This window comes from Primulina tabacum, chromosome 16, assembly GCF_025594145.1.
Source record: "Primulina tabacum isolate GXHZ01 chromosome 16, ASM2559414v2, whole genome shotgun sequence".
Taxonomy (NCBI): domain Eukaryota; kingdom Viridiplantae; phylum Streptophyta; class Magnoliopsida; order Lamiales; family Gesneriaceae; genus Primulina; species Primulina tabacum.
The window spans coordinates 27,110,052-27,254,230 of NC_134565.1; the positions used below are offsets into that span (position 1 = coordinate 27,110,052).

At 36.0% G+C, this 144,179-nt stretch overlaps 2 protein-coding genes, 1 long non-coding RNA gene and 3 other non-coding genes across 8 annotated transcripts; 2 read left to right on the forward strand and 4 right to left on the reverse strand.

The window, feature by feature from the left end:
* Positions 1-16,841: 16,841 nt before the first annotated feature.
* On the forward strand, positions 16,842-20,470 carry LOC142529399 (uncharacterized). Of its 2 annotated transcripts, XR_012815894.1 has the most exons (4): positions 16,842-17,036; positions 19,775-19,821; positions 19,894-19,932; positions 20,095-20,470. It is a non-coding gene; the product is annotated as an uncharacterized LOC142529399 (long non-coding RNA). The 2 variants fall into 2 exon arrangements; XR_012815893.1 differs by lacking the exon at positions 19,775-19,821.
* Positions 20,471-31,990: 11,520 nt separating this feature from the next.
* Positions 31,991-78,513, reverse strand: LOC142528454 (uncharacterized). The gene is made up of 7 exons (XM_075633507.1): positions 77,988-78,513; positions 77,306-77,731; positions 76,761-77,155; positions 76,307-76,470; positions 75,835-75,985; positions 75,070-75,270; positions 31,991-32,173 (listed from the first exon to the last, which is right to left on the reverse strand). Exons 1-7 carry the CDS (start codon positions 78,511-78,513, stop codon positions 31,991-31,993), a joined length of 2,046 nt encoding a protein of 681 aa, XP_075489622.1.
* A 22,258-nt stretch (positions 78,514-100,771) lies between these two features.
* LOC142529296 (putative aquaporin NIP5-1) lies at positions 100,772-107,306 on the forward strand. Of its 2 annotated transcripts, none has more exons than XM_075634798.1 (4): positions 100,772-101,314; positions 106,118-106,537; positions 106,623-106,684; positions 106,852-107,306. In XM_075634798.1, the coding sequence occupies exons 1-4, from the start codon at positions 101,099-101,101 to the stop codon at positions 107,054-107,056; spliced, it is 903 nt and encodes a 300-aa protein (XP_075490913.1). In that variant the 5' UTR covers positions 100,772-101,098; the 3' UTR covers positions 107,057-107,306. The 2 variants fall into 2 exon arrangements, with proteins under 2 accessions (XP_075490913.1, XP_075490914.1); XM_075634799.1 differs by lacking the exon at positions 100,772-101,314 and adding an exon at positions 105,629-105,922.
* An 8,294-nt stretch (positions 107,307-115,600) lies between these two features.
* On the reverse strand, positions 115,601-115,693 carry LOC142530232 (small nucleolar RNA SNORD24). Its single transcript, XR_012816073.1, has one exon. It is a non-coding gene; the product is annotated as a small nucleolar RNA SNORD24 (small nucleolar RNA).
* A 103-nt stretch (positions 115,694-115,796) lies between these two features.
* On the reverse strand, positions 115,797-115,874 carry LOC142530268 (small nucleolar RNA R12). The gene has a single exon (XR_012816106.1). It is a non-coding gene; the product is annotated as a small nucleolar RNA R12 (small nucleolar RNA).
* Positions 115,875-116,043: 169 nt separating this feature from the next.
* LOC142530230 (small nucleolar RNA SNORD14) lies at positions 116,044-116,165 on the reverse strand. Its single transcript, XR_012816071.1, has one exon. It is a non-coding gene; the product is annotated as a small nucleolar RNA SNORD14 (small nucleolar RNA).
* Between the last annotated feature and the right edge of the window lie 28,014 nt (positions 116,166-144,179).

Below are 144,179 nucleotides of genomic sequence, written 5' to 3' on the forward strand. Positions count from 1 at the left end.
ATCATCATGTCATCATGTAAGTCGATGGATCCATCTACGTGTAACCGCGGTACCCGACGACGGGGGACATCAGCGACACTCTCACCCGTCAACTGAGCCCGAGCCTATCATGTCATCATATCATGTCAATGGAAATACGATCGTTGGGCTCCCTCTGGGGCCTTCTCCCGTAAACGGGCTCCCTCTGGGGCCTTTTCCCTCACGATATCTCCAATCATATCATCATGTCATCGTGTCCTCGTATAAGTCAGAACTAAATCACTTGCTTCATAACGTGTCATCATATTCATCACTTAATAAAATCATGCATATACGTAATTTTTCCTTTAAACCAAGCATGCACCGTATTTATTATAATTTCATAAAAATTCATAAACATGATGCATAACCATTTAAAACGTGATAAAATGTGCTCAGGGCGCTGCCAGGACCATCTCACCCCAGGTGTTAAATGACCAATTTGCCCCTGAAACCCAAAAATTACCATTTTGCCCATAGACGTAAAATTTCACTTCTTTGACATTTTCTTAATTCCATTAACTCTAACACGTCCCAAATAATTATTTAAGCTTACAAGAACTTTCTCATATTTTTATTTGGCTTAAATCTATGACTTTTAAATTAATCTTTAAATATAACCTATTAATGCGTTTTAATCCCGAATTAAACCAAATCTTAGCATAAAATTCCCAAATTAAAAACTTAGATTTCTAATAATTATTTGAGCTTAAATAAAATTTCCCATAATTTTATTAAGCTTAAATCTAGACGTTTCCATTAATCCTTTAATTAACGTTTCGTGCGACGATTAAATCCCGGATAAATCAAAAACTCATTATTTTGATCCAAACCTTACCAAACTCCTAAAAATATCCCAAAACATATTTATAACCATTCCTAGACGTAAACTTGAGCTCATTTCATAACTTAACCGAATTGTTTTAAAACTTGGAACGGGGTCCCGGTTTTAACTCGAATCGACCCGAAACTTAACCAAATTTTTCCCAAATTTAAACCATGCCTAAAATACAATTTACCAGCCCCTAAACCACATTTTCCAGCCCACTTAAACACTCGAAAAGGATGCCACAAGCTGCTGGAATTTCCAGCATACTATAACTTCAAACCTCAGTGGACCAAACTTGCAAATTATCGATCCTAGCTCAAGACCACGCGGACCAGCACCTAACCAACCTCTCCTAGACCACCCTAGGACCCTTATGGACCGAACCATCCCAAGAAATCAGCCCATGCACACTGCAACACACGCACACCCGAAGCTCACCCGAAACTAGCTCAAAATCCTTCCCTCTTGCTCGATCGGTTTCATGGTCATGTCCAGCTGTGGCCGAGCCATCCTAGACCCTGACTCAGCTCCACCAGGGTCTGGTCCAAGGCTATAAGTGGCTCTCGCACCGCCGGCTCGCTCAAATCCTCCAATGTAGCCACAATCAACCTGTGTGACCAAATGAAACCCATCGGTTCTCCTACCTTCTCACCTAAACCACCCAAGATTCGACTCCAGTACCTAGCTCCCTTAATCATAGACGTCTTCAGCCCCTAAGAAACATAAAATCGGCAGCCCCTTTGCAACAAATCATGAAAAACATGAGAGATGCAAATATTTGCTCAAAAACCATACTAACCAAACCATGATCTGAAAATTTTATTACATGGACCGAATTTTAAACACATGAATCACACAAAACAGCATGTATATGACGTATGTGATGCAAAAACGAAAGTACAATGCGTGCCTTTGATGATTCCTACGCAAGAACGATGAAGAACGGACGTCGGGGGAGCGCCGGGGAATTTCTTTTGCAAGCACAAGCCATGGCCGAATCTTTCTGATAAAAACCATGAAACTGGCTACTGGAACCCACTAAAATAATGAAGGGGAGAGAGGTTGTCGGCTGGTGGGAGTTAGATTTAGGTTTAGTGGGTCCTTAGGTATAAATAAATAGTTAATTAGTAAGATAATGGGCCCTAAATGATATTTTAAAATTTTAAAAAGAGTTTTAAGCCCAATATAATTAAAAGTAGGTCCATTAGATCCAAACATACTCCCGAAAAATATTTCGTGTTGGAAAGTTTTTGAAAACATTAGCCGAACTCTCAAAAAGTCTCCCGATTCGCTAAAATTTACGTACCGTTAAAAATAAAATATTGAGGGTAAAAATACCCAGAAAAATCCCATTTTTGAAAACTAGCCTTAAAAACACCTTATATTAATTAATAAAAATTATTAATTTAATAAAATAATTCTCCTGAAAATTTTTCGGTCTCCATTCCTCGTTCGGGCGTGAAATATATCTAGAAACCCTAATGCATGAACTTTTAAAATTTCATGAATTAAGTCCTATCATGCATGAATTATGCATAAAATGCATAAAAAAAATAAAACATAAATTAATGAGATAAACATGCATTTAATGCTTTAAAAATAATTAAATAAAATACTAAAGAAATTTAATAATTTGCATGCATGTGGTTCACGTGGACTTTTCGATTTTCGGGACGTTACATCCTTATTTATTGTTGAATGTCATATTATGATATATGCGATATATAGTAACATGCGTGTACGTATATTATTAAATAATATAGTTGCATGAATCTGGCAACATACAAACATGGCACGCGATTTTAAATTAAAATGATGAGACAATTTTAAAATTAAAATTCCTCGTTTTGAATAAGAATCAAAATTTATATCAAACCGGAAAAGTAAAAATTAAAAGAGTTTTACTTTTTCTTTTCTTCCATCAACCGTGGTTGCATGTTGATCGCTATCCGTGGACAGTGTCTGTAATATCCCGACATTTTATCATGTTATTGTTGATGGTGTAATTTATGATTTATTATGGTAAGGTATAGTAATGGATATTTTATATGGTTTTGGCGGTTGAGTTTATGTGGAATGGTCATTGATTATGTTTATGCTTATTGGGATGGTTAAAATATGGTCATTGTTTATGGTTATTGTTTTGGTATTATGTTCATAGTTGTTTATGGTTATGGAGGGGAATTAATTCATTGATGGTTTTTGGATGGTTTGAGTTTGTGTTGGTATTGGATTTGGTGGAGGTTTTGGAGTGGATGCTTTGATGACTATAGTTTTTAGAAGATTGGAGTGCAGAAATTTTATGAAAAATATGACAGTAGTTGTGGTTTTTAGCATAATGTTTTGTATATTGATTCAATTGATGTGAGGCCACTTCCATTAGAAAGATAAGATATAAGGCTGTAACTTTCATGTTTTGAGTTTTGTTCAAATCAATAGGGAAGATGAGCCAAAAGTGGCCCGAAGTGTGTCGTGTGTATCGTTGTTCCTGTACTGACACATGTTGGGAGAATGAGCATAACTTTTTACTCAGACCTTCAAATGACATGAGGCTAATTGGAGATGCAAGAAAACACACAGGGCTACAACTTTCATGTTGACCACTTTTGCAAATTCGGAAGCTAAAAATGAGTTTTTTGGCAGAATGTGACGCGCATATGCGTCAGAACTCGCGCATATACGCCGGTGCTGAAGTTTAATGTTTGGGCAAAAGGGAGGGCGCATATGCGCCCAGCGGCCTGTATAAAAAATAAAAAAACACGTTTTAAGCACTAAAAGGTTCATATATTGCATTGGATATGGCTTTTTACCCATTTTCCTCTTTCCCCTTAGCATTCCATCGATTCAAGCCTTCTTCTCTCCAAAGTTTCTCTCCCTCATCTTCTACCTCAAGCTCAAGGATTTTAGGTTCTTGTTTAAATTCTTCTATCTCAATTTCCAAGCAACAAGGTAAGAAAATTATATTTAGTTTAGAAAAGTTTAAGAAAATGAAGGTTCAAATTGAGTTGATGGATTCCTTTGATATTGGTGATTATTGTTGATGTAGGAATTCCATTGAAGTTATCATAGCAACCATAGTGCTTGTGGGTTGTAAGTAGAAACTTCTACTTGAGCTCACATGATGAATATATGTATATAAGCCATGTTTATTGATAATTAGCTCCTTTCATTGGTATATATTTGATCTATATATTGTTATATATTCATTGTTCAAGGATTTTCATTGAATTCATTGATCAAGGAGCTAATATATCATTGTGCCTACCAAGTGTTTGTATAAATGCCTCAATAAGAGTTCCTATGATTAAAGCCAATGAATGATAGTAATTCATGCATGTCATTTCTCAATCACATGATTATGAGTATCTCTCACAGTTTTGATATATTTATATATCAAAGAGATAATATCTACAGGTCACAGGTCACAGACTATCATTTCCTTTCCTTTCACTCATGCCATGAGATAATATCCATATTGCCTTGATTATGTAATATTCATTGAAGATAGTATTGTTCTACTTTCATTGCCATTGCTATAGCCACGTTTTAAGCCAAGGTTATATATATATATATATATATAATTGCTATGTATAGCTTTCTACTTACTAAGTTTATTCTCATTCCAGTTATGTCATGTGATGCAGGTGATAAAAAGAATTGAAACGGATTGTTCGAGGCGGAAGAAGTCATATAGAATGCCATGGGAAAGACTTTTTATCATGTCTCTTTTATTTGGGGTAGAGTGAACATGTGAAATTTTAAAATATCATGTATTTTGTTGAATGTGTTGGCTTTTAGCTATAGGTTTGACTGATGTTGTGTAAATGATCATGTATATTAGTGTTGAAAATGCTTATGATGTAATAGTATAGTGTTCTTTCCTTTTCAATGTTAATGCTTCCGCGTATGTTATTTCTTTAAGATGTTATTGTCATGGGAGCGGGGTGTTTCAGTGTCTGGCTCATATTATTGGGGAAACCTGGACGCCGGAAAGTTGTGACTTCCACCGGACATATGATGTGAATTGAGTGGAACTCTCATGACTTCGGCTCATATTAATGGGGGAACTTATGGCGACCGTCCACTAGAATTCAATATTGATGGGTCGGTTTGACACTTGAAAATAAACGGCGTCATATTATTGGGTCCTTATTAAACGTGAGGCAAAACACGCGGAGCTTGCATAGGGATATAATTGCATTCTACCTTTTAGAAATTATAATTGGCTGATATAATTCGGGATTATAATTGGCTAATTGGACTCTACGTGCCCACTAAGGAAATACGATTTCCCTTTTTCATTAGAGGGTGATGAAAATGTCAAAATAGTGGGAGGGAAATTTATAAAATAAAAATCCATATTTTATATCTTAAAATTATTTTAAAATAATCAGCAACTATTATTCTGTTTCCATATCAGTATATTTTTGATTGCGTCACGTAATCCATTTTTGTTATTAACAAGCCAACCGAATCTAATTTTCAAGACTAGTTGGGAAATTGCTATGAATTCAGAGAAAGTTGCATACACACTAAAGTCGGTCCTGCTGAACTGACGAAGCATGCAAGATGATAGGATCATATAGTATGCAAACTAAAGTGTAACATGCTCGCTTCTATGTCAAATGAACTGTAGGGATAGTTTGAGGAAATTTTGAATGCTGCTTACATTCGAATGCACGTGTAAGAGTTGCATGGTGCATGAAATTCATACAATGATGCACACCACTTTCAAGGAGCTCATGACTACATGCATGCAAGATAGGGCTCTGGCCCATGAGCGTGATGTACATATGACTGTGCTTATTGAGAATGTGGTGGGCCTGGAATATGTGATTCCTAACGAGTTACTAGATAACATCAATTTGTTGTCTTTCTCTTCTTCATTTGACGGGGTTATGGTGAACTTCAATTTGAATGAGATAGATGATAGCTTTGAAGAGCTAGTCAATACACTTTTGACTTATGAGATCACCACAAAACAGGAAAGTGTTGTTTTTCTAATGGGCCTCTCGTGGGGACGAAAATGGCCCATAAGGTAAGGAAAAGAAATGTTCTGCCCCTCACAACAAAAACAAACCCAATAAGAGGCAAACTCTGAAGGACACTTAAAGGGCCTACAAAGTCCAATAAGTCAGAACATATTTATTTCACTGCAAGAAGTCCGGACATAAAAAATTATATGCATCAGAAATATTGTGAAAATGATAAGTGAATGTCCAAGTAAACAAGATTTCAACAACAAACAAAATAAAATTAGATGATCCGAATCCCGCACAAATATGCACGTTAGACTATGTCACATTTCCCAAAGAAGGATGCACAAACTAGTGGGAGAAGGCCATGTTTAACTTGTCAGACATAAATTTTTTACCTGATTGTAAGTCCTGTCTAAAAGGAAAAATGACAAAGACTCCATTCAATAGAAACGTGGAACGTGTGCATGGTCTATTGGATTTGATCCACACAGACATTTGTGGCCCGCTAAGTGTTAGTACAAAATATGGAAAATCCTACTTCATTACTTTTATTGATGACCATTCAAGGTATGTGTACGTTTACTTAATGAAACACAAATCTGAAGCATTTAAGAATTTCAAAGAATTCAGATCTGAAGTAGAAAACCACATAGAAAGAAGTATTAAGGCACTTCGATCTGATTGTGGTGGAGAATACTTAAGTGCTGAATTTTTGGATTACCTAAAAGAGAGAGATTCTCTCACAGTGGACTCTACTAGCAACACCACAATTGAATGGTGTTTCTGAACGTCGTAATTGAACCTTGATGGACATGGTTCGATCTATGAAGGGATTCACTGTATTGCCTACATCGTTTTGGGACTTTGCACTTGAAACTGTGGCAATGTTGTTGAAAAATGTTCATACTAAAGCAGTGGATAAAACACCATATGAGATATGGATGGGAAAAACTCCCAAATATTCTTATATGAGAATATAGGGATGTCCTGCTTACGTGAAGCAGACAGTGAGAGACAAATTGGAGAGTAGATCCACTTTGTGCTACTTTGTAGGATATTCAAAGAATTCTATTGGATATTATTTCTATCGTCCCAATGAAGCAAAAGTGTTTATTTCAAGAAATGCAACTTTTTTGAAAATGAATTTCTATTAGATAGAAAAGGCAAGATGATAGAACTTGAAGAAATTCAAGATAATCTCTCAATTGTAGAAGTTGAACCTAATTCCCAACAACCAGTAGTTGAAGTACATGCTCCTAGGAGGTCTGATAGGGTTATTAGACCACCTGCAAGATATACAATTCTTCATGAACAAGGCCATGATGAGCCTTGTGTTGGATGTGATCTAATGAATTTCAAAGAAGCAATAACTGATACTGATTCTACCAAATGGCTTGAAGCCATGCAGTATAAAATGGATTTTATGTATTCAAACCAAGTCTGGATATTGGTGGATCCACCTGAGGGAATCATTCTCATAGGATGCAAATGGATCTACAAAAGAAAGCTTGGGGGGAATGGGAAGGTATTGACTTACAAAGCAAGACTGGTTGCAAAAGGTTATACTCAAAGGCAAGGAATTGACTATGAGGAAATTTTTTCACCAGTTGTTATGTTTAAGTCCATTAGAATACTACTGGCCATAGCAGCATGGTATGACTATGAGATATGGCAAATGGATGTAAAGACTGCATTCCTCAATGGAGACATCAAAGAAGAAATTTATATGTCTCAACCTGAGGGATACACATCAGTAGGAAGTAAGCATAAGGTATACAAACTTCAGATACCAATATATGGTCTCAAGCAGGTGTCAAGGAGTTGGAACCTCATATTTGATAGTACTATCAAGTAATTTGGTTTTGCTAAAATTCCCGAGGAACCATTCGTGTACAAGAAAGTTAGTGGGAGTGCAGTGACATTCGGTATTTTATGTTGACAATATCCTGCTCATTGGGAATGATGTAGGATTATTGCAATCAACTAAAGTATGGTTGACAAGTAAATTCTCCATGAAATACATGGCTGAAGCATCCTAGGGAATACTAATCTATAGAGATAGATCAAAGAGGATGCTGGGACTCACCCAAGCCACTTATTTCGATACCATTCTGAAGCAATTCTCAATGGAAGAGTCCAAGAGAGGATACTTACAAATGTGTCATGGTGTTACTCTATCTAAAGCCATGTGTCCCAAAAACTAATGAAGAGATAGAGACGATGACATGTATTCCATATGCGTCAGCCATTGGTAGTATCATGAACGGTATGATATCAACACGTCCTGATGTTGCTTACGCTCTGAGTGTTACAAGCAGATATCAGGCGAACGCTGGTCCAATGCATTGGAAGGTCGTGAAAGATATTATTAAGTACTTGAGAAGGTCTAAGGACTTGTTTATGGTCTATAGGGGTGGAGAATTTTAATTGGAAGGTTACACTGATTCTAGCTTCCAATGTGACGTATATGATTTGAAATCGGTCTCTGGTTTTGTATTCATGCTATATGGTGCGGCTGTCTCCTTGAAAGGTTCTAAGCAAGACACCGTTGTGGATTCTACCATTGAAGCTGAATACATTGCTGCATCTGATGCAGCCAAAGAGGCAGTTTTGATGAGGAATTTTGTCCAAGAGTTGGGCGTTATTCATAATAGAGTTGATCCAGTCCCGTTGTGCTGCGACAACACTGGTGCCATTGCCCAAGCAAAGGAACCAAGGTCTCATCAGCGATTCAAACATATACTGAGGAAGTTCCACATAATAAGGGAGATTGAGGGAAGAGGAGACATATCAGTCGAAAGAGTTCCCTCTGCGGATAATGTTGTTGATCCACTTACAAAGCCCTTGCCAGGACCATTGTTTGAAAAGCATCACGAAGCAATGTGATTAAAGTTATGGGTAGTTGGCTCTAGGGCAAGTGAGAGATTGTTAGAGTAGATGCCCTACAAGCCAACGGTTGGCTAGGAAATTTATTGACTCAAGTGTAATAAAAATCTTTATTTTAATATAATTTAACTTTTCATGGTCTTGTTTTACTTTATCTGTATACCCATGCAATCAGCATAGATAAAGTCCTTGATTATACTTTAATACAAATGAATCGTAATTCGATGTTGAAACTCATTTCTATGCACTGTATGATCTGAATTCGTTCCTAGTCGATTCAGCCGCCTAAAACATGGATAAAGATCGCTTGAGCTCGAGACTAGCATATGTGATGTTGTGTACTGCGTTTCTTGGTAAGGGCATAGAGATGTTCAAACATGCAGATGGGTAGTCATATGATGATTATACCGAACAACCCTCCCTCGGACTTTTCAAGTGGTTATTATTCATCGAGAGGATAAGTATGTTGTTGTGATTGTATGCCATTAGTCCTTACGACCCGGGACAACACTGAGGCTCTATATGCTAGGATTGTGCTTTGACTCGTTTACCGGCTCCATGAGAGTCATTAGGTGGCGAGGTTTGGTACAGTTGCGACACATATAGGAGCCAGTGCATTGTAGTCGGGGATTCACCGCTCACCTATGGGTGTGGATATCCTATGTGATCTGATGAAATAATAGTGTGTGGAATCTCTGGCCAGAGTATGAGATGTATATTGGAGAAGGAGTTCTCCTATGGTATATGCGATGCAACTATTTATATGTATCACATAGTTATCGAATTATTATGCAACCCTCGATGAACCAATGGTTGCATATTCGATCGGGATATATGAGATGAAGGGACCGTACTGTACGTCAATCATAATCGACTGGCTCTTGCAGGCACTATCAGTGATACTTAGAGAATCATGGGGCGATGCTACTAGACGCTCTTACCATGGTTCGATGGGTTTAATCAGAAATATGATTTCTGACATTCTCATAATCAATTTTTGATGCATAGAATGGGGCAAATTAGGGTAAGCCCGAATAAAGGATTATGTCTTGTATCACAAGGAGTTGTGAACCCACGGGTAGCTGTATCTCTTAACCATTGAGGGTCACACAAGCACTAGATCATTTGTTCTCGTTGAGAGAATAAATTTAAGGAGTTGAATTTATGATAATTAAATTTTGAGAAAATAAATTCAAGGATTTGAATTTATGAGATAGTAAATTCAAGAAGTTGAATTTATAAAATTTGAGGATTTAATTTATTAAACTTAAAAGTTGAGTTTTTTAAATATTAAATTTTGGAGGTGATAAATTCAAGGAGTTGAATTTATAATTTAATTATTAAATTCAAATGTTGAATTTATAAGTGATTTAAATTAAATGTAATGGATATATGTATAATGGGCTTGTAGGAGTACAAGACCAACATATATATTATTAAAGTTCTTAATTGAACTTTAAAAGATTAATTAATTAATTAAACTAGTTGGACTACAATAATTAATTGATTAAACTCATTAAGTATTTAATTTAATTAATGGGCAATAAGCTTATATATATGTGTGTTAGGCTTAGGGTTAAAGACAATTCATTCACAATTTTTGAAAAACCCTAGCCTCCACTCTCTTTGTGTTTTTCAAAAATTACTCTCCTTTTCTCTCAAAAATTACTCTCCTTTTCTCTCAAAAATTAAAGAAAGAAGATTTGAAGAACGTACGTGGGATTTACAACAAGAGCTACGTTCGCTTATACCGGCGTAGTTGGAGCCAAGTGAAAATTGTTCAATTAAGGTAAAAATTTTAAACATCCTATGTATGTTTAATTTATAAAACCATACGAGTGCTCAAACAAATATTTTGATTGTCAAAATAAAAATAAAATTTTAAAACTTCCGCTGCATTTTTGGCTCGAGAAAACCGAGATCCAACAGTTATCTCCACTAAAGACATGAATACTTACAGAATACATCTTGTATCTTATATTATGAATACTTGGAGCTTACACCTAATATGAGCTACCAGGAAGTACTGGTACAGATTCTGGACAGAAAAGATAAAGTGTTGAGGAACAAGGAAATATGCATTGTAAAATTCTTATGGCTTCACCTTGTGGAAGAAGAAACATGGGAACTATATGATAAAATGAAAAAAGATATCTCCAGTTGTTTAATACCTAAATCCAATTTCTAGGACAAATTTTTTTTAAAATAAAGGAGAGAATTGTAATGCACAATCATCACGCAAATACGCAAATATGATACTTATTTCCTTAATGAATGTTAAATATATTATTGACACAAATTTAATTTATTTCGTAGTAATTCACTTTGAGATGCCACCAAACACGTAAGATGATCAGGTTGATCAATATTCCGGTTGACTTTGTAGGTGTTTCCTTCTCTATTTTCTTGCAAAACAGTATAACCATGAATATCTTTAACTGTGCATGCGCGCATATGAAATGCTACTGAATATCCATCGTCACATTACCGACTAATACTTATAAGATTGTAGCAAATTTTTTCCACCAATAACACATCATTACTAATGAAATTTCCGTAGATAATATTTCCTTTACACGGTTTTACTCCTAGAGTTATGTCCGAATGTTATTTTTGGACAACCGCATTTGATCACTTCTGAAAGCAGTAGAGATTATCATGTCATGTATCTTGAGCAGCCAATATCCCAAGTACTAGATGAAGCTACTTAACTGTGGTATATTTCTTCATTTCCTGCAATAACAGATGTGGGTAACTGGTACCTACTCTACTTGGATTCAAAACTGATTAGTCCCTTTGGAACTCACATTTTTACCACCATGATGGGTTTTGTACTTCAAATATCCAATGGAATGTGTGCATGAAAAGATCTATCAGTGTATCTCTAACAAAATGCATTCTAGGATGTTTTTCATGCCTGATTTCCTTATTGTCAAGTCTATATCTCTTTCAAAAAGTATGTTGTTCTAGTACTGATAGGTTTTCTCCTTCATGGGGTATGTCCCTAAGGTACAGATCCTCTACTGGATCTACTCATTGAAGGATTACTTCTATTAGGCTTCACATAACCAATACCAAAATACCTTCTACTATTATGTTGAGATATAGGCCTTTAAATTTGAATTACGGGTTTATCTTCTTCATGCATCACACTGGATTTTAAAATTTTATATAATTTTTTTGCCTTTCTCCAACTGTGATCGATCACCTATTTCAGAATATGAACATTCATTGTTACTGAAGCTAAGTCTAGTCCTGTCACTAGACTTCTGCAATTCTTGCATCTTTTCCAAAGAAACATAAGACTTATTCCATGTATTTACCAGAATATTCAACATCTTATTTTTCTCAAACATTTTCTAGTATTCTGCATCAGCGTTTGGATTATCATGTATTTGAATTTATTAATTCTATTGGGTTGTAATAATTAAAAGATATTCGATTTCAGTTATATTCTGGAAATTGTATCGATTATTTATGGATTATTAAGTTTATTATGCATGCAATCTTCAGTTTATTATTAGACGTTTCAGGTAATGGTGTTACATTTATTTAGGTACCCAGCGAGCCTCTTAACATACACTTATGAAAAACATTAGGAAGTGTGTAGTATATTCGAAATAGGTTTATAGTCGAATCAGCCGCCTAAAATAAGGATAAAGGTTGCTTGAGCTTGAAACTAGCATCTGTGAAATAAACATCGTGTTACAATTGTAAGGGCATGAAGATGTTCATTCATACAGATGGATGATCATATGATGATGCACTGAACAACTCTCCCTCGGACTTTCCAAATGGTTATCATTTGTCGAGTTAAATAGTTTGCGACCACTTCATTTGATATGTGACAACATAGAATTTCTACGTACTACTTCATTTGATCTGGGACTTTCCAAACAGTTTTACTCTTAGAGTTATCTCCGAATGTTATTTTTGGACCACTGCATTTGTTCTGGGACAACGTAGAATCTCTATGTACTAGAATGCACATTGATTAGTTTATCGACTTCATTGATGGTTATCAAGTGGTGAGGTTGAGTATATTTTTGAAATACGTAGGCACCAATACATTGTAGTCAGGGATTCACTGTTTGCATGCTGGTAAAGATATCATATATGATCTAATGAGTTAATAGTACAAGGAATCTCTGGCCAGAGTAAGACATGTGTATATTGGAAAGGTGTTTCCTCAGTTGCACGTTCCAGGTCAGTCATATTACCTAAAGATATATCACATCATTATCGAATTTATCTGTGACTCTCGATATACCAATGGTTACATAATCGATCAGGATATATGAGTTGAAGGGACCGTACTGTACGTTAACCATAATTTAAGGTTCTTGCATGTATTATCAATGATACATATGGGATCATGGGACAATGCTATTAGACGCTCTTATCATGATACAATGGGTGCATTTAGACTTATTTTTAACATTCTTGCTCAAGTGGTTGATTAAAAGAATGAGACTAATTAGGGTAATCTCGAATAAAAATAAATGTTATTCTTAATCACACGAACATGAAGTTGTGAAACTACGGTTACTTGTATCCCTGAACCATTGAGGATCACACAAATATTGAATTCTATGTTCCCGTTGAAATATTCAAATTACAAGAAGTTGAATTTGGCGACTCTAGTTTGATGGAGATTAAAAAGATTATTTATAAAGGAGTTTATAAGTTGATTCTATATGATGGAAGATGTGGAAGTTAGGTTAATTGTATAATAAGTGAGGCGAGTGGAACTGTCTACTTTAAAAAAAGAGTTCACAAAACTGGCAGCAGCAAAAAATGGATCAATGGAAATCTGATCTTCAAAATTTTTAATTTTCATTATATGAACAAGATTTGTACCTCTGTATATTGATGTTGTCTGATCGTCGATTGAGGTTGTAATGAATTCACAATTATTTTTTTAGTGAATTTAGAATCTACTAATTAAATAATAATGTTAGTAGTTGTTACTACTCTGTGTACATGATTCTCATGGAATATTCTAGAGAGGTTTAAAATTGATAAATTAATTAACAATATTTTTGTCAACCAAATTTTTATTTTCTTCTCCTCCCTCACAAAATTCGGCTAGCCCAATTTTCACAAAGAAAATTTTGGCTACTTCCATTGCCACATCACCATCGGATTTCTGGAATTCAGGCGATCCAAACTCTACGCAAATTCGTGTAAGAATTCTATTGTAGTCTTCACGATGTACAAAGTCTCCAACCGTGGATTTGATTAGGCGATCAAATGTGAGAGATCCAGTTGGGATTTACAAGAAGGGACAATTCTGCGAATTCCATACTTGTTTGATTTACAGCGTTAAATACACAAGGGTAAATATATATAAATACCATAGTAATGTTTTAAACCATAGGACGCCCATTGAATGTTTTGAACGTCAAAACTAAAAATTTTAAACTTCTGTTGTACCTTGGGTGCGAGAAAACAGTACTCCAACAGTGGTATCAAATCAATTTTTTTCTCTATCATGATCTTGTTATTGTTAAATCATGTTTAGTATTATATTCATAACCGCGTTAGAAATTCTAGAAAATCACAGCCCCTAAAAAATCGTTTTTTTAAAAAAGTTATTTTTTGTGGCTGCTTGAAACTATTCCGAGCAGCCCGTGCACAGGTAGGAAGTACGCTTCCTGCCCACTCTCAAATAATAATAAAAATTTGCGGACAGGGTGAGATGAGGGTTGCCTGAAGTGTTCGGACAGTTGGCAATCGAACTGCTCGAATATTTTGGACAGTATGGTACAGAGCAGAGGCACAATGCAAGGTGTTAGAGATGGTCTCAGGCATCCCTGCACCAACAGGAACTCTCTTTGGGTTTCGGTGTTATTTTTTATTTTGAAAATATTGTGTCAAAATTTATATTTTATGAAAATTTATCAAATCAAAATATATTTTGATTAAATTGTAAAATTTTATCACGAAATAAATAATTAAAATTAAATTTTATTATTTATGGTAAAAGTGTTTTAAAAAAATTTTGTTATTAATGAATTAATTGAAAATAAATAAATGTTTTTATTTAAATTATTAATTTATTTATAATTATGACGGTTAATGATAATATACAAGATAAATGATTTGTTGATAATATGTGATATTATTGATATAATATAATATTCGATATTATATGGTAAAACGATGATCGAGAGTCGTGACCAATTTTTCAGGTGTGTGTTACAATATTTTGCATGTTGTGTTTTTAATTATTTGATAATTATATAAAGTGAGTCTGGTTTATAGCATGTTCTAACCCCTAAATTTGTATCTTAATGTGCCATGTAAATTTAATGCAAATATTTGATTTAATAAGAGATCAAGATTTGAAGATGGTGAGCCTAGATCCTCATGAGTTTTGAAGATCGAAAACATATAAAATATTAGAAGCTTATATAATATTGAATTTGTATCCCTGCATTTACCTAGATTCTAGACGTGGATCCATATATAGCTGATATGGTTCAATTAGTTTTTGGTTATCTTTCATTCTTTATTATTTATACTGCATGTGATATATTATAAATAATCAGCATGTGCGTTATTATTGATATAATAATAAGAGTTGCATGAATCTGACAAATATATAAACAAACATGGAGCAAGATTTTAAAACTAATGATGAAACAAATTTTTAAAAATAAAATCCTCATTTTAGATCTTTTGAATAAGATCAAAAATTTTAAATCAAGCTCATTAAAAGGAAAATTAAAATAAAGTTTAATATTTCTTTATCTTCCATCAATTATGATTGCATGATGAACGCTACCCACGATCAGTTTCTGACTCATATTATTTGGGAGGTCTGGACGTCGAAAAGTTGTGACTTCCACTGACAAACTTGATCTGAACTACGTGAAACTCTCATGACTTCACCTCATATTATTGGGAGATCTCATGAAAACTATCCACTAAGATTCAATATTGATAGCTCAGGCTCGACACGTGAAGCAAAAATACGTGAGGTTTGCGGGGGGTTGCCATTGGGCTCTACCTTTTGAAAATTGTGATTATCTGATACTATTCGTTATCATAATTTAGCAATTGGAGTTAGCATACTCACTAAGGAAAATAGATTTCTCATTTTCAACAGAGGGTGGTCGAAATGTTAAAATAGTGGGAGCAAATTCATAAGAAAAAAAGTTCATATTTTATGTCTTAAAAAATATTTTAAATATTTAGTAACGTTTATTATGTTTCTGTTTCAGTATATATTTATGATGTCATTGCGAAATCCTCTATTTGTTATATGTGATCAAACAAGCTAACCTGACCAAATTTCCTATACTGGCTGAGGAATTTAAAATTTGTTTAAAATTCTAATAAAATAGCATATGTGCTCATAAAATTGCCTCGAAAAACAACTGTTGTTGATTCATATGAAAAAAAATAATTTATATTTATTAAATGTTTTGTATAATATTTTATAGTTTAAAGTAAATTAAATATTTAAGTTTTTAAGTTTTATAATAATTTATATTAAAAAATATATGTGTTAAATAATTGTATTATTTTTGTTATTTTTATAGGTTCGATAAAAGAAGAATAACTTTGACTAGAAAAATGAGAATGAGATTATTATTAAACGTGTATAAAGTTGATTTCAATGTCACAATATTGAAGAAAATCATGAGATAAAATTCTTCTCGCAATTGAGTTCAAATTGAGCAACAAGAGAAAATGGTGCTATTGGAATTACAGTTTTTCCAAATTTGAGTATTTTGACCATATATGTCAAAATACTTGGTAAACGAATATGAAAATTTACTACAATTTAAAAAACTCAATTATGAATAGGGGTTAGTTCCGGTATACAACAATTTTCGTACCGCAAAATATAGCACATATCGAATTTAATGTTATACCGACTATTTTGGTTTGGTATGAACTTTTCGATATCGGTATCGGTATAGAATTTAAAAAATTTCGATATTTTGGTATATACCGAAATACTGAGTTTTTTTTATCAACTTATATCGAAGTGTGAATTTGGGTTGCTTGGCCAGTTTTGGCCTGGTAACAGGTTAAGCCCAAACACGTGTCATGGGCTTTTTCATCTACCAGACTACCCCAACAGCAGAGACCGCACGTTACAGTGAGGGTTTGCTTCCTTCTCCGCCTCTTTGTTTTCCTCTTATCTTGCTTTGTTTTGGAGTCAGTTTTCTTCTTCCCATGTGGCAGCGAGCAAAGTCAACAAAGAAGGTTTGCTTGGTCTGTTGTCCGCCTCCTCCTCCTTACAGTTCCTTCGGTGCCAACTCTGCTGCATGACATTCCCCCTCTAGCCATTGGAAAGCGCCTGCTATGTTAGCTTTCCTATGTTTTTCTTCTGTTTTTTTCCCCTTACAATCTTGGGTTTGTTCTTCTTTTGTTCTTGGTTTACAAGGATTAGTTGATCTGACCTCATGGGCTTTCACTATAAATCTAGCTCATAATGTTTTCACCATCTTGATAGAAACGAGAAAATGAAAAAACATTTCATGGAATAGGTCAACTTTTACATGTAGAATGGAAATATTCCCAGTGGATCGCATGCTCCATTATCACTATGTGGCTATTGACTACAGATTAGGCGAAATAGATGAAAATTTCATAACCTTTCATAGGCTATCATTCGAAAAATTAAATGTAAAATTTGGTTAGTCATTTTTCAAAACAAAAATATGGCAATCATATATTCAACATGGGCATTAACTTAAATCATTAGAATCTGCCTTCTGGAGCTGCTTTGTTTTTGACTGGTTACTTTTCTTGTCTTGTTTTTGTAGAAATAATAACATTGAAAATACCTGCATTTTGTTTGTAGGATCATACGATTATGATATAAACTTCTTGGTTTTCTTTCAAGATGGAATCTAATACTCTCCTAAGTTCATCTCAAACATCAAATGCAACGAAACATGAAACACAAAAGTCCACGGCTCGAAAACGACTAAGGAAGCCTCCTAAAGCTCCTAAACAATCCAAGAGTAAATTTTGGGAGCATTGTATGAAGGGTGGAAGGAAGTTGAGTGATGGGACCGAACAACAAATAGGGATATGTAAATATTGCAAAGTTGAGATCCCGACCGTTTATGGAAAGTACTAGTGGGTTAGAAAACCACTAGTAAGGAGGTGTAAGTCTAGTCCGCTCTACGAAACGAGTGGGGATGATAAAAGTCAAACTATATTGACGAGTGAGACTATGGGGCAAGGAAGTGCCTTGGTTCCTCATACTTTTAATCAAAAAAAATGTGAATTGAAAGTTGCAAGGTGCGCGCTTTTCGATGAAGTGTCTTTTAGGGCTGTCGAAGGGAATGGGTTTGTAAAATTATTGCATGAATTACAACCGAGATTCTTAATTCCTTGTCGAAAAAAAGTTGCAGGTATGGTTTATGATCTTTTCTTAGTTGAGAAAGCTAAGATAAAAAGTGTTATCGGTGACAAAAGGGTAAGTATCACTACTAATACTTGGACTTCCATTCAAAACATAAATTACATGGTAATGACAGCTCACTTCTTGGATAGTGATTGGAAGCTGCATAAAAGAATAATCAACTTCACAAAAACCACTAGTCATTTTGCAGAATAAATTGAGAAGATGGTTGAGGTTTGTCTGAGAGAGTGGAAGATAGAAAAGGTATTTTCAATGCTTCTTCTAATGACACTGCAATTGATTACTTGAAAAGAAGAATGAAAAGTGAAAATTCATTGTTGTTTGAAAGCAAATACTTGCAGTTGAAGTGTGCTTGTCAAATAATTAACTTAATTGTTAATGGATGGCTTGAAAGAACTTAATGTTTCAATTAAATCTATAAGAAGTGCAGTTGTTTTTATGCATTCTTCCCCATCAAGATTGAATAAATTTAGGGAGTTTGCCATGCTAGCCAAGTTTCCTAGTACATCAACAGTACCTGTGGATGTCAAAATGAGGTGGAATGCAAATTATAAAATGCTTGAAGTTGCATTAAAGTACAGAAGGGTGTTTGAAAGAATGACTGAAGAATGGTTGCCTTTTATGATATATTTTCGTGAAAAAGATAATAAGGGTAAAGAAAGGATTGGGCCTCCAATTGTTGATTATTGGGAGATAGCAAAGGCTTTTATACATTTTCTGAAAAAGTTTATGATGCCACTTTGGAGCTAAGTGCATCAAAAAGTCCTACCTCTCAATTGATTTATCAATCAATGATTGCACTACAAGTTGAGATTGAAAGAAAGAGACATGATGATTCAGATCCAATTCTTGAAGAGGTAGCATGTGCAATGAAGTTAAAGTTTGAAAAGTATTGGGGAAATTTGAATAGCTTGAACCCTTTGATATTTATTAGTAATATTTTGGACCCGAGGAACAAACTTCAAATGATTAAATTCGTCGTCAGAAAATTGGGAGGTACTCCTACAAGGATCAAATAATTTTTTGATAATGTCAAACAAAACTTGGTAACTTTGTGGTCGGAGTATAAGGGAATAAATTATATATTGAATGTTGAGAGTCAAAGTATGCAAATAGAGTGTGATAATAGAGATGGAGGTATTAGTGGTGGTGGTGGTGGTGGTCTTTGTGATGAATTGTTTGATGATTTGGAAGCACAAAACGAAGAAGAACAACTTCAAATGATATCCAATGAAGTGGATAAGTTAAGTATATGGCCGATGAGATTGAAAAACGATCTAGTCAATCTTTCGATCTTTTGGAGTGGTGGAAGTGAAACTAGGTACCCAATCCTTTCAATGATTGCCAAAGATATTTTTTCAATTTCATGCTCAACCGTTGCCAGTGAGTCCGCTTTTAGCTTGGGCAAAATAGTTGTGGATCCTTCTAGGAGTAGTTTGAGTCCTAAAATGGTAGAGGCAATTGGTGTATACTGGTGACTGGCTAAGAGCAGAGGAGTTCTCTTTTTGGAAAGATCCAACAGACGATGACCTTGAACTATATAAAGAAATTGAAGAAATTGAAAAAAATAATATTTTTTTATTTAATTAAGTTTAAATTTATATAATGTCATTGTTAATCTAACATGAATACTAATGTTTCTTTTAACTGCTGCAAATGTCACTCAAGGCCGTGCCAACACTTCATCTTCCTCATCCACTCTGGACTAACTTGAAGTGAGACTATATTTATGTTTACTTATTTCAATTCTAATATTTTTTAACTAACTGTAGTTTTAACTTTTGCAGGTCGTTTGAGATGGAGGAGTTTCAACAAAATTATAGTTAGTAAGACTATATTTATGTTTACTCATTTGTAAAATTAAGTTTTTAACTTTTGCATGTCCTTTTAGATGGAGGAGTTTGAACAAAATTATAGTTAGTAAGACAATATTTACGTTTACTCATTTAAATTCTAACATTCGTAAAATTTAATTTTAACTTTTGCAGGTCTTTTGAGATGTTGGAGTTTCAAAAAAATTGCAGGACACGACGCTAGTTTTTGCAACTAACCTAGAACCTTTTAGAATAACAATTTGTGATATATTTGATGTGTCATTTTGTTTTGAAAATACTATGCTTATCTTGTAGAATTTTTGCTTTTTGAGTTGCTTTTTTGAAACATATATATTATAGAACTCTATTGTTCGATATGAGGCATTTAGTTTCTTTTAAAGTAGATATGACTTGTGTACTGAATCTTTGCCGCATTCGTCCATAGACCTGTTTTGTTTTGAGATATTTATGTTTTCTTGGAATTCGTTTGGATAGATCATGTTATTTGTGGCTGCCAAGTGAAATTTGAGGTATGGTTCTGATTTTTTATTGGTAGGACAGATGGTTAAAAGTTACTTTTTGTGATTGTGATGAGAATAACAATTTTTTTAAAAAAATTCTGTATACACGGTATTATACCGATACCGTACCGAAATTGCGGTATACCGAATTATTTTTGTAAGAACGGTATGTAGTTTATGTCATACCGAAATTTTGGCATACCGACATAACAGTTTACCGAATTTCGGTACGATATCGGTATTCATTTTTCGGTACCGAAAGTTTTCGTTACGGTATACGGTATTATTAAAAAAATCGGTATACCGTACCGAATCAGGCCTAATTATGAATAACATTTGTTTTATGTGGAAGAATTAAATCCGATAGGAAGATTGTCAAAGATGGGTGAAAGATGCAATAAATGTTTGAGTCATTCATGAAGACAAATTTCACCAATTATATGTACAAAATAATATTTTATTATCCATGTCTCTCCAAATTGGCCTATAAATAGGATTGTATTTTGTTGAAGGAAAGCATATCTCATTCTATGAAATAAACTTTGATTTCGTAATTTTTTATCATTATTTCTCAACTTTAATAAAATTATCATGTTAAGTATATATTTTAAGTTCTTCATTTTCGTCATTAGTAGCTAATCTTCCAAAAGCGAGATGAAAATGTGAAGCTCTTGGTATGATAATAAAGTAATAATCTTTAGTTATATTATTTAATATTTATTTATTATTTATGTTATATTTAGTTTCTTTTATTAAAGATTTTTATAGCTACTTATAAGTAAGAGTTTTGATTTTTTGATGCTATATATTACACCAAATTCTTGATACCACTTAAATATTAGTTTGATATTACCAACAATTTCAAGTAGTTACCTTGATTTATTATATATGAATATTATCATAATATTAAATTTATGGTACAAATTAAATGTTAATTTGATATTACCATTCATTTAAAATGGTTATCTTGATTTAATGTTTACAAATATATAACTCAATAAATACTTGACAACATTTATAAGTTTTGATGTATATAATATATGAATAAGAGAATAATATATAACTATAATATAAAAAAATATTATTTAATATTTTGGAACCATTTTATAAAGTGGATCCTAATTATGTTCGTTTAATCTAACTTTATTTAAACATCAAGAGTGAATCATCTAATCTCAATTATTGAATTTAAAATTTTAAACATATAAAAATTATCTTCTAAGGCTAAATTAATTAAAAAAGAAAGACATCATAGTTGACATGTAGTGGCTTAACTTATCTGTGGATACGACATTCGAACTCACTAAATTATACTACTTGTGGAAAACATAGTCTTGGGAGTGCAACAATCAAAGTTGTGACAAGTTTTTGGTGTTGCTGCCAGAGAAGTATATTTTATTTTCTTGAAATTTTTTTTTCATCTCATAGAACAAATTATTTCAAAAGTCAAATCATCGCTTTTCACTCAAAAAATGGAAAATTTTTATCAGTTTTAGTATAGATATAAAGAATTATTTAATCTTTGTACACATCATGGCTTTGAAACTTAGAGTGTTGTTTCTCAGTTTTATGAAGATCTGACTCCTAAGGATAGACAAATGATTGAATTTATGTTTAATGAAACATTTGAAGATAAACAACTAAGACAATTGAGTATCTCGATTCATCAGCAGAAAATGCTCAAAATTGAGACACTATAGGCACAATTGAACAATCAAATAAGATTCAATCAGCCACATCTGGTAGAGATATCTACTCCCTCAGGGATGAACATTATCTCCGAGCCAGATTTGAATCTTCGCCAAGAAAATTAGAGGCATTTGAAATTAGAAAGAGTGGTCAAATAAAATATGTTCAAGAAGTTCAAAAACTTTCTTGTCCATATGTGATACAAATGATCATTCTAAAAAAGAGTGTCTCACTTTGCTCTCTTTCAAAGAATGTCTCCACGATCAAACTAATGTTTTGAACATGTTCAAAAAGCCAAATTTTGAACCATACTCTCAAAATTATAACCCAGGTTGGTAAAATCATCCAAAATTTAGTTGGAGGAATGATAATGCTATATAATTTTCACAACCACCTTTCGAAAATGAACAAAATTTTCAAATCTACGTACATTTTGTTCTTCCTTCTAAAAAGAATTTGGAAGATACATTGCATTCTTTCATTACAAAAAAAGAGTCTATCAATTTTCAAACTGCTCAAACCATGATAAATTTGAAAGATACTCTTACTAAATTTGCATATGCATTTAATGTTCATAAAAAGTTAAATTTTTTTCACAACCACAACCTAATCCCAAAGACCATCATTCACAAACTGGAACTTCTGGAACTCAATTGATGAATCAGGTAAAATCTGTTATTAATTTTCGTAGTGGTAAGGTTGTTGAAAAATTCATTCTTGAAATTTGTGAAGATAATGATGATAAATCTAATCCAAAGGATAAGGAAATAGAACCCATATCTTGTGAAGAGGAAGTTCAATAGACAGTGTCACCCTCATTTTCTTATGGATTGAAAAATAAAAAATAAAATAAAATTTGAATTCTGATATATATGATAATTTTAATCAATTAAAAGTCAATATTCCATTATTAGATACAATAAAATAGGTACCATCTTATGTCAAATTTTGAAAGACTTGTGCACTGTGAAAATAAAATTGAATGTGAAGAAGAAAACATTTTTTGCTAAACAAGTAAGTGCAATCATTCAAAATAATTGTACTTTGAAATATAAAGACCCTGATTGTCCTACTATTTCATGTAATATTGGATAACGATAGATTAAAAAAACATTGCTTGATCTTGGAGCTAGTGTGAATTTAATTCCATATTCAGTTTAATAAGAACTCAATGTAAGAGAGTTAAAACATACTCGGTAATGATTTTACTTGCTGGTAGATATGTTAAAGTGCCACGAGGTATGATAGAAGATGTGTTGGTCAAAGTTGATAAATGTGTATATCCTGACGATTTAATAGTTTTGGATACATAACCTGTCAAAACTTGGAATGCAATCGCTGTAATTTTAGGTCGTCCATTTTTAGCAACTTCTGATGCTTTGATAAATTGCAGGAACAGATTAATGAAGTTATCATTTGAAAGCATGACTTTGGAGCATAATGTTTTTAATTTTTGTAAGCAATTACGTGACAAAGAAGATAAAAATGAAGATGAAAATCTTATTGAAACTCTTGTGAAAGAAAATATAAAAAAGGAAGTACTCAAGACAAATTGAATATTTGTTCAATTAATACTCTTAAATAAAATATCGAAATTTATTTTGATCATTTTATCATATATCACTCTTTTCTAGGATTAGAGAAATAATTAGAGGCGAGAGATGAGAACAAATATGAACCACCAATATTGGAGTTAAAGCCCTTACCAAACGAATTGAAGTATGCATTTCTTGGAAAAGATGGAACATATCTGGTAATTTCTGCTAAATTAGCAAGTGATCAAGAAGATGAATTTGTTGATATGGTTAAAAGGCATAAAAATTTAATTGGTTTGACACTAAAAGATATCAAGGACATTAATCAATTTATTTACACTCACAAAATTCATTTAGAAGAAAATGATAAGACATCCTAACAATCACAAAGACGGCTAAACTCACATATGAAAAATGTTCTGAAAACTGAATGAAACGTCTACCCTTTTTATTGCTTTAAAAGTATTAGAAATTTTTTTTTTCTCTCAAAATTTCTGCCATGTACATATACTACATAAAAATATTTTTTTATAAAATATTTTACCCATTAAAATAAAACATCAACCAACTAGCATTTTAAAATTCAAGTGAAATAGTCATAAAATGAAATTGTCAAACGTTTACCAAATCTAAAAAGCAATAAATTTGAAAAGTATAGCTCATACTAAACCTCTCAAAAATCTCTGAAAAGCGTAAATAAATAATCTTAAAATCCTTAATGTAACTCATGAATCATAGATCATAAATGCTGAAACAGTAGAAGCGCTGGTCCTCGGGTTGTGTGCACCTTCAGTCCAGTCAAATCATCTATCAAGACCTCCCTCAAACTCACATGCATCCATCACACCTTGTGAGTCTAAAAACTCAACACACCATAATTTTTATAACAAATAATACGTATAAAACCACATGCAACAGTGAAAATACTTTTACGTAAAAATAACATTTTCTTGACATGTAAACATAAACCTTAACTTTTTACTTTCTTTTTCCTCAACATGACATAACATAAAACATTTTTCATGATCATAAACATTTTCTTTTTCCTTTATTGAATTCAGATTCTCAAACCTCAAAAAGTCGATGGATCCATCTACATGAAACCACAGTACTGGGCGGCGGGAGACACCAGCAGCACTCTCACCGGTCAACTGGGCCCTGGCCTATCCTCTTTCTAATAGAATACGATCGTCGGGGCTCCCTCTCGGGTCTTCTCTCCTCACGATATTCTCATTCTTACCTCAAATCTAATAACATCAATAGTCACAATTACTTCACTTCCTTCAATATTTTACATTCTCATTACTTTATAAAATCATGCATAAATATCAATTTTCTTTTGAAACCAAGCATGCAACATGTATTTTAAATATCAACCTAAAATCATAAAAAATCCATGGAGATTTAAAAATCATAAATTAACATGTAAAAATTCATTAACATTTTAAAATACTCGTAATATCATAAAAACATCATTTAGAGAACTGCTATGACGTTTACTAATTTTCAGTGTAAAAAGACCGTTTTACCCCTGGACGTGACCTTTTACGTTTTGACCTTTTCCATGATTTCATTGACTCTAACATGTTCCAAATAATTATTTAAGTTTAATTTAAAATTTCTATAATTTAATTGAGCTTAAAACTAGGCTTTTTACTTTATCTTTAATTAGTCGTTTTGACGGTGTTTTAATCCCGAAAAATCCCAAACTTTAAAATAAAATTCATAAACTTAGACTTTTTATATTATTTTAGCCCTCATGAACTATGGCTCGACCACCCGTGAGCCATGTTTCAAATATTTTGCTTTGAAAACCCTCAAATGACCCATAAAAGACCCACCCGAGCCATGTCTCGATTTTGTCGAGCCACCCTCGAGCCATACCTTCACAAACCCTGACCAACTCCTTAGTGCACCCTACTGGACCCTTGTAATCCCTAGGAACAAGCCCCAAAACCAAAAAGCGTGAGCCCCTTATTAATACTAGGCAGTGGCCGAGAGATGCAATATGTGAGGACTCTAGTTTCATGCACCTAGGGACCTAGCCGACACCCTAGCACCCAAACCAACCTCTAGTGCACCTTCTTAGGACCCTAATGAGACACCCTAGCCCATCCCACGAGTCCTGGACCGAGCCCTCACTCCCCTGCAAGCCGCGCAACCTCTGCGCATGCCTGCTCCATGTTCTCGGGTAGCAGTCCTTGTTTACAAGGACTCCTCCCAGCCCTCTAGCCCGAGTCGTAGCTTGGCTAGGACTCTACCCTTGACTCAACCAGACCCCAGGCCAGCCCTGAACCCAAGCCAAGGCCAGCCCTCCCCTTAACCATGAAACCCGAACCCATAAACCATTGACATCCGAAATTTCTTCCAGCTTGGTTTGCTTGTTTTCCTGCGACTATGGTGATTAGGGGGTGCTTGTGTTAGGACCTTAACTTATGTATAAACATTACTTGTTCATCACCTAAGATCATGGCAACCTCTTTACATAATAAAACATTAATTTATATAATAGAATCATGAGTTTACCTCTTGTGCATGCCATAAATCCGAAAATATTAATATGAACACATGCTTTTCATACAAACGTAATTAAAAATAATACTACGATGTGATAGACGAGAAAAGGAGATGTATGGTGTGCCTTTGCGTATTAAACGCACGAATAAACGTTGACGACGAAGAACGGAGCAAGACCTTGGCTTGATTCTACCTTGAACCCTTCGAAAATTTTCTCTTCAAATATTGAGTGTGTGTGTGCCGTGTGATTGGAGGGTTTTGGTGGTGTCAATAATCTGAAAAAGTGGCGTGAATATGTGTGTAGGGTTTTAGGTGATTAACATATTAAATACTAATTAAATTACTAACTAGGTTTAGACCTATTAAGCCAACAAATTAGGCTCATTATTCTTAATTAGGATTTAATTAAATTATTAAAATGGTTTTGATAAAATAAGTTTGTGAATCTAATAGCCGGGTTACTAAAAAGTTCGTATTTTTTTGTTTAAAAACCAATACCGATAAAATTTACGTCACAGCGTAAAAAATCACCTCAAAAACTCGTATTTTCAAAAATATGAAAAAGCAACACTCATATTTTTAATAATTAAAAACAATTATTTAATAAAAATATTTTACGTTTTTCAGCCATCGGTCTCCGTTCATCGATCGCCACTTGAATAATCCTTAAAAACACAGTTTTATGCATGATGATAATAAAATCCTATTTAACATATAATGATGCATGTCACATAATTAATTAGCAATTAAAATCAATTAATTACTCATTTTTTCAAAATTCCTAGATTTGCATGCAGTTTGGATTACGTCGTCATAATTTTGGACCTTACAATTCCTCCCCCCCTAAAAATAAAATTTCGTCCTCGAAATTAGAACTTACCGAATAGATCTGGATAGCGACTCTTCAAGTCTCTCTCGGTTTCCGAAGTAGCTTTCTCTTTCGAGTGATTCAGCCACTTGACCTTGACCATTGGGATGACTTTGTTTCGCAACCTTCTTTCTTGCCTTCCTAAGATTTGGACAGGTCTTTCTTCATAAGTCATACTTGGAGTTAATTGAAGAGGTTCATAATTAAGAACATGTGACGGATTCGACATGTACTTCTGCAGCATTGAAATATGGAACACATTGTGAACTCCTGAAAGCGCTGGTGGCAATGCCACTCTATATGCTATTGTCCCAATTCTTTCCAGAATATCAAATGGACCAATAAATCTTGGACTAAGTTTTTCTTTCTTGCCAAAACTGCATAACACCCTTCATAGGTGCTATTTTCACAAATACATAGTCGCCCACTGCAAACTCCAAGTCCCTTCGTCTTTTGTCTGCATAACTCTTTTGTCGGCTTTGTGCAGTCTTCATTCTCTCACGAATTTTGACTACAAGCTCGGCAGTCTCTTCAATCACATCCGGACCAAAATCTCTTCTTTTCCCAACCTCGTCCCAATGAATAGGAGATCTACATTTCCTCCTTAAAGTGCCTCAAAAGGAGCCATCCCGATTGATGATTGGAAACTATTGTTGTAGGTGAACTCCACTAGAGGTAATTTTGGTTCCCAACTGCCTTGGAAATCGATAACACATGCTCACAGTAGATCTTCCAAAATTTGAATAACTCTTTCTGACAGACCATCGGTTTGAGGATGGAATGATGTACTGAATAATAACTTGGTCCTCATCGCTGCATGCAGGCTCTTCCAGAAAGATGACGTAAATCTCGGATCTCTGTCAGAAATAATAGATACAGGAATCCCATGCAGACGAACTATTTCTCGAAAACTCTGCATACCGAATCATGGTGAATGTCGTCTTAATAGGTAGAAAATGCGCTGATTTTGTAAGACGATCAACTATCACCCAAATGGCATTCAATCCCTTAACAGTCTTTGGCAATCCCACAACAAAGTCCATAGTGATGTTTTCCCATTTCCACTCGGGAATGGTAAGTGGTTTCAATTTCTCTGCTGGTCTTTGATACTCTGCTTTAACTTGCTGACAAGTCAAACATTCCGATACAAATCTCAAAATGTCTCTCTTCATGCCTGGCCACCAATATAATAACTGCAAATCTTTGTACATCTTCGTGCTTCTCGGATAAATGGAATATGGTGAGTCATGAGCTTCCTTCATAATAAGATCTCTTAAAGAATCGTCACTAGGAACACATAAACGATCTCGATAACGAACTAAACCATCCACCACGGAATATAACTTTCGGCCCTTGGCTTCATCTCTAGCTCTCCACTTTTGCAACTGCTCATCAGTGGACTGTCCATCACGAATTCTATCTCTCAAAGTCGACTGTACTGATAGTGTGGCAAGATTAGGGGCCTCGCCCCTAGCATACACTGTAAGCTCAAACCGCTGTATCTCGGATTGCAACGGTCTTTGGAGTGAAAATTGAGTGAGAACTGCTGCTTTTCTACTCAATGCGTCTGCCACTACATTAGCTTTTCCCGGATGGTAGCTAATGTCACAATTATAATCCTTTACTAACTCAAGCCATATGCGCTGTCTCATATTCAACTCCTTTTGGGTGAAGAAGTATTTCAAACTTTTATGATCGGTGAATATTTTGCACTTCTCCCCATAAAGGTAGTGTCTCCAAATATTTAGTGCAAAGACTACTATTGCAAGCTCAAGATCATGAGTAGGGTAGTTCTTCTCGTGAATTTTCAGCTGTCTCGACGCATAGGCGATAACTCGGTTGTTTTGCATTAGAACTGCGCCCAAACCAAGTTTAGAAGCGTCGGTATAAAGAACATACTCCCCTTGCCCCGATGGCATAGACAATACAGGTGCTGTAATCAAGACTTGCTTCAACTTGTCAAAACTGTATTGACACTCGGGTCCCCAAACAAACTTTGCATTTTTCTTTGTCAAGGCGGTCATTGGTACCGCTATAGATGAGAACCTCTGAATAAACTTGCGATAATAGCCAGCTAATACCAAGAAACTGCGAATCTCGGTAACACTCTTTGGTAATGGCCATTCTTTCACTGCTTCTACTTTACTTGGATCAACTTCAACGCCATCACTAGAAATGATGTGGCCTAAGGATGCCACTCTATCAAGCCAAAACTCGCACTTGCTGAATTTTGCATAAAGCTTCCTATCTTGTAGAACTTGCAGTGATGTCCTCAAGTGGCGACTATGATCCTCCTTATTCTTAGAATAGATCAATATGTCATCAATGAAGACAATAATAAACTGATCTAGATACGGCTGAAATACGCGATTCATGAGATCCATGAAGATCTCTGGCGCATTGGTCAACCCAAATGGCATGACCATAAACTCATAGTGCCCGTATCTCATGCGAAATGTTGTCTTGTGAACATCTGACTCTTTTAGCTTCAATTGATGGTATCCATATCACTGATCAATCTTAGAAAATATCGATGCTCCTTGCAATTGATCAAATAAATATTCAATTCTTGGTAGTGGATACTTATTTTTTATAGTGACTCTATTAAGCTCCCAATAATCAATAAAAAGACACATACTGCCATCCTTCTTCTTCACAAATAATACCGGTGCGCCCCATGGAGAATAACTAGGGCGAATGAAACCCTTATCTAGCAAGTCTTGTATCTGATCTTTTAGTTCTTTCATTTCAGCAGGAGCTAGACGATAAGGTGCTTTGGATATAGTTACTGTGCCCGGCATTAGTTCAATAGAGAATTCCACTTCACGATCGGGTGGAATACCAGAAATGTCATCTGAAAAGACGCTAGGAAAAACTCTGACTATATCAACGTCCTCCAATTTCTGACTGTTAGATGCATGTTCAATAGTGACACATGCTTGAAAAGCTTGGCATCCCCGTTTAATAAGCTTTCTCGCACATAGACAAGAGATAATGTGTGGCATTTGCTTGTTTCTCGCCGCCTCAAAAATAAAAGATTTGCCACTTGGCGGTCATATAGACACTGATCGCTGACTAAAATCAATCGAAGCTCCATTGGCTGATAGCCAATCCATCCCAAGTATAATATCAAATTCGGGAATAGGAAGAACAATAAGATCTGCCCGATTTACATCTTTGAATAAACGAAGCTCCAGATTCTTGACTATTTTGGACGTGAGCATTTGATCACCGGAAGGAATAGAAACTTTGAAACCCAAACCCATTTCTTGAGAAGTAATATTCAGTCTTTTGATGAAGGTTTCAGATATGAAATAATGTGTAGCTCATGAATCTAGCAATGCATAGGTGGCTACAACTAGAATTATGATCCTCCCTGCGGCGAAAATGTCTTTTAAATCTTTTCGTATTGAAACTTAAGGATTTACTATCATTAATTTCCCAAAGCTACATGAAGATTGCGTGTTGAACTTAAGCATCTCTTGAAAAAATTGCGTTTTAGTCCTCCAATTTTTCGAAATTTGCATTCTAGTCCCCAATTTTTTGGATAATTGCAATTTGGCCCTTATATTTTCGAAAAGTTTCATTTTAGTCCATTAAAATTTCGAAAGTTACATCATGGTCCTTAAGAATTCGGTAATTGCATTATAGCCCCTTATATTTAGGTTACTTGCAAATCGGTCCTTTATTCTTCGAAAGTTACAATTTAAACCCTTAAAAATTTCGAAATTGTACAATTGACCCCTTAAAAATTCTAAATTTTCTAAAATCCCTTAGTTATGATTTTCTTTAAATTTTGGACCTCAAACTTTTTATTTGGAATATTACATCTTCCACATAAAGGCACAAAGTTCCATACCAATTTCTAAGGTTTCTAAAATCATAACTTAAATCCAACTGAGTAGAACATGCAACTTAATTTTCACTAGGTAAAGCTTGATCCCAATTTAATTCCAATAACCAATTTAACATTTCATGCAATAATAAGCAATACAAAAAATTTTAAATGACTAGGTTACCCATAATGAGTGTAGTGTCTGCCTCTTCCTCAGCTTCTTCACCATTCATAACATAAGCTCGTGCCGTAGTAGCTGCTTTCCTCTTTGGGCAATCAGCAGCTTTGTGTCAAGCCTCCTTGCAGTAGAAACACTTAAATGATCCCCATTCACATTTGCTAAGATATAGACGGTTGCACTCCTTGCATGGTTGCCTCTCAGAAGGCTTTGGTGCTCCAGGATTCTGTGGCTTTTGTGGTGCTTGTTTCTTGGTTTGACCTTGGGGCTTTTGAGGCCCTTGAGGTCTAGAAGGACCCGTGTATGTCTTTTTATTTGGCTGATTATTGTTCTGAAAGTGCTGCCTCTTGCGCTGAATCTCTAAATCAATGTCCCTCAAAGACTGCTCAGACTGAAAAGCACAAGCAGTAGCGGTATCATAATCCAATGGACGCATCATCATAACATTGTTGATAAGGGTAGGTCATAGGCCATCCATAAAATGCCTAAGCTGCATTGCAGGATCCCCGGAAATGTGGGGTATAAAATGACAACCCCTATCAAACTTCTTCACAATTTCGGCAACAGTCGCGTCCCCCTGGCGGAGGGTCATAAACTCCCTCATCAGTCATCCTATAACATCAGCAGTAAAGTATCTTTCATAGATTATTTCTTTGAAACGAGCCCAAGTGATAGTAGCAAGATTAACACTGTGCTCGGCTCCCTCCCACCATAAAGAAGCGTCATCCCTGAATAATAAGTAGTACACCTCAGTCGATCCGCATCCCCCATATCCAGATAACGAAAGTGTACCTCAAGTGAACGGATCCAACTCTCAGCAGCAAAGGGATCGGTAGTGCCAGAAAATTCCTTCGGCCCTAGCCTCAGGAACTGATCATAAATATCATGTTGTGGCCTAGGTGCCTGTTGCAGCTGCTGCTGCTACATCTACTGTAACTGTAACTGTAACTGCTGTTGCTGTAACTGTTGCTCGAATAGACGAGCCATCCTTTCTAATGCACGAGTAGCAGTATCCCCTGGTGGTGGTGGTGCTGGTGCATTCCCTTGATGATTCACACTGTTCTCAGCATTGGTTCTCATTAACAGGGGCACGTATAGGAAGCATTTTATCTGAACGTTTTCCAAATTCTAACGTAACCAACATGCATTTAAATCTACGTTTTCTAATCATGTGACATTTCCTTATTCATTTTTGCAATTTAAGCATGCATGACATATATACTTAAAAAGCTAGTAAACATGTAACGTACACATATTATTCATGTCATCAAGCATGTAATATCATAATGAATCATATAAAGCATGTAAAAACTTACAAACTTGAGGCTTGAGAACTGATCTTTCTGACGCTGATGGTGGCACAAGCTTTTACAGGACCTTTGCTCTGATACCAAATGAAATGTCTGCCCTTTTTATTGCTTTAAAAGTACTAGAATTTTTTTTTTCACTCAAAATTTCTGCCATGTACATATACTACATAAAAATATTTTATAAAAAATATTTTACCCATTAAAATAAAATATCAACCAACTAGCATTTTAAAAGTCAAGTGAAATAGTCATAAAAAGAAATCGTCAAACGTTTACCAAACCTAAAAAGAAATAAATTTGAAAAGTATAATACATACTAAACCTCTCAAAAATATCTGAAAAGCGTAAATAAATAGTCTTAAAATCCTTAGCGTAAGTCATGAATCATAGATCATAAATGCGGAAACAGTAGAAGCGCTAGTCCTCGAGTTGTGTGCACCTTCAAGTCCAGTCAAATCATCCATCAAGACCTCCCTCAAACTCACCTGCATCCATCACACCTAGTGAGTTTAAAGACTCAACACACCATAATCTTTATAACAAATAATACGTATAAAACCACATGCAACAGTGAAAATATTTTTACGTAAAAATAACATTTTCATGACATGTAAACATAAATCTTAACTTTTTCTTTTCTTTTTCCTCAACATGACATAATATAAAATATTTTTCATGATCATAAACATTTTCCTTTTCCTTTATTGAATTCAGATTCTCAAACCTCAAAAAGTCGATGGATCCATCTACATGAAACCGCAGTACTGGGCGACGGCGGACACCAGCAACACTCTCACCGGTCAACTGGGCCCTGACCTATCCTCTTTCGAATAGAATACGATCGTCGGGGCTCCCTCTCGGGGCCTTTTCCCATAAATGGACTCCCTCTCGGGCCTTCTCCCCTCACAATATTCTCATTCTTACCTCAAACCTCATAACCTCAATACTCACAATTACTTTACTTCCTTCAATGATTTACATTCTTATTACTTTATAAAATCATGCATAAATATCATTTTTCTTTTGAAACCAAGCATGCAACATGTATTTTAAATGTAAAACTTAAATCATAAAAAATCCATGGACATTTAAAAATCATAAATTAACATGTAAAAATTCATAAACATTTCAAAATACTCGTAATATCATAAAAACAGCATTTAGAGCACTGCCATGACGTTTACTAATTTTTAGTGTAAAAAGATCGTTTTACCCCTGGACGTGACCTTTTAAGTTTTGACCTTTTCCATGATTTCATTGACTCTAACATGTCCCAAATAATTATTTAAGCTTAAATTAAAATTTCCATAATTTTATTTAGCTTAAAAACTAGGCTTTTACTTTATCTTTAATTAGTCGTTTTGACGGTGTTTTAATCCGGAAAAATCCCAAACTTTAAAATAAAATTCCTAAACATAAAACTTAGAGTTTTTATATAATTTTAGCCCTCATGAACCATGGCTCGACCCCCCGTGAGCCATGTTTCAAATATTTTGCTTTGAAAACCCTCAAATGATCCATAAAAGTCCCACACGAACCATGTTTCGATTTTGTCGAGCCACCCTCGAGCCATACCTTCCCAAACTCTGAAAAACTCCTTAGCGCACCCTACTGGACCCTTGGAAACCCTAGAACCAGCCCCAAACCAAAAAGCGTGAGCCCCTTATTAATACCAGGCAGTGGCCGAGAGATGCAATATGTGTGGACTCTAGTTTCATGCACCTAGGGACCTAGCCGACACCCTAGCACCCGAACCAACCTCTAGTGCACCTTCTTACGACCTTAATGACACACCCTAGCCCAGCCCTCGAGCCATGGACCGAGCCCTCACTCCCCTGCAAGCCGCGCAACCTCAACGCAAGCCTGCTCCATGTTCTCGGGTAGGAGTCCTTGTTTACAAGGACTCCTCCCGGCCCTCTAGCCCGAGTCCTAGCTTGGCTAGGACTCTCCCCTTGACTCAAATAGACCCCAGGCCAGCCCTGAACCCAAGCCAAGGCCAGCCCTCCCCTTAACCATGAAACTCGAACCCATAAACCCTTGACAGCCGAAATTTCTTTCAGCTTGGTTTGCTTGTTTTCCTATGACTATGGTGATTAGGGTGTATAGGACCTTAACGCATGTATAAACATCACTTGTTTATCACCTAAGATCATGACAGCCTCTTTACATAATAAAACATGAATTTAAATAATAGAATCATGAGTTTACCTCTTGTGCATGCCATAAATCCGAAAATATTAATATGAACACATGCTTTTCATACAAACGTAATTAAAAATAATACTACGATTTGACAAATGAGAAAAGGAGATGTATGGCGTGCCTTTGCGTTTTAAACTGCACGAATAATCGTTGACGACGAAGAACGGAGCAAGACCTGAGCTTGATTCTACCTTGAATCCTTCGAAAATTTTCTCTTCAAATATTGAGTGTGTGTGTGGCGTGTGATTGGAGGGTTTTGGTGCTGTCAATATTCTGAAAAAGTGGCGTGAATATGTGTGTAGGGTTTTAGGTGATTAACATATTAAATACTAATTAAATTACTAACTAGGCTTAGACATATTAAGCCAACAAATTAGGTCCATTAGTCTTAATTAAGATTTAATTAAATTATTAAAATGGTTTTGATAAAATAATTTTGTGAATTTAATAGCCGGGTTACTAAAAAGTTCGTATTTTTTGTTGAAAAACCAACACCGATAAAATTTACGTCCCGACGTATAAAATCACCTCAAAACCCCATATTTTCAAAAATAAGAAAAAGCAACGCTCATATTTTAAATAATTAAAATAATTATTTAATAAAAACATTTTACGGTTTTCAGTCATCAGGCTCCGTTCCTCGATCGCCACTTGAATAATCCTTAAAAACACATTTTTATGCATGATGATAATAAAATCTTATTTAACATATAATGATGCATGTCACATAATTTATTAGCAATTAAAATCAGTTAATTACTCATTTTTTTCAAAATTCCTAGATTTGCATGCAGTTTGGATTACGTCGTCTTAATTTTGGACATTACACTGAAGTTCTCAAACTACTTGATATTGGAGTTATCTACCCTATTTTTCTATAGTACGTGGCTAAGCCCAATACAAGTATTTCAAAAAAATCTGGCATTACAGTGATAAAAAATGACAAAGGTGAATTGTTAACAAGTCGAGTCCCTTCTAGTTGACGTATGTGTATTGATTATAGAAAATTGAATGATGACACTAGAAAAAATCATTTTAGCATGTCATCCCTACTACTATTTCTTGATAGATATTCAGGCTATTATCAAATTAATATTGTATTTTAAGATCAAGAAAAATCCACATCCACGTGTCCTTTTGGTACATTTGCATTTAGAAGGATGTCTTTTATTTATGCAATGTCCCATCAACATTTTAAAGATGTATGCTAAGCATTTTTAGCGACAAAATTCAAAAATGTTTTGATATTTTTATGGATATTTTAACTCTTTTTGGGAATACATTTGATAATTGTATTGAAAATTTGGAAAAGAATTTAAAAAATATATGTGGTTAAATGGTCTTATTTTAAATTAAAAAAAAGTCATTACATGATTACTTAAGAAATTGTCTTGGGACATGTGTCATCTCGTTAAACTTGATAAAGCAAAAATTGATGTCATCGTCAATCTAAATTCACCAAAGACCATTAAATAAATTTTCTCATATTTAGGACATGCTGGATTTTATAGGAGGTTTATATAGGACTTTAACTTAATCTCTAAACCTATTTATAACCTTTTAACAAAGACACTACATTTGAATGGACTAAAGAATGTCAAAATGATTTTGATAAAATCATTATCCATTTAACACCGGCTCTTATCATGCAACGTCCTAATTGGTTTTTACCATTTAAAATCATGTGTGATGCAAATGATTTTGCAATCGGTACACTATTGGGGAAAAGAATGAACAATAAGTCTTACGTAACACATTATGCAAGTATAACTTTAAAAAATGTTCAAGTGAATTATTCTAGAACTGAAAAAGAACTACTTGATGTAATATTTGCATTAGAAAATTTTCATTATTAATTGATTGGAACAACAACAATTGTGTTTACTGAACATTCTTCTGTTAGATATTTATTGACCAAATAAGATGTGAAGCCACGATTGATCCGATAGACTTTGTTGCTGTTGTTCCAAGAATTTACACTTCTATCAAAGATATAAAAAAAATTGAACCGAGAATGTTGTAGATGATCATTTATCGAGACTCATAACAGGACCATCTTGTGAAATCACACCAATCAATAATAATTTTCTTGATGAACAATTATTTTTTGTTGCTATTACACCTTGATTTGCTAACATTGTCAATATTCTTGTGATACAAAAAATGTCACCGCAATGGAATTCCTAAGATAAAAGAAATTTTTGAATGAGGTAAAAAAAATTATTTGGATTATCCGTATTTGTGCAAGCATTGTCCAGATCAAATTTTTCGGTGTTGCATACCCCACAATGAGGTAATAGTATCATTTAATTTTGTCATTCAGAAGCATTTGAAGGACATTTTTCTTCAAAGAAAATGATTGCAAAATTCTTGCAGTGTGGATTTTATTAGCCTGCTTTATTTAAATACACTCACAAAATCTGTAAGATATGTGAAAATCGTAAAAATATTGGATGCGATTTCAAAAAGAAACATGATGCATTTGAATCCTACAATTGACATTTCAATAGTTGACTATTGAGAAATTGGTTTTATGGGATATTTTTCAGTGTCGTTTGGATACTTATATATTTAAGTTGCGGATGATTATCTTTCCAAATGGATAGTGGTGATTCCATGTCGAACAAATGATCAAAAAATAGTCATCACATTTTTGGAAGAAAACAGTTTTTGTAGATTTGAAATTATTCGAGCCATGATAAGTGATGGGGGGACTCACTTTGTTAATAAACCATTTGCTTCACTAATGGAAATATATGATATTACTCACAAAATTACTATTTCTTATTATCCTCAAACAAATTGACAAGTTTAACTAGTAGACAGAGAGATAAAAGCCAATTTTGGAAAAATACTATTAACTAAAATAAAAATGATTTGTCTCTATGACTTAATATGTACTTTGGGCATATCGAATTGCATTTAAAATATCATTGAATATGTTTTTTTTATATGTTAGTTTATGAAAAACATTGTCATTTACATGTAGAATTGAAACATAAAGCTTATTGGACAATCAAAATTCAAGTATGGATGATGTCAATAAATTTTGAAAATTGCAACTTAATGAACTTGATGAACTCAGAAATGACGCGTATAAGAATTCGAAGATTTATAAAGCAAAAAACTAAATCAGCTGCCAATGCCCTTGCTGAGAAATTGGAAAGGCTTGAGAAATGGTGGGGCCATGATCTACAAGCTAAGAGTTATATGTCGGCTTATATGTCAAACGAATTTCAGAGGCGGTTTGAGAAAATTTTAAATGTTGTTCATTTAAGGTCACCTGCAAGAGTTTCATAGTGATCGAACATGTCCACTAAAGCATGCTACTGTCAAAGAGCTCATGACGTAACAAGAAAGAGCCTTGGTCCATGAGCATGGTGTGAGGATGATTGGGCTCATCAAGAAACTAGTGAGCTTGGACCTTGTTATTCCTAACCAATTGTCTACGGACATTCTACTACTGTAACTACAGCCATCGTTTGATGAGTTTTTGGTGAACTTAGATATGAATAAAATGGAGGGCAGCCTTGAAAAACTGGTCAACATGCTTTCTATCTATGAAGCCACCGTCAAAATAAAAAAAACTTGTTTTCGTAATGGGATCTTCATCTAGGACGAAAAAATGCCCTAAGGGGAAGAGAAAGAAACATTCTGCACCTTCCAAGAAAGACAAACTAAGTTAAGCAAGCTCCAAGCAATTCCAAAGGGCCCACAAAACTCGATAAGGTAGATAATGTTTGCTTCCAATACAAGAAGCGTGGACATTGGAAGTGCAATTGCAATGAATATCTGGCGCAGAAGAGTTATGGCAAGGGATGTTTTGATATTGAAGTAAATGTCTCAATTAATTCAACTTCTTGGGTATTAATTAGATACCGGATGTGGATTTCATCTGTACAATGATCTGCAGGTGATGAGAAGAAATAGAAGATTAAGGAATTGTGAGACCTTTTTAAGAATGAGCAATGGGACAAGAGTTACTACGAGTGCCGTATGAGACATTTACTTAGTATTAAACAAAAATTTTAAGTTGATTTTAAGAGATTTTTATATGTTCCTGACTTAGTTAAAAATATTATTTCTGCTTCTATGCTTTATAAAGATGAATTTTCTTGTTTATTTGTTAAATGAGTTTGCAATATTTACATGAATGAATTTTTAATTAGAGCAGGCGAATTACAAAACGATCTTTATAAATTAATAATAAAATATATTCCGATTATCGACGTAAATAAACACGATATCAACAACAAACAAAAGAAAACAAGATAGTCTAAATCAATCACACTTGTGACATGCTATTCCGATTAACGACGTAAATAAACACGATATCAACAACAAACAAAAGAAAACAAGATAGTCTAAATCAATCACACTTGTGACATGCTAGGCTGAGACATATTTCCCAAAGAATGCTTGTCTGAAAGAAAAGATGGCCAAAGTCTATTTCCTAGGGAAAGTGGAACATACACACGATCTATTGGATTTGATCCATACGGATGTGTGTGTCCCACTAAGTGTTGGCACGAGATATGGCCAATCATACTTCATTACATTTACTGATGACTTTTCGAGTTATGGATATGCGTATTTAATGAAATACAAGTTTGAAGTATTTGAAAAGTTCAACGAATTCAGAGCTGAAGTAGAGAAACAATCGGAAAAGAGTATTAAAACACTTCGATCTAATCGAGGTGGAAAATGCTTAAGTTCTGAATTTCAAGACTATCTTAAGGAGAATGAGATTCTCTCACAGTGGACCCCACCTACCAAACCCCGGTTGAATGGTGTTTCAAAATGTCGTAATTTGATATTGATAGACATGGTTCGATCTTTGATGAGATTCATTGAATTACCACCATCCTTTTGAGAATTTGCTCTTAAAACTGGGCAATGTTATTGAACCAAGTCCATATAGATGTAGTGGATAAAACTACATATGAGATATGGATGAAAAACCCTCCCAAATATACTTTTTTAAGAATATGAGGATGTTCTGCTTATATGAAGCAGCCTGCTTCATAGGGAGACAAATTGGTTAGTATTGTATTACTATGTAGGATATCTAGAGAATTCCATTGTATATCAGTTCTATGATGCCAATGAAACGAAAGTGTTTGTTTCAAGGAATGTCACTTTCGTAGAGAATTAATTTCTATTGGATAGAAAATAAGAAATGATAGAACTCGAAGAGATTCGAGAACCACCCACTTCTCAAATAGTAGAACTCACACCCCAACAGCCAGTTTAAGAAACACAAGCTCCAAGGAGATCTGAAAGGGTCTCAAGGCCACCTAAGAGGATAAGTCTGCTTCTTGAAAAGGCCAAGATGGGCCCATTTCAGGATGTGATTCAAGAAACTTCAAAGAAGCATTGTCTGATACCGATTTATCTAAATGGCTTGAAGTCATGTAGACCTAGACAAACTCCATGTAGTCGAACCAAGTATTCGTCCTTAGCAGATCCACCTAAGGGAATTATTCCCCTAGGAAACAATTGGATTTACAAAATGAAAATTGGGGTGTGTAGGAAGGTAATGACCTTCAAAGCAATATTGGTATAAAAAAGATACTCAAAGGTAATATATTGACTATGAGGAAACCTTTTCTCCAATCGCAATGTTCAAGTCCATTAGGATATTTTTAAACATAATAGCATGGGATGACTAGGAAATATGACAGATTGATAAGAAGACAAATGGTGACATTAAAGAAAATATTTACATGTCTCAATCTGAAGGATTCACATCAATAAGAAGTCAGCCTAAAGTATGCAAAATTCATAAATCCATATATATTCTTAAACAATTATCAAGGAGCTAGAACCTCATATATGATAACACTATCAAATAGTTTGATTTTGTTAAAAATCCTGAGGAACCGTGCGTATAAAAGAAGATTAGTGGGTGAAACGTCTGCTACTCGTTTTCTTAAAAAGTACTAGAATTTTTTTTTTTTCTCCTCAATCTCCATAATTCAAAATATACATATATAAAAATACATTGACACCATTTTTAAAATAAAACAACCAACTAACATTTGAAAATCAAAGAAAAATAGTTTGAATCATAAAAGCGTTAAACTTTTTACTAACCCTAAAAACATTATTTGAAAAGTATAGCTCATACTATAAACTCTCAAAAATCTCTCATAAACATAGAAAAAGTCATAAAAATATCTTTAACATAATTTAAAATCATAAACTAGTGCGGAAAACTAGTGTCGGTCCTCGGGTTATGTGTACCTTCAGTCCAGCGAAGTCAACCATCAAGACCTCCAAAAACATTATTATCATAATCACCTGCATCAATCACACCTAGTGAGTCTAAAGACTCAACACATTATAATCTTGATAACAAGTAATACATATACAGATCACATGCAACAATGAAAAAAACTTGTACTTAAAATAACCTTTCCATGAAGATGATTAAACGTTAACCATAACATTTTCGTAAACATTTTCATGATACGTAAACTTTAAATAAAAATATTTTTCATAATGATGCATCACTTTAAACACAATCATGTTCATAAACTTTTCATAAACATTTTCGTAAACATTTTCATATCGACATATTCATATTCATATCAATATATTCATATTCATATTCATATTTGTTGAATTCAGATCGTGATTGTGACTCGTATTCTTAATCGTATTGGCCGATGAATCCATCTACATAAAACCACAGTACTAGGAGGCGAAGACATCAGCAACACTCTCACCGGTCAACTGAGTCCATGGCCAACATATCAACATATCAATGTATTCATATTCGTATTCGTATCACATATTCGTATTCGTATTCGTATCAACAGAAACACGATCGCCGGGCTCCCACTGAGACCATAACCTTCAGGATATTTCCAACATGTCATCGTATTAGTCACAATCCCTTCACGTACTTCAACATTTCGTATTTCCATCACTTTAATAAAAACATGCATATAATATCATTTTTCTTTAAAACCAAGCATGCAACATGTCTTTTAAATGTCCGCGTTAAATCATAAAATCCATAAAAATTTTAAAAATCATAATTTAACATATTATAAATCATAAAAATCCATGAACATTTTAAAATAAATATTTTAACATCATAAACATTTAAAATAAACATTTAAGTTATAAACATTTAAAATAAACGTTTTAGCATATTAAATCATAAAACATTAAACATATTAACATCTTAAAAATCCATAAACGTTTAAAATTGACATATTAACATATAAACATCCATAATCATTGAAAATAATCATATTAGCACATAAAACAGCATTCAGGGCACTGCCATGACGTTTAATAATTTTTAGGTGTAAAATTACTGTTTTACCCCTAGACGTAAAATTTCACGTTTTGACTTTTTCTTAATTTCATTGACTCTAACATGTCCTAAATAATTATTTATGCCTACGTGAATTTTTCATTATTTTTATTTAGCTTAAATCGAGGTCTTTAAATTTAATCTTTAAATATGGCGTATACTTTTTAATCCCGAATTAAACAAACCTTAATAAAAAATCTCCAAATTAAAAACATAGACTTTTAATAATTATTTGAGCTTAAATATAATTTTCCATAATTTTATAAAGCTTAAAACTAGGTGTTTCAATTAATTCGTTAATTAACGTTTCGTGCGGCGATAAAATCTCGGATAAATTCAAAACTCATTATTTTGATCCCAAACTTTAAACATAACCTTTTAATATTTATTTCACCCTTACAAGTCATGATCCACACCCGTGGACCCATGGATTCAATTTTAGTTCCTTGATTTTCGTTTTTGACACATTAACAAACCACTCGAGCCATCTCTCGATTTACTCGAGCCACACCCGAGCCATCTCGAGCCAAACCCAAACCAACCCATAGGAACCCTCCTGACCAAGCCCAATCCCCTGAACCTAGCCCTGGCTTGCTCAAACCCTGTTGGCACTTGACCATGTACTCCACGTGTTTGTGTGTGTGGCTTCCCTTGAACAAAAGGACTCCTAACTAGTCTAGGACTTCTGCCAACCCTTAACCACCGAGCCACCCTGACCCTAACTGACCCTGGACAACACCCATACCATACCCAAAACATCCCAGCCCCTTGGACTCGCACACGAAGCACTTCATCGGACACTTGATTGATCGAGAGTCTCCCTCCTTGACATGGACTCCACGTTTCTGTTTCTAGGCCTCTAACCATCGAGCCACCCCTTGAACCAGCCCCTCAAGCACCCTTATAGGTCCCTAAGGACCTAACTAATGCATCCCAAAGCCCCTGGCCGAGCCCACAATCCATCTGCACGAGCTGTCCACCTGCGCCTCTGTTAGCTGCTCTCGGGTGAAGTCCTTGTTGGCTAGGACTCCTCCCAGCCCCTGGTTTTTGAGTCCTAGTGTGGCTAGGACTCTTCCCTTGACTCATACCTGACCCTAGCCCAGCCCTGGTCCATCCCAAGCCAAGCCATGTATCACCTTTCCCCTTAACCGAACACACAGCCACAACAATAAACAATTAGGTTCCAGCTTGTTTCTTTTTTTTATGCAGTCTTTTGGGGGGTTTTAGGACCCCTTAAACTTGTATAAAACATGGCCCTAACACAGCCTAATCATGACAGCCCCTTAGGTAGATGAAATTCATGGTTTTTGGATCAAAATACATGTTTTAAAAATCACACAATATGCATATCCGAAAATCTTCAAAGTTGCAACTTGTTTTCATGAAAATTCATAAACAATTACATAATGTGGTGTGATGATGAGTAAAAGAAGGATATGGCGTGCCTTTGCGTATTTAACGCACGAAATAATGTTGACGATTTCGAAGAACGGCGACAAACGACCTTGGCTTGAAACTCTCTTGAAACCTTCAAATTTTTCCTTCAAATATGGTGTGTGTGTTCCGTGTAAAACTTGAAAGGAAGTGTTTGAATTGTGATAGAGTGTGGGGTGTGTGTTTTCAAAAGTTTATGGGGTGGGTTTTTGAGTTTAAATAACAATTAAAAACACTAACAAAGGTTTAGGTCCATTAGGAAAGTTTATTAGGCCCTGTTAGTGCTTAATTAAAATATTTAAAAGATTTAAAAATAATTTCGCTTAAATAAGTTTGTGAATTTACTAGCCAGGTTGCCAAAACGTTCGTATTTTAGTTGAAAATCCAACACCGATAAAAATTACGTCTCAGCGTATAAATTCACCTCAAAACCCCTTATCATCCTTAATTTAAATAATTAAAAACAATTAACCAATAAAAAACTTTTCTATTTTTCAGCCCTCGGTCTCCGTTCCTCGATCGCAACTTGAATAACCTTTGAAAATACATTTTAATGCAATCATGTAGAAAAATATATTTTAAACATGTAAATATGCACATCATAATTAATTAATGCAATTAAAAGAATTTGATTAAAATAAAAAGAATTTAATAATTACATGGATGTGGTTCGCGTGGACCTTCGAAATTTCGGTGCGTTACAATCTTCCTCCCTTAAATTGAATTTCGTACTCGGAATTTGCTTATTCTTGCTAATCAAAAGTTTAGACTTAGTTCTAGTATCCCAAAAATCCATTCTTCCGCTGCGATACTCTAATAAAACTTAAGTTCTAAAATGTCCTTACGTTTTCTTGATCCCAATTAATTTACCTTCTAATTTCTTATTTTGCAATTCGCAACTTAAAAGAACTCATAATGACTTAGTACTATATTATTATAACCTCGAATTTCAAATTTTTTTAAAATTTCCCAATAGAAAAATATGGATGACCATACTTATCGTATATTATTTTCCTTATTTTATACCCAAAATATTCATCAACTTATCAAATTTCAATATTAAAATCCCAAACGCATCCGCTAACGCTTATATTTTCAAGCCTAATATCGATTCGTTCTTAGAAACCCTTGATTAACATTCCTTATATCACTATAACCAAGAAATCCCAAGGTTCCAAATATTCTTAAAAGTCTAAATCATTGAAAACTCTTATCAATTAACCTATTCAATTCTCACTTATTGTTAGACTAGTTCCCAAATTCTGTAATAATTGCAAAATCAATTCTTAATTTCCTCAAAAATCATCCCATTTGATCCTTACTTTCAAAATTCCTATTATTAACCCATAAATTTTTAGCGTTCTTAATTTTCTTATACAGGTTTTCCATATCATAATTTCAAAAATTTACACTTATTTACCCAAAATCAATTCTCATAACCAACTTAAAATCCCAATTCATACATTTTCTTACGTCCAAAGATAATCGCAGTCCTCAAATTATTACTACTTATGAGTAATTCCCAAAAATTAATTCAACTAATAACCACGAATCATAAATATTTTCTTAGAAAATCTACGTGTCCTAAAGACATTCATAATATTCATGATTAACTTATGGTCCAAAAAGTAGATCGTCCATACTAAAACCCGAAAATCGACATAGTCCAATTCCACCACGAAGCCAACATGCGTTGAAATCAAATAATTTCTTATTTTATATCGTATCACGTATAGAAATTCTAAAGCATATAAATCAAATATTATCGTAAAGCTATTAAACATGTGACATAAACATATGATTCATATAATTATGCAGTTAACATCATAAAAAGCATGTAAAACTTACAAATTGAGGCTTGACGACTGATCTTTCGGCGCTGATGGTGGCACAACCCTTTACAAGATCTTTGTTCTGATACCAACAAAAACGTCTGCTACTCGTTTTCTTAAAAATTACTAGAATTTTTTTCTCTTCTCAATCTCCATAATTCAAAATATACATATATAAAAATACCTTGACACCATTTTTAAAATAAAACAATCAACTAACATTTAAAATCAAATGAAAATATTTTGAATCATAAAATCGTTGAACTTTTTACCAACCCTAAAAACATTATTTGAAAAGTATAGCTCATACTATAACCTCTCAAAAATCTCTCATAAACATAAAAAAAGTAATAAAAATATCTTTAACATAACTTAAAATCATAAATCATAAACTAGTGCGGAAAACTAGCGTCGGTCCTCGGGTTATATGCACCTTCAGTCCAGTAAAATCAACCATCAAGACCTCCATAAACATAATTATCATAATCACTTGCATCAATCACACCTAATGAGTATAAAGACTCAGCACACCATAATCTTGATAACAAGTAATACATATACAGATCACATGCAACAGTGAAAAAACGTGTACTTAAAATAACCTTTTTATGAAGATGTATAAACTTTAACCATATCATTTTCGTAAACATTTTCATGATGCGTAAACTTTAAATAAAAACATTTTTCATAATGATGCATCACTTTAAACATAATCATATTCATAAACTTTTCATAAATATTTTCGTAAAAATTTTCTTATCAACATATTCATATTCATATTCATATTCGTATTCACGTTCATATTCATATTTGTCGAATTCAGATCGTGATTGTGACTCGTATTCTTAATCGTATTGGGCGATGGATGCATCTACATATAACCACGGTAATAGGCGGCAGAGACAACAACAACACTCTCACCGGTCAACTGAGTCCATGGCCAACATATCAACATATCAACGTATTTGTATTCATATCACGTACTCGTATTTGTATTCGTATCAACGGAAACATGATCGTCGGGCTCTCACTGGGACCATAACCCTCATGATATTTCTAACATGTCATCGTATTAGTCACAATCCCTTCACGTCCTTCAACATTTCGTATTTCCATCACTTTAATAAAAACAAGCATTTAATATCATTTTTCTTTAAAACCAAGCATGCAACATGTCTTTTAAATGTCCACGTTAAATCATAAAATCCATAAACATTTTAAAAATCATAATTTAACATATTAGAAATCATAAAAATCCATGAACATTTTAAAATAAATATTTTAACATCATAAACATTTAAAATAAACATTTAAGTCATAAACATTTAAAATAAACGTTTTAGCATATTAAATCATAAAACATTAAACATATTAACATCTTAAAAATCCATAAACATTTAAAATTGACATATTAACATATAAACATCCATAATCATTGAAAATAATCATATTAGCACATAAAACAGCATTCAGGGCACTGTCATGACGTTTACTAATTTTTAGGTGTAAAATTACTGTTTTACCCCTAGACGTAAAATTTCACGTTTTGACTTTTTCTTAATTCCATTGACTCTAACATGTCCCAAATAATTATTTAAGCCTACGTGAATTTTTTCTTATTTTTATTTAGCTTAAATCGAGGTATCTTAATTTAATATTTAAATATGACGTATTAATACGTTTTAATCCTGAATTAAACAAAACCCTAATATAAAATCCCCGAATTAAAAACTTAGACTTTTAATAATTATTTGAGCTTAAATATAATTTTTTAGAATTTTATAAAGCATAAAACTAGGCGATTCAATTAATTCGTTAATTAACGTTTCGTGCGGCGATAAAATCTCGTATAAATTCAAAACTCATTATTTTGATCCCAAACTTTAAACATAACCTTTTTAATATCTATTCCACCCTTACAAGTCATGATCCACACCCGTGGACCCATGGATTCAATTTTAGTTCCTTGATTTTCGTTTTTGACACATTAACAAACCACTCGAGCCATCTCCCGATTTACTCGAGCCACACCCGAGCCACCTCAAGCCAAACCCAAGCCAACCCATAGGAACCCTCCTGACCAAGCCCAATCCCCTGAACCTAGCCCTGGCTTGCTCAAACCCTGTTGGCACTTGACCATGTACTCCACGTGTGTGTGTGTGTGGCTTCCCTTGAACAAAAGGACTCCTAACTAGTCTAGGACTTCTCCCAACCCTTAACCACCGAGCCACCCTGACCCTAACTGACCCTGGACCACACTCATACCATACCCAGAACAGCCCAGCCCCTTGGACTTGCACACGAAGCACTTCATCAGACACTTGCTTGGCCGAGAGTCTCCCTCCTTGACATGGACTCCACGTTTCTGTTGCTAGGCCTCTAACCATCGAGCCACCCCTTGAACCAGCCCCTAAAGCATCCTTATAGGTCCCTAAGGACCTAACCTAATGCATCCCAAAGCCCCTGGCCGAGCCCACAATCCATCTGCGCGAGCTGTCCACCTGCGCCTCCCTTAGCTGCTCTCCGGTGGAGTCCTTGTTGGCTAGGACTCCTCCCAGCCCTTGGTTTTTGAGTCCTAGTGTGGCTAGGACTCTTCCCTTGACTCATACCTGACCCTAGCCCAGCCCTGGTCCATCCCAAGCCAAGCCATGCATCACCTTTCCCCTTAACCGAACACACAGCCACAACAATAAACAATTGGGTTCCAGCTTGTTTCTTTTTTTTATGCAGCCTTTTGGGGGGTTTTAGGACCCCTTAAACTTCTATAAAACATGGCCCTAACACATCTTAATCATGTCAGCCCCTAAGACAGATGAAATTCATGGTTTTTGTATCAAAATACATGTTTTAAAAATTACACAATATGCATATCCGAAAATCTTCAAAGTTGCAACTTGTTTTCATGAAAATTTATAAACAATTACATAATATGGTGTGATGATGAGTAAAAGAAGGATATGACGTACCTTTGCGCATTTAACGCACGAAATAACGTTGACGATTGCGAAGAATGGCGACGAACGACCTTGGCTTGAAACTCTCTTGAAACCTTCAACTTTTTCCTTCAAATATGGTGTGTTTGTGCCGTTAAAACTTGAAAGGAAGTGTTTGAATTGTGATGGAGTGTGGGGCGTGTGTTTTCAAAAGTTTATGGGGTGGGTTTTTGAGTTTAAATAACAATTAAAAACACTAACAAAGGTTTAGGCCCATTAAAAAATTTATTAGGCCCGTTAGTGCTTAATTAAAATATTTAAAAGATTTAAAAATAATTTTGCATAAATAAGTTTGTGAATTTATTAGTCGGGTTGCCAAAACGTTCGTATTTTAGTTGAAAATCCAACACCAATAAAAATTACGTCACAGCGTATAAATTCACCTCAAAACCCCTTATTTTCAAAAATAAGAAAAAACATCATCCTTAATTTAAATAATTAAAAACAATTAACCAATAAAAACATTTTTTTATTTTTCAACCATCGGTCTCCGTTTCTCGATCGCAACTTGAATAACCTTTGAAAATACATTTTAATGCAACCACGTAGAAAATTATATTTTAAACATGTAAATATGTACAACATAATTAATTAATGCAATTAAAACAATTTGATTAAAATACGAAGAATTTAATAATTACATGCATGTGGTTCACGTGGACCTTCGAAATTTCGGTGCGTTACAGTGGGAGTGCAGTGACATTCCTATTAATTTATGTTGATGACATACTACTCATTGTGAACGATATAGGGATGTTGCAATCAAATAAAATATGGTTAGCTAGTAAATTCTCTATGAAAGATATAGATGAATAGATCTATAGGATAGATCAAAGAGGATGCTAAAGCTTACACAGTCCACTAATATTGATATCATACTGATAATATTCTCCATGGTGTGATTCTAACTAGATCTATGTGCCCTATGACTGACGATGAGATAGAAACCATGAGTCGCATCTCATATGCATCTTCTATAGGCACTATAATGTAATGTATGGTATGATATCTATTAGACCTAATATTAAATTTTCACTGAGTTTTGATGGCAGATATTAGTAAAATCCTGGTATATTGCATTGGAAGACCGAGAAGGACATTCTTAAGTACTTGAGCAGAACTAATAATTTGTTCTTGGTTTACGGGAGTTGAGAATTAAAATTAGAAGACTATATTGATTCTAGCTTCCAATCATATGTGAATGATTCGAAATCAACATATGGGATTGTATTCAAGCTCAATGGTGGTGATGTCTCTTGGAAGATTTCAAAACAAGACACCACAACGGATCCAACCACTGAGTCAGAATACATAGCTGCATCAGCTGCAGCAAAAGAGGCTGTTTGGATGATGAATTTCATTCAAGATTTGGGTGTTATTCCTCAAACAGTTGATTCAATCCCAATCTACTGCGACAACACCGGTGTTGTTACGCAAGCAAAGGAACCGAGATGTCATCAATGATCCAAACATAAACTGAGGAAGTTCCACATAATTCGAGAGATTGTGGGAATATGAGACATATCATCAGAGAGAGTCGCCTCTGCAGATAATATTGTTATTCCACTGACAAAGACCCTGTCAGGACCATTGTTTGAGAAGCATTGTGAAGCAATGACTCTGAAATCTATTGGTATAGGGCAAGTGAGAGATTGTTAGAGTAGGTGCTCGGCGAGCCAACATGTGGCTTGAAATTTATTGGCTTTTATGTCAAAACAATGTTTATTTTAATAATATTTTACGGTTTTATCCATTTTGAATATTTACTTTATGTGTATACTCATACAAGCTGCATAAATAAAGTTTTTGAATATGCAAAAAGTACTATGAGGTATGTCTCTCAAAGTAAAATCATGAAACTCATTACGGAGTATACTATATATTCTAAATAGGTTTCTAGCCACCTAAAATAAGGATAAAGTCCTATGTTTCATTGGTAAGGGCATGAAGATCTCCATTCATACAAATGGGTGATCATTTGATGATGCACTGAAAAACCTTCCCTCAGACAGTCCAAGTTTTTATCACTTATCGAGTGGAATATTCTATGGTCATGGTTTTATGCCCATTTGTAATTTGTTTTGGGATAACGTAGAAGCTCTATGTACTAGCATGAAATTTGATCTGTTTATCGACTACATTGAGGGTCATCAGGTAGTGAGGTTGGGTGTAGTTTCGAAATACATAGGAGCCAATATATTGTAGTCAGAGATTCATCGTTTACCTACGTGTGAAGATATCTTATGTGATCTGGTGAGTTAACAGTGCAAGGAATATCAAGTCAGAGTAAAACATGTGTATATAGGAAAGGTGTTTTCTCAGTTGCACATATCATTTTACTATTATTATTCAATGATATATCAAATCGTTATCGAATTCATTTGCAACTCTCGATAGACCAATGGTTACATATACGATCGCTATATATGAGTTGAATAGACCATACTGTACACTAACCATAACTTAAGGTTCTTGCAGGCACTATCAGTGATACCTAGGGGATCATGAAGTGATGATACTAGACGCTTTTACCATGATTGGATGGGTGCATTCAGACTTGATATTGGAAAACTTAATTTCGACCATTTGACAAACTAAGTGATTAATTAATTGGACTAACTAATCAAGTAAATTGTAGTAACTGAACTACATAAATCAACTGACAGTTACTTAACTGATTAATTCGCAGTTTATCGAAGGCAACCGAAACCAGCTGAACTGAACTATCGAAGACATCTGACTGATCAGTTTGAAACTGATCAGTTGACATATTCAGTTGTGAGTTTATCAGGTGATCATTCAGCTATACACGTCATCAGTTGAAAAGGACATTCAACCGACAACAGTAAAAAGCATACTGCAACTCGTAGTGGAACGTCGCATTTCGGAGCTTACAGTGTACGATTGTCAGAAAAATATTGATGTGGCAATCAGCGGATATATTGTTTCAAATTATATTTAATGTTACCGTTGAAGAGAAGCCTATAAATAGGTGAAGAGAGCAGTTGAGCAAGCAACTAATCGATCTATCTATTCTCAAGCTTACTGTTACATTGCTGAATTTATAGCTTTTATTCGAGAATCAAAAAGCTCACACTTATCTGATTTATTGTAGCATTTGAGGCTACCTTTCGAGCTTACAAGCACAAATCGTTGTATTGTTTATTTTATCTTAATTAGATCAGTTGTGCTAAGTTCAGTCGAAGAACTGTGAGATATTTAGTAAACTAAGAGTTTCAGTTTTGGCACTGTTAAGTCCAAACTGAAGTGGGTCTGTACAATCTTTGTATTGATCAAAGTATTTTAGTGCATATCCTATCCTTGTGATAGAAGAGGTGACGTAGGAGTTATTTCATTCTCCGAACATCCATAAATCTTCGTGTTATTATTTCAGTTATTTATTCTATCTTTCAATCAGTTTATTTCCGCAACTATTATCAGTTAAACTGATTGTCATTGATTGACAAGATTCCTAGTTTCAGTTTGCCACAGAACTAACACTTCATTCGAAAAGAGTCAAAAATCATGTGTGTTTATTCAACCCTCCTTCTAAACACATCTCAACCTATCAACCGATCCTAACAAGTGGTATCAGAGCAGTTGATTCTTGTCTCAGAATACTCTTATTCATAAATTGATAACATCAAGATGAAAGCTGGAGAATTCTTGCACGAATATGATGAGAGGATCAGTGGTATTATCAATGAGCTAAATGCACTTAGAAAAGTGTATTCGAACAAAAAAGTGGCACTGAAGGTGGTCAGAGGTCTTCCCAAAGAATGAGATGTCAAGACCATGGCAATGAGAGAATCTAAGGACCTGAATAGGGTCGAACTTCATGACTTGTTTACAGATCTAATGGCTTACGATTTTGAACTACAAACCAGAGAAGGAAAACCTTCTACACCTGCTGCCACAACTGCTTTAATTGCTGTCAGACTGGAACCAACCGGTTCAGCTGACAAATCTGCTGATCAACTGAGCAATGATACTATGTCATTGTTTGTCAAGAAATTTGGAAGGTTTATAAGGAGGAATCAAGGAAACTTCCAGAAGCAGTATCAGAAAAATCAGTCCAAAGAAGAATCATATGCCTGATACAACTGTGGCAAATCTGGTCATTTCATAGCAGACTATCCTAAGCCAAAGAAGGATAGTCGAGTATTAACTGAGAAGGGAAAGAAGCCCTATGAGTACAGAAGAAGGACCAAGGATGACAAGAAATCTTTAAAGAAAACATGAAGTGCTTTCGGCTGAAGAGAGCAAATCTAAGTGGGCTGAAACTGACAGTGATGAGTTAGAATCAGAAAGCCAAATCAGTTCAAGTGAAGATGAAGAGGAAGTCAAGTGCTTAATGGCAGATGATGCTGAACTGGAGTCAGCAAGTGAACATGTATTTGACTTCAGCTCTTCTGATTTCACTCGTGAAGAACTCATTACCACATTGCATGACATGGTAGATGAGTATCACAAACTTGCTAAATCATTTCAGAAGGTTAGAACTGAGCAAACTAATCCTAATGAAAACAAAACAGAAACTGATAAGTCACTTGAACTGTTGAGTCTAAAAAGGGAGATTGCACAGCAAAAAGCTGAAATGATTGAAAATCGAGCTTTGATATGTCAGTTAAAAACAGAAATTTCAAAACATACAGAATTGATTCAAGCTTGGAACAAGTCTTCAGTTGCACTGACTGAATTGCAGAATTCACAAAAATCAGTTGATGATAAAACTGGTTTAGGCTTTAACAATCATGTTGAAAATTCTGCAAGTGATACACAACCAAGGTTGAATAAAAACAAAGGAAAGTACATTACTTTTGTAAAATCAACCATGGTAAATGAATTCTCATAACCTAGTAAACCAGCTGTTCAATTGACTGAAAGTAAGAACAAAGGCAAACGATATGATATTGGATATAGCTCTGAGAGTTCAACTGATACAAGAAACTGGTCGCCTAAACGATTCAGTCACAAAAATCAGTACTCAAGGAATGACTATTACAATTACTACATTGTAAGCCAGTTTAGAAACGATATCAAAAGAATAGTCAATTGAAAAAGGATACAAATCACACTGTTTCATCCTCACATCACACACATATTGCCAAGAATTCGATAAAAACCATTTGGAACACAGCAACTGGGAAGTCAGTTAGACTGGTCCAAGTCTGGGTTCCTAAAGGACTAATCAGTTTAGGATCCTAAATGAATATGGGTACCAAAATTAACAGGTACAAACAAAGAATCAACTTGGTATCTAGACAGTGGCTGTTCGCGACATATTACAGGAGATGCAAATTCGCTATCTCAACTGATCAAATATACTGGGACAAACATCAGTTTTGGAGACAACTCCAAAGGTAAAACTGTGGGTAAGGGTAAGCTTATCCATGGTAACTTTACAATTAAAGATGTTTTGCTAGTTGAGAATTTGAAGTATAACTTGATAGCATCAGTCAGTTATGCGACAATAATTTCTCAGTTCAGTTTGACAGACACACTTGTTCAGTTAGAGACTCAACTGATGAGGTCATCCTAACTGAAAATCGTTGTGGAAATACTTACAAAGTCAGTTGGACTGAACAACCTTATACACCAGTTTGTTTCATTGCTTCCAAATCTTCTAAAAACTGGTTGTGGCATAAGAGGTTGAACCACTTAAAATTTAAATCTATTTCCTATCTGAGTAACCATGATCTTGTAACTGGTTTGCCCAAAATATATTTTTCAAAAGATAAAGTTTGTTCAGCATGTCAGTTTGGTAAACAAGTAAGATCTTCATTCAAAAACAGAGGTTGTAAATCATCTTCCCGATGCTTAGAACTGTTACATATGAATCTTTTTGGTCCAATGCCAGTCATGAGTTTAGGGGAATGAAATGCACCCTAGTAGTTGTGGATGACTTTTCAAGATTTACTTGGGTTATTTTTCTCAAATCCAAAAACCAAACTGCTGCACAACTGATTAAGCTCTTCAAAAGACTTTTAAATGAAAAATCGGTTGGGATTGATCGAATAAGTCTGACAGAGGGACTGAATTCATCAATTAAAATCTTTCAACTTTTCTAGAAAACACTGGAACCAAGCATGAGCTCTCAGCAGCTAGAACACCTCAGCAAAATGGTGTAGCTGAGAGAAGAAATCGGACCATTAAAGAAGCTTCTAGAACAATGCTTGCTGATTCTGGTATTTCTCAAAGGTTTTGGGCTGAAGCAGTAAACATTGCATGTTATACTCAAAACAGATCAATGATTAATAAGAATCATGTGAAAACACCATATGAGATCTGGCATGGAAGAAAAAGTGTGGTTTCTTATTTCAAGATGTTTGGCTGCAGATGTTTTATTCTTGATAATGGTAAAAATCATTTAAAAGCCTTTGATGCTAAATCTACATAGGGAATATTTCTTGGATATTCTTCAGCTAGCAAAGCATATAGAGTTTTTAATAAAAATTCTTTAAATGTTGAAGAATCAATTCATGTTGTTTTCTATGAAACTGTACTAACTAATAAGCCAACTGAACCAGTTGAGCTAGTTGATCGATTTACAGAGATCAGTTTGGAGGATGAAAGTGAAGAAGAAAATCATATGAATGGAAATATCCTTCAAACACCTGAACCAAAAATACTAGATTAATCACTTGAACAGAAACCTACTCCTGATAATCAGTTGGTGGAACAAATAGATCATATTCAGTTACCAATTGATACAGCTCCAACTGAAACTGAAAACATTCAGTTGCCAATAGAAGTAGTTGCTGATATGGAAGCAACAAATACTGAACTCAGATGGAAGAAATAACATCCACTAGAATTGGCGATAGGTAATCCATCTAACCCTATAAGAACAAGAAATCAAATGCTTAATTTGTTCATTCATTCTGCTTTTGTCTCACAACTGGAACCAAAGAAAACTGATAAAGCATTTGTTGATCCTAACTGGATAAATGCAATGCAAGAGGAGCTAAATCAGTTTACCCATAACAATGTCTGGAACTTAGTTCCAATACCAGTTTTCAAAACTATTATAGGTACAAAATAGATATTCAGAAATAAACTGAACGAAGATGGTTCAGTTGCACGCAATAAAGCAATACTTGTCGCACAAGGATATAGGCAGGAAGAATGAATTGACTATGAGTAAACATATGCACCAGTTGCAAGACTGGAAGCAATCAGAATGTTTCTTGCCTATGCATCATTCTAGAACTTCAAAGTCTATCAAATGGATGTAAAAAGTGCATTTCTGAATGTTCAGTTGCAAGAAGAAGTTTATGTTCAAAAACCTCCAGGTTTTATCGATCACTCTTTTCCTGATCATGTATATCATTTGAACAAAGCTCTATATGGTCTTAAACAAGCTCCAAGAGCTTGGTATGAGACACTTTCAAAATTCTTAACTGATCATGATTTTACTGTTGGATCAGTTGACAAGACTTTGTTCAAATTTTCTAAGAATGATCACATTTTACTTGTGCAAATATATGTTGATGAGTTTGACAAAAAAGGGGAAACATGAGAAATAAAAGATCAGAAAGGGGAAGACAAAGGAAAGAAGAAGAAATAAAGATCAGTTGAAGACTTTAGCATGAATTCTTTATTCTTTTATTCTTTGTACGAATCTGTACATAAGAAAAATTATTTTATCTACAATCAGTTCGAAGAATATTTTTTAGTTCAGTTGATCAGTTGATACTTTACAAGTTTTATCAAACACCAAAAAGTGGGAAATTGTTGGAAAACTTAATTTCGACCGTTTGACAAACTAAGTGATTAATTAATTGGAATAACTGATCAAGTAAATTGTAGTAACTGAACTACATAAATCAACTAACAGTTGCCTAATTGAAGATTAATGCGCAGTTTATCGAAGGCAACTGAAACCAGCTGAACTGTACTGAACTGAACTGAACTATCGAAAACAACTGACTGATCAGTTGACATATTCAGTTGTGAGCTTATCAGCTGATCATTCACCTATACACGTCATCAGTTAAAAAGGACATTAAACCGACAACAGTACAAATCAGACTGCAACTCGTAGTGGAACGCCGCATTTCAGAGCTTACAGTGTACGTTTGTCAGAAGAATATTGACGTGGCAATCTAGCAGATATATTGTTTCAAATTATATTTAATGTTACCGTTGAAGATAAGCCTATAAATAGGTGAAGAGAGCAGTTGAGCAACCAACTAATCGATCTATCTATTCTCAAGCTTGTTGTTACCCTGCTGAATTTATAGCTCTTATTCGAGAATCAAAAAGCTCACACTTATCTGATTTATTTGTAGCATTCGAGGCTACCTTTCGAGCTTACAAGCACAAATCGTTGTATTGTTTATTTGATCTTAACTAGATCATTTGTGCTAAGTTCAGTCGAAGAACTGTGAGATATTTAGTAAACTAAGAGTTTCAGTTTTGGCAGTGTTAAGTCCAAACTGAAGTGGGTCTGTACAATCTTTGTATTGATCAAAGTTTTTTAGTGCATATCATATCCTTGTGATAGAAGGGGTGACGTAGGAGTTATTTCATTCTCTGAACATCCATAAATCTTCGTGTTATTACTTCAATTATTTATTCTATCTTTCAGTTAGTTTATTTCCGCAACTGTTATCAGTTAAACTGATTGTCATTGACTGACAAGATTCCTAGTTTCAGTTTGTCACAGAACTGGCACTTCATTCGAAAAGATTCAAAAATCGTGAGTGTTTATTCAACCCCCCTTCTAAACACTTTTCAACCTTTCAACTGATCCTAACACTTGAGTTATGACATTCTTGATCAAGGGGTTAATGAAAAGAATGAGGTTAATAAGTGTAATTCTGAATAATAATAAATGTTATTTTGAACTACATGAAGTTGTGAACTCACGGTTAGGTGTATCTCTGAACTATTGAGGCTCACACAAGTATCGGATTATCTGTTCATGTTGAGATTGTCATATTCAAATAGTTGAATTTGACGACTGTAGTTTAATGGAGATCAAATTGCTTATAAAGAAGTTTATAAGTTGATTCAATATGATGGAAGATGTGGAAGTTAATTTAATTGTTAATTAGGGGAGGAAAGTGGAACTGTCTATTTTGGTTAATGATTTCACAAAACTGACAACTGCCAAATGGATTAGTGAAAATTTTGATCTTCAAAATATTCAATTTTCATTATATGAACAAGATTTGTATCTTCAATACATCGGCGCTGTCTGATCCTCGATCGGGGTCGTAATGAGTTCACAATTATTTATTTAATGAATTTAGAATATACTAATTAAATAATAATAATAATAATAATAATAATAATGACTACTTTATGTACATGATTCTCATGGAATATTATAAAAAGATATATAATTGATTAGTTAATTTACAATTAATTAAAAATTAAATAATGGTTATTTAATTTTATTCATATGTCTATAGGATCGTGTGATGGTGCCTTTGAATGCATTTCAAACAAAATATTCTCCAATGAGCTGCAATAGCTCGTGTTCTAAGAATGTTAACACCGATTAATTAAATCGAGTTTGGTTAAAAATCTAGCGGAAGAAACTCGAAGTAATCATTCGTGAAGAAGATTGTTAAATTAGAAAACATTTTAACTTATGTAAACTGAATAACTGAAAAGTAGTGGATCAGTTGTCGCATATATCAGTTCAGTTATGGCAAGAAGTAAATTGACGGATGCTCTAAATGATCAAGTCAGTTTGAAAACAACAGTTAATCAGTTAAATACACAAGATATGTTTATGGATGTTAGGAGACTTCAACTGTTCCTACGTCATCCCTTCTACCACATTGGGTAGGATCAACTAGAAGACTTTGATTTATACAAATACTTGTACAAAACCACCCAGCTTAGGACTTACCCAATGCCTAACTTAACTCCTAGTCTAGACTGAAGGCAGCACCTTCCAGCCAACACTTCTTTAATGTTTATGTGAGAAAGACTACATACACAAGTTTAACGTCTTTATGCAAGACTGTCTTTGAGCGGTGGTGGTGTGTGTTCGTGTGTGAGAACTGGACAGTGAATACACCAGAAAGGTGTTCTCCTCACACTGAGGGAAGTGAGCTTCTAATCTAAGCTGATGTAACTTTGGAGAGTTCCCTCAACTTGGGTTGTTGCTTCCTTGTAAGCTGATAGGCAAATAAACGTGCCCTTTTTTTTACCACACTCTCTCTAGGGTTGTATGGTTCACTCTTCTTTTTGTATCCACTGATCTCCTCTTTATATAAGCAAAAATCTGATCGTATAGTGAGACTCAATTATTGTATCAGTTGCATCTTTAATTAGTTAATTGGACTCTGTGTCTCGACTTATCGACTGCCCTTCTGAAACGTTTGTCTTTAATGCTCTAATGCAATGTTCATTATTGTCCTTTCACTGGACAATTGCTTTGTACATTTGTGTATAGTTGGAATCTACTGAATGAGTTTGTCTTGATCTACAACTGAAAGATTCTAACTGATACTCTGAACTAGTCAGCTGAACTGATCTTCAGTTGGGCTAGCGAAATCAGTTGACTCGTCAGTTGAACTGATTTCGATCTTGTTCATTTGAACTGGTCAGCTGGTCTTTTCATCAGTTGAACACTTCTTTGGCTGGCTGGGCTTCTGAGGTTCTCCTGCTGAACCACCTATCAGCTGGACAATCAGCTGAACTGCTCATATGACATATCGGTTTGTCTGATTCAGTTTGTGCGATCAGTTGGGTCTTCAGTTTGCGATTCAGACACCTCGTAACTGATCCTAGCTTCTGCACACTAAGGTAAAACATTAATCATACAAAATAACAAATTTTGTTCACATCAAAATTAAGATTTCGAACTTGAAAATTTCCAACAATTTCTCCCTTTTTGATGATTACAAAACTTGAGCAGTTAAGAACAATATATTCAGTTCAAGAGTTAGTCCATTTAAACATCGTTAAAAGCTCTCCCTCAAGAATTGAATTAAAGACGGTTTTGAAAAACAATTTAAGGATTGAGGGTAAAATAAAAACTCCCCCTCAAAGAATGAATTGAAAACCTATTTGAAAAACAGAGTTAAGAGAACACCTTCAGTTGAAGAAAAGAAAGCTCCTCCTTAACAACTGAATTTTAAAACTGATTTAAAATCGATTTTTCAGTTTGAGAGTACAAGAAAAACTCCCCCTCAAAAACTGAATAAAATCTCGTATTTGAGAAGTAATTATCTAAGCATTCATTCAGAGGTTATAATCATTCAAGCAACATAGACAATAAATCTGGAAATATTCATTCAGTCACAACGAAACACAGCTGGATAAACATGATGTTTATTTAATCAAATAAATTTCCTTGTATTTTTACATTTGAGTACATACAACAGTTGAAAGGAAAATTGCTACTACAATAGCATATTCTCCAATGAGATGCAAAAACTCGTGTTCTAAGAATGTTAATACTGATTAATTAAATCGAGTTTGGTTAAAAATCTAGCGGAAGAAACTCGAAGTAATCATTCGTGAAGAAGACTGTTAAATTAGAAAACATTTTAACTTATGTAAACTGAATAACTGAAAAGTAAGGGATCAGTTGTCGCATATATCAGTTCAGTTATGACAAGAACTGAATTGACGGATGCTCTAACTGATCAAGTCAATTTGAAAACAACAGTTAATCAGTTACATACATAAGATATATTTATGGATGTTCGGAGACTTCAATTGCTCCTACGTCACCCCTTCTACCACCTCGGGTAGGATCCACTAGAAGACTTTGATTTATAAAACTACTTGTACAAACCCACCCAGCTTAGGACTTACCCACTGCCTAACTGAACTCCTAGTCTAGACTGAAGACAGCACCTTCCAGCCAAATCTTCTTTAACTTCTATGTGAGAAATACTACATACACAAGTTTAACGTCTTTGTACAAGACTGTATTTGAGTTGTGGTGTTGTGCGTGAGAAATGAACAGTGAATACACCAGAAAGGTGTTCTCACACACTGAGGGAAGTGAGCTTCTAATCTAAGAAATATAACTTTGGAGAGTTCCCTCAACTTGGGTTGTTGCTTCTTTTTAAGCTGATAGGAAAATAAGCGTGCCTTTTTTTTTACCACACTCTCTCTAGGGTTGTATGGTTCACTCTTCTTTTCGTATCCACTGATCTCCTTTTTATATAGGCGAGAATCTGATCGTATAGTGAGACTCAATTATTGTATATGTTGCATCTTTAATTCATTTATTGGACTCTGTGTCTCTACTTTTCGAGTGTCCTTCTGAAACGTTTGTCTTTAATGCTCTGATGCAACGTTCATTATTGTCCTTTGACTGGACAATTGCTTTGTACATTTGTGTATAGCTGGAATCCACTGAATGAGTTTGTCTTGATCTACAACTGAAAGATTCTAACTGATGCTTCAAACTAGTCAGCTGAACTGATCTTCAGTTGGGCTAGCGAAATCAGTTAACTCGTCAGTTGAACTGATTTCACTCTTGTTCAGTTGAACTGGTCAGCTGAGCTCTTCATCAGTTAAACACTCTTTAGACTGGCTAGGCTTCTGAGGTTCTCCTGCTGAACCACCTATCAGCTGGACAATTAGCTGAACAGCTCATTTGACATATCAGTTTGTCTGATTCGGTTTGTGCGATCAGTTGGGTCTTCAGTTTGCGATTCAGACATCTCATAACTGATCCTAACTTCTGCACACTAAGGTAAAACATTAGTAACACAAAATAACAAGTTTTGTTAACATCAAAATTAAGATTGCGAACTTGAAAAATTCCAACAATGTACATATGTGTATATGTATGTATTGATGTATTATATATAAATATATATTATATATATCTATACACACACAACATGAGAATTTTAATTGACTAATGAAAATAGGAATCCTAATAGAATTAGGACTATGAATCCTAATATAAGCGGGATTCCTGATGTTATCAGGAATCAAAGCTTATAAACATTTCATTGAGGGTCATATGAAATAACACAAGTTTTACACAGATTCTGGCTGACAAAATTTTGTCCACCAAATTTTTTTCTCCTCTCTTCCCGCAAAAATTTTGCCATCCCAATTTTCACAAAGAAAATTTTGTCCATTTCTACGGCCACATCGTCTCAAGATTTCTGGAATTCAGTCGATCTAAACTCGATGCAAATTCGTGTAAGATTTCTAGTGCGGTCTATACGATAAACAAAGTATCTGATCGTGAACTTGATTAGGCGATCAAATGAGGTAGATCTATTCGCAAGGATTTACAAGAAAAACTCAATCTAATAATCCTAACTGGTTTAATGTCCAGCATTAAATTTGCAAAGATAAACAAATATAAACATCATTTGAATGTTTTAAATCATACGAAGTTTAAGGAATGTTTGAAACGTCAAAATTAAAAATTTTAAACTTCTGTTGTACCTTAGGTATGAGAAAATGATGCTCCAACAATTTAATCATTATACGCCAATCCAATTTAATTCAATTTTCGATTCGATTATCGCATTAGAAATTAATTGTTGTTGTGAAATATTTTGGAGGGGGAAGGTTTCTGCAGTTACTCAAACATGGTGCACCATTTCTGCTTGGCCATGAGAAGTCTTGAGTAAATATAAGGTATGTTAGCAACAAAAAGAAAACATCAGTTCATCATTTTTTTTTTATATAGATTTTACACAAAACACGTGAAATTTCCTATTTTCTTATTAAAACATATCTGGGGATTTATTTTTCGGCTATTTGTTTTTTACATTATGTCTTGTATGGGCTATTTACTGGGAATTTCATGTATCAGGAGTCGTTGAAAGATTGTTGGTGCTTTCATATTTTCATTTTATGTACACGCAGTTTATTGAATAGTATATCGTATCCAGCGGAAGCGTATGACATCAAAATGGGGTTTTGGGGTTTCGGTTTCTTCCATGGCGGAGTCAATTCATGCTTCAAGAATTAAAGTTGCCCGAAAACCGAGGGTAAGAATTTATTCGAATATGTTCTTGAATTCATTCGAGATGTGCTTAGAGTTGTATTGTACCAAGGTTGGACATCTTACAACAACATGCTCCTTTTTACTCGGAATCACTTGAGTGTGCAGAAAGTGGTTAGACCGATTAAATAAAGCAGCTTTAAACCTCAAATTTTGGTAATCGGGCGACTAATTTTTTGGTTATTTCTCGCAGCTGCAACTTTTCTGGAACATCCTTTATCTTTTATTGACTATCTTTGATCGGGATACCCGTTCATACCACTTACTAGCTTGAAATCATTTTTGTTTGAGTTATAATCACAACTTTAGCAAGGTATCCTCATTTTTTATGTTTCGATTACTGTTTGTTTTAATATTATTAGATGACATAAAATTTGTTGATATGGTTAAAAATTAATGAGGAATGCAATTGGAGTTGTAAATTTGAAAAGTTCGTTAACTCAATTCTTAATATATTTGTCGTTAAGTGGAAGAATGAAAAAATTCAAGCTAAATGTAAAGTGATTCCATTAAATGTTGCGATGTTTTAGTGGTGATTAATATGCTGTCCATTTAACGAATGATGGAGATTGAAACACTTGTGAAGTAGGGATGATAATTTTTCCCACAGGTTTGGAGCCTAGCAGGAAAAACCCGAAACGGGGATGGGATCTCCGATTTTTTCGGGTTTGGGTTCGGGTTCGAGGATTTTTTCAAATTCCCGATGTAGTTCGGGGCAGGGTATGGGATTACTATCCTTATCCTCGAACCCGCCCCGAAAATAATATCAATAATAAAATAATAGTATTATTAATATTAATAATATAATAATATTATTAATTTTTTAAAATATTAATAATATTATTATTATTAATATTGATATTAATATTAATATTAATATTATCACTAATAATAGATAATAATAAGCTTTAGTTTGAAAAAATTTCTGAATCCGTCATCGTTTAACCGTATTAATATTTTTGAAACGGAGATGGGGCGGGGATGAGAAGCTGATCCCCGAAGTTTCGGGTTTGGGGATTCCCCGAAACCGAAAAATTGGGGATGGGAGCGGGTATGGGGGTGGGGATGGAATTCGGGGACAGGAATGGGGATGTGGATGGCAAACCCGCCCCCGCCCCATCCCATTGTCATCCTTATTGTGTGAAGTCAATGTGTAATAGTTTTTGTTAAACAGAAGGTTAGGGAAAATAGTATACACGTTTAATACCCCACAAAATCACATTTAATGAAGATGTTTGTATTTTGAATGAACCAATCGTGCGTAAAGTATTCCAAGGGTCCACGATTAATTATAGCTCTAATTCATTACATCAAAAAAGAATGGCCGAAATTCAAGGGAAGAAAAATTAGAAAAAGCACTTGTGAAAAAGTGGCGATCCTCCACTCCATTAGTGTCGAGAGTTTCAGCTGTCACATTTCGAAATTTCATTGGCCAGCCTGGTCATCATATGTACATACATGTGTGTGTATGTATATATATATATATATATATATATATAACTGGAATGAATGTGATTCATTGTCGATGGAGATGGTCAAACCACTTTTTCGACTCTTTCGTGTACAATCGTTCAGTTTTATCAATTATTAACTAAATTTGTTTAGCCTACCGAGCTTGTTAAAACAAAATATTTGAATCGTATTCGAATTCTTTTGGCTCTTGCGTTGTTAAAATATGATTGATTATATATTTGAGTGGTTTTAATGAGCTATTGGACTGAATGGTTATAACTAGAATTCCACTCGATCGACGACAAGTTCAAATGTTATTTTAGTCTTACTCGAGTTTTATATTTTCGAAGATGGATTAATAATCGTTAATTGAGAAAGTTCGTGATTTGAATATAATTTTGTATCATGATTACATATGCATGTTACTCAATCATGAAATAATGTCCTCCGATACATTTCATTTCTTTTGAATTAAATAATAAATTAAAAATATTATATATGTATGCATTCTCAATTAAAAATATTAATTAGACCAATATTAAACTAATATATATATATATATATATATATATATATATATATATATATATCTTGAGATTGCGCTCCCCCAAGAAGGATTTTCTAATGTTATTAAGTCATGTTTCCAAAAATAAATTCAATTATTTATTGTTTAATTATTTCCATTATCTGGCCTTATTGAAACGAATTAATATATAACATATGATTCCTCTAATTTAATTAGTATATAAAGATGAAATTTAAGAGGACAGGTACACAATTGCATTGCCTCAGTCACTTCAATGAGGTTACTCATCTGTGTCTATCAATGAGTTGATACTCATATATTAAAAGTGATGAAGTATATAAAAATTATATATCTAACAGATGTATGTCACTTCATTGGTGGACACAAAGGTTGGTATGATTGACGGATAACATAATGAAACCGATTTTTAATTCCAACAATTGTAAGATAAAATAATGTAACAAAGTATGAAAAGGTCCCACGACAATGTTCACTTGCTGTTTGTGAGTCCGCTCCACCACCAAAAAGAAAATGACGATTTGAGAATATTTTGGTTCGCGCATTGAAATAATAATTGGAAGCATTAATAATTGCAGCATTCTGCCGATGAAGACCACCATTAGTTTTTTGTCCTCTTGCTCCGCTCCCACATCATTTATTCGCTAACCATGTTTGTTTAATATATTTTGAGAGACGAAATATCGACATTAATGTACACACTGGCACATAATTTCTAACTTTAATTAAAAATTGTTTAAGTTAGTAGAAATAATATATTTTAGTTATTTTACTAGCTATTAATTTCCATTAATTTATTTTTCACACACATATATATGCTAAACAATATTCCAACAACATTTCTTATGCTAAACATTTTTAACAACATGGTTGAAAATTAATCGAAGATTTTCATTGATTATTTGACCGTGTTTGGAAATCATTTGATAATTGTCTTTTTTCCATTGGAAAAAATTAAAAAAAAATGTAATGAAAAAATGTCATTATATTGTCATTTTTAGGATTATTTTGGGACATATTGTGTCATCGGATGAAATTGAAATAACAAAGCAAAAATTGATGTCATCGCTAATCTACCTTCATCAAAGATTATTAGGGAAATTCACTCATATTTGAGACATGCTAGATTTTATTGCAGGTTTATAAAAAATTTAGTTTAATCTTTGAACTCATTTTAAGCTCTTAACAAAATAAACAACATTTAAGTGGACTCAAGAATGTCAAAATGCTTTTGATAAAATCATTGGACATTGAACATCATGCAACCCCTTGACTGATTTTGTAGCGCCCTTACCCGGGCCACTACTAAACAGACTAATAAGCATATAAAATATAAAGTTGATAACAATAATTAAACAGCGAAAACCAAATAAATTAATCATCTTACAACCCAAACGAAAACAAAAGAATAGTCTCAGTCTTAAATGTTAATACAATCATATCGAAGATATAATTATGAACGAGCATATAAGAAACTAAATTAAACCTCCACTTGATCACCGCCGAAAACCCAACTACTCTAGCCACTGCCCTGGCCACCTTCCAACCTAAGACCTGCCTCGTGGAATGAGGTTACCAAGATGAAAATAAGGACGTGAGCGACAATATCTTAAAACGAGAATGTACGAGCATACAAACTGATATGATGCATGTGAAATGTTATATGCTCGGATATCAAGGATCAAGTCAAGAATCTCATGCTCAGTCTAGAGACGCCTGAGTGTGTAGTCTTTGATCTACCCTAAGCATGTTTTGGCTCCCACACTCATCATCAAGACGTGGAACTACAATGTCCAGAGTCATCAGAGCCTGATCGCCCCCTCAGACACAATAGCTGTTGATGCCCAACTGTCCACAATACAGAACAGGGTTGAGTGGCTCCAACAAATGTAGTATATCTCAAATAATATCATGCTCAACATGATATCTCATGCATAATATGCCAAAGCGGTAGAACGTGTATCGTGCAACAGATAAATATACAGCATATAAGTGTGTATACTATACTTTGATATCTCAGTCAGTACATCATGTACCTAACTAAAACAATCTGACAAAAAGCTTAATCGTCTGAACCTAGACAATATTAACATAATGAAATAACTATCAAGCCAAATCTTGAATCACCAAACATGCTTCAAAGTTCTTCCTAATGATCATTAAATCACTTTAAGGCTTTAGGATTATACATGTGTCTGTCGTCAGCCCGCTTGCTGATTACGTCTCGATCTGCGTCCTAGTTCGCCGACCTCTCCTTGAGTCGACACTAGCTCTAAAGCCTCCCGACACCAAACTGTCCTAGAAATTGGCTAGAAAACCTAAGTTATATGGCTAGAACTCGAGAGAGAGTGGCTGAAAGAGGCGGTGTAGAAAACAAATGAAATCAGCTTCCATTTATAGACTACATCCGGACTAGTTTAGAATATTCAAAATCAATCTTATCTACCACGTGTTAGAATCTCATTCGTCTAGTTGGATTTCTCGGGGTAATATAATCTGAAGTAGATTGAGTTGTTCATTTTAAATTCGGTGGATTCTAACAAGTTGATCTCGAATTATCAATTCCTTAATAATTCCTAATTATCAACTCTTTAATCATCTTTTAATTAGTATTTCATTAAAAATAAGGATTCGGGTCAATACAGATCTTTACTATTTGAAATCATGTGTGACACAAGTGATTGTATAATCGATGTAGTGTTGGGTTAAAGAAGAAACAGTAAGCTTCATGTTATATATCATGCAAGTAAAATTTAAATAATACACAAGTGAATTACTCCAAAATCTAAAAAGAACAACCAAATGTAATATTTGCATTAGATAAATTTTGTTCTTACTTGATTGGATCAACGACTACTGTATTAACTGATCGCTCTGATGTTATATATTTATTGACCAAATAGGATGTGAAGCCATGATTAATCCGATGGATTTTATTGCTCCAAAAATTTTACATTGCTATAAAAAATTAGAAAAACGAGAATGTGGTAGCTGAAATTTTATTAAGGCTAATGACATGAATCACACTAATTAATATAATTTCTTGATGAACAATTATGTTATGTTGCTATTTTTTTTTTTTTTTTTGCTAATATAGTTGATTTTCTTGTGATAAGAAAAAGGACACTGAAATAGAATTCTCAAGAAAAAAATTTGAATGAGGTAAAAATAAAAAATTATTGGGATGATCGTAATGTTCAGGTATTTTTCATATCAAATTTTTTGGCGTTTCATATCTGAAAATGAGGTAAATAATGACATTAAATTTTTTTCACATGGAAGCATGTATGAGACATTTTTCTTCAATTAAAAACAGATGCAAAAATATTGAAATGTGGACTTTGTTGGCCTAATTTATTCAAAGATACAAGTGACATCTGCAAAATATGTGAAAACTACCAAAAATTGGGTGCGATTTCAAAAACAAATATGATGCATTTGGATCCTATAATTGAAATTTAAATTTTACTTGTGGAGAATTGATTTTATGAGACAATTTTCACCTTCTTTTGGATACTTGTATATTATAGTTGCAGCTGATTATGTTTCAAAATTAATAGAGACAATTTCAATCGAACAAATGATTATAAAATAGTCATCAATTTTTTGAAATAAAATATTTTTTGTAGATTTGGAATTCTTCGAGCCATAATAAGTGTTAGAGAAACTCACTTTGTTAATAAACTATTTGATTTATTAATGAAAAATATGGTATTACTCATAAAGTTACTAACCCTTATCATCCTCAAACAAATGGATAAGTTGAATTAGCCGACTGGGAGATTAAACAAATTTTTGAAAAAACTTTTAATTCAAATAAAAAGTTTTGTCTTTGAAATTTGATTATGCTATTTTGACATATCAAACAACTTTTAAAACATCATTAGGCATGTTTTTTACAAGTTGATTTATGAAAAACACTGTCATTTGTCTGTGAAATTGGAGTATAAACCTTATTGAGCAATTGAAACTTTGAATTCAAACATCGATGATGTCAAAAAATGGGGCAAATTGCAACTGAATGAACTCATAAATGATGTGTATGAGAATTCGAAGATTTTTAAAGAAAAAATTAAATACTTTCATGACAAAAAATTCTTAGAAAATCATTTGAGGTTGGCCAAAATGTTTTACTTTTATAATTCTAGAATTCACATATTTCCTGAAAAATTACAATTGAAGTGGACATGAATATATGTTATAAAACTTGTGTATCCTTATGGAGTTTTGAGCATTGAAAATTCTAAAAATGATGATGTTATTTAAAGTAAATTGATAAAGGCTTAAACCATTTTAAGACAATGAAATCTTTTATGAAGATTTATCCAATTTTCGATGCTTATTTTTATTATGATGTATTTTATTTTCTTTATGCAATTTTTTAAATTTTAATTTCATTTTCTATTTAAGTGGCGGATAATAGTATTCTTTGACTGTTATCGTCGGTTAAGTTAGATCCAAAATATTTCATACAAAAATAAAAAATCACTTCTTCTTTTTTTTTTTTCAAAATGGATGAAATTCTCACAAAAATTTGTAAATATTTTCCTTATGTTTTTAAACATGTTTTGAGAAAAATTTATAAAGATAGGTGTGAAAGATTGAGAATGCTTATGAAAAAAGAATTGTCGAATGATATTCGTCTTATAATTGAGATCAATGTTCGTTTAGGAGGAGAAGTTCTAAATATCTTACTCATTTATATGCATAGATTAATAAAAATCACATATGCAAAAAAATAGAGGGCTAAAAGATTAAAAAAAATTCATAAGTGTGCTAGATGAACTTGTGACAAAAAATGCAGAACTTCGGGATGTATTTCCAAAAACAGAGAAAATAAAATTGATTTAATTAAAAATGGGTAGAGTAAGAAATATTTACTCTTGAGACACATTCTAGTGGATACATTGTTAGGATCGGTTAGGGTGGCTAAGGTGTTTAGAAGGGGAAGGGGTTGAATAAACACTTTTGCTTTTTAAGTTCTTTCTTGAAATGTGAATAGTTCTTTAAGGAACTGATCCTAGTCTTATTTGTCGAAATATATCAGTCAACTGAAAGTAGTGTGGAATAAGATTGAATACTTAGTATAAACTATAACGATAACTAAAATAGACACGGAGAATTTTTCTGGATGTTCGGAGAATTCAAATGCTCTTACGTCACCCCTTCTATCACGAGGATAGGATTTCATTAAAAAACTTTGATATATTACAGCAAATTGTAATAATCCATTTCAGTTGGTCTTACACACTGTCGAACTGAAACTCTTAGTCTAACAACTCATAAACAGTTATAAAAACTGAAAGATACTCTAATTTGTAACCTGAATGCTATGGATACATACAATGATTGTAGAGCTTAAATATGTGATCTATAAACTTGAGAATATGTTTGTGAAATGTATCGCAATTGATTAAGGTTGTAGATTGATTGCTTTGTGTGCTCGCTTATTTTCAGTCACCAACGTTCGTCAACTGATTCGATCAGCTATATATAGTCTTTGATCTTAACGGTCATATTGAATGCATTTAATGACCATTTAATGACAAATATCATTTGAATCGTCGTGTAGTATATTTATATGAAAGTAGTACGAGGTATTCAGACTGATTAGAAGTCAACTGATCAGCCGATCAGTTCAGCTGGGTATTATCAGTTGTAACTGATGTCCTATCAGTTACGAAAACTTCAATTGATAAGGTTTTCCAGTTCAACTCAAAACGAAGCATTCAGTTGCGTCTGTTCGATCAGTTAGATTCTTCAGTTCCTTTAATGATTAATTTGTCAAACTCTGAAATCTATAATATTCTTGCTGGAACTTTTCAAGTTCGCAACCTTAATTTTGATGTTAACAAAACTTGTTTTTTGTGTTACTAATTATTTACCTTAGTGTGCAGAAGCTAGGATCAGTTACGAGTTGTTTACATCACAAACTGAAGACCCAACTGATATAACAAACCAAATCAGATGAACTGATACGTCAAATGAGCAGTTCAGCTGATCTTCCATTTGATATGTGGTTCAGCAGGAGAACATCAAAAGCCTGGCCAGCCGAAGGAGTGTTCAACTGATGAAGAAGCCCAGCTGATAAGTTCAACTAAACGAGAGTGAAATCAGTTCAACTGACGAGTCAACTGATTTCACCAGCCCAACTGAAGATCAGTTCAGCTGACTAGTACGGAGCATCAGTTAAGAATCTTTCAGTTGTAGATGAAGACAAACTTATTCAGTGGTTTCCATCTATACACAAAGGTACAAAGCAATTGTCCAGTCAAAGGACAATAACGAACGTTGCATCAGAGCATTAAAGACAAATGTTTCAGAAGGGCAGTAAAAAGTCGACACACAAAGTCCAATGAACGAATTCAAAATGCAATGGATACAATTATTGAGTCTCACAGTACGATCAGTTTCCCGCCTATATAAATAGAAGATCAGTGAAGACTCGAGAAGTGATAAAAAACAAAAGAGAAGAGAGGGCACGCTAAATACTTATCAGCTTTCAAGAATCAAATCAGCCCAGAGGGACACTTCAACGTGTTATCAGCTTAGTTTAAGAAGCTTATTTCCCTCAGTGTGTGAGAAAATCCTTGTTCAGTTCTCACACACGTACATACTCACCACCACCCAAATACAGTTTTGCACAAAGACGTTAAACTTTTGTATGTAGTCTTTCTCACATAGACGTTAAAGAAGTGTTGGCTGAAAGGTGCTGCCTTCAGTCTATACTAGGAGTTCAGTTAGGAATTCGATAAGTCCTAATATGGGTGGGTTGGTACAAGTAGTTGTATAAATCAAACTCTTCCAATGAATCCTACCCGAGGTGGTAGAAGGGGTGACGTGGGAGCAATTGAAGTCAACGAACATCCATAAACATATCGTGTGTTTTAACTGATTAACTGTTGTTTCAAACTGACTTGATCATTTAGAGCATCCGTCAGTTCAGTTCTTGTCATAACTGAACTGATATATGTGACAACTGATCCTCTGCTTTTCAGTTATTCAGTTTACATGAGTTAAAACGTTTTCTAATTTAACAGTCTTCTTCACGAAGGATTACATCGAGTTTCTTCCGTTTGGTTTTTAACCAAACTCGATTTAATTTATCGGTGTTAACATTCTTAGAACACGAGCTATGGCAGCTCATTGGAGAATATTGTGTTTGAAATACCTTAAAAGGCACCAGCACACGATCCTTCAATTATTATCAGAGCTAGCTGTTCTAAGAAGATCATTTGAATAAAACTGTGTTTTAAAATATGTTACTTCAAAATAGTGTTAAAAGCTATTTAAAAGTATTTCATACAATTTTCAAAACTATTTGAAAATATTTATTATCACTCATTGCGAAGGTTTGAGAGGATTGTTTCTGCAACTAACGTTGTCACCACTTCTCTCGACTCCTAGCTTTGGGGCTTTAATCATACTGCAGGGTCCTGAGCTTCATCTGTCAAGATGCACAGCTAAATTGTTCGATGAAAAAGATTTCAGTTGCAAGCCTACCAGGTCAGCTGTTCTTCAGAAGAAACTCATCCATGCTGGGATGTTGGTTGATTCAATCACCAGTTGTATTCCGTTTGAGCCTAGTTTGAGTTTGCTCGACCAGTTGGGTAAGCACAGAGATCAAGTTCAAGGCAAATTAGCTCGTTCTCTAGCAAGTTGAACTCACGACCGATGCAGCATTTCAAGCAGTCAAGGCAACCAGATGTTGATATATCCAGTTATGTCACACATAAACCGAATGATATCTGATGTTGTTTAAAATATGCTATTGTAGTAGCAATTTTTCCTTTCAACTGATGTATGTACTCAAATGTAAAATACAAGGAAATTTATTTGATTAAATAAACATAATGCTTATTCAGCGGTGTTTCATTGAGACTGAATGGATATTTTCAGATTTATTGTCTACGTTGGTTGAATGATTATAACCTCTGAATGAATAATTAAATAATTACTTTTCAAATACGAGCTTTTATTCAGTTTTTGAGGGGGATTTTTTCTTGTACTCTCAAACTGAAAAATTGTTTCTCAATGAGTTTTGAAAATTCAATTGTTAAGGAGAAGCTTTCTTCAACTGAAGATGCTCTCTTTATTTTTTTCAAAGAGGTTTTCAATTCAGTCTTTGAGGGAAGTTTTTCTTTTACCCTCAATCCTTAAATTATTTTTCAAAAATGTCTTTAATTCAGTTCTTGAGGGGAGCTTTTAACGATGTTTAAATGAACTAACCTTGAACTGAATATATTGTTCTTAACTGCTCAGGTTTTTTATCATAAAAAAAGAGGAGATTGTTGGAAATTTTTTCAAGTTCTCAATCTTAATTTTGATGTTAAAAAAACTTGTTATTTTGTATTTACATCGCAAACTGAAGACCCAACTGATCGCACAAACCAAATCAGGTGAACTCATACGTCAAATGAGCAGTTCAGCTGATCGTCCAGTTGATAGGTGGTTCACCAGGAGAACCTCAAAAGCCTGGCCAGACAAAGGAGTGTTCAACTGATGAAGAAGCCCAGCTGATAAGTTCAACTTAACGAGAGTGAAATCAGTTCAACTGACGAGTCAACTGATTTCACTAGCCCAACTGAAGATCAGTTCAGCTGATTAGTTCGGAGCATCAGTTAAGAATCTTTCAGTTGTAGATGAAGACAAACTTATTCAGTGGTTTCCATCTATACACAAAGGTACAAAGCAATTGTCCAGTCAAAGGACAATAACGAACGTTGCATCAGAGCATTAAAGACAAACGTTTCAGAAGGGCAGTAAAAAGTCGAGACACAAAGTCCAATGAACGAATTCAAAATGCAACGGATACAATTATTGAGTCTCACGGTACGATCAGTTTCCCGCCTATATAAATAGAAGATCAGTGAAGACTCGAGAAGTGATAAAAACAAAAGAGAAGAGAGGGCACGCTAAATGCTTATCAGCTTTCAAGAATCAAATCAGCCCAGAGGGACACTTCAACGTGTTATCAGCTTAGTTTAAGGAGCTTATTTCCCTCAGTGTGTGAGAAAATCATTGTTCAGTTCTCACCCACATACATACTCACCACCACCCAAATACCATTTTGCACAAAGACGTTAAACTTTTGTATGTAGTCTTTCTCACATAGACGTTAAAGAAGTGTTGGCTGAAAGGTCCTGTCACGCCCCGAAACTCAGGGTTAACACCGGCGTTGTTTAACAATCATACAATCGAAAACAACCAGCCTCGTAGCACATTATAAACCGAAACCAGTTTATATATCATAATTCAAATGAGATAACAATTGTTTTTACAACTCTCAAAAACCCAAAAACGACATAATCTAATGCGGAAACGTAAAATTGAATAAAAGTTCAATTTAATCTAAATCTCGAAGTCTCGAATTTCACCAGCCCCAAAACTGGTCCGACTCCTCTTCCTCAACCTATTCTTCGGATTTATCTGGGAGGGGAGAGTAAGGGGGATGAGTATTTGAGAACACTCAGCAAGTGGGGGCGTATCGAGCACAACACCAAAAAATATTTACTCCATTTTCGAAAACAACACATAAATACATCATGCTTTTCGTAACATAACATCATATTCATAACATAACAGCAATGCGATTTTTTCACCTTCTATGGTTTACTGATATCAGTCCCTAAGTTTTAATCCTCTAAGGGGGCAAGGTCATAAGACGGTTCTATTCCACCTTGAAAGGGTCATATGTTGGAATTCCACCCATTTTCAGGGAATCCTCACAGTGTCAACACGTAAATGTACCAAAGTTTCGAAAAAAAACATATGGACAGAACAATGGTGCTCAACCGTATTTTTGAAAAAAAACGAACACATGCAAAATTTGAAAATTTAAACATTTAAAACAGCACACTTACAGTGTATTTGAATACTAAAAACGTAGGTGCACGACTTTGGATTAGATTGCTTCTTGCACCTCGATCGGGCAGCACTTCGGCTCGACTTTTAGGCTAGCTTTGGGACGATTTTTGGTGCAAGATTTCGGCTAGGGGAGGCTACTGGAATTTTGAAAGTTGCATCTAGGGGTTCTCGAAATTGTGGTGTGATAATGGCTAGGGTTGATGCACTATTTATAGGGGAGGAGGATGAAGCTAAATATGGTGGCTAAATCATGCCAAAATTGCCTCAAATATGACAATATTTGACTCCAAATATCCTTGCCATTCTCGAAAATTCAGCTACCTAAGTTAAGAGATTTATTTCTTGATCCCATTTCCCTTCATTAATTCGAAATATGGTGGCTAGGTGTAAGGATTTGTGTGCACAAGTTTGCTGATTTGTTTCCAATCTACCTTGTATCTATCCATCCCAATTATTAGGCATAATCATAGTAGCATTTTCGAAATTATGCTTGTACAAGTGCATGTATAATTCTCTTGACAATAAGGATTTCCCATAAAATATTTCCAATACAAGGATTTACAATATAATGCTCATTTATCCCAAGAATCCAATATCCTAATAATTTCCTTGAAAATATTTAATTACAAGGTTGATTAAGAAGAAAAATATTTGGTCCTCACATCCCTCCCTCCTTATGAGAAGTTTCGTCCTCGAAACTTGAGTTGGCTTGGTCTCCAAATAGGTAGGGATAATCCTTTCGCATTTTCTCGTCCACTTCCCAAGTCGCTTCTCTCTCTGTGTGGTTGGACCACTGCACTTTGACATAAGGAATGGCACGTCGTCTAAGAACTTGTTCCTTGATGTCCACAATTCTGATGAGGACTTCTTCGTATTTCAGTTCTTCTCCCAAGTTTCCTTCGGCCAAGAGTGGTTTTACTTCCAACACGTGACTTGGGTCCGGAATGTGTCTGCTTAGTTGGGATACATGGAATACGTTGGATTCTTGACATGCTTGGTGGCAATGCCAGTCTGCATGCTAGCGTACCCACTTTCTCAATATTTCAAAGGGTCCAACATATTGGGGTTCAGTTTCCCGGCTTTACTGATCGAACGACTCCTCTCATAGGTGAGACTTTCGCATAAGCCTTCTTGCCCACATTGAACTCTACAGGCCTTCTTTTAAGATATGCCCAGCTCTTCTGTCGGTCTTGAGCTGCCTTGAGCTTCTCCCGAATGATTTTAACTTTATCCACGGTCATCTGTACAAGCTCGAGTCCCACCACAGCTTTCTCTCCCACTTCATTCTAATAAATTGGTGTTCGACATTTCCTCCCACAAAGAGCTTCGTATGGTGCCATTCCAATGCTGTTGTGATAGTTGTTGTTGTAAAAAAACTCAATTAAGGGTAGATGAGTGCTCCAGTTGCTACTAAATTCAAGGACGCATGCTCGCAACATATCTTCTAAGGTTTGTATGGTTCTCTAAGTTTTCCCATCGATTTGACGATGATAGGCCGTACTTAGGGTCACTTTCGTTACTATGGCCTCTTGAAAGCTTTTCCAAAAGCGCGAGACGAACCTTGGATCTTTATCAAATAAGATGCTCACTGGCACTCCATGCAACCTCACAATGTTGTCCATGTATAGTGAAGCCAACTTGTCGAGATTATAATTCATGCGGACGGGTAGGAAGTGTGCAGTCTTTGTGAATATGTCCACGATCACCCATATACCGTCATGGCTTTACCTAGACTTTGGCAATTCTATCACAAAGTCCATGAAAATATGCTCCCATTTCCACTCGGGGATTTCCAGAGGTTGCATTAATCCTCCAGGTCGCTGGTGTTCTGCTTTGACCTTCTAGCATACCTGACATTTGGAGACAAATTCAGCTACATCTCTTTTCATGACATTCCACCAGAAATTATTCTTGAGGTCTCTGTACATTTTCGTACTGCCTGGATGGACTGAGAATTTTGACTTGTGTGCCTCTGCCATTATCTCTTGGCGAAGGTTATCACTGTCGGGCACACACAGTCTTCCTTTCATCCATAAAATTACCTTGCCATCAATCTAATAATCCTGAGACTTTCCTTCTCTGACGTGCTCCTTAAGTTTGGTCAGTACCAGGTCTTGATCTTGGTTTAACTTGACGGTCTCCTGCAGACATGGTTGGGCCAAGAGGGAAGCTAGATTCACTTTGCCTGGGCCCTTCCGACTTAGCGCATCAGCCACTTTGTTTGTTTTACCCGGATGGTAGCTTATGGTCAAGTCATAGTCTTTCAGAAGTTTGATCCATCGTCTTTGCCTCATATTCAGCTCCTTTTGGGTGAACAAGTACTTGAGGCTCTGATGGTCTGTGACGATTTCACATTTAGCACCATAGAGGTAGTGCCTCCAAATCTTTAACGCGAAGACAACTGCTGCCAGCTCCATATCATGAGTAAGGTAGTTCTGCTCGTGCGGTTTCAACTGCCTTGATCCGTAGGCGATAACTCTTCCTTCCTGCATGAGTACGCATCTAAACCTACCTTAGAGGCGTCACTGTAAATAGTGAAATCTTTATTCTCTGCAGGCAGGATCAACACTGGCGTGGATTCGAGTTTCTATTTCAATGTCTGGAAACTCTTCTCACAATCCTCACTCCAGATGAATTTACAATTCTTCTGTGTGAGTTTTGTCAGTGGCACGGCTATCGAGGAGAACCCTTCGACAAACTTCCGGTAGTAACCTGCCAATCCAAGAAAGCTTCTGATGTCGGTGGCGTTCTTAGGTTCCGGCCACTCTGTAATTGCCTCTACTTTCTTTGGATCCACTGACACTCCTGCTCTCGAGATCACGTGTCCTAGAAAGGACACACTCCTTAGCCAGAATTCGCACTTGATAAACTTATCATAGAGCTTATTCTCTCTTAAGATTTGCAGAGCAAGGTGAAGGTGGCTCGTCTCGTCAGGAGAATAGACAAGGATATCGTCGATAAATACCACTATGAACTGATCCAGGAATGGCTTGAATACTCTGTTCATCAGGTCCATGAATGCTGCAGGTGCATTTGTCAGACCAAAAGGCATCACTGTGAATTCATAATGTCCATATCTGGTTCGAAAGGCTGTTTTGGGGATATTTTCAGCCCTGACCTTGAACTGGTGGTAACCTGTCCTCAGATCAAGTTTAGAAAAGACGGCGGCTCCTTTAAGTTGATCAAACAGATCGTTTATCCGATGTAGTGGGTACCTGTTCTTGATTATGATCTTGTTCAGTTCTCTATAATCTATGCACAGTCTCATACTCCAGTCTTTCTTCTTCACGAAGAGTATTGGAGCTCCCCATGGGGACACACTCGGTCGAATTTGCCTTTTATCTAGCAATTCTTGGAGTTGTTCTTTTAGCTCCATGAGTTCGGCTGGTTCCATTGTGTAAGGTGTTTTAGAGATTGGTGCAGCACCGGGAACCAGATTGATCTCGAACTCCACTTCGCGGTTCGGGACCGTCCCCGAGAGTTCTTCTGGAAAAACATCTGGGAACTCTCTCACTATCGGGATGTCCTCCAGTTTTAGATCGACTTCTTCTTTTATTTTACTGACCATTGCTAGGTAGATGTCTTCTCCGGATTTCATGGCTCTCCAAGCTTGAGATGCGGAAAGCAGCGATTTTCGTTCCTTGTATTTACCGTGAAACAAGACTTCTTCCTGATCTGGGGTTCGGAGTTTGAGTCTCTTTTCCTTACAATCTACTATCTCACTGTTTCTTGCTAACCAATCCATCCCTAAGATAATGTCGAAATCGACCATGATCAACTGTATCAAGTCGACGCTAAAAGTCTGATTACTGATACTGGTTTACAATCTTTGTAACTTTGTGAGTTTCAATGGCCCTACTTGTAGGTGTGGCTATACGAAAGGGCTCATTTAGTTTCTCGGGCTTACATCCTAACTTCTTAGCAAATCTCTTAGACATAAAAGAATGTGTAGCACCACAGTCAAATAACACATAAGCAGGCACTTGCTGAATAAATATGGTACCTGACACGACATCGTTCGCGTCGTCTGCCTCCTCTTGCATCATGGCAAACACCCTGGCATTCGGTTTGTTCTCCCGTGGCTTATTGGCATTCACCCCTGAGTTTGACCCGTCTCCTTTACCCGGTCCAGTTGTTCTGTTGGTGGAGTCTAGACATTTTGCCATACGGTGTCCTGGTTTCCCGCATTCAAAGCAGACACCGCTTGCTCTACAACACTCTCCAAGGTGTCGTAAGTGGCAGGTTGGGCAAGGCTTAATAGCTTGGTAGTTTGTGGCAGGCGAAAGCCCTTTAGATGGTCCATCGGACTGGTTAGGCCTCTTGAATGTATGGCCGTTATGTGGGGATTGACTACTCATAGGCCTTTTGTTCTTAAATTCCTTCTTCCAGCGTTGGATATCAGTTTCAGCTCGGATAGCTGCGCCCATCAGGTCTGAAAAATTCATAGGCTGATAGACTACCAAAGCCAACTGGATTCTACTGTTCAATCCCTTTTTGAAGCGATGCAATTTCAAAGCTTCATATGCCATGATTGTCGGAGCATAAGAACCAAGGCATTGAACTGGGAGGTGTATTCCACAACTGACATATTCGGAGCTTGAATGAAATTTTCAAACTCACTCAGTTTCTGCAGTCTGACCTCGGCTGGATAATACTGTTTCAGAAAAGCTTCTTGAAAATGCTGCCACGTGATTGTTCCTGCAGCTGTCATGGCTGGCAAGATTGTCTCCCACCACTTGCCTGCTTTATCCTCCAGGAAAGGCACTATCACGTCCACTTTCAGTGCCTCGGGAATTTCCAATAGTCATAGCTGAGTCTCCACACTTTTCAGCTAGCCCTGGCTAACTTCAGGGTCATAAGCTCCACTGAAGGTTGGACACCTGTTCTTGCGAAGTGATTCATAGTGGAACTTGATTCCGTGCTGAGGTAGAGGTGGGGGTGGCTGATTGGCGTTCGGGTTCACTAACCCTTGCAGTGTTTTCGCCACGATCGTGGCTATAGCCATCAAGTCTTCCTGGTTAAGACTGAACCCAGGTGGAGGTCCATTGTCTTCTTCGTTGGCATGGTTGTCGTTAGCCTAGCGGGGGTTGCGGTTTTGTCTCAGAGGTCTACCGACTATTTCATACAATTGAAACGTTTTTGAGAATGTATTGTTCATAACGATAGGTTTGAATGAATAATTTATGCTGGGACAACTGAAATTAATAAATAAACATAACTTTATTAATTTTTGAATATAGAGGAACAACTGAATGAAAACAAATCGTACTGACTGAAATAATATAGCAACAATGGGAAAATAAATTCCTAAGACACTCTAGTCCTCTATCTCTCCATCCCCAACGGCTGCTATAGGCTCATCTATCTTTATAGGCTCTTCCTCTTCTGGTTCCTCCTCTGGCTCGTCCTCATGAAGTAGCTCTATCATCTGTGTGAGCTGGGCGTTCTCTCCCGTGAGCTGTGTCACCTGCGCCTTCAGCTCCTATACCTCTACATCCGCCGCGTCCAACAGATCACTGGCATGCTGTTGGTAGTGCTCCCGTTCAGACTTCTTCTGTTTAACCTGATTCTTCAGAGTTTCAACCTGCTGGGTCAGATCGTGGATCACCACTTAAATGTCATGCCCCGAAACTCAGGGTTGACACCGACGTCGTTTAACAATCATACAATCGAAAACAACCAGCCTCATAGCACAGTATAAACCGAAACCAGTTTATATATCATAATTCAAATGAGATAACAATTGTTTTTACAACTCTCAAAAACCCAAAAACGACATAGTCTAATGCGGAAATGTAAAACTGAATAGAAGTTCAATTTAATCTAAATATCGAAGTCTCGAATTTCACCAGCCCCAAAACCTGGTCCGACTCCTCTTCTCAACGTGTTCTTCGGATTTATCTGGGAGGGGAGAGTAAAGGGGATGAGTATTTGGGAATAATCAGCAAGTGGGGGCGTATCGAGCACAACGCCAAAAAATATTTACTCCATTTTCAGAAACAACACATAAATACATCATGCTTTTCGTAACGTAACATCATATTCATAACATAATAGCACTGCGATTTTTTCACCTTCTCTGGTTTACTGATATCAGTCCCTAAGTTTTAATCCTCTAAAGGAGCGAGGCCATAAGACGGTTCTATCCCACCGTGAAGGGTCATATATTGGAATTCCACTCATTTTCAGGGAATCTTCACAGTGTCCAACACATAAATGTACCAAAGTTTCGAAAAAATGTATGAACAGAACGATGGTGCTCGATCGTATTTTTGAAAAAAAAATGAACGCATGCAAAATTTAAAATTTAAACATTTAAAACAGCCCACTTACAGTATATTTGAATGCTAGAAACGTAGGTGCCCGACTTTGGATTAGATTGCTTATTGCACCTCGATCGGGCAGCACTTCGACTCGACTTTTAGGCTAACTTTGGGACAATTTTTGGTGCAAGATTTCGGCTAGGGGAGGCTGCTGGAATTTTGAAAGTTGCAACCAGGGGATCTCGAAATTGTGGTGTGAGAATGGCTAGGGTTGATGCACTATTTATAGGAAAGGAGGATGGAGCTAAATATGGTGGCTAAATCATGCCAAAATTTCCTCATGTCTCACAATATTTGACTGCAAATATCCTTGTCATTCTCGAAAATTCAGCTACCTAATTTAAGAGATTTATTTCTTGATCTCATTACCCTTCATTAATTCGAAAATATGGTGGCTAGGTGTATGGATTTGTGTGCACAAGTTTGCTGATTTGTTTTCAATCTACCATGTATCTATCCATCCCAATTATTAGGCATAATCATAGTAGCATTTTCGAAATTATGCTTGTACAAGTGCATGTATAATTCTCTTGACAACAAGGATTTACAAGGATTTACAATATAATGCTCATTTATCCCAAGAATCCAATATCCTAATAATTTCCTTGAAAATATTTAATTACAAGGTTGATTAAGAAGAAAAATATTCGGTCCTCGCAGGTGCTGCCTTCAGTCTAGACAAAATATTCGGTCCTCACAGGTGCTGCCTTCAGTCTAGACTAGGAGTTCAGTTAGGCATTGGATAAGTCCTAAGCTGGCTGGGTTTGTATAAGTAGTTGTATAAATCAAAGTCTTCTAGTGAATCATATTCGAGGTGGTAGAAGGGGTGACGTAGGAGCAGTTGAAGTCAACGAACATCCATAAACATATCTTGTATATAACTGATTAAATATTGTTTTCAAACTGACTTGATCAGTTAGAGCATCCGTCAGTTCAGTTCTTGCCATAACTGAACTGATATTGTGACAACTAATCCTCTGCTTTTCAATTATTCAGTTTACATGAGTTAAAACGTTTTCTAATTTAACAGTCTTCTTCACGAAGGATTACATCGAGTTTCTTCCGCTTGGTTTTTAACCAAACTCGATTTAATTCATTGGTGTTAACATTCTTAGAACACGAGCTATTGCAGCTCATTGGAGAATATTGTATTTGAAATGCCTTCAAAGGCACCAACACACTATCCTTCAATTCCAACATGCATGCATATTGAACTTATCATTTATGAAAATTATTCTAAGATGAGCGTTATCGTAATAGTCTTTGGAATCTGACAAGAAATAACATTTTTTGCCAATTTATTAGAAAATGGATGAGAAGCATATACTCGACTCATAGAGGTGTTGGAGCATTTCTGGACGTAAAACCAAAAAAAAATTGAGAATCACAATCACATTACTATATATATATATATACATGTGTGTCGTCATTATTTTTTTAATATTGGACAACTTAAGCCTATATTTTTAAAGAATAATGAAAAGGATAAAATTCAAGTCTTCACTCAATTCGCTCCACTCAAATTTTTAAATTTGTAAATCTCTTAAAATTTGTTTAAAAACATGTTCCGTAATTCATAAGATTGTTTAAACTCCGGATAAAACCGAAAAACTCATAATTCCAAACCCAAGAAACCGAAAATCGAACTCAACCGAAAATCAAATTTTAAATTCGGATAAAAATTTTAAAATCAAAATTTATGTGATTCGTTTTTTATTTTTATTTGTCAAAATCGTACCGATCGAAAAAACTGAAATTTAATTTAATTAATAATTTCTTTATATTTTATTTAAATTATATATTTTATATCATGATATTTAGTGAATCAAGAAATTTTTTTGTTAATGTTTAGTTTATTGTTATTAATTTATTTCATTTAGACTTTCTAGCAAAAAGTTTTACAAATAAATTAAATAAAAAATAATATATTATTTTTAAAATTATATTTTAATGAATAATTTAAATAATTATCAAAATCGAATAAACTGAACTGAAATAACCGAACCGTTTGTTAGAAAACATAATCGAAGGAAAACTGTTCGGAAAACGGTTCGGATCTTGGATATTATATTTTCAAAATCGAAAAACAAACTGAATTGATCAACAACCTACTAATTCATATTCATTAAGTATATCTATAAATATTTTGTTTTGGCTTTCAATATTAATATAATAATTGATTAGTTTGAATTATATAAAAAAAAACGATAATAATATAAAATGTCTAAATATAATAAACATATAAATAAAAATGTTTTTATATTATTTCTATTTTTAAAATTTCTATTTTAATTTTTATCTACGATGATTAAGTTTAATTTTATTAATTTCAATACCGTAAAAAACTATAACATACTTACTGCTAATTTTAAATATCTTTTTTTTAAAGTCCCTCACTGCAAATCAAATTGTTCCATTCGAATGCATTATTATAGTGTTATATTGTGAAAAAACGAGTTCATGAAACTATATATGTTAGATCTAAATTTATTGTGGCGATGAAAATCAAAACCAGTAGATCACTCGTTAAAACAGCAGATAACTAAAAAGCAGAATCAGTAGCGGAGAAAAGCAGAAGAAGTACCTAAACGGATATAGAATCAGAAGCAGAAGAAGGGACCTTATTAGACTCGACATCTTAACGTTATCAGCTTTAAATGTTACCGTTACCTTTTTCTAGTACAAGTATTAATTGCAGCATTAATCACTGTACGAAGACATTTAATTCACTTTGCCGATTTTAGTATAAAACAGGACTGATTGTTTTATAGCTTTTCTGCAGGAACCTATTTCGGTAATAAAGCTGATTATATCAGAAGTCAGAAGACAGCTTTCTGATTAAAGACGTTGAACTCGGTCACCTATATATATGGAATAAACCCATATAGAAGATAGTGCGAAACTGCTCTCAAAATCAATCTGTATTTTACGAAACGAGAATCCTTAATATCTTCGAGTTCAACATAAAGAAAAGTAGCACACGCTTCATAGCAGATATCTGATCTATTGAGATCATTCTGTGCTACTGTTTCTTACACTCCTCACAATTATTCACTGCACTCATATTTTATCAAGAAGAGTTTGTAATCTGAAAAGAGTCTTTTCAGAACTTTGTTGTATCGTATTTTCACTGTGTTGAGTAACTAAGAGTTTCAGTAGGCAAAGAGTAAGCCCTGCTGAAGTGGGTGTGTACAAGAGTTGTACTGTAAAATCCAAAGTCTTTTAGTGATACCTTCTGGAAACAGAAGAAGGGGAGACGTAGAAGACTTTATCTTCGAACTTCCATAAACAACTACTGTCTACTGATATTACTATTTCCATTCACTCCATCAGATTGTTTCCGCATTTAATATTGTAATCTGTTGGAAGTATTCACGACAAGATAAGCTACTATCTCTAACAGGATTTTAGCACCTTCTTTATCCAAGAAAGAAAAGAAGAAATTGGAGAAGAGTTCATTCACCCCCCCTCCCTCCTCTAAACTCTTCCTCAATCCCCAACCATTGGTATCGGAGCAGGTTATTCTTGCACCTCAAATCGTTGAAAAACCACGAAACGAATGGACTGGCGAAGATAAGAAGAAAGCCAATCTTGATAATGTCGCTAAGGACATTCTTTACAAAACTCTTGATAAGAACACATTCAGCAAAATCAAGATGTGTTCTACTGCTAAAGAGATCTGGGAAAAGCTCATTCAGATATGTGAAAGAAATGAGCAAACAAAAGAAAATAAACTGTCTGTAGCAATGCAGAAGTTTGAAAATTTAAAGATGAAGGCTGGTGAAACTCTAAATGAGTTTGATGAACGTTTTAGTAGCCTAGTCAATGAGCTAGCAGCTCTGGGCAAAGAGCACGGCAATCGAGAAATAGCGCTCAAAGTAATGAGAGCATTACCCAGAGAATGGGACGTAAAAACAATGGCTATGAGAGTCTCTAAAGATCTAAACAAGTTGGAATTACATGACTTGTTTGCCGACTTAAAAGCCTACGAGTTCGAACTAGAAGTAAGAGGTGGAGAAGAGTCCTCAACAAATTTGCCAACCAAGGCCCTTGCTGCTACTACTGCTATTACTTCTACTGCTGCTGCTGCTGCTGCTGTCATTCCACAAGCAGTACCTGTTACCCTTACTGAAAGTATTTCTGAAAAGACTGCTGAAAAAATCAGCAATGAAGCTATGTCCTTATTTGTGTAAAAGTTCTCTAGATTCATGAGAAAGAATCACCGAGCCTACCAAAACTCTAATCGTAACTTCAAGAAAGATTCACCATCTGGTGATATGGCATGCTTCAATTGTGGAAAGATTGGTCACTTTATTGCTGACTGTCCAAAGCTCAAGAAAGATGACCAGAAGAAGAAAGAGTACAAAAGGAATGACAAAAAGTTCAAAAAAGACCGCAAAGCAATGATTGCTGAAGAAAGCAAATCTAAATGGGTGGATTCCAGTTCTGAGTCATCTGATTCAGAAAGTCATTCTAGTGAAAGTGATGCAGAAGAGATTAAATGTCTTATGGCAGATGTTGAATCAAACTCAACATCTGAAGAGGTATTCGACTTCGACTCTGACGAATTTACACGAACTGATTTAATTAAGGCATTACATGACATAGTAAGTGAGTACTCAAGACTTTCTCAATCATTCGAGGAAGTTAAGATTGAAAATCTAAGCTTAAGAAATCAAGTCAGTAAGTTCACTTGCTTGCAAGAGAATAGCTGCGATGATTTGAAAGTGGAGATGAGTAAGTTGAAAACCGAGAATGAGAAAGTAAAAGCAGATTACCAGAAAATGAAATCTGAAAATCAAAAGTTGTCTGTTCTGGTAAATGCTTGGAATAAGTCTTCCATTTCATTGGAAAAGATGCAAGAATTGCAGAAGCAATCCGGAGATAGAAGTGGTCTCGGATTCAGCAATAATGAAAGCACTTCTGATATCAGTACTCAGCCAGAACTGGATATCAGCAAAACAAAATACATTCGATTTGTTAAATCCAGTGTGGCATATGAACCGGAAGTACCGACTGTTCAAGTTGAAAGAAATGTAAATCAGATGAACAGAAGAAAGAATTATGGTCTTTGTTATATTGAACCTAAGGGAAGAGTTGACCAAGTTCTGGATCCAGTAGAGGATTCAACTCAGGAAGACAAACCCCTATGAAGGTTAAAAACTACCAGTACTATAATTCTAGACCTGTTCAGAAGAGATACAGGCTAGACAACAGGAACAGAAGGGAATAACAACATTCTGAGATACATAGAAATAATAGACCCTCTGTTGCACACACCTCTATGGATACCCGAAGTACAAAATCACCAAAAATTGTACAAATGTGGGTTCCTAAGGGACTAATAAGGTTGGACCCAAGTAGATTGGGTACCAAATACTAAAATTTGTGTTTGCAGGAACAGGTAAAGAAAGCTAAAGTAAGCAGCTCCACATGGTATCTGGACAGTGGATGTTCCAGACACATGACTGGACAGAAGAATCTACTTTCAGAAGTAATGAGTTGTACTGGACCAAAAATAACGTTTGGGGATAACTCAAAAGGTAAAACCATGGGTAAGGGTAAGATTATCCATGGTAACATAACTATCAATGACGTACTACTGGTTGAGAATCTCTGTTATAATTTAATCAGCATTAGTCAACTGTGTGATAATGGTTATTCTGTAATTTTTCAGAAGCACACATGCATAGTTAAAGATTCTGTTGAGTCTACTGTGTTAACTGGAAAGAGAGAAGGCAACACTTACAAAGTTTCTTGGAACTTAGATCATGTTAATGCTCCTACATGTTTAGTTGCCTCTCTTACTGATAAACATTGGCTCTAGCACAAGAGATTGAATCATATGAATTTCAAATCAATCAATAATCTCAAAAGGCAGAATTTAGTTGATGGTTTGCCTGATATTAAATTTGTTAAGAATCATGTTTGTTTTGCATGTCAGCTTGGGAAACAGGTCAGATCCAGCTTCAAGAACAAAGGAAGCAAATCAACTTCAAGATGTTTGGAATTACTGCATATGGACTTATTTGGTCCAATCCCTATCATTAGCTTAGGGGGAATGAAATATACCCTTGTTGTTATTGATGATTTTTCTAGATTCACTTGGGTAATATTTCTTGCTGGAAAAGATCAAACCAGTAGCCTCCTGATCAAGCTTCTGAAAAAGATTCAAAATGAAAAATCTTCTTCTATAATTAAAATCAGAAGTGATCGGGGTACTGAGTTCACTAACAGAATTCTTGAGCTGTACTTAGATGAACAGAGGATTCATCATGAATATTCAGCTGCCAGAACGCCTCAACAAAACGGAGTAGCTGAAAGGAGAAACAGAACCCTCAAAGAAGCTGCTAGAACAATGCTAGCAGATGCAGACATCTCTCAGCGCTTCTGGGCAGAAGCAATCAACACTGCATGCTATACGCAAAACAGAACAATGATCAACAAAAGGCATAGCCAGACTCTTTATGAGATATGGAAAGGGAGTAAGCCTAATGTATCTTATTTTCATGTTTTTGGCTGCAAATGCTTTGTGCTCAATAATGGCAAAAACTACTTAACTGCATTTGATTCAAAATCAGATACTGGACTTTTCCTTGGTTACTCTGCTGTGAGCAAAGCCTTCAGAATCTTCAATAATAGAACTCTTACTGTTGAAGAATCGATTCATGTTGTCTTTGACGAAGACAGCAGTACTCCTGAAATATCTAATATGTCAAATTTGAGTAACATGTTAGACAAAATTCACTTGGAACTGGATAGTGAAGATGATACAGAAGCCAGTATAAAAGATGTTCAAAATCCAAAACCAGACATTCCATTAGCAGAACCAGAAATACAAATATTAGACATACCAGTACCAGCAGCTAATAATCCAGAACCTGCTACTGGTTCAGATGAGATCAATCCAAATATATCAAACCAGGAAGAAATTCCTTTAAACCCTTTTATTTGGAGAAAATCTCATCCTCCCTCTTTGGTTATTGGAAATCCAGCAGCACCTTTGAGAACCAGAAGGCAAATGATTAATGAATATTTGCACGCTGCTTTCATTTCTCAGGATGAACCAAAGAAAATTGAAGAAGCCCTTCTGGATCATAGTTGGATTGAAGCTATGCAAGAAGAGCTGAATCAATTCAAAAGAAACGAAGTTTGGTTTCTAGTACCTAGACCATCTCACCAAGCTGTCATTGGAACCCGGTGGGTATTCAGAAACAAACTAAATGAAGAAGGCAGAGTGATCAAAAATAAAGCAAGACTGGTGGCTCAAGGCTTTAGACAAGAAGAAGGAATAGACTATGATGAAACCTACGCACCAGTAGCAAGGCTTGAAGCTATTAGAATATTTTTGGCCTTTGCTGCTTTCAAAAATTTCAAAGTCTATCAAATGGACGTGGTCGAACAACCTCCAGGTTTTATTGATCATTTCTTACCTCATCATGTATTCAAATTACACAAAGCCTTGTATGGTCTAAAACAGGCACCTAGAGCATGGTATGATACTCTATCATAATTTCTTGTCAATCATTATTTTACAATTGGGAGAATAGACAAAACTCTGTTCACTCTAATCAAAAATAAACATATCCTATTAGTGCAGATTTACGTTGACGATATTATTTTTGAGTCAACTAACCCCAAACTATGTGCAAAGTTTGCTAAGTTGATGCAGGATCAATTCGAAATGAGCATGATGGAAGAATTAACATTCTTCCTAGGATTACAGATCAAACAACTTGATACTGGAATTTTCATTAATCAAGCCAAGTATACTAAGGAGCTTCTGAAAAAGTTTGGTATGGAAGCATGCTCTGCTGCTTCCACTCCAATGAGCTCATCTATCAAACTTGATAAAGATGAAAATGGAATTCCAGTAGAGGTAACTCACTATCGTGGTCTTATTGGCTCATTGTTATATCTTACTGTCAGTAGACCAGATATTATGTTTGATGTTTGTGTTAGTGCGAGATTTCAATCAAACCCTAAACAATCACATTATATTGCTGCTAAACGTATTTTGAAGTACTTGAAAGGAACTCAAAATGTCGGTTTATGGTATCCTAATGATTCATCGTTCAATCTTATTGGATATTCAGATGTTGATTATGCAGGTTTCAAATTAGACAGGAAAAGCACAAGTGGTTTCTGTCAATTCCTTGGTGATAGGCTGATCTCCTGGTTTAGTAAAAATCAGACTTCTATAGCCACATCTACTGCAGAAGCAGAATATCTGGCTGCTGGAAGCTGCTGTTCTCAAATACTATGGATGCAACAACAATTAAAAGACTACGGAATTCAGGCCTCCGAATCACCTATCTTCTGTGACAATACCAGTGCTATTGCAATTACACAAAATCCAGTACTTCATTCCAGAACGAAGCACATAGATATCAGACATCATTTCATCAGAGATCACGTGCAGAAGAAGGACATTCGTCTGGAATATGTCCCTACTAATCAACAAACAGCAGATATCTTTACGAAACCTTTGCCTGAGAATAAGTTTTCTTATTTTCGAAATACACTTGGATTGATAGACTTAAATTAATTGTCTGTTAACTTCATTCCATTGATATATTGTGACTTAATCTTTTCTTGTGATTGTTCAGTTTTAGTTTGCAGAAAATAAAGGCTGAGCGAAAGAGACAATCAGTAAACAAAATATAAAAACTTCATTAATAATAGAAGCGGGGGCGTACATTCTTTATTTCATTTTTAACGTACTCTCTCCAGATTTCCAACCAGGTGGTCAGCTCTCCGGTGGAGGTACGCAGAAACTCCTCTGAAAAAGCAATCTTTTTCAGAGTCCTCTGCTCCTTTAAGAGCATGAGGAGGTAGACGTCATCTTCAGAGAAGACGTCTGCGCTGTCAGCACTATGGAGACGTCGATAATACTTCTCCATTGCTATCAGCTCCCTGGTAGAAGACACCAGCCCACCTTCAAAGGATGACTGAAGCTCCTGGACCTTAGTCCAAGTAGCAAGTGCCTTCTCCAGCACCTTGTCCTCTATTGCCTCCTTCATTGCAGCTATCACTTTCTTCATGAACTCCTCAGCCAAATCAGAACTATTCTTTCCTGCCATATTCTTTTTGTTTAAAAGTGACTATATGGCTAACCTCTATGCCTGTATTTATAGATGACAAACCAGGTACCAAAGATCGAGGTAATTATGACTGCTTTAAAGAATGTGAAGTGTTCTGTGTCAAGCTATCGACGGCTCAATTACCAAGAATTATTATTTAATTATTGCATTAATTTAGGGGAAACTTTACTCTGACTATACTTGATTTCATGTCAGATACAGAAGGCGATTTTTCTTTTTGATAAAACAAGGCACTCTTTATCTTCCACTAGAAGCTATCACAAGACGACAAACTCCCTTCTGGATTTCTTTTATCATTTATCAATTATTCAGTTGACATTGAGTTATTTGCAGAAAAATAAAGAGACACCATGTACTTCAACTGAAATTTTATTAAGGAACCATTTCAGTACATTAAACGATGAAGAAGTGAAAAGTCTCAAGTCAACCGAAACGTCTTCTGATTTACCAGACTAAGCTTTTCTTACTCAAACTATTTTATTATTCAATAAAAGCAGTAGATAAGAAATGTCAAAATTTTCTTTAACCAGAAGCTTTACATTGAGTTTATCTACTACATTTGTTGATATCAGCAGCTTGAAGTACTTTTCTTGTTGCAAAGTACTTCAGCAAGAAAAGGATGGTCTTCTTCGAAAAGATTCCAGCAAGCTTGGGTCTTGTAAGACTCTGGCAAGCTTGGGTCTTGTCAGAACTAATGTATTGGAAAAAGATGTCTTCAAACATCTGCTTACTAGAGACTGAAAATTGTCTTTGGAATTCCTCTGCTGATTCTGACTCTGGAGAAGACTCCGAGATATCATTTGCACCTATCATGTGTATTGGTTTGATAAAAGAACTCTTGAATGAATTAGTCTCTAAACTTGCAGGCACTTATATAGAGTCTCACGAAGCTGAAGAGACGGCAATTTGGTTACACGAATACAAAGATTCATCCCTCTTGTCCTCAGATATCACATCTCAGCATTTATTGGTTGCATTTATCGAGGGGGAACAGTCTTTTAGTCAGACTAAGATTTTCATATCTTTTTCCGAAAACAGATAGAATGTCTGTCCTTTTTGATAAAACAACAAGTCTACTGGTTTTATCAAAGTGCTCAATTATTTCAGTACTTTAAAACTTCCAGTAGACGTTATCATAAAACGACAACTTCTCTTCTGATTATTTCAAAAGTAAACGCTTGGACAGCCCGCTCTTATCACTAAATTTCAAAATTTGAAATCATTAGTCTATCTGACACGCTCTAAATTTTTTTAAAAAAAAATAATAATAATAACTCAACCATAAACATATTGACACGTGTCCTTGTGTTTACAATGACGGCTGTAAATTTTCTTTTAATATTAACTGCCTTTGTCTCTTCTATTCATTTTTACGTTTCCAGAACCTTATTCTCTAACTACTGCTTTCTTTTGAAATCGTGATTACTCAATCTCTTTGAAGTTACTTTCTTTAAAGGAAACAAATGGCCGGAGCTTACACCCTGAATGCTTACCAGGTTAACTTCTCCTCTGTCCTTACCATCAAGGATGGGAATCTTCTGCAGATGTTTCGAGCCCTAGAAAAATCAGGACTCCGAAAATTCTTGGAAGCACCTACTACTATATACAAAACTGCTCTTCTGGATTTCTATGCTAGGGCAACTATTCATGAAGGAAAGATCATTCACTCTCAAGGAGACGCATCCATCTCCATTGATGCAGCACTATTGGGATCAACCTTCTTCCTCCCATGCTCAGGTACTTCTGAACTCTCCGATATTTCTAAGCAAGAGATATCTACTGCTCTCAGCACCTTCTCAGCTTCTGGAGAAGAATTGTCTCCATCTTGCTTCAAGAAGCTTCTCAAAATAGAGTATCAAGTGCTTGCTGACATTGTGGCAAAGGCCTTATTGGTCAAAGCTGGCACATTTGATAAACTGACTAAGGAGAAAGTCCAAGTGATGGTTGCCATCACTTCAGAAATTAAAATGGATTGAAGTCATTTCTTGTTTCGAATGATGAGAGACATGATTTCAAGGAAAAGCACTTGATTTGCTGTTCAGATCAGCACAATGCTAAAAGATGCTGGTTTTGCCCTCACTTCAGAATCGGACGCATCATATGTCACTATGATAGACGCTACCAACGTGCTTGCTCTTCGACCTAAGCCAACTGTGGCTGAGTTTATTTCTATGAAAAAGGAAGAAGACGATGATCAAACTAAGACTGTGGCACTTCAGAAGAAAGATAAAAGAAAGAGAGTGGTCATCTCTACTGATTCTGACAAAACAGTATCAGAGGAGTCTGCTGCTCCTACCAAACCCTCTCAGCCACCCACTCCCCTCAAAAAGAAGGCTCGAACTGTTCTTCGGATCAAGAAGACAGCAGCAATCTCTGAATTGGAAACTGTTCCTTTGAGACAAGTGTTCCCAAAAGCTGTTTCCTCTACTCGACCAACTGTCCCTGCATCTACACCAACCACTACTGTTGTTATTCCAACAACATCTACTGGGTCAACTTTTAGACCCGTGTCTGGAATTGTCTTTCAAGAATCTACTGCAGGGTCTTCTGCGTTTCGACCGGTGCCGACTGTATCTATTTCAGAAAAGGGAAAAGAAAAACTTGTGGAACAACCAAATTTTCAGACTACTCAATCATCTGTCTCGACTGGTGTTGATCTTCATCTCGAAGAAATCGAAAATTTTGCAAATGAGAAAATGGAGTTCTTTGATGAATGGCACAAGGTCAGGGTATTTCATCCCCCCACCTTTTTCAAAACTAAGGGTTCATTTGGACGACTAGTACGTCATGAGTTAAAAGTCTTTGATCTTGCAAAGACAGAGAATGTGATTGAAGCGATGCGCCGTTGGATCTTCATTGTTGAGCAGATTAAACGAAACAAACTGGACTCAATCTTAAAGACTCTTCAGTCCAATTTTGATGCATTAATCCCAACTGCTGCTCACGATCAAGAAGTGATCCTTGTACTGACAGAACGTCTGAGAATGATGGATGAGCAACTCAGTGCTCAAGAACAAAAGTTTGGAGAGACTGAACCGTATTCAATAGGCCTTATTCCGGATCTTGCTCAGATTCAGTCAGTTGAGGAACAATCTATAGCTATTCCAGAAGCTATAGTTTTCAGTACTCCTGCATTTTCCAAGGTGCCTATTCCGTCCTCTTCACTTGTATATGTTCGTGAATTGGCTTCAGTAGAGGAAGTCATTCAATCTATCACTCGGGACTCCCCTGCGGTATCGGATACCTTTCCAGCTGATGATTCCGGCAACCCAACTGTCCAACCAGCAGAACCAACTTAGGAAGAATCACATGCTGACCAGTCTTCTTCCTTGCCGAATTTGGCGATTTTCTCTACTGAACATCAAGAGGAGATGGTCCTGATTTTGAATGATTCAATTCAACCTGATCAACAATCGAACACCATGGCAGTAGCTCAACCAGCAGAAAGCACACTTCCTACACCTTCTACTGTTTTTGAACCTGCTGCTGTTGAACCCGTGGCTGCTGAACAATCTGCTGGTCAGGAAGGCCTCACTACTGCATTATCTACTGCTCTCGTTCCTACTTCTTCTGCTCAAGCAGAAGCCCAACCCTATACTGCATTGGCATTATCCACAATTGCCCGAACTGCTCGTGATGATCAAATTGAAGAAATGAAGCGTCGTATGCGTGAAAGAACTCCGTCACCAGAACCATTCGTTATCAAACATGAGATAAATATTTTACTGAATAATCTCAACAATCTCTCCGATATAGTTCGGAAGCTATCTCATGAACATGCTGCAAAAGTCAGGGGTTCTAAGTTCTTTCAAAACCGCATTACAAGGGAAATCTTCAACACGGCAGAATCTGTGAACAGGATGCATGCTGAAACCATTGCCTTCAGACAAACAATTTCCAAAGGATACGGTAACTTAGTGCTTGGTCAGAATGATATTTTGCAACGTCTCACTGATCATGATGCACTTATCCACTCATTCTCTAACACCATGGAATCTTTGGATGCCAAGATTGACTCCCAATCTCAATCTCTCACTACTCTTCATGACCGAGTTTCTACTCAGGCCCTTTATCTGGAAATGGTTACGAATGGGATTCAAAACTTGTCTGGATGCATGGATGACTTACTTGCTCGGGTCATTGCCCATGATGCCAAAAAGGGGGAAGAAGAAGAACAAAGAGAAAGAGTTCTAACAGAAGAAGAACAAAGGAGAAACAGAGATAACGCAGAATCCTCAGTCAAACAAAGAGACCAAGATGACCAGAATGAATAAATCATTTATAGGGATATTGAAACCAATAATTAAAATTCGTGCTAAAACTCTTACTGCTTTCTTATATTTATGTTTTGCATTTATCTTATCTTTATTATCGTTCTAACATTATCTAGGTTTTGGCATCACCACAAAGGGGAAAATTGTTAGATCTAAATTTATTGTGGCGATGAAAATCAAAACCAGTAGATCACTCGTTAAAACAGCAGATAACTAAAAAGCAGAATCAGTAGCTGAGAAAATCAGAAGAAGTACCTAAACGGATATAGAATCAGAAGCAGAAGAAGGGACCTTATTAGACTCGACATCTTAACGTTATCAGCTTTAAATGTTACCGTTACCTTTTTCTAGTACAAGTATTAATTGCAGCATTAATCACTGTACGAAGACATTTAATTCACTTTGCCGATTTTAGTATAAAACAGGACTGATTGTTTTATAGCTTTTCTACAGGAACCTATTTCGGTAATAATGCTGATTATCATAAGTTAGAAGACAGTTCCTGATTAAAGACGTTGAACTCAGTCACCTATATATATAGAACAAACCCATATAGAAGATAGTGCGAAACATCTCTCAAAATCAATCTGTATTTCACGAAACGAGAATCCTTAATATCTTCGAGTTCAACATAAAGAAAAGTAGCACACGCTTCATAGCAGATATCTGATCTATTGAGATCATTCTGTGCTACTGTTTCTTACACTCTTCACAATTATTCACTGCACTCATATTTTATCAAGAAGAGTTTGTAATCTGAAAAGAGTCTTTTCAGAACTTTGTTGTATCGTATTTTCACTGTGTTGAGTAACTAAGAGTTTCAGTAGGCAAAGGGTAAGCCCTGCTGAAGTGAGTGTGTACAAGAGTTGTACTGTAAAATCCAAAGTTTTTTAGTGATACCTTCTGGAAACAGAAGAAGGGGAGACGTAGAAGACTTTATCTTCGAACTTCCATAAACAACTACTGTCTACTGATATTACTATTTCCATTCACTCCATCAGATTGTTTCCGCACTTAATATTGTAATCTGTTGGAAGTATTCACGACAAGATAAGCTACTATCTCTAACAGATTTTAGCACCTTCTTTATCCAAGAAAGAAAAGAAGAAATTGGAGAAGAGTTCATTCACCCCCTCCTCTAAACTCTTCCTCGATCCCCAACAATATAGCGAAAATAAAAGGGTTATATATATTTATATCGCCACTTTTCTAATTAATAATTAATGTATCTGTACATCACATGCATCGAGATGGCTAGTCTTAGCTTCTTACGCACCAAATAGTAAGATATTAACTGATTGTAAATTTTTATTTTTTTTGTACTTGTCTCAAGTTCTACAAAGGATCGGTTTTATGCATTATTATCTTATCCAAATATATTACGTTATGATCCAGTATTATTTATCATTCACTATCTCATTCATAAACCAAGTGATGCCTTAGAGTATTATTTTTAAAATTGCATCCAATTATCCTTGTCAGGGACAGACACAAGGAAGGGGCTTCAGTCCACTCTGACTGTAACGACCATGTACCGTAGGATGATCTAACACGAGTCTCAGCTCATACCATGCACCACTATTGATCATGGGCTGTATGTTAGTCTACCATGAGCCATAGCACATGCCCATGCACGGTCACTCATAGAATATCTCACATCTGAAAACTGGTTTCTTTCGTCTCCCCCAACATTCGAACTCAAGAACTCCAAGCTTAAGTACCTAGATTACTAGAGTGTAATGAGCTGAGGCTCATGTTGGATCAGCCTACGGCCCAATGGTCGTTAAAAAAAACTAGCTCAATTGGTATCAACACTTTAGAAATCTAGAGACTTAAGTCTGGAAGTTCTGAGTTTGAGTGTTGGGGAAGGGAAAAACCTACTTTCTAAGGGTTAGATATTCTATAAGTGATATTGCATGAGTATGTGTTACGACTCATGCTGGACCTGAGGATTAGATATTCTATGAGTGATGTTGCATGAGTATGTGGTACGACTTATGCTAGACCAACATATGACCGATGACCAGTAGTGATACATGACTATGAGCTGAGATGAGGGGTCCAACCCAATAATCATATATTTGATTTACAGTGTTCTTTATAATGTAGCTCAGACTTGCTGAATTTTTTAAACCTAATCCAGAACCCATTTAGTTTTTTAAAAATAAAATAAAAGAGAGATTTACAACAAAATAATATATTCCTTCACGTTAGTGATACATCCAACGTACATCAAAATTATTAATTAAAAGTTCGGTTTTCATTTAATGTTTTGTTATTGAATAATTATATCTATAATTTAAGAATTGAGATTACTTACTGTGTTGTGGTCTTTTGGACCTGTGGTGTTGCATCTCATCTTATTATTTATTATTGGTTTGATTCATTTAAACTTTATATAATATTTGATTAAATATTTCATTTATTCAATTTTGTGTAATGAGATTAAATCATGAATTTTTTTCATTGATATTCATGGTTATTCTTATCAAAATCTCAATTATATTTTAGTTGTTTCATTTTTTTTTACCATTTCGGTAATTTGATAGTTTTCAGAATTATTATTTATTTATGGATTAATTAACAATTAACATATTAAATTAACTTCCATTTTAATTTCTGTGGATTAAGCATTTGTGAATTTTCATTGTATTGTAATTTAAGTTGGTTATTATTTTAGTTTTCTTATAGTTTATTGGTTGTGTTTAATTATCTTTATAAATAAAATTTATAATTTTTACTGTAATTTCAAGGGAACGTTCATATTCGTAAATATATGAAATCAAAGTCAACTCTTCATTTTTATAACACGATGGTCAAACTAGTGAAGAGTGAAACATAATATAGACGAAATTATTTTATTTGTATATTTTTCAATTTTTTTAATTTTTCTTTTGTTTATTTTTATGATATATTATCTATCATGATATGCTATATTTATTATGACAAAAACTTATGTGAAACAGTCTCACATGTCATATTTTGTGAGACATGTCTCTTATTTGGGTCATTCATGAAATAATATTATTTTTTATGCTAAGAGTATTATTTTTTATTGTGAATATCGATAGGGTTGATCCGCCTCACAGATAAAGATTCGTGAGACCGTCTCACAAGAGTTAGACCTATTCATTTATTATATACTTTGACGCACAAAGTTTCTAGTGTAAAATATTTGTTAAAAATTATAGACCATACAGTAAGAATAAATATGGATTTTTGGACGTAAGTTTTCGATAATATTTTAAGAGTAGGTTAAACTCAACCATCGAGGACAAAATTATTGCTTAATTTAGTGCTTTTATTTTATTTTCCTTGTAAAACGTTTATATTTATTTTTAATTAAATTATTGAAATGAATCGGAGATGGAGAAGTTGACTTTGATGGGGGCCGTAGTCGTAAAAGCATGCGCTTTATTTATTATCTTTAACGAATTATTTGTATGGGGAGGGTCCCTTGTATTGCGTCCAGTTTGGAATTATATTAATATAATTATTTTAACATTTTATTTAATGAATAATGAACTAGACACACGAATATAGATAGATACATACAAGACATACACCTCTCCAAAACCGACAACACATTAAGATATTTTTGTTTTCTATTTTGGTTCCAACTTGTAGATTAATCAGATGGTCGTATTTTTTGTTTTTACGTTGTATTGAACGAGGGTGGTGTACGTCGAGATATGTATTTAAAATAAGTAGATTTAGATTAGTTTTATTGTTTATAATAAAATAATATATTAAATATTAAATTTATATATTTTTTATTTATATATTGATAATACAAAGTATAATAAATTTCAAATAATATAATATTTTTAATTTTTATAGATTAAGATATTAGACGTGGCATTTGCCCTCCAAAATTTGTAATGTATTTTTTGGTCTTCATAACTTCATTTGTTTGGTTTCGTCCACAAACACAATTATTGAGTGAAGTTGAAATTCATTCTTGTTAACATGAAATATTATATAAATATGTAAGATGTAGATTTGAAATTTATGATTTTACTTCTCTAAATATAAAAAAAAACATTTGAATATATTTGAAATCCATGAATCCAAACATGAACTGAGATAATATATTTATAATAAAGTAGTTATTTTTATTTTTTTAAAACCAAAATTTTTGTAAAGCGGTTTCACGAATCAATTTTATGAGACGTATCACATATTTGGGTTACTCACAAAAAAATATTACTTTTTATATTAAAATTATTACTATGAGTAATGTTAATATGTCGTCTGTTGTTGTTTTTTTATGCATCCTAACATATATGAATATACATAGTATATTTTCTTTTAATTTCTAAAAATAAATTTTAAATTCACCTCCATCCCTATGATTCTACCCGTCTAGTGTCTACGGCCTGTACGGTCCACACATATATATTTATTTATTGGCGCTGGTCATCGCCAAATATTTCGTAATTAATAGTTCATAACCAATGGCGGTGATACAAAGAATTAGTCAAAAGATGGGAAATGCACTCAACTTTTATTTAAAAAAATATCAAAAGCTGGCTTTAAGTTTTAAGACAGGACTTAAACCGCAATTTTTTATTATCATTTTAAGGGCATCCGCAGTCGTCGAAATTAATCCATGTTAATAATTCTCAATCTCATCAAAAATGATGGGGTCCACGAGCCACATATTCATTACATTAACACTTCCCCATTATTAACACACACCCACATTCATTTAATTTCAACTTTCATTATTTAGTGGGTCCCTACTGTCCACTTACTTTTTTTTTATTTTTAATTATTTCAATTTCTTTCTAATATTTCTAAAATTTTACAACAAATATTACTAAAAATAATTAGTATTATTATTTTAAAAATAACTTAATTCCAATATTCATTAAAATATTATTAAGAAATGAAAAAAAAGTTGGACTTTTTTATTTAAAATATTATTTAAAAAATGAAAAAACAACGGTTTAATAGCTTTATTTATTATTTTACGAGTTTCATTTATGTAAATTTAAAAATTTATTACAAATTTGACTGAGAGCGTACACATAGGAAACAACAGTTGAACATAATGAAAAACAACAGTTGGAGCTCGAGCTCGAGCTGCTCGAAGAATGAGACATTGTATACAAATAAGGATTAAAGAAATAAATATTGAACCTACAAATAGAAGTTTGAGAATGGTAGAGAATATATATTGAGTGTGGTTGATGAGTAGAAATGTGTTGGATGAATGAATAAATTTGAAGAAATTGATTTGTATTTATAGTGATTTTTTATTATTATTTTATTTAACTAGCCGTTATAGTTTGTATTTTTTAATATTATATAAAAACTAGCCGTTATAGTTTGTTAAATATGATACGTAGTATCTATTTTTCAAAAGAGTCGTAGGCGAATAATGTAGCGACGCTTTTGAATTGGCGACGGTTTTTTGAAAAACCGTCGCAAATTCCGGAATAACGCCGTTCATTCTCATTAATTTCTTGGCTGCCATGTCAGCGAGGATTAATAATTTTCTTGCCCACATTGGTGCATGAACATTAATGGGCGTTATTAACACCCATTAATCCACGAATGTGGGTATCCTAATAACAAATTCTACGTATTCAAAGATATTTAATTGCGAACAAATTGATTTTACAAATACGGTATTTCTCATTTTCAATCTAGTAAATTTATAACTGGAAAATTTATTTTCAGTTAATATGCGTGTGTTTTTTTGTTTTTGCGATTTTGATCATTTATATTATCAAATTTTATTTTTACTCTGATATATTTGCTTCTTTTTTTTGATAATTTTAATTTTTTTTTTCCGACGTGGTGTTGATATGACTCTAACATTTCAGCATTATCCATGAAAAAAGGGCGGCTAAAATGCCGCTATCTTTATTTTTTTATATTTAGTTTTTTCCGGAACATGGTGCTAATGTGGCTCTTATATGAATAAAGTCTTGTCAGAAAAAAACTAATATTCTTGATACCCCATAGATGAGCTCGCTAGGGTTAGGCTCAAACCGAGTGTTAGAGCTCTGCCCATCCCCAACTAAGGTGGAAGGCCCGTCAAGGACCCATGTATCATTTTATAAACATCAGGTTTGAGTGTTCAGTTGATTCATTCATTATATTATTTTTCAGCAGCATCTTCAGTTGCTCTCCACTTATATCCTCAGTCTCTGACTTGAACGTCGGAGGAGCTACGCTTGGACACCATCCTTAGCCCCCTTCTAATGGTCTTATTCGTGATTTCAGGCTCATGGCAATTTCAAAACATGCGTCTGGACTAGTGACACTTGAAGGAATCGAACCCCAAATTTTCCGTGAGTATCAATTCCAAAAACCAAAAAATAGAAAACTAAAATCGAAATTCGAAAACATAGAGATCCAAAATCGCAAAACGACAAGATCATATGATTTTTTTTTTCTCTTTTATAATCCTTACGCACAAAAATACTCATTTAACGGAACACATGTATGTATTGCATCGATTGGTATCCGTAATCTATATATGACATCCTTGTAAAACATTGACACAAAACCAAACACGGTAGTTTTTCTCTATATTGGAATCAACTGGAATTCGATCGCTGTGCATTAAATTGACGATTTTATTTTATTAGACACAGTAGCTTTCCTTACGCTTCACACAGAAAAAAGATCACATGTGTTGGAATTTCTTAGTAAAGAAAATTGTCACAAAAATACATTAAAATATAGCGGTGCGGCAAGAGTGACGATCATAAAAAAAAAGTAAAATGTAATAAAATATATAGCTTTGCTGGGCATTTGACTTTTTAAAAATATAATAATTCATCTTCGAAAAATACTTGATAATTTAATTGAAATTGATTGGCTGGTTGGCCATTGTCCTCTACTCCTTATATTCCACCCTACACTCGCATCTCTTCTATACTTGCTCGGGATACAATTGCGCCTAGTTTAAGCTGAAAAAAAAGAAAAAAACAACCCAACCACTCCTATTCCATTTCCCGTTCTTCTTTGTTGCATACGCAATTATGATCCATTATCGCTTCGCTCGAACGTTCCAACACTGTTTGTGATATTATCAAGCTGGGAATCCCAGTTCTTTCCTTGATTCCGTAGCTGCACATTTATAAAAATCCGCAAATCATGTAATTTCAGTCATCTTCCATTCAATCCACTCGGCCACTTTTTCCAACCAAAAAAAAAAAAAAGTAAAAAAAAAAAAAAGGATTTGCATACATGTTTCTGCTATCTCTTTGATCGATCGGATAGTGATCTACCATTACCGATCTGGGTACCATTCCGGAACTCCCGTAGCGACAACTTTATAAAAACTTGCATATCATGTAACTGTGTCCTCGTCCGATTTATACGTCAGTTTCTTCTTAACAACAAATTAGAAAAGTAAAAAAAAAAAAATCTGAACTTGGATTGGTTTTGCCGATGCCGGACTTTGAGGAGGGAGCGCCAACCATGTCGGCTCCGGCTACACCGGGTACCCCGACTCCGCTGATGTCTTCGCTGCGGGTGGATTCACTTTCGTACGATCGGAAGTCAATGCCTCGGTGCAAGTGCCTGCCTATGGATGCGCCAACATGGGGTACGCCTCACACATGCCTCACAGGCTTCTCTCCAAATGACATCTCCCTCACTCGAAAGGTCTGTCCCTCTTAAATGTGTTGTGTGGGGTTCTGTTTGTTACTGGTTTTCTTTTGCCTAATTCATTCATAAATCTACCTGCTCAGCTAACACAACTAGTTTAGAAAATAATTTCCTTGATTTTACAATTTGTTCCTGTTTAATTTATTTTGTGTTTGTTTGATTATATATAATTAGTTGGTTGATTAATAATTTGTGCTGTTTATCTGAGATAGTAATAACTATTAAATTGACAGAGTAGATGTAGATCTGTTCGGCTTCTGACTAATACCTGTACTTCAACTTTGTTTTTCATTGGTGCAATTATGAATCTTGTAAAATTTCAAATCTATAGTTTTTTTGTTTTTGTTTTTGTTTTTTTGTTTTTGTTTTTGCATTGAAATAAGATCTTTTTTTAAAAAATACTGATATTTTAAGTTACATAGTAGTGTTAATTCATATTCAATTAGAGTAATTATATTATCGGTTTAATTTTTGTTAGATTAATTATTTTTTTAATGATAATTTATTAGAGATGATATAATTATTTCAAAATTTTAAAATATTGATAAATATGAATAAATAATTTTAGAAATATAAAAAGATTTTTGAAAGTGGCTACAGTATGTTGTTATTTATATAGAAGTTAAAATTTACAAAATAGTTTTTTATGATATTTTTTTTAATTATATAAAAATTGAGTATTTTTGTAACTTGATTGGGGTGTTTTTGGATTTTAGTACTTTAAAAAATGTAATATTATAATAAAGAGAGAATATCATCAAATTTAAATACCAATTATAATCAAATTCTATTTGATGTAAAAAGTTCTAATTTCGTGTTTGTATCTATAGATTTGAGATGTTAATTTTCAAATTTCTTGAAAAATATTATAAAAGTTTATATTAATTGTGAAAGATGTCAAATACCTCCAAAATCCACCATCGAATCTTTTTGATAAACTAAATTTTTTTATTTAAATAAGATATGTAATAGCAATATTTGAAGTGATTGATGTCACGAGATGAAAATTCACGGTTCATACCGATGAATAATAATAATAATAATAATAATAATAATAATAATTGTTTACATAAATAACAGATACGTAGATGACAAGGTTTGATAGAAATATGTCCCCATTTCTTTTGTCCATTTTTCGAGATGATTTAATATATATTATCCATTGATAACATTTAATTGTAGAATATAAAGTTATGATTTGACATATCGAGAATTTCAATCCATTATTTGGGTTGGAATAATATAATTTATTTTTTATTTGACCGTTTTAGTCTTTTCAAAAAAAATTAAAATGAATATAATTTATTTTTCCTTTTTTTCTTCTTCTTAAAAATAATAGTTTTCACGTCTTTGATTTCCTTTCTTGTACAACTCTATTTTTTTAATTATTATTTTTAATAAAAAAGAAGTCATCTCTCTATTCTAACTAGGCACCATGACACCAGCTGTCGACGCCAGTACTATTAATTATATAAAATAAATAATGAATTATTTTTAACAAGTTGATTTTAAATACTAAGCCTTGTTTTGTTTAAAATTGGAGTCAAAATTTGTTAAATAATTTATTTAAAATACTAAAATTGTTCTGATAATTTTAATTTGGAAGCACCACGTATAGCGTGTACTATAATATTCTTAGTGGGCATTTAAAAATTTCAGGTCCTACTGATCGACACAAGCAAAATTTGACTAAAAATGTACTCCTGATTTCATTAACGTGTGGTTTTTGTTTGCTTGCTGTATTGTATAATAAAGGAAAAAATCCGTGTCTGACTGTGAATATTGATAGGGTTGATCTGTCTCACGGATAAAGATTTGTGAGATCGTCTCATTAGAGACCTGTTCCTGTACAAAATATTTTGAAATATAAGAAATTAAATGTTATTTTGACAAAGGGAAATTGCTTATATCATATTATGGAATCCCGAGTTTGTTGATAATTTTTTGTGAAAGTTTTTTGAGTTATTTACCCCCTTTCATTTTAGATTTGTAGCACACTTAGAATTTAGTCAAATAAAAAATAAAAATGACAAATTGCCCCTACTTAAATAAATAATTAAATTAATTTTGTTTTATAATTCTATATTTAATTGAATAAAACAACCTACTTTTAATTAAACAACTATGAAAATTATACATAATTATTTTATCTCAATATTAGTTATATGCTAAATATATTTTAATAGTAAATTGTATTATTATATTAAATTAAGTTTAAGTTTAATTATTTTTTAAATAAATTTTAATATTTAAATTAATTAAAGTAATTATATAAATAAACTTAATTGGAAATATAAGTTAATGCATTCATGTTTTAATTAAAATCTCTACCATCTGTACTTCTATATTATATTATTAAGTGTGAGAACATGATAATAACTATCTAGAGATGACACCATCTTTTTCTTCCAATTTTACCCTTATATGATACTAATATTAAACTTTTGTTTTTTGTTTTTTTTTTTTCAATTTAAACACGCAATCTTCCAATTTTACCCTTATATGATACTAATATTACACTTTTGTGTTTTGTTTTTTTTTTTTCACTTTCAACACATACTTTTATTTTTATTTTTTTATTTCAACTAATTCAAATATCAATTTAGTACCTGCATAATTTGTTAAATTTCACTTTATCGTGTGCAGAGTAACTAGTGTTCAATAAAGAGTGATTGAAGAGTTCGCAACACTTGTTTAACGGTAGTTTAGACATTTTTTATATATAAAAACTTGGATATTCGCAACCAATAGCGCGTGCATCACAAAACATAGCCGGAATGGTGCACATGCTATGGATCTGGAATCACAGGGGTTATTAACTCAAAAAAACTTTCATAGAGGGTTATGAGCAAACCCGAGATTTCACAGGAGCGATATATGCAATTTCCCCAATAATTAATTAGTTGCTAGAGGGAAAAGAAAGCTGGTACTAGATCTACCGTGTGTTCTGTCAATTTTGTTTGTAGTTCCTTTTCTCAATGCATTTATTTTAAATCTGACTGTCTCCATCGAATTCTTATTACAGCTCAGACTTCAAGGCTTTCGTCCCATCTATTAAAGAACTAAGCAGTTTTAAATAGTAATTTTTCCCCATTAATTCTTTTATATAAATTTCAAAAGTCATGTGGGACTACATAGAAGGTATTAAAAACAACCTTTATCAGATATATAGAACTAAGTTGCATGCATCTTTTTGTCCACAACTTTGATCTACTTTCATCACACAAGGCTCTCACTAGGAGGCTCTCACTAGGAGTGAGAAAACATGCCGAATTTTCAATATACTGAGATTATTGTACCAAAAAATACCGAATTTTCGATAAATCGAAGATTTCGGTGTACCGGAATTTTTGGTACGATAACGGTGTGAAATTTGAAAATTTGGGTATATAAAGGAATACTGAAACAATATATAAAATTTAAAAATATATAATATTTTTAAGCAATGAATTTATAAAATTTGAAAAATATAAGGATTTTTCGGCATAAAATGGTATATACCGATATCATATTATGTCGAAAATTTCGGTACGGTATCGGTATAAAATTTTCATATGCTGTAATTTTCATTTCAGTATGCAATATACAGTTTTCGGTACGGTATGATATATCACCCCTACCTTCTACATGATATGTCTGTGGGTCATAACCTGCAAAGTGAAACAAGTTGATAATCTTGTAATCATCTGCTATGATCTTTTGACTATGTATTGATGGATCTTCTATTACTGGTGGAGGGCACTGCTCATTGGATTAACAACATTTCAACATCGAATGCAAGTATAGTACTTTCAAAAAGACTCATCCTCATAGGACAGATTAATTAGATTTGCTTCTCTTCTTCTAAGCTTCACCATAATTCACATTTCATCAAAGTTAATATAAGATATATTCAACTGATTTACCAATTTTTTGGCTTGATGGGCTTCTACTCTAACACTTAGGGCCAGAAATTCAATTCTAAGTTTCTTTGTAGCATATTTTTATAGAAGTGAGGCAACATTTGCTTGTCCTTAGATGCCTCCAGGTTATCAAAATTATATGAAATTGCATGTGAGTATGGAAATAAAAAAGTATGATAGAATTTTTTTACTTCGGTTAAGCAATTACTGCTTAATGTACATATCATAGCCAGATGATTCTATTCTAAGAAATTTTTATTAAGTTTAGCAACATCTGATATGTGTTTGTCCCTTTTTTTATGTGGCTTTTCTGTATCACGTGAATCCTTCGTTTATGCCCAATTAAGATTTTCTGTACCCCTTCTCCGAAAGCAGTATTTCTTTTGATCTTACGTGCGCACGCAGCAAAAACTTTTGAATGCTGCCACCGCTATCCATTTCCTTCGCACTTTAGCATGCAAATTTTGGCCATCATGCTTTTCATCTAATGGAGACTTCTAATGACCACATTTTCGGGACTCAAAACACATTTTAATATGTAACTAGCTATTAGTGGTGAATCTTGTCACTCTGTTTGAGCTCTGAGGCTTCCTCATAAGCTTAACTTTCTCTCTCTCAATCGAGTTGTGAGCTTTTCTCAATCAGTTTTCAGATGTTTCTTTGCATCGATGCTAGTAGATCAATAGAGAGAATCCATAAACTCGTGAGTTGATTTGATCGATATGTAGATTTTTTTACTGTTTTATAGTTTTACATGATGTACATGATCTGCACATCAGAGAGCACGCATCCTTCTCAATAAATTTTCGATTGAATTTCCCGCCTTTGGAGTATCTATCCTTTGATGAATGTAAGGCAAAGCCCTGAGACCTTTCCTATATTACTGTCTTTTTTGTAGGTAGGGGCAGAGTTTGTGGGGACATTCATCCTGATATTTGCCGCAACTGCTGGGCCAATTGTGAACCAAAAGTATAATGGAGTTGAAACACTGCTTGGAAATGCGGCCTGCGCAGGATTGGCAGTGATGATAATAATCCTATCCACTGGACACATCTCAGGAGCACATCTGAACCCCTCGCTCACCATAGCATTTGCGGTATTCCGTCACTTTCCCTGGGCACACGTGCCTGCATACATTGCCGCACAGGTATCAGGTTCTATATGCGCGTCATTTGCACTCAAAGGCGTATTCCACCCTTTTATGTCTGGAGGTGTCACCGTGCCTTCTGTTAACAACGGTCAGGCTTTTGCACTAGAGTTCCTCATTACATTTAATCTACTCTTTGTGGTAACAGCAGTTGCTACTGATACCCGTGCCGTGAGTACTCCATCTTTATCCTCCTCTATTTTAATATAAAATATCTTCCAAGCATTGATTCAATGAAATTTTGGTGAATGTACAGGTAGGAGAACTGGCAGGTATAGCAGTTGGAGCTACAGTCTTGCTTAACATCCTTGTTGCTGGGTAGGTAACATAAATTAGGGTAACTCAATGATGTGTATATATATCTAAAGATTCAATGATCTGCAGTGGTGTGTTTCAGTCGTTATAACATAAATTTATAACTTAATTCTCATTGATTGATATATATCAATACTTACTGTTATGCACGACATTTATTCATCCTACAGGCCATCTAGCGGTGGTTCAATGAATCCAGTGAGAACTTTAGGACCAGCGGTTGCTGCGGGGAATTACAAGTCGATATGGATTTATCTTGTGGCGCCAACACTTGGTGCTGTGGCGGGAGCAGCCATCTATACTCTCGTTAAACTCAGAGGAGAAGATGAAGATGGGGTTCCACCACCGCGACAGGTTAGGAGCTTCCGTCGTTAGCTGGGAAGTATGTATACATATATATGTGAAATATATATTATGGGTGGCATGCAGAGAATATGGTACTGCATTGTGTGTGGTTTGTTACAAGTGAGAATAAAGGCCAAGGACGAATTGTTTTCCCGCCCTTGATGAGTAAACCAACTCTGGTTGTGCTTTATTATTTTTATTTTCAGTGTTATGTATCCAAATTATTGGCACTATATGTGATGTGTGTGAGAATAAAGGCCAAAGACGATTTGTTTATTAATTGTTGGGTAGGTCCATTGTGCTTGTTATACATCCATTAGTGAGTAAAGTGATCAACTAAAAAGTAAGTTCACGTTTTCAAGTCCAAATTGCTTTTTAGTTTAGGTTTTGAAGTCCAAATTCACACACAGTCATTTCAAATCCTCCAATTACTTTAAGTCCAAATCTTTCAATCCAATTCAACCTTATATTATGAATATTGATGATACCAAATTTTGTCCAAATCTTTCAATCCAATTCGACCTTATATTATGAATATTGATGATACCAAATTTTCCTTGGGTCTGGTCTGGTGAGCTTGGTCTTCGGATCGGCAATGTTAGAACCGGAGCAGACGGAACGTTGCCACTCTACACAGATGAGCATAATTTGGAGGGTGCCAGGAATTTTTCTGGCGTGGCCCCCCTGACTTTATGGTTGGATCTTGGTTTTTAAAGAAAAGGGAATATGTAATATGTAAAGGGATGTTCCCGAAAACTAATGTCTGAATGCCCTGAAAATGAAATATACCTGGGTATTTATAGTGGTTGAGAGGACTACTTACCCTACTGTGTCGAAGTCTATCTTTGGTAAGTTTTCCTATAAAATAAAACTCTTCTCCAATCCCTTCAAATCCGGGCTGGATTTGCTGACGCATCTAATCATACGGCGAGATTCTATCGTATTTAAAGATCATTCACGCCTTTGACATTTAACAAGGTTCTTACGATAAAAACTGGACACTCAGTTCGGGATTGGATTTCAGCATGTACTACTGAGATTTATGTCATACTCCCTCATATCTAAAACCCGAGATAGTGGATTTTCGTATGCAAATATTTAGACTACTCAGACCCCGTACCAAATACACCCCGGGTCCGGATGAGCGGGGCTCGACCGAGCACCTTTGCTTGCCAAAGCCCTGCCACGGGCGTCGGTTGGGCTCGGAGCTCAAACAAGTTCCAGGGCTCAGCCGAGCTCTGTCCAAAGGTTCGGTCGAGCATCAGGGCTCTGTCGACTTCCGCCCAGGGGTTCCGCCGAGCACCCAGGCTCAGTCGAGCTTTGGCCCAAGCTCGGCCGAAGGGGCCGAGCTCTGCCCAAGGGGCTCGGCCAAGCTCTGCTCAAGGGGCCGAGCTCTGCCCCAAGGGCTCGGTCGAGCTCCCCACCGTGCTCAAGAAGTCCGGTCGAGCTCGTTTAGAGATGATACCGAATCCTGTGATTCTGATTAGACGTGCTCGACGGGTTACGCCCAAGTTCTCGAAAAAAAGTAGGACTCAAACACGTTTAAATATTAGGGGCATCAGTAGTACCCCCACCGTGGTCTAAAACAAGTATTGAACTTTTTACCAGTGGGTCGGTCTGATTGATCCTTAAGTCCTCGGGTTCAACATTAGTTACGAGGAGATCCAGACCGATCAAGTTGTTAACAAGATTTTGGTAGGCTAGGATCAAACGGCGGTACGGATCCCGAGGTATTTAACAGGTACGATCCCAGTCGTCCATTCTTAACAAATATGACGGTTCTCCTTTGCCAGGCACTTCTATAAATATGACCTTCCATTCATTCTCAAACCTCACCATTCTCTCAATTTCTCTCCCAAGGTACGAAGTGTCTCCCGCCCTCTCGACGTCCTCGGCTCGGCCAACCGTCCTGAGTTCAGTAACATCTCGTTCCCAACTCAGTCCTTCTTGACCGTTTTGATAAGTTCTTCTTCTTGCGCTAGTTGCAATAATTTGGTTAAGGAATGAATGAAGCTAAATGCCCATTTTTCCAGTTTTTCTTTTTTCACTGGTTTCATGCTTTCTTCATTTATTTGAGCCCATTTCTCCTACAATATGAATATAAATAAATATTAATTCATGTTTATGGTCAAAATCAATGAAAAAATGCATCTTATTTTTCTTGTGAAGCTTGAGCATCTCAGCCTTGATCATCTTGTCGTATGCATGGGAAAAGGAGAACACCATTTATCTAAAAAAAATAAAAATAAAATAAAGAGGTATAAAGCCCAGACCCTGCCTAATTCACCCTCTATCATGACCCTTTTTTTGGCAGAAACTGAAGGGACGTAATAAATCATTTTGTACAAAGCTGGTAGTTTCAGAAGCATTTGACAGACAAGTAAGCTAAACTTTTTTGATATTAGGCTCTGGTTTAAAATGGAATGGAGACCGAGCCCTGACCTCGTCTGCTCAAGTCATATCAGAAGCCCAAGGCTCGGTAACGGGGGCTCGAACGTAAAAGAACCGGTTAGGCCACCCCTTATGCAGGGTCGATCTTAATAATATTTGGGTATGAGTCTAACTTTTAAAAAGAGAGATCTGAATCATAATGTGTGTTCATGTTTTTTTTAGTTCCATAATAATTTTTTAAATTAAATCAATACGTTAAAGACAATATAAAAAACTAAATGAATAAAAATATCAAACATGTCCAAAATGATCATTAAAAAACAACATGCCTAACAGTTTTAGAGCTAAAAATACTAATCAAGTCTGTATAATCAAATTGTTCAGTAATTTCTTTCTCAATCGATAACATAGCCAATTTATTCGATCTTTATTGTGACTTGGTTGATCGGAGAAAAGTTTTGATGAGCTTTAACTTTGAGAAACTTCGCTATGCACTTGCTACTGTGACAGAGACAGTCAACAAGATTTTATAAGCAATATGAGCATTTGAGATTCTAAATGCAATCATTATTCATATGAGTATCACATAAAAAGACGCTGATGATCAAGCGCAAACAATCTTTAGCCACATTAATAGCTTGAATGAATCTCCCACTTTTTACACAACTAAATAACTGGGAAAGACTGTCTTACTCACCAATCGAATTCAACATCAAATATACATATCAGTTACAGCCAATCACCACACGTTCTTGATACGCCCCACATACACATTTTCTACCTCACTTTTGAATTTTGATCTTAGCTGGACCTGATATGGTGAACGAATGGACTGATTCCATGGGACCTTTAGGGTTTTCAATTTTTCATCTCGTTATACTTTATATATATTGATATTTGAAATTTTGAATACATATTTTAAGAAATATTTGGGTTTTTTCTATGCACTCTCAAGCAAAGTTTCATAGCAGGAGATTTCATGATTTGGAAACTTCCTCATTTATATATTACAAAGGCAAAAACAAAAGGGAAGTCTCAAATCTTGAATCCTCGCCTCAGAAAGAGTGAATAAATCATTAATTCGAAGGTGATATATTATAGATTCTCTTTTTCTTATTTGTTCCGATTTTTATACTCGTCCTTAATCCGTCATGCTTCCCACCATTACTCCACCCCGATAAGAAAACTAGACTGATTTGGTAAATCATACCAACAACTTAGTGCCAGCAAGATTAATTCATCCACTCCTGACTTTGATTTTGAAGAGGACCGATAATTTCTTAAAATTTTACGACTGATTTTTTTAATAATAAAATTCATGTTTCGGACGCACGAATTTTTCACAAACTGGATTTTTCCTTTCACTTCCGTAAATGCATTTGTGGGGGCTATCTAGTATTATATATAATAATTTTTTAAAAAAATTTTAGGCCCCAAAAAAGAGATAGACCTGAGTCATTTGACTCATTTGACTCCAAATAAGCACGGCCCTGCCCTTATGGAAAGTGTGACTGCCACCCAAAAGTTTATGTTCTACCTTCGGGCTAATATAAAAATTTGTCGAACCTATTCGCTTAATATGAACAAACCTAATGAGAAGAGCTATGGAAATTTGAATGCCAAAATATTTAAAAAGAATCCCTAAGAATAACAAAGTGGTATAGGAGTTCGGGAGGAGTTGACTTAGGGAAATATCGTAGTATTCACACATTTTTTGGATAGTTTTGGAGAATAGTAAATCAGAGATTCATATCTATATTGGTCGGGATAAAGATGTGGTAGCCAGAGGGTGGTCTATGAGCTCGGTCCTCATCTTGCAAAATGGCTAGGTCGTAACAAGCCGACATGCTCGATCCCTCTCTAACCACATAGCCTCGGCTATGATTGAGCTCAGTCCTTGGCCAATGCCTGGACTATCCTAAGATCGATGCTCGACATGCTAAAGTTGGCCGCGAAAACTTATTGAGAAAAAAGTAGTAGTCTGAAGAGAATTTCTCGTCGTGAATCGAGCAGTAAATACAGCAGAGTAACAGAACGAAAGTGAGAGAAAACGAAAATGACAGGGGAGACACAACTACTTATAGTGAGGGCCAGGCAAGCACAAAGACACAGTAAAAAATGATCGGACGATGTAGATTTAATTAGGTACTCGACCCATCGTCTCGAGAATCTGAACAGACACATAATCTCGGCCGTCCCCATGTATATCAATTGTCCAAAAGTAGAAGTCACACGGATTGTGATTTAGTTCATGCATATTTCAATCTGACAGTTTGTGGCCCTTAGTTTCTGTGTCTTAGATATGAATCAAACTAACACAAAATTCGAAAAAAGCACACTCAAGAGGAAACACGGGCTCGATTCGACTATAATTAAAACACTAGGTCCATAATTCATGCTTCTTTAGACGAAAAGGGGTAGGTACTATTGATAAGTCCTAAATCCGACCCCACTCGGATTTGTTCTGCACCACAAATCCTAATTGGCCAATCCTCGAACATCGCAGCCTGAGAATCTCGCTTAAGTATGGTGTTGGCTGAGTAGGGTGGCACGAAATATTTGAACAACAAACCTAAACGAGGCCCGACCCAAACTCAGTATAATAAAGAGGTTCACGAAGTGCTTGCCATATAAGATGCTCGACAAATCTTTGGTAAAGAAATAATTGTGGGAAAATAGGAACGTGCCATTCAAATCAAATATGTTATTCAAAGTAACTTGTCTTGCTAGAATTCTTGTCTACAAGGTACTCTATAAATATCAGGTATTTTCTATGATTTAATTCATTTACTCTTTCCTTTGCACAAATACTAATATATTTGTACTGCTTAAGTTTGGTCTCCAGAATGATTAAAGCATGGGAAGAGCTACGCCAAAAATACTTCTAGTATTCTCTAATGTTTGTTCATCTATGCAAGATTCAGCTCGGCTACTTCACGATCTGGAAATTTCTACTCGGCTGGATATTATCATTAATCAAATTTTCCTCATATATTCTGAATCATAGATTGGATCATTTTGATCATAATTCCATTTTTCAATTTTTAAAAATTCTTCATTTTATCAAATTTAGATTTATTAAGGCTTTATTCTGACTTATCTTAAACTTTTGTCATATTTTAAATATATATTTAGGGACTTTATTCCGCTGAACCACAAATAAATTTTTCGCCCACATGATTACTGTGCTATTTGGTGTAAGAAATAGAATCCTGAGGTTCATGTACATCGTTAGCACAGATTGTGGCATAAAAACAGTGTTATTCGCTACAATCATGCACATCAATGGACCAGACTAGTTGCCTGAAAGAGTTTCATCCCTCGAGTTTGCAATCGTTTGACCTAGCTATCGGCCCTTCACTCATCGCCAATGGAGGAACATGGGAATTAAGGTTCTAATTTTTGGGAAAGAATGAGGTTCTGGAGAGGAAACGAATAATTTGTGGGAGATTTGGTCATGTGCCAGACCAAGTCAAGCTTAGTTTCTAACGGAGGCACGACTCCAAGGACGAAATTAAGTAAAATTTAGAGAGTTCAACAAAGATAGATCGGAAAAGCAGTAAACAATAGGAATGAAATATATATTAGTCCCGTAAAAATATATATGTAAGACCCTCAAAGTTTATACTATAGTAAAAATATAATTTCAAAAAAAATTATATATGAGGGAAAGATTATTTAAAAAAAAGAATTATAGGAAAATAAAAAAAAGATTATACAAAGAAATTATATTATAAAACATATTGCAATTTCTAAATAAGGGTTCTCAAATCAATAGAAAGTTAATTCAATATAACAGCTTTTACATCGATAATATATAGTAAATATAATAGATCACATTATTTATTTTATATTAACTAATCATTAAACAAAATAATTGCTATTTTGTTTATAAAATATAAGAAGCAAAGTTTAAAAAAAATGGAATAAAAAATTCGAAGGAAGGGCTTCTGCAACAGCCCATTTTGGGATATCCCTATCATGTTAATTTGCTAAACTATCCCAACAACAAAAAATTGACAAATAAGATTTCGAGTGTCACAAAACTCCAATGAAATTTACAATTGATCTCTTGTGCTGAATGCTTCAAGATTAAATTAAAGCAATATAGGTCTGATGCAATTTTTATAATTCGATTTTCATGCCTATGATCTTACAAGAACTTTTATTCGGGACAATTAAAAAAAGTAGGAGTGAGAAAGAAGTTATTTAAAAAACGAGGACTCTGGCTTTTTTTTTTAAGAAACAAGGAGTTGACTCCTGATTATTATATTAGTCGTAATTAAACTTTTAACTTAATCAATTAATTGTTTTCTTCTATTTCTTCTCGGTCGACACACATATTTCCCAATTAAAATTTACGAGTCATCTATCCTTCCACCCAGAAAAATTCGACCAAAAGACCAACACCTTGGTCGACCAAGAAGAAATTGGTGTTGGTTGACCAAGAAGAAAATTCTTCTTGGTCGACCAAATGATGGTCTTCTTCTTCTTGGTAGACCAAAGGACCAAAATGTTGGTCCACCAAGAAAAAATTTCTTCTTAGTCGACCAACAAAATTTTGGGTCGATCAATAAAATTTTGGGTCGACCCAAAAGATTGGAATTTTGGGTATACTCAAAAGGCTGGAACTTTGGGTCGACCCAAGTTGGTACATAAATGCTACTTTGGCGACCCAAGTTAAATATGTGTTTCATATGTTAAATCATGTAATATTATGTAATGAAATTGTGATTCATATGTTAAAATATGCAATATAGTTGTAAAATTATGATCCATGTGTTAAAACATGTAATTGTGATTTTTATGTTAAAACATGTAATTCAATTGAAATTGTGATTCACATGTTAAAATAGTAACATAGTTGTGAAATTGAGATTTATATGTCAAAACATGTAACATAATAAGTTAAAACATATTACATTATAGAACATACTATACTTGTGATTATGTAATTGTGATTTATATATTCAAACATGTAACATAATTGTGAAATTGTGATTCATATGTTAAAACATGTAACATACTTGTGAAATTATGATTCATATGTTAAAACATGCAACAAAGTTATGAAATTGTGATTTATACGTTAAAACATATAACATAATTGTGAAATTTCATGAAATTGTAATTCATATGTTAAAACATGGAACATAGTTGTGAAATTGTGATTCATATGTTAAAACATGGAACATAATTGTGAAATTATGATTCATATGTTATAACATGTAACGTAGTTGTGAAATTCTGATTCATATGCTAAAACACTGATTCATATGTTAAAACATGTAACATAGTCGTGAAATTGTGATTCATATGGTAAAACATATAACATAATTGTGAAATTGTGGTCATATGTCAAAATATATGTAACATACTTGTGAAATTATGACTCATATGTCATAATATGTAACATTATAGAACATGATTGTGAAATTATGTGATTCATATGTTAAAAACATGCAACATTGATCAAAATTATATAATTATCCGTCAAAATTAAGTCATTATCGGTCATATTTTTCTTTTAATTATGGATTCATGTGTTAGAAAAAAGATCGACCCAAAAGCAACATTGATCAACCCAAAATCAACATGGGTCGACCTAGAGATCAACATGGTCGACCCAATATCAACATGGATCAACAAGGTCGACCCAGAAATCACCAGGGTCGACCCAAAAACTGACCAACAACAAAATTCCACGAGAAATACTTAAATCGAAATAAAAAAGATCAATACAATGTCAAATAATTAAAAGATCAATACAATGATGAATGATTATCAAACATAATATAATGTCCAATAATTATAAAAATCAATACAATGTCCAACAATCAACAATGATGATCGACCAACTTTGGTATTTGACCAAGCTTTTGATCGACCAATTCTTCAAAGAAGCTTTGGTCAAAGACCAAAGCTTTTGGTCGACCAATTCTTGATCGAAATTTTATTCTTCAACCAGTCGATCGACGAACGAAACTAAACAATAAATCGAAATAAACGTTAATATTATCATATTATATGTAATCAAATGTAATGATGTATTTACACGGACATTAAGTAAATTGACATATGAATCTTTTTTTTTTTTAAATACTTCGTATCCGATTCCTTGTTCCCTAAATTTCCCCTTTTATTCACAGTTTACCACAATCGAATCCCACTCAAAAGTGAAGCGGCCTCAGAGATCTTGGTGGATAAGAATCATCACAAGGAAAATTTTCATTTCCCATCAAGAGTAGCAAATATATTAATCTCACATCATAAGCCAACTCACATTCTTCAAGAAAAAAGATATATATCCCTGGAAAATCTAATCAAATAGTAAAAAAAAACACAAACTGAAAAAAGTTGGGAAATATTGATGGCAGGATTGGGTCAGAAGTAGCTGGTTTTTGAAATCATGCATAAAATCAGTGGGAATCCGTCTGATTTCTTTCATCATCCCCAATAATTTCCTCGTAAACAAAATCACCGAAATAGATATACTTTATCAGAATTTCAATATAGCCTAACGATATATCCATTTATTCACCCAGATAAATCAATGGTTTGCAATCTCAGGCTTTAAAACTAAAAAAGAAAGAAAAAAACGATTCTTGTGGTGGTGGTGGTGGAGGCGGCTCAGACATCCAAGGAAGGAGAGAGTGCAGCATAAGCTCTCAAGCCCGGCGAAGGCGAAAGCACTTAGGCGGCCACTGCGAATGTTGAGAAACAAGCCTTGAATCTATCATCATCGCCGCACAGACCACAACACAACCATACAAATTTGAGGAGAAGAAAATATTTATCGCCAATTGCTCAAGCAGACGAGATCTATATATATATAATAAAATGGGTGGAAAGGAAAGCAAATCCAGTTAAGGTTAGGGTTTACAGCGGAACACGGTGGAGTGGAGAGCTCTTACCGGGCCGATCTTTAATCTTATATGGGCTATTGGGACAGTGAACCCTATTCAACTTTGAGTTCCTCTTTTCGAGTTCATTTATTTTAAGTTAAGCTTCAATATACTGCAATATATACATTAATTAATTAATATAACATTGGGAAAGACAGAAAATTAACTAAATATATGTCTTTTTTTTTCTTTTCTTTTTTTTTTTTGGTGCGGTAGAGGCCGAACAAAAGCCCTCTTACATATTTTGTAAAGGCCCGAAATTCGTATTTGAAAATTTGCGAAAAAATTTGAATTTTTTTTTAAAGGTAATAACTTAATAGTCATAAAATAAACTGAATAAAAGTTTTAAGGTTTTAATGTAACAGTGAAATAAAAGTTTTAAATGTCGAAATAGCAGCAGAAGTAAATATCTATTTCAAAACAACAATTTAAAATAATTCATCGTGATAAAAATGAGTTTGCATAAAAAAGATAAATAAACTGATAAATGGGGTCCTCGGGTTTCTATTACTGCCGATCCAAGCTAGCTCACTGGTCCCCGCCCTCGGTCCCGACCTCATCAGTAGCTACAACAATCAAGTCTAGTGAGTCTAAAGATTCTGCATGCATATATCGTAGATTACAAGTAAATATATCATAAAAATTTCATGCCGTGTAAAGATATCATGTCGTAAAGCATAACGTGAAAATATCTTGTCATGAGTAATTATAAATACATGCATAACTGAACTGAAAATCGTAAGTGAAATATTTGCTCGATAGAGCCCTGTCATGAAATAGTATATAATAATTTTCTGTTGAGAATATGTTCTACGCAAGTGGCCCATAACGTGAAATGAATCGTCTGATAAGATTAAACCACAGTATACTGGGCGGTAGAGATCATTACAGCCCTTGGACTGGATATCCGTACCAATACATGAACATGAACTTGAGCCGATCAGTGATCACCGAATGAAGTAATAATCCCATGATAAGCTACAATCCCATGAACGTGAGGTGGCCACAAGCAATATCACATATATCTTAAAAATGAACATTTTATATTTTTATGCACGTAATATAATTAAATGTCCTGTTTTATTTTACCGAAGGGGTTGGATCGTTCCCAGACTCGCTGCGACCTAATTTTTACATGAAAAATATGCAAATGATTTTTCCTTGAAAATAACTTAGTCATTGAACCCACAAACGGGGCCAACTAGACCAACAACTAAATTTCTAACCATGACTCCGTACCAACCCGAACCGACATCGAACAATCATTTAGTCATGATTAAAATGCACCTAAAATGATGATATAAAGCTCCGAAAATTGTACAAGTCGAAATTTGGTGAATGGAGGCCAAAAACAAGAAACGCTCTTTCGAGTGTCATTTTGGCACATTGCACCGTAAATTCTCATACGACCTCTAATCTTAACCGAATCACGAACGGCCAAAAACATGACCTTCCTAACTCAATGAGGTACTGTCCCCCAAGGCCATAGGCTAAAAGCCAACCAAGAACTCAAACGAGCCTCTGGACCGAAGCACAAACCTGCTGTCCATTGAATACAGCAGCAGCGCTTGCACTTGCATGCGTCGTTTACAAGGCTAATGGCCATTGGGGCTTGAACCACCGACTAGAGCCTCTTCCCAAAATCCTAAGGCATGGCTTGGACCATGGCTACTGGCTACAAGCCAACCACAAACCAAGCAATTCCATAGGACAACCGAAACTGAAGCCGAGACACAAAGAACAAATTCTGTACCATGCGATTGTTTGGATCACTTGCTGTCATGTGTCGTTCCAGTGGCCATATGATCGACCATGGCTCGATCTAGACATCATGAGGTATTGTGTGAACCATGGCTAAGGGCTAAAAAGCCAACCAAGATCCACACCATCCCCAAAAGCCGAGACAACTCACGCAGAAAAAGAAAGAGAGGGCCGAAGGGGGTGCTTGTCTTTTTTGTTTTAAAAACAGATGGGAACGTGAACCAAGCCATGGAAGGACATCTTGGTCACGTCCTAGACATGTCAAGGAAGGATTCTAACCATGGCTACAGCCCTTAGGGCAGCCAAGATCAGAATCTTCACCTTAGACAAGAAACATGCAAATCGGGACACAAAAATGACATGAGGGGGAGTTGCTGTCAAAACGTATTGCAAGGGGGGGAAAGGGGCTGCAACTAATGGACTACCACCTTCCTAGCACACCCTATAACATGACAATAAGCAGCCTTGAGCCCCTGGAAATCGAGCCAACCCTGAAAGCCACAAAAACATCAAAATCGTGAAGAACAAGTGGGGACCGAAATTCTGTGCAGATTTTTCTTTGAAAGTTGCTGTCCATATTTCGGTTTTGCCATGGAAATCATGATCATGTAATGTTTTAAAATACTTATATAACTTGATTGAAGAGCAAAGAAATAATATAAACATGCCTGGATTTGTTTTGAAAGAAAACAAACGATTACGACGAGACGACGCGGGGCGGAGGAGACGGAGTGCTTCACTTTCTTGTTTCTATTTTTTCTCTCTTATTTTCCTCTAGCTAAATCTCGATTTCTCTACTGAATGGATACTGAATTTCGGTTATATGGTGAGGGAGGGAAGTCTAGGAAAATAAATGGGAGGTTGCAAGATAAAAGGAAGAGAATAATCTTGCTATCCTAGTTATTAGTTACATAGAAAATGATATGTGAAATCAAAAGATTTGAGGGATAATTAGGAGTGCACACGGTCGATTTTTAGTCTAGGAACAAGGGAGAAAATTGCTTAATTATTTAATTGTTGGTGAATTAAAAGGTGAGGGAATTATCTCACAAGAAAAGAATAAGGAATGATATCAAAGGTGAGTTGTTAAACAATCATCAAATCTTTTACCATGGGAGCCAAAATTTATTAGATAATTGGGGTGAGGATATTGCTTAATTGATAATTATTGATGATTAAAAAGGTTAGGGATTATCTATCAAAATGGTTAAGGAAAGAATCAAGGGAAATGAGTTGTCAAATATTTTTATCAAATCTTCTAAGTAGGTGGCCGATTTTTACTAGATAAATGGGGATGTAATATTGCTAAATTATTAATTATTGGCGAATTAAAACTGTAAAGGGGCCTAAAACTCCTTTCTTGAAATTTGCGGAAAATTAAAAATTTTCTTTTTAGAAGAACTTAAATGGCCTCATTCATAAAATCACTGGGGAATCAAGTTCAATGTTTAAAATAATAGCAGCGGAAGAAAATAAAGTTTTGCCAACAATAACAATTTAAAAATTATCCAACGACTGATAAAAATTGTTTGCGGAATAAAATAACAACTGCTGCACTGAGGTCCTCGGGTGCCACTACTGCCGACCCAAGCTGGCTCACTGGTCCCCGCCCTCGGCCCTGGCCTCATCAGTACCTACAACAATCAAGTCTAGTGAGCCTAAAGACTCAGCATGCATAAATCGCATCTAACGAGTAAAAATCGGAATTAAAATATGCATGGGATAAAATATCATGTCCTGAGGCATACTGAAAATAATCTGTACTGAGCAATTATAATACGTGCATAACTGAACTGATAATCGCAGTAAAAATGTTTGCTCCTTGAAGCCTGTACTGAAATAACTGATAAAATTTTCTGTCGAGATTATGTTTTACGCCTGTGGCCACTGCACTAAGCTGAACTGATCGGTAACTGGCTACCGGGGAGGCTGAAACTGAACTGAGCTGGCCGGTCACTGGAGACCGGGTGGTACCATACTGAACTGATCGGTCACTGGCGACCGTATAAAATAACACTCCCACATAGTGAATGAACCACAAGCCATATCGCATAAATCTCAAAAATAATCATTTTCTATTTAATGCACGTAAAATAATTAACCTGGCGTAATGAAAATTCCTGTAATTTTACCAACTGGATTGGATTGGATCGTCCCCAGGCTCGCTGCAACCTAACTGTGCCATGAAAGATATGCAATAGCTTAAACTTGACCAACTATGCAATTTACATTCAAAAGATGCGACTATGACGCCTAATGACTTCGCATTTAATCATGACTCCGAGCCAACCTGAACCGACACCGAAACGATGCATAGTCATGATTAAAATATGCTGAAAAATCATAAAATAATGCTCCTAAAATGATAGGATCGAAATCTAGGTGGAATGGAGGCCAAAACACGAAACGCTCTTTCGAGAGTCAATTTGGCACATTGCACCGTAAATTCTCGTACGACCTCGAAAATGATCCGAATGACGAAACGGTCAAAAACATGACCTTCCCAACTCAATGAGGCACTGTCCAGTCCAAGGCCATGGGCTAAAAGCCAACCAAGAACTCAAACGAGCCTTCTAAACGACACAGCAACATGCTGTAATTTCCAGGCAGCTGCGCAACTACAAGACTTGCGTTGGTTTCGAGACTATCGGCCATTAGGGGCGTGAACCACCGACCAGAGACTCTTACCAACATCCCAATGAATGATATGAACCATAGGCTAAGGGCCCTAGGCCAGCCACAATCCGCATCACACCAAAACTCAACCGAAGGGTCCAACCGAGAGCAACGTGCGTGCGTGTGTAGTGTTTATGCTATGATCGATGTCTCGTGTCATTCCAATGGCCATTTGATTGACCATGGCACGATCTAGACATCTAGGAGCATGATATGAACCGTGGCTAAGGGCCATAGGCCAACCAAGATCCACACCAAGCAAACACAAACCGAAACCATATGCTGAACAAAGGAAGAAGCCGAATGGGGAAAGGGGCTGTTTTGATGTTTTGATTAAAAACCGAGGGAGCCATGGACCAAGCCACCAAAAGGGCAACTTAGTCACGTCTTAGACTTGCTAGGAGAGTGATCCAACCATGGCTATAGGCCCTTGGGGCAGCCAAGATCAGATCCACAACCCTTGACACAAAACTGAAATTTCGAAACACAAATCTGCGCCTATGGGAACTTGCTGTCATTCTGAATTTCCAGCAAGCATGGGGCTGGTTTGAATGGACCAACATGGTCCAATGCATCCTACTACATGTATATAAGCCGCCTTGGGAGCCTGGAGTCGAACCAATCACCTGAAACTCACAAACCAAGAAAAACGTGAAGCTTGCCAAGAAATATCAAAAATTCTGCATGTGTTGTTTTCAAAAGTTTTGACATGGATCTCGATTTTTGCTTGAATAAACATGATCATGTACTGAAAAATAAATGATAATATGACTTGATTGAGGTTTAGAAAGAATCTAGACATGCCTGGTTTCGTTTCGAAAGAAAACGAACGAAACGACGACGACGCGGCACGGAGGAGATGGAGCGCTTCTTGTCTACCTTTCTTGCTCTCGATTTTTCTTGCCTTCCCTCTAGCTAAGACTCACGATTTTTCTACACTGAAAATGGATCTGAATGATGAGGTATTTCGGTGGTGAGGGAGGGGGAGTGATGGTTATGAAGGTGAGGAGAAGGGTGCACAATAATAGGATCATATCAAGACCAAGTCTTCCCAAATTTGAATTTTGAATTATGGTTTGATATCAAATGAGTTGGTGGATGCTTCTAGGAGGTAGTGGCCGATTTTTGCTTATTTTCTAGTCTAGGATATGTCCATTTATTTAATTAAATTGTGCTCCCAAAAATCCTAGAATTATCCTACTAATTACATGCAAAGAATTGGTCAAAGTTGATGAGTTGGAATGAATTGCTTAATAAATCCAAGGGGACGAAATCATGCTAATAAAATGAGTGGGAAGTGTTGGTTATCTAGTCAACTAATAATCCTTGAAAGCCTTACTAATTCTTTAAATAATTTAGTGAGCTAACCCCTTAATTTAATAACTTAAATGAGTTCATTTCTTAATCACCTCAAATAATTAAATTAAATCCTCAAACCTCCCTTACTAACTTAAATGAACTTACTTGCTAGCTAAATTAACTTCTGGAAATATTTCTCGAATCTTAAATTCTACCTCAAAACTCCGACTCCGGTCCGGCCTCACTGAAATAACTGAAATGCTAAAAATCCAACTACTGAACTGAAATAATGAATAATTAACTTCAAATAAATGGATTTAAAATAATTATGCAATGAAGTCAATTAAATTTAAAAATCTAGAATTATGCATGGCTTATACGTCTACTGATTTACGGGTTCTACAATCCTTCCCCCCTTAAAATAAATTTCGTCCTCGAAATTAGAACTCACCGAATAACTCTGGGTATCGACTTCTCATCTCCGGCTCAGACTCCCACGTAGCTTCCTACTCTGAATGGTTGAGCCATTTGACTTTGACTCGCTTAACGAGCTTGTTCCGAAGTTTCTTCTCCTGTCTATCTAGGATCTGCACGGGTCTCTCCTCATAAGATAAGTTCGGAGTAAGCTGCAACGGCTCGAAATTCAGCACATGCGAAGGATTTGCCATATACTTCCTCAGCATGGAGACGTGAAAGACATTGTGTACTCCGGCCAGATTCGGCGGAAGAGCCACACGATAAGCAAGCGTCCCAACTCTGTCAAGGATCTCAAACGGTCCAATGAATCTCGGACTGAGCTTCCCTTTCTTGCCAAATCTCATGACACCCTTCATAGGTGCCACTTTCACGAAGACATGATCGCCCACTGCAAACTCTAAGTCTCTCCTCCGCTGATCGGCATAACTCTTCTGTCGGCTCTGAGCAGTCCTCATCCTATCACGGATCTTGACTACTACATCTGCTTCCTGCTGAACAATCTCTGGACCCAACTCTGCTCTTTCTCCTACTTCATCCCAATGAACATGAGATCTACACTTGCGGCCATACAGCGCTTCATACGGAGCCATACCTATAGACGACTGGAAACTGTTGTTATAGGTGAACTCTACCAATGGTAAGTTCGACTCCCAACTCCCAGAGAAATCAATGACGTAAGCGCGAAGAAGATCCTCCAAAATCTGAATAACTCGCTCTGACTGCCCATCCGTCTGCGGATGGAAAGCTGTGCTAAACAGCAACTTCGTACCCAAAGTCAAATGCAAACTCTTCCAAAATGAGGAAGTGAATCTGGGATCTCTGTCGGATACGATAGAAATCGGAATACCATGGAGTCGGACTATCTCTCGGATATACAGCTCTGTATACTGAATCATGGTGAAAGTCGTCTTAATAGGCAAGAAGTGCGCTGATTTGGTAAGACGATCTACAATCACCCAAATAGCATTCGATCCTCTGGCTGACCTCGGCAATCCGGTCACAAAGTCCATGGTAATGTTCTCCCACTTCCACTCGGGAATAGGAAGAGGCTTGAGCAAACCTGCTGGTCTCTGATGCTCGGCCTTCACTAACTGGCAAGTCAGGCACTCGGATACAAAACGCCTGATGTCCTTCTTCATCCCTGGCCACCAATACAATAGCTGCAGATCTTTGTACATCTTCGTACTCCCAGGGTGAATGGAGTACGGGGACGTGTGGGCCTCTGATAAGATGTCTGCTCGGATAGAATCACTGCTAGGAACCCATATCCTATCTCGGTATCTCACAATACCGTCGCTGACTGTATACAAAACACTGCCCTTGGCTTCATCTCTCTTCTTCCACTGTGCCAACTGCTCATCTGCTGCCTGACCGCTGCGAATACGGTCAATAAGAGAGGACTGGATAGTCAAGGTAGATAAACGAGGAACTCTACCTCGCGAATAAGTCTCAAGATCGAACTTCTGCCTCTCAATCTGAAGAGGTTTCTGAATCGTCAAGTGAGCCATCACTGCGACTTTCCTGCTCAAAGCATCCGCAACTACATTAGCTTTACCCGGTTGGTAGCTAATTTCACAATCGTAGTCTTTCACAAGCTCCAACCAACGCCTCTGACGCATGTTCAGCTCCTTCTGCGTAAAGAAATACTTGAGGCTCTTGTGGTCGGTAAAGATCTGACACTTCTCTCCATATAGATAGTGCCTCCAAATCTTCAAAGCAAAAAATATGGCCGCTAACTCCAGATCATGGGTAGGGTAATTCTTCTCATGAATTTTCAGCTGTCGAGAAGCATACGCTATCACTCTCCCATGCTGCATCAAAACTGCACCTAAACCAAGATTCGAAGCATCGGTAAAAAGGACAAACTCGCCGGATACTGACGGTACAGCCAAAACGGGTGCTGAGATAAGAGCTTGCTTCAAAGTATCGAAGCTCTTCTGACACTCCTCGCTCCACACAAACTTCACATTTTTCTTTGTCAGTGCTGTGAGTGGAACGGCAATGGATGAGAATCCCTGAATGAACTTCCTGTAATATCCTGCTAGCCCAAGAAAACTGCGGATCTCTGATGCATTCTAAGGCACAACCCAATCTCTGACTGCTGCAACTTTCGCCGGGTCTACCTCAATGCCACTGCTAGAAACAATGTGGCCCAAGAACGCCATCTTCTCTAACCAGAATTCGCACTTACTGAACTTTGCGAATAGATTATGTTTCTGCAATGTCTGCAACACTGTGGTCAGATGCCTGCTGTGCTCCTCCCGACTCTTGGAGTAGACGAGAATGTCATCTATGAACACTATCACAAACTGGTCGAGGTACGGCTGAAATACGCGATTCATTAGATCCATGAAGATCGCTGGCGCATTCGTCAGACCGAACGGCATCACTAGGAACTCGTAGTGGCCATAACGAGTCCTGAAAGCTGTCTTCGAGACATCAGCATCTCTCACCCTCAACTGGTGGTAACCGGAACGCAGATCTATCTTGGAGAAAATCGAAGCTCCCTGCAACTGGTCAAACAGATCCTCAATCCTCGGCAGTGGGTATTTATTCTTCACTGTAACCCTGTTCAACTCCCTGTAGTCAATGCAAAGCCTCATCGAGCCATCCTTCTTTTTCACAAATAAGACCGGCACGCCCCATGGAGAAAAGCTCGGGCGAATGAACTCCTTGTCGAGAAGTTCCTGAATCTGCTTCTTAAGCTCTGCCATCTCTGTCGGTGCTAGTCGGTATGGCGCTTTGGATATCGGAGCCGTACCTGGCATAAGCTCAATGGAAAACTCCACCTCTCTCTCGGGTGGCATACCAGAGACGTCTTCGGGAAAAACGTCTAAGAAATCTCTGACAATCGGAACATCTGAGGCTGACTGGCTGGGTTCCTCGGGGACAGATAAAAAAGTCGCTAGAAATGCCCGACAACCTCTATGCATGAGTTTCCTATCCTGAACATAAGGAATAATGCGCGGTAAAGGAAAGTACCTGTCCGGCTCAAATAAGAACTGCTCCATTCCAGGCGGTCGGACAAGAACAGATCTCCTCTGGAAGTCTATCAACACTTTGTTCCTCAATAGCCAGTCCATCCCTAGGATGATGTCAAATTCCGGCATCGGTAGCACGATCAGATCCGCATAAACAAGATTACCGTGCAGCTCAAGGTCTATATCTCGGATAACATTGGTGGCTGCCATCTCCTCGCCTGACGGCAACACTACTGAAAAGGCTGTATCTAGCCCAATGGTCTGGATCTTGAGAAAGTTTGCAAAGACCTCCGAAATAAACGAGTGAGTGGCCCCTGAATCTATCAAGGCCTTGGTAGCGGAACCAGATATAAAAATTCTTCCTGAAAGAGCGGAGCTCTAAGTTGAATCCCACTACAAGATCTAAACTTATAGACATGCAAAGGTCAAGGTTCCTCTAGCTTAATTCCTCTGAAATAAATCTGAGTAGAGCATGCAATCCTATAACAGTTATAAGTTCAAAAATCTAAATCCCGATTCCCCAAAATGCTGAAATTCGAAGAATAACTTAAAGTTTAAAGGTACCTGTCAACAACATAGTCTCCGGGTTGGTTTCCGCGGCATGGAGAGCAAAAACTCTGCCTTGGGTAGGCAGATTCCTCTGAGGGCACTGCAGCAACATGTGGTCTGGACTGCCACACTTAAAACACTTTCCTGAGCCAGCCATACATGCTCCAGGATGGCGACGTGAGCACCTGGGACAAACTGGGTGCTCCTGAGTCCTCGGGGCTGGGCGTCCCCGCTGCTGCTGCTGCTGCTGGCCTCGGTTCCTGGGTGGTCCATGAAAAGGCCTCTTATTCTGCTGCTGAAGCTGATGAGGAGGAGGGCGGTGCGGTGCCTGGACTGGGCGCTTGCCCTGGCGATCCCTCTCGATATCCCACAGATCCTGCTCTGCGGCTAAGGCCTTGGAGACGGCAATCTCATAAGTAGCAGGGTCAGATACCCTAACATCCCGGCGCAAGATCGGCCGTAAACCCACCAGGAAGTGCATCAGCTTGGCTCTGTCATCATTCGCGATCAGGGGCACAAAGTGACAGCCCCTCTCGAACTTACGGATGAACTCCGTAACCGTCATATCCCCCTGTCTCAGGCTCATGAACTCGGTGGTCAGCCTGGTGCGAACCTCCTCAGCAAAATACTTGGAGTAGAAAACCTCCGTAAAGCGGGTCCAAGAAAGTGTAGCCAAGGTCAGGGCTACCGAAGCTCCTTCCCACCATAAGCGGGCGTCTCCAGTGAACAGGTAGGTGGCACACCGGACTCGGTCTGCGTCTCCCAGCTCCATGAACTCGAAGATAACCTCGAGGGATTTGATCCATCCCTCGGCAACCATGGGGTCAGATGTCCCAGAGAATTCCTTCGGGCGCATCTTCATGAATCGCTCATAAACAGCCTCGGGCCCTGTCGGCCTGGCTGCGGCTGTGGCTACGGCTGCGGCATTGTTCCCCGCAAACTGTGCGAAGAACTGTGCCATCCCAGCTAACATCTGGGCACTCGTGTCCGGTGGGGGTGGTAGGTCTCCCTCCGGTCTACGTTCCTCCCTGTCCTCTCGGCGAGGCTCCTCCTCTCTGTTGCGCTCTAAAATGCGTCTAGGGGGCATACTGTTCCAACATAACCCATACGTAACTAACATGCATAATTCCATAATTTATTTTAAATGAACGCTGAAATACTGAAAATCTGGAAGCATGCTGACAAAATAATTCATGCTTTAACTAAAATGCTGAACAAAATGCTGAACTGAAAAACTTACAGACCGAAGACGTGGCTTCGTGAGCTTCTCGCGGTCAGTAGTAGTGAAACCCTATACAGAACCATCGCTCTGATACCAACTGTAAAGGGGCCTAAAATTCCTTTCTTGAAATTTGCGGAAAATTAAAAATTTTCTTTTTAAAAGAACTTAAATGGCCTCATTCATAAAATCACTGGGGAATCAAGTTCAATGTTTAAAATAATAGCAGCGGAAGAAAATAAAGTTTTGCCAACAATAACAATTTAAAAATTATCCAACGACTGATAAAAATTGTTTGCGGAATAAAATAACAACTGCTGCACTGAGGTGCTCGGGTGCCACTACTGCCGACCCAAGCTGGCTCACTGGTCCCCGCCCTCGGCCCTGGCCTCATCAGTACCTACAACAATCAAGTCTAGTGAGCCTAAAGACTCAGCATGCATAAATCGCATCTAACGAGTAAAAATCGGAATTAAAATATGCATGGGATAAAATATCATGTCCTGAGGCATACTGAAAATAATCTGTACTGAGCAATTATAATACGTGCATAACTGAACTGATAATCACAGTAAAAATGTTTGCTCCTTGAAGCCTGTACTGAAATAACTGATAAAATTTTCTGTCGAGATTATGTTTTACGCCTGTGGCCACTGCACTAAGCTGAACTGATCGGTAACTGGCTACCGGGGAGGCTGAAACTGAACTGAGCTGGCCGGTCACTGGAGACCGGGTGGTACCATACTGAACTGATCGGTCACTGGCGACCGTATAAAATAACACTCCCACATAGTGAATGAACCACAAGTCATATCGCATAAATCTCAAAAATAATCATTTTCTATTTAATGCACGTAAAATAATTAACCGGCGTAATGAAAATTCCTGTAATTTTACCAACTGGATTGGATTGGATCGTCCCCAGGCTCGCTGCAACCTAACTGTGCCATGAAAGATATGCAATAGCTTAAACTTGACCAACTATGCAATTTACATTCAAAAGATGCGACTATGACGCCTAATGACTTCGCATTTAATCATGACTCCGAGCCAACCTGAACCGACACCGAACCGATGCATAGTCATGATTAAAATACGCTGAAAAATCATAAAATAATGCTCCTAAAATGATAGGATCGAAATCTAGGTGGAATGGAGGCCAAAACACGAAACGCTCTTTCGAGAGTCAATTTGGCACATTGCACCGTAAATTCTCGTACGACCTCGAAAATGATCCGAATGACGAACGGTCAAAAACATGACCTTCCCAACTCAATGAGGCACTGTCCAGTCCAAGGCCATGGGCTAAAAGCCAACCAAGAACTCAAACGAGCCTTCTAAACGACACAGCAACATGCTGTAATTTCCAGCAGCTGCGCAACTACAAGACTTGCGTTGGTTTCGAGACTATCGGCCATTAGGGGCGTGAACCACTGACCAGAGACTCTTACCAACATCCCAAGGAATGATATGAACCATAGCTAAGGGCCCTAGGCCAGCCACAATCCGCATCACACCAAAACTCAACCGAAGGGTCCAACCGAGAGCAACGTGCGTGCGTGTGTAGTGTTTATGCTATGATCGATGTCTCGTGTCATTCCAATGGCCATTTGATTGACCATGGCACGATCTAGACATCTAGGAGCATGATATGAACCGTGGCTAAGGGCCATAGGCCAACCAAGATCCACACCAAGCAAACACAAACCGAAACCATATGCTGAACAAAGGAAGAAGCCGAATGGGGAAAGGGGCTGTTTTGATGTTTTGATTAAAAACCGAGGAGCCATGGACCAAGCCACCAAAAGGGAAACTTAGTCACGTCTTAGACTTGCTAGGAGAGTGATCCAACCATGGCTATAGGCCCTTGGGGCAGCCAAGATCAGATCCACAACCCTTGACACAAAACTGAAATTTCGAAACACAAATCTGCGCCTATGGGAACTTGCTGTCATTCTGAATTTCCAGCAAGCATGGGGCTGGTTTGAATGGACCAACATGGTCCAATGCATCCTACTACATGTATATAAGCCGCCTTGGGAGCCTGGAGTCGAACCAATCACCTGAAACTCACAAACCAAGAAAAACGTGAAGCTTGCCAAGAAATATCAAAAATTCTGCATGTGTTGTTTTCAAAAGTTTTGACATGGATCTCGATTTTTGCTTGAATAAACATGATCATGTACTGAAAAATAAATGATAATATGACTTGATTGAGGTTTAGAAAGAATCTAGACATGCCTGGTTTCGTTTCGAAAGAAAACGAACGAAACGACGACGACGCGGCACGGAGGAGATGGAGCGCTTCTTGTCTACCTTTCTTGCTCTCGATTTTTCTTGCCTTCCCTCTAGCTAAGACTCACGATTTTTCTACACTGAAAATGGATCTGAATGATGAGGTATTTCGGTGGTGAGGGAGGGGGAGTGATGGTTATGAAGGTGAGGAGAAGGGTGCACAATAATAGGATCATATCAAGACCAAGTCTTCCCAAATTTGAATTTTGAATTATGGTTTGATATCAAATGAGTTGGTGGATGCTTCTAGGAGGTAGTGGCCGATTTTTGCTTATTTTCTAGTCTAGGATATGTCCATTTATTTAATTAAATTGTGCTCCCAAAAATCCTAGAATTATCCTACTAATTACATGCAAAGAATTGGTCAAAGTTGATGAGTTGGAATGAATTGCTTAATAAATCCAAGGGGCCGAAATCATGCTAATAAAATGAGTGGGAAGTGTTGGTTATCTAGTCAACTAATAATCCTTGAAAGCCTTACTAATCCTTTAAATAATTTAGTGAGCTAACCCCTTAATTTAATAACTTAAATGAGTTCATTTCTTAATCACCTCAAATAATTAAATTAAATCATCAAACCTCCCTTACTAACTTAAATGAACTTACTTGCTAGCTAAATTAACTTCTAGAAATATTTCTCGAATCTTAAATTCTACCTCAAAACTCCGACTCCGGTCCGACCTCACTGAAATAACTGAAATGCTAAAAATCCAACTACTGAACTGAAATAATGAATAATTAACTTCAAATAAATGGATTTAAAATAATTATGCAATGAAGTCAATTAAATTTAAAAAATCTAGAATTATGCATGGCTTATACGTCTACTGATTTACGGGTTCTACAAAAATTGTGAGAATTATTCTACCATGAAGGGATTTGGAAAGATATCAAAGATGAAGTTGCTAAAATTAAATCACATTCTCAATAAGGTGGCCGAAAATTGCATGGTAAATGAGGGAAAATATTTCTTAATTATTGAATTTTAAATCTTTAGTGTTTTATCTACCCATTAAATATTTTAGTGAATTAATAAATTAATTATTGAACCTAAATGAACTTATTTATTACTTACCTCAAATTACTTAAATAATTCCTTAAACATTCTTTTACATTAAATTAACTTATTATTTATCTGAAATAAATTCTAGGAATGTTTTCTTAATATTAGATTTTATCTCAATACTCCAACTCTAGTCCGGCCTCACTTATTTAACTGAAAAGATAACAATTAAACTACTGCATAAAATAATTAACTTTAAAGAAAAGAATTTAAATCCTCATGCATAAAAATCATTTTAATTTAAATAATAGTAATTATGCATGGCTTATACGTAGTCTAATTTAACGGGTTCTACAACTCTCCCCCCCTTAAAAGAAATTTCGTCCTCGAAATTAAAACTTACCGAATAACTCGGGATACCGACTCCTCATCTCCGGCTCAGACTCCCACGTAGCTTCCTCCTCTGAATGATTAAGCCATTTGACTTTCACTCACTTAATCAGCTTGTTCCGAAGCTTCTTCTCCTGTCTGTCTAAGATCTGCACTGGTCTCTCCTCATAAGACAGGTTCGGAGTGAGCTGCAACGGCTCGAAGTTCAAGACATGCGAAGGATTCGCCATGTACTTCCTCAGCAGAGAGACGTTGAACACATTGTGTACTCCGACCAGATTCGGCGAAAGAGCAACACGATAAGCTAACGTCCCAACCCTGTCGAGGATCTCAAAGGGTCCGATGAATCTCGGACTGAGCTTTCCTTTCTTCCCGAACCGCATGACACCTTTCATAGGTGCTACCTTCACAAAAACATGGTCGACGACGGAAAACTCTAGATTTCTCCTCCTCTGATCCGCATAACTCTTCTGTCGACTCTGTGCAGTCCTCATCCTATCACGGATCTTGACTACTACATCGGCAGCCTGCTGAATAATCTCTGGACCCAACTCTGATCTCTCCCCTACTTCATCCCAATGAACAGGAGATCTGCACTTACGAACATACAGTGCTTCAAACTGGAGCCATACCTATAGACGACTGAAAACTGTTGTTATAGGTGAACTCTACCAATGGCAAATTCGACTCCCAACTCCCTGAAAAGTCGATGACACAGGCACGGAGAAGATCCTCCAAAATCTGGATAACTCTCTCTGACTGACCATCTGTCTGAGGGTGGAAAGCTGTGCTAAACAACAACTTCGTACCCACTGCTGAATGCAGACTCTTCCAAAATGCGGAAGTGAATCTAGGATCTCTGTCAAACACTATAGAAACGGGAATACCATGAAGTCGGACTATTTCCCGGATATACAACTCTGCATACTGAATCATGGTGAAAGTCGTCTTAATAGGCAAGAAGTGCGCTGATTTGGTAAGACGATCAACAATCACCCAGATGGCATTTGATCCTCTGACTGACTTCGGCATACCGGTCACGAAGTCCATTGTAACATTCTCCCACTTCCGCTCGGGAATAGGGAGAGGCTTGAGCAAGCCTGCTGGTCTCTGATGCTCTGCTTTCACTAGTTGGCACGTCAGACACTCGGATACGAAACGCCTGATATCCTTCTTCATTCCGGGCCACCAATACAACAATTGCAGATCTTTGTACATCTTTGTACTCCCAGGATGAATAGAGTACGACGACATATGTGCCTCGGATAGAATATCTGCTCAAATAGAATCACTGCTAGGAACTCACATTCTATCTCGGTATCTCACAATACTGTCGCTAACTGTATACAAAACACTGCCCTTGGCCTCATCTCTCTGTTTCCACTTTGCCAACTGCTCATCTGCTGACTGACCACTGCGAATACGGTCTAGAAGGGAAGACTGAATCGTCAAAGTAGATAGACGAGGAACTCTACCTCGAGGATAAGTCTCTAGATCAAACCTCTGCATCTCAGACTGAAGAGGTCTCGAAATCGCCTAATGAGCCATCACTGCGACTTTCCTGCTCAAAGCGTCTGCAACTACATTAGCTTTACCCAGGTGGTAGCTAATGTCACAGTCATAGTCGTTCACTACCTCCAACCAATGCCTCTGACGCATATTCAGCTCTTTCTGCGTAAAGAAGTACTTGAGGCTCTTATGGTCGGTAAAGATCTGAAACTTATCTCCATAAAAATAATGCCTCCAAATCTTCAAGGCAAAAACTACGGCGGCCAACTTTAGATCATGGGTAGGGTAGTTCTTCTCATGGATTTTCAACTGACGAGAAGAATACGCTATCACTTTCCCATGCTGCATCAACACTGCGCCTAAACCGAGCTTCGAAGCATCGGTATACAAAACAAAGTCTCCAGGCCCTGACGGCATGGCCAAAACTGGCGTTGAGATAAGAGCTTGCTTCAGAGTATCGAAGCTTTTCTGACACTCATCGCTCCACACAAATTTAACATTCTTCTTTGTCAATGATGTGAGTGGAACTGCGATGGAGGAGAATCCCTGAATAAACTTCCGATAATATCCTGCTAGGTCAAGGAAACTACGGATCTCTGATGCATTCTGCGGCACAACCCAATCTCTAACTGTTGTAACTTTTGTTGGGTCTACCTCAATACCGCTGCTAGAAATGATGTGGCCTAAGAATGCCACCTTCTCTAACCAGAACTAGCACTTACTGAACTTGGCGAATAACTTATGCTTTTGCAGGGTCTGCAAAACTGTGGTCCGATGTTTGCGGTGCTCCTCGTGATCCTTTGAGTAGACGAGGATGTCGTCTATGAATACTATCACGAACTGATCAAGATACGGATGAAATACGCGATTCATGAGATCCATGAAGATCACTGGCGCATTCGTCAGACCGAACGGCATCACAAGGAACTCGAAGTGGCCATAACGAGTCCTAAAAGCTGTCTTGAGAACATCGGCGTCTTTCACCCTCAACTGGTGATAACCGGAACGCAGATCAATCTTTGAGAATACCGAAGCTCCCTGCAACTAATCAAATAAATCTTCAATCCTTGGAAGTGGGTATTTTTTCTTCACTGTAACCCTGTTCAACTCCCGATAATCAATGCAAAGCCTCATCGTACCGTCCTTCTTCTTCACAAACAAGACTGGCGCGCCCCATGGTGAAAAACTCGGGCGGATGAACTCCTTGTCAAGAAGTTCCTGAATCTGCTTCTTAAGTTCTGCCATCTCTGTCGGTGCTAATCGCTACGGTGCTTTGGAGATCGGAGCCGTACCTGGCATAAGCTCAATAGAAAACTCCACCTCTCGCTCGGGTGGCATACCAGAGACGTCCTCAGGAAAAACATCTAGGAAATCCCTAACAATCGGAACATCTGAGGCTGACTGACTGGGTGCCTGGGGGACAGATATAAAAGTCGCTAAAAATGCCCGACACCCTCTATGCATGAGCTTCCTAGACTGGACACAAGATATCAAACGCGGTAAATGAAAGTACCTGTCTGGTTCGAATAAGAACTGCTCCATCCCAGGCGGTTGGACTAGAACAGATCTCCGCTGAAAGTCGATCAAGACTCGTTCCTTAATAGCCAGTCCATACCCAGAATGATATCAAACTCTGGCATCGGCAAAACGATGAGATCCGCATAAACAAGATTGCCATAAAGCTCGAGGTCTATGTCTCGGATCACATTAGTAGCTGCCATCTCCTCTCCCGAAGGCAGTACTACTGAATAGGCTACATCTAGCCCGATGGTCTTGACCTTGAGAAAATTAGCAAAGGTCTCCGAAATGAATGAACCCTGAATCTATCAAGGCTTTCGTAGCTGAACCCGCTATAAAAATTCTCCCTGAAAGGTTGGAACGTGAAGCTGAACCCAATAATTACTAGAACTAACTTATAGACATGCAAAGGTCAAAGTTCTTCTAACCTAAATTCCTGAAATAACGCTGATTAGAGCATGCAATCCTATCGCAATTCTAAGTTCAAAACCTCAACCCAAAACATTGAATGTCGAATATTAACTTAAAGCTTTAAGATACCTGTCATGAGCATGGTGTCTGGGTTCGTCTCTGCTGCATGGAGAGCAAAGACTCTGCCTTAGGTAGGCAGGCTTCCCTGTGGGCACTGCTGCAGTAGGTGGTCTGGACTTCCTCACTTATAACACTTCCCTGAGCCATACATACACGCTCCAGCATGGCGGCGTGTGCACTTAGGACAGACTGGGTGCTCAAAAGTCCTCGGGACTGCGCGTCTCCGCTGCTGCTGCTGCTGTCCTCTGTTCCTGGGTGGGCCGTGGAAAGGCCTCTTACTCTGGGGCTGCTGCTGAGGAGGAGGGCGGTGTGGCACTTGGACTGGTCGCTTGCCCTGGCGGTCTCTCTCTATATCAATCAGGTCCTTCTCTGCAGCTAGAGCTCTGGAGACAACGACGTCATAAGTAGTAGAGCCAGCCGCCCTAACATCACGGCGCAAGATCGGTCGTAGACCATCCAGAAAATGTCTCAGCTTTGCCCCGGCATCGTTGGCAATTAGGGGCACCAAATGGCAGCCCCTCTCAAACTTACGGATGAACTCCGTAACAGTCATATCTCCCTGCCTTAGGGTCATGAACTCCCTGGTCAACCTGGCACGCATCTCGTCAGTAAAATATTTGGAGTAAAATACCTCCGTGAAGCGCGTCCAGCTCATAGTAGCCAAGTTCAAAGCTACTGATGTTCCTTCCCACCATAGGCGTGCGTCTCCTCCAAATAGATATGTCGCACAACGAACTCTGTCCGCATCCCCAAGCTCCATAAACTCGAAGATAACCTCGAGGGACTTGATCCAGCCCTCGGCAATCATAGGATCGGAAGTCCTTGAGAACTCCTTCGGCCTCATCTTCATGAAGCGCTCATAAGTAACCTCGAGCCCTGTCGGCCTGGCTGTCACAGCGTTGTTCCCCACAAACTTTGCGAAGAACTGAGTCATCCCAGCTAACATCTGGGCATTCATGTCCGGTGGAGGTGGAGGTGGTAAATCTCTCTCCTGCCTCTGATTCTCACCGTCCTCCTGGCGAGGCTCATCCTCTCTTGTGCGCTCAAGAATGCGTCTAGGGGGCATACTGTTCTATACATAACCCATACGTAACTAACATGCATAATCTCTATTATTTCTTTAAATTTAAATAAATATTGCATAATCATAATCTGAACATAAAATTATTTCATGAAAACATGCTGTTAAAATATTTCATGCTTTAAAAGAAATGCGTAAACGTAAAACTTACAGACCGAAGACGTGACTTCGTGAGCTTCTCGAGGTCAGTAGTAGTACAATTCTTTACAAGAACATAGGCTCTGATACCAACTGTAAAGGCCCGAAATTCGTATTTGAAAATTTGCGAAAAAATTTGAATTTTTTTTTAAAGGTAAATAACTTGCCTCATTTATAAAATAAACTGAATAAAAGTTTTAAGGTTTTAATGTAACAGTGGAATAAAAGGTTTAAATGTCGAAATAGCAGCGGAAGTAAATATCTGTTTCAAAACAACAACTTAAAATAATTCATCGTGATAAAAATGAGTTTGCATAAAAATGATAAATAAACTGATAAATGGGGTCCTCTGGTTCCTACTACTGCCGACCCAAGCTAGCTCACTGGTCCCCGCCCTCGGTCCCGACCTCATCAGTACCTACAACAATCAAGTTTAGTGAGTCTAAAGACTCAGCATGCATATATCGTAGATAAAAAGTAAATATATCATAAAAATTTCATGCCGTGTAAAGATATCATGTCGTAAAGCATAACGTGAAAATATCTTTTCATGAGTAATTATAAATACGTGCATAACTGAACTGAAAATCGTAAGTGAAATGTTTGCTCGATAGAGCCCTGTCATTAAATAGCATATAATAATTTTCTGTTGAGAATATGTTCTACGCAAGTGGCCCATAACGTGAAATGAATCGTCTGATCAGACTAAACCACAGTACACTGGGCAGTAGAGATCATCACAGTCCTTGGACTGGATATCCGTACCAATACATGAACATGAATTGAACCGGTCAGTGACCACCAGATGAAGGAATAATCCCATGATAAGCTGCAATCCCATGAACGTGAGGTGGCCACAAGCAATATCGCATATATCTTCAAAATGAACATTTTATATTTTTATGCACGTAATATAATTAAATGTCCTGTTTTATTTTACCGAAGGGGTTGGATCGTTCCCAGACTCGCTGCAACCTAATTTTTACATGAAAAATATGCAAATGATTTTTCCTTGAAAATAACTTAGTCATTGAACCCATAAACGGGGCCAACTAGACCAACAACTAAATTTCTAACCATGACTCCGTACCAACCCGAACCGACATCGAACAATCATTTAGTCATGATTAAAATGCACCTAAAATGATGATATAAAGCTCCAAAAATTGTACAAGTCGAAATTTGGTGAATGGAGGCCAAAAACAAGAAACGCTGTTTCGAGAGTCATTTTGGCACATTGCACCGTAAATTCTCGTACGACCTCTAATCTTAACCGAATCACAAACGGCCAAAAACATGACCTTCATAACTTGATGAGGTACTGTCCAGTCCAAGGCCATAGGCTAAAAACCAACCAAGAACTTAAACGAGCCTCTGGACCGAAGCACAAACCTGCTGTCCATTGAATACAGCAGCAGCGCTTGCACTTGCATGCGTCGTTTACAAGGCTAATGGCCATTAGGGCTTGAACCACCGACCAGAGCCTCTTCCCAACATCCTAAGGCATGGCTTGGACCATGGCTAATGGCTACAAGCCAACCACAAACCAAGCAATTCCATAGGACAACCGAAACTGAAGCCGAGACACCAAGAACAAATTCTGTACCATGCGATTGTTTGGATCGCTTGCTGTCATGTGTCGTTCCAGGGGCCATATGATTGACCATGGCTCGATCTAGACATCATGAGATATTGTGTGAACCATGGCTAAGGTCTAAAAAGCCAACCAAGATCCACACCATCCCCAAAAGCCGAGACAACTCACGCAGAAAAAGAAAGAGAGGGCCGAAGAAGGTGCTTGTCTTGTTTGTTTTAAAAACAGATGGGAACGTGAACCAAGCCATGGAAGGGCATCTTGGTCACGTTCTAGACATGTCAAGGAAGGATTCTAACCATGGCTACAGCCCTTAGGGCAGCCAAGATCAGAATTTTCAGCCTTAGACAAGAAACATGCAAATCGGGACACAAAAATGACATGAGGGGGAGTTGCTGTCAAAACGTATTGCAAGGGGGGAAAGGGGATGCAACTAATGGACTAACACCTTCCTAGCACACCCTATAACATGACCATAAGCAGCCTTGAGCCCCTGGAAATCAAGCCAACTCTGAAACCACAAAAACATCAAAATCGTGAAGAACAAGTGGGGACCGAAATTCTGTGCAGATTTTTCTTTGAAAGTTACTGTCCAAATTTCGGTTTTGCCATGGAAATCATGATCATGTAATGTTTAAAATATTTATATAACTTGATTGAAGAGCAAAGAAATAATATAAACATGCCTGGATTTGTTTTGAAAGAAAACAAACGATTACGACGACGCGGCGCGGAGGAGACGGAGTGCTTCACTTTCTTGTTTCTATTTTTTTCTCTCTTATTTTCCTCAAGCTAAATCTCGATTTCTCTACTAAATGGCTACTGAATTTCGGTGATATGGTGAGGGAGGGAAGTCTAGGAAAATAAATGGGAGGTTGCAAGATATAAGGAAGAGAATAATCTTGCTATCCTAGTTATTATTTACATAGAAAATGATATGTGATATCAAAAGATTTGAGGGATAATTAGGAGTGCACATGGTCGATTTTTAGTCTAGGAACAAGGGAGAAAATTGCTTAATTATTTAATTGTTGGTGATTTAAAAGGTGGGGGAATTATCTCCCAAGAAAAGAATAAGGAATGATATCAAAGGTGAGTCGTTAAACAATCATCAAATCTTTTACCATGGGAGCCGAAATTTATTAGATAATTGGGGTGAGGATATTGCTTAATTGATAATTATTGATGATTAAAAAGGTTAGGGATTATCTATCAAAATTGTTAAGGAAAGAATCAAGGGAAATGAGTTGCCAAATATTTTTATCAAATCTTCCAAGGAGGTGGCCGATTTTTACTAGATAAATGGGGATGAAATATTGTTAAATTATTAATTATTGAGGAATTAAAATTGTGAGAATTATTCTACCATGAAGGGATTTGGAAATATATCAAAGATGGAGTTGCTAAAATTAAATCACATTCTCAATAAGGTGGCCGAAAATTGCATGGTAAATGGAGGGAAATATTTCTTAATTATTGAATTTTAAATCTTTAGTGTTTTATCTACCCACTAAATATTTTAGTGAATTAATAAATTAATTATTGAACCTAAATGAACTTATTTATTATTTATATCAAATTACTTAAATAATTCTTTAAACATTCTTTTACATTAAATTAACTTATTATTTATCTGAAATAAATTCTAGGAATGTTTTCTTAATATTAGATTTTATCTCAATACTCCAACTCTAGTCCGGCCTCACTTATTTAACTGAAAAGATAACAATTAAACTACTGCATAAAATAATTAACTTTAAAGAAAAGAATTTAAATCCTCATGCATAAAAATCATTTTAATTTAAATAATAGTAATTATGCATGGCTTATACGTAGTCTGATTTAACAGGTTCTACATATTTAGATGTTGATTTTAGTGGTATTTGGTTAAATTTATTTTCAATAATTTATGGTACTTGGGGAAATGGAAAAGATCTAGGTCATCCTGAGACTCCGACATAATGAGAGATACGACATAAGAAATACAGGGAAGGAATAAGCCTGGGTGAAAGAAATGTTTTTTCGATAAAGTTATCTCTGAGTTCGCGATAATCAAGGAAGATGATCAAACCAGTGCACGTTTGAGTGAGCACGAGGTCCTAGCTTAGCCCAAGCAATGTAATGAGACTTAAAGGACCAGAGGTCCCGTCTATGTCCTCGCCCAATTGACATTGCCCGAGCAATTCTAGACAAGTTTCGATCCCGAGCCCACAGGTATGGGATGCAGTATGGGGATGTCAATTGTGATAGTGTTAGTGGACAAGACATGGACAGCTATCTCGCCCTCAGGAGAGGTCGAAGACTGAAAAAAGTTCATCATTACCTCTAACTCTATAAATACCCATGTTCTATTGATCTTGAAACATTCAATTCACTTGATATTTCTACAAGCATTCAATATACATTTTTTTATATTATACTTTTCTTTGCAAAGAACACTTTACTGACTTGAACATTGAAGTGATCACGTTGAAAAACCTTCCGGCGCCCAACGAACGTTCATTACTCTTTGATTGTGCTGATTGTTCAGCCAGGAACTAACATCCCGGTCTCTCACATTCCCGAGAAGAACTCACTTGGCCCGGTAAAAACGTCCATTTATTTCACTCGATTTGCCCGATCATCATCATTGGCACCATTTGTGGGAAGTCAGATCTAAGATGTAGACATGGTTTCTACCCGAAAATCAGTTTGAAGAGATGATTCCAGAAGGAACTCCTTGGACTCAGAGGTTCCCCAAGTGAATCCACCCCCTCAGCGAACTTTTACAATCAATGGAAAACAGCTGACCTAGTTGATTGCAGTGGTTGTCCAGAAAGACATTGCGGAGAAATTACCTCCCAACAGCAGCCGTGTGCACTGCCAGGAGGGATCCGAGGATGGATCCCCTCCTCGGGACAAGAAAAGGAAGGAGGAAATATCTCAAGAATGTTCTAAGGCCCTTACCATGACCGAGGAGCATGAAGACTTAAGGAAGAAGGTAAAGAAGTTGGAAAGACAAATCGGGTCCTACCGAGCCCCACGAGTCTAGACACAAGGGTGTCTTTTCTCCACCCATATAGTAAATAAGCCACTGCATACCCATTATAAATCAACAAAGGTCAGGTAGTATGATGGGAACACCGATCCCGAAAAACGCATGACCTGGTTCGAGAACAAGGCCATTTTACACTGTTATGATGACGAAATCAAGTTCAAAGCTTTCTTGACCACATTGGTGGACTCATCCCAACGATAGTTTGAAAATCTTGAGACACAAAGCATACGTTCTTTTGATGACTTCAAGAGCAATTTCTTGCACCACTTTAGTAGTAACAAAAGGTAAAAGAAAACCACTTTCAGCCTATTTGAGGTAAAACAAAACAGGTATGATTCATTGTAGACATACATCCTTAAGTTCAACAAATCAGCTCTGAACGTACCTGCCCGCCTTCGAGACCAAAATTACTGCCTTTAGGCAGGGATTCCAGGAAGTAGATTTCTTCTGGTCCTTGGTGAAAAATCTGCCACGGGATTTCGAGGATCTGTTGTCCCGGGAAAAAAAGTATATAAACATAGAAGAGGCCCATAGGCAAAAAAGAGAGGCCATGAAGAAGATCGACCAAGGATGATAGAGGACCGAGCACAAAAGGGAAACCCATTGGGCAGTTTTCTCATTATACCCCCGTTAAAGTGCCAAAAGATCGGACGATACACCTTTGTATTGAGGAAAAGGTTATTTCCCAGTCATCGCAGTCCTCTCAAGAGTTGAGATAAACCTGAAATTTTGTACCTATCACCGGGAATGTTATCATGATACCAGTGAGTGTAAACAATTGAAGAAGAACTGAAACGTCTGCTTATTCGTTTTCTTAAAAAGTACTAAAATTTTTTTTTCTTTTTAAAACCTCACATAACATTCGGCCGAATCACAAAATATTTTGAAACCATTTTAAAAGTAAAACAACCAATTACTTTACCAAATCTAAAAATAAAATTTGAAAAGTATAGACCATACTATAACCTCTCAAAAACCACTCATAAATAAATTGTCATAAAAAAATATCTTTAACATCACTTAAAATCATAAATCATAACTAGTGCTGAAAACTAGCTTCGGTCCTCGGGTTATGTGCACCTTCAGTCCAGCAAAGTCAACCGATCAAGACCTCCATTAACATTATTATCATAATCACCTGCATCAATCACACCTAGTGAGTCTAAAGACTCAACACGTCATATCCTTGATAACAAGTAATACGTAATACAGTTAACATATAACAGTGAAAAATACTTGTACTTAAAATATCATTTTCATGAAGATGCATAAACTTTAAACATAACCATTTTCATAAACTTTTTTATGATGCATAAACTTTAAATAAAAACATTTTCCAAAATGATGCATCCTCTTTAAACATAAACATTTTCATAAATTTTTTCATAAACATTTTCATATCAACATAAACATATTCATATTCATATCCATATCCATATTCGTATTCATATTCATGTTCGTGTTTGTTGAATTCACATCGTGATTGTGACTCGTATTCTTGATCATATTGGACGATGGATCCATCTAGAGAAAACCATAGTACTGGGCGGCGGGGACACCAGCAACACTCTCACCGGTCAACTGGGTCTTGGCCAACGTATTAACATATTCGTATTCGTATTCGTATTCATATCCGTATCCAAGGAAACATGATCGTCGGGCTCCCACTGGGACCATAACCCTCACGATATCTCCAACATGTAGTAGTCACAATCCTTCACATCCTTCAACATGTCGTATTTCCATCACTTAATAAAAACATGCATATAATATCATTTTATTTTGAAACCAAGCATGCAACATATTTTTTAAATGTCCAATTTAATCTTTAATAATTTATGAACATTTAAAAATCATATTTCCACATATAAAAATTCATAAACATGTTGCATAATCATATTAACATATAAAACAGCAAATAGGGCACTGCCATGACGTTTACTAATTTTTCAGTGTAAAAAGACTGTTTTACCCCTGGACGTGACATTTTACATTTTTGACATTTTCTTGATTTTCTTGACTCTAACATGTCCCAATTAATTATTTAAGCCTAATGGAGTCATCATGGCATCGAAGAAGCTACCTGGGAGACTGAGTCAGACATAAGACAGAGATTCCCCAGGTTATTTTACTGATGTGAGTTTTCTATTCAGTATTTTTTTATATATCTTCTTATTGATATGATTGATTGTCTGTGATTTCGGGGACGAAATCGTATCTTAGGGGGGAGAGAAATGTAATGCCCGAGATTTTTATCGGCTAATCTGCGAAATGACTTATTGTGAATTGATGTGATTAGGAAAGGAGTAATTGGGATACGATTTGATTCATCATGAGAAAAGGTAAGTGCGAGGATAGTACCTCTCGCGCACATGCGCGGCATGATGCGCGCACATGCGCGAAATGGGCAGAAGACCTCGTGCGTATGCGCGGAGTGAGGGCGCACACATGCGCGAGCTGTGCGAGAAGCCAATGCCAATTCCAGAGAACCTCGCGCATATGCGCGGAAGATGGGCGCGCATATGCACGAGCTGCCGAGAAGCTAAGGACCGAGACCAGTAGGTCTCAGCGCATATGCGCCGGTTGAGGTCGTGCATATGCGCGAGACGTGTTGCTTAAAGAAGAATGCCACCTTTCTTGGCCATGCAATATATATATAACTTGCTTCATTTCCTCAGAAAGAGAACAAGAAAGAGACGAGGCTTCCGGGGAAAGGTGTGAAGTTCTTGAATCTAGAATTTAATTTGCGAGAAATCCGCCTGTCAGAATTTGAATCCGACTTCAGTACTGTGTTCCTATCGACGCAGGCTACAACTGGACGTAAGTTTTCATAAGTTTTGTTATGATTTAGAATTATGGCATTACTAGAATTGGATATGATTCATATATGGTGTTCTCGACATGTTAGACATCGTATAATCGAAACCGAATTGAAGAACAGATACAGTATGGAATTGTTATTATTTTCAGAGTTGATTTGATTGAGATTGATATCAGATTTATGTTGTATCGATTATGAGTTGTGGTAATTGATATCTGTTGATATTGTATTGACAGGGATATTCAGATTGTTCCGTTATGCCGTTGTTTTTGAGTTAGATTCAGACTGATCAGATTTGGTTTTGATTTGAGCAGTATATTGATATTGTATTTCTTGATATTGTCATTGCCAGATTGAGTATTGACAAACTTCGAATTCTAGACTTGAACGTTGTCAGAACTGCAACTAAAGAAAGGTATAAGTCAATGTCAAACCAGGATAATGACTCGAGTAGGATATACTTGAGTTTCCTTAAACCACATACTTATTGTGATTGTGTGCATTGATTTAGACTGATTTGCTGGTTCTATTGAATTATAGAAAGCATGTATTAGACGATTGGTCTTGTGACAGACGGGCCTGATGATTATGGAATCATCACGGACCCATTGCACATTGTCACCGAATAGTGATTGGCGGAGGTTGCCAAAGTCTGTGACGGATAGGTCAAGACACTGGATGTTTGGTTATATCGATGTTTGATTATAAGTGGAATTTACTTCTTTTACTGAAATTCGATATAGGAATGCCAACATCTGGAAACCGGGATCCCTAGACTAGGAATGAGTCTAGTATGAGATATGGAGTCATGAGTTGATTTACAGATTTATATTGAATTATGCTTTCAGATGTTGATTCATATTACTGATATCTGTATCATGCTTTATATTGATTATATGATTGCATGTATCGTTGATTTATACTGGGATATATTTCTCACCGGAGTTATCCGGCTGTTGTCGTGTTTGTATATGTGCA

Bases quoted from the DNA above. Each gene is read 5' to 3' on its own strand.
- LOC142528454 (XM_075633507.1), bottom strand. From the start codon at position 78,513: ATGGCATATGAAGCTTTGAAATTGCATCGCTTCAAAAAGGGATTGAAC. The intron at 77,732-77,987 runs GTACCATATTTA...ACATTATCTTAG, and splicing joins CGCGAACGATGTCGTGTCAG to GGATGGATTGGTTAGCAAGA. The intron at 75,271-75,834 runs GTATGCTAGAAG...CCAATTTATTAG, and splicing joins AATTTGTCTCCAAATGTCAG to AATGAAGTGGGAGAGAAAGC.
- LOC142529296 (XM_075634798.1), top strand. From the start codon at position 101,099: ATGCCGGACTTTGAGGAGGGAGCGCCAACCATGTCGGCTCCGGCTACA. The intron at 101,315-106,117 runs GTCTGTCCCTCT...TCTTTTTTGTAG, and splicing joins ACATCTCCCTCACTCGAAAG to GTAGGGGCAGAGTTTGTGGG. The intron at 106,538-106,622 runs GTGAGTACTCCA...GTGAATGTACAG, and splicing joins TTGCTACTGATACCCGTGCC to GTAGGAGAACTGGCAGGTAT.